General features: G+C 38.3%; 1 protein-coding gene and 1 pseudogene across 18 annotated transcripts; one reads left to right on the forward strand and one right to left on the reverse strand.

Moving 5' to 3' along the window:
* Positions 1–5,747: 5,747 nt before the first annotated feature.
* On the reverse strand, positions 5,748–18,381 carry LOC139084821 (transcription factor BTF3 pseudogene; annotated as a pseudogene).
* Positions 18,382–22,482: 4,101 nt separating this feature from the next.
* MIA2 (MIA SH3 domain ER export factor 2) lies at positions 22,483–110,561 on the forward strand. Of its 18 annotated transcripts, XM_008519426.2 has the most exons (30): positions 22,483–22,831; positions 25,018–25,151; positions 27,111–27,197; positions 30,048–31,272; positions 36,892–37,110; positions 37,217–37,317; positions 51,574–51,705; positions 53,957–53,978; positions 54,075–54,163; positions 61,365–61,436; positions 63,004–63,030; positions 63,598–63,708; positions 64,347–64,418; positions 64,589–64,693; positions 68,560–68,682; positions 70,151–70,259; positions 71,459–71,505; positions 72,265–72,355; positions 74,760–74,898; positions 79,321–79,422; positions 80,356–80,416; positions 81,012–81,047; positions 84,904–84,971; positions 86,201–86,283; positions 88,153–88,281; positions 91,749–91,907; positions 103,572–103,694; positions 108,257–108,315; positions 108,967–109,201; positions 110,233–110,561. In XM_008519426.2, the coding sequence occupies exons 1-30, from the start codon at positions 22,717–22,719 to the stop codon at positions 110,397–110,399; spliced, it is 4,242 nt and encodes a 1,413-aa protein (XP_008517648.1). In that variant the 5' UTR covers positions 22,483–22,716; the 3' UTR covers positions 110,400–110,561. The 18 variants fall into 18 exon arrangements, 17 of the variants coding, with proteins under 17 accessions (XP_008517648.1, XP_008517650.1, XP_008517649.1 ...); XM_008519428.2 differs by lacking the exon at positions 88,153–88,281; XM_008519427.2 differs by lacking the exon at positions 63,004–63,030.
* Positions 110,562–127,627: the final 17,066 nt, after the last annotated feature.

Raw genomic sequence — 127,627 nt, forward strand, 5'->3', positions numbered from 1 at the left:
GTTTGTCTATCTCTGAAACCAATACTCCACTGATTTCATTACTTAATCCTAATAATAAGTGCTGTCTGGTAGGGAAAGCCTCTGCTGCTTATTGCTTTAAAGTAGGTTCTTTGCTACTCTGGGCCTTTGCACTGCTATGTAAATTTTAAACTCAGCTTGTTCAATTCCACAAGATAACTTGAGACTTTGATTCAGATTGCATCGCCTAGACAGATCTACAGACCTGTGCTGTCCATGTGACTGCTGGGCACTTGAAGTGGTGCCTGGTCTGAACTGAGATGTGCTGTAAATTCCAAAGACTTTGTATGACAAAAAGAATAAAATATTTCCTTAATAACTTTTTATATTGATTACATCTTGAAATGATAATATTTTGGCTATGTTGGATAAATAAAATGCATTACTAAAGCTAATTTTACCTGTTTCTTTTTGTTAATGTGGCTAATTAACAAAACTAACTTACATTTGTGGTTCACATTGTGTTTCTCTGGGATACTGCTGCTCGAGATCAGTCTGGGGAGCATCGACACTTTACAGTATGGAGTATTCCAAACCATTAACACGGCATATCTCCATTTATTCAGGTTTCCTTGAAAGCCTTTCCCGTAAAGGTTTTATGCATCTTTTGTTAGATTTATTCCTAGATACCTGACTCATACATGGATAAACAATTAGATTACTCTTTTGTTTATTTATTTATTTATTTATTTTGGTGAGGAAGATTCACTCTGAGCTAACATTTGTTGCCAGTCTTCCTCTTTTTTTTTTTTTTTTACTTCAGGAAGATTAGCCCTGAGCTAATATCTGTGCCAATCTTCCTCTATTTTGTATGTGGGTTGCTGGCACAGCATGGCTGATGAGTGGTTAGGTTGGTGTCTGGCATCCAAACCCCAAACCGGGGCTGCCTAAGTGGAGCATGCTGAACTTAACCACTATGCCTCAGGGCTGGCCCCTAGATTACTTTTTTATTGTGAAGAACACACAGACAAGTATATAAAGCAGACCATATACAACTCAATGAATTAACACAGTGCTAACACCTGTGTAATCACCCAAGTCAAGAACCAGAGCATTGCCAGGACCCAAGAAGCCCCTCTCATATCCCCTTCCAACGATTTCTCCTGTCCTCAGAGGTAACCACTATTAAAGTAATCAAACAAAGAAGCCATTAGAATGAGTGTCTCTAATGCTTGGCTGCCCGCTAAGCAGATGAAAACCTAAGCCTGAGGGGCTGGCCCAGTGGCGTAGTGGTTAAATTCCCACGTCCCGCTTCGCTGGCCCAGGGTTCCCTGCTTCGGATCCCTTATCATGCCATGCTGTGGCAGGTGTCCCACATATAAAGTAGAGGAAGATGGGCATGGATGTTAGCTCAGGGCCAGTCTTCCTAAGCAAAAAGAGGAGGATTGGCAACAGATGTTAGCTCAGGGCTAATCTTCCACAAAAAGAACCCGGTAAGCCAGAGTAAATTCCTGTAGAGGCCTTAAGGTTGAGAAATCGAAACCTAAGAACAACCAATCACGAACAGCCAACTGGGCTTTCCCAAATAAGGCAATTGCTTAAGCTCTAGCCAATCAAGTAATTCCTTGCTTTGCTTCCCGTCTGCTCTATAAAAGACTTTCTCCTAGTTCCTAAGTGGAGCATTCCTAACCATTCTGTTTGACACTGCCTTATTTGAATCAATGTTTCTGGAATAAATTCTTCAAATTTTAATGTACCTCAATTTATCTTTTAAAACCACTATCCTGACTTTATTGTAATCACTTTCTTGATTTCCTTCACAGTTTTAAAAGTGATGCATGCGTCTTCAACACTGTGGCTTACTTTTTCTCCTATTTTTTAATCTTTATATAAATGCAATCCTATTGTGTATATTTTTTGGTATTTGACTTCTTTTGTCCAACATTATGTTTCTGGGACTCACTCATATTTTTGTATGTCACTGTAGATGTCTGTCAGCAGTATATGGATATTGAGATTGTTTTAAATTTGGGGGTTTTACAAAAAATTCTGCTATAGGACATTCTTCTCCTTTGCTAAACATGTGCATGGATATACAGTATACTTAAGAGTGAAATTCCTAGGTCAAAATTAGAGAGAGAGAGAGAGCACTTTAGCAGATGGCACCTAACAGTTCTTCAAAGTCATTGTCCGTTTTAAGTTTCCCTAGCAGTATATAGAAGTTCCCATTGCTCTGTATACCTGCTAACACTTGGTATTGTCAGTCTTTCTAATTTCAGCCATTGTGGTTGGGATATAATATCTCATTGTGGTTTTAATTTGCATTTTCTAGATGATTAATGCAGTTGAGTATGTTTTCCTATTTTTTTTTAACCTTTTGGTTATCCTCTTTGCGGACTGTCTGTCTTTCTCTTTTTGATTTTAAAGAGTTCTGTATATATTCTGGAAATGAGTCCTTTGTTGAATATATGCATTGCAAATATCGTCTCCCACTTTGTAGCTTGGCTTTTCACTTTTTAAGTGGTATTTTTTGATCAAGAGAATTTCTTGATTATAATGTAGTTCAGTTTATCAATTTTTTTATAGTTAATACATTATGTGTCCTGTTTAAAATGTCTCTCCCTATTTCAAGGTCAAGAAGATAGTCTCCTATTTCATCTTCTAGAAGCTTTATTATCTCACTTTGCACGTGTAGCTCTATCATTTTCCTGGAATTGGTTTTTGTGTATGGTGTGAGTCAGGGGTGAAGTCTCATTTCTTTTTCCCATATGAATGTCAAATTGCCCAACTTCGATTATCGAAAAGTCTGTGCCTTCCCCACCACTCTGCAGTGCCACCTTTCTCCTATACCAACTATCCATATATTCATTGTGCTCTTTCTCGGCTCTCTATTCCATCCCATTGGCCTATAATTACATCCTTGAGCCAATACCACTGTCTTAATGCTGTAGCTTCATATTAAGTCTTAATAATAGGTAGAGCAGATTCTCCCACTTTGCTTTACTTGACTCTCCTGGCTATTCTTGCCCGTCTTCATTTTCACATAAATTTTAGAGTTAGCTTTTGAATATCTGTGAAAAAACTGTTAGGATTTTGATTTGAATTGCTTTGAATCTATAGATCAATTTGAGAATTGACCCCTATAGAATATTGATTCTTGCAATCCATGAGCATGGCATATTGTTAGAAATCAGGGTAAGTTTATTGCCTATTTTATGTTTTATATGAATGGATTCTTTTATATTTGTTCAACATTAAGTTTGTGAGATTCATTAATTTTGCTGCTTGGAACTGTAGGTTTTTTTACTGCTGTGTATTACTCCATTGTGTAAATATTCTACAGTTTATCTATCCATTCTATTGTTGATAGGCATTTGTGTGGTTTCCACGTAGTTTGAGGGCAATATGAACAGTGCTGCTGCCAACATACTTGTTCATGTCTTTTGATGTGCATATGTACACGTTTCTTGTGGTGTTTATAAGCCACCTGATTTTTAAGCTAAAATGAAAAGTGCTGTGCCTATGGCTTTTTCTTTTTCTGGTCCAACAATTCAGACCATCAACTCTATCACGCATATAATGCTTATTTCTCCTAAGAGATATTCTTCTGGATCTCATTTCTTTTCCTTTGGTTCTGTTCTCAAATTAACATGTGAGTTGTTTGATATTTGTTGTTACAAAAACTCATCTCATCTTTGGCCTCTACTTTAACAAAAACGTTCCTTGGGTTCTCATAAATACCTTTAAGAAGATTTTCTTTTTATGTTTTACCCAGGCATTTTGGATGTTTTCAGTGGGATGGTTGGCCTAGATGTCTAGCTTCTCGTATTACTAGAAATAGAATTCAATATAATTCAACATGTATTTATTAAGCACTTACTGTGTATCAGGCTGTCGTCTAGGTTTAGTGATAGCCCTGGAAAAACAGACAAAATCTCGGCCTCATTGGGCTTGCATTCCTAACCAATATCTCTTCAAATATTCCTTCTGTTCCATTCTCTCTTCTCTCTTTGTTTTCAGCTTAAATATATGTTAGGCCTCAGTCTTTTCTCAGTATCTTTGAACCTATGTTTCTCGTCTCTGTCTCTCCATCCTGAATTCTAGATAATTTCTTCAGATAAATCTAGTTCATTAATTCATGTCGTGGAATCACACATTTTACCCCCTCAAGGAAACAACTTCGTTTATAAAGACAAGTATTCAAGCCACTGTTATTTTATTTTGTTTATATGTGTACATATATATATATATGTGCACACTCATGCACACACACATATAATCTGTCCTTTAAAAATCCAATTAAAAATACTTAAATGATGCCCAAGTGTGTATTCTTACTCATGATAAGAGAGATTCCTGGAGAATGTTACCCAGGCTGGATATGCTTGTGTAACAAGCATGCAGCAGCCTCACTGCCAGCCACTACTCTAGAAGTTTTGCTTGTACTTGTAGTAGGTTTGGCTACAACTTCTGGTTGACTCAAGTTCATAAAAAATTTCATATATTTTATTAAAAATTTCTTCACTGTGAAAATAAACGTGTTCTCAGATATCATTAATTTAAATATGGCAGACAAGGAATAAAGAATTGAATTTGTCAGTACAGTGTATAAATTGATTCAAACAGAAGAATTCACTTAATCTCTGTCTCTCATGCAGTGAAAATATTTTTTACTATGTAATGATATTGCGGACAGAAAAGAATAGCCAAAATCAGAGCAAACGCCTGTGAAATTAGCATCCAGCTTAGGAAATGTAACAAATATGAAAACCCCTACCTGTTCTTCATTCCCCTGCCCGCACCACCCAGAGTCACGTTTTAACTTTTAAGTTTTTAAGTTTTCTCATGTCTTTTGAGCATATTAAGATACATCACTTTATAATGTCTTTTAATAAGGTGTTTTTCCCAAATTGCCTGTCATTTTGTGACCCACAATTAATTCATCTTAATGCTTAACCCAATTTTCTCCACTATTATGTGAGCTTCCCCTTTATTCTCAGGCAGTTTTGAAACTGGCCTTTAGTAAATTGTATACATAACACTGATGGGTCCGTGAGACATTGAAGCATACTGGGAAATTATACAAATTTACACTCCTACCAACGATAGATGAGATTGCCTTCTCCCCACATCCGTACCAGTGCTGAGTTTTGTCAACTATATTCTCTTTTGTTGGCAATCTCAGAAGTAAAAATCTTGTATTGATTTGTATTTCTTTAATAAAGAGTCAAACAGATTTTCTAGCATGTTTATAAATTTGGATTTTCTTTTACATTTAATTTTTAATTTACCGGAAATGTATTTAGTTGTTAAAAAAAAAAGAGGTAGAAATCAACTTCTTTTTTTTAAGTTGCTATTAGTTTTCCGAATATGTTTTATTGAATAACCTTTGTCTTCCTCCCTATATTGAAATGCAATCATATGGCAAATTACTGTATGTTCTGGGTTCTATTTATGGACTCGACTGTCTTCAATGGAGTGCTGTATTGTGTTGCTTAGTCATTTTATAGTAGGTTTTAATATCTAGTGTGCTAAATCCTCTCCCAATTATGTTGGGGTTTTTTTTAGCTCGGCAAAGTACTTTACTAACTTTTGTTTCAAACTTTATTCCTGGGCTGCTTCAACTTGATTAGTTGCAAAGAATGACTTGTGTATAAGCAAAACTGAAAAGAACTGAGGTGTCCAATGGGCTGGGGCTTAAAAATATTAAAGAGCTAGATTTTATCACATCCATGAACAAAGTTTTAAAAAGCAGCCATAACATAAAATAGCAGCTCCCCGTAACTTCTTCAAGTTGCGTCTTCTTCAGAAGTTGACTCAATTCCATTTGCTTCCTTCCTGGAAGCCTCAGCACCATTCTGCACAAGATCTGAAACTTCATCCTCCTCTCCAGTGGCAAGCAGGGTTTCCCATCCACAGATTATTTGGGCAGAGCTTCAGCCAGTCTCCTTAAACCAGTCACTGTCTGCACCAAGCTGGTTTCAGATGCTGCTGGCATTTCTGTCGGCAGCTTTGTCCCAGCATGGCCTGTAATGGTGAAGATGTTGGCTGCCAGAGATTCCTGTTAAAGAGCGCCACTGTCCCTTGGTTTGTAAACGTAGTCACCTCTTCATTCCCAGAGATCTTGTTTACCTGAACTCTCTCTAAGTTCTTTAAGGAGAGTTAAAGTTTTTTTCCTGATCTGCTGTGGCTTCTATGAACCCCCTTCTTTCTGCGGGCAGCTCCTTTCCCACCAGTGTGCACTTGTGTCTGCAGTTTGACAAGTGTCCCCTGGTTCATGATAGCTTCTTTCGCCTTGTTGAGGCAGAAATGGGGCCGTGCTGGAGACTAGGGTTGGCGCCCGGGGAGTCTCAGGCAGACCAGTGGGATTAGTGTCGCACATGTGGGGATGACCCCAATTATGCTTCTTTCCCAAATTTCCCAAAACGTATTTATATTATTACTATTTTTGTGTGTGAGGAAGACTGGCCCTGAGCTAACATCAGTTGCCAATCTCCCTCTTTTTGCTTGAGAAAGATTGTCCCTGAGCTAACATCTATGCCGATCTTCCTCCACTTTGTATGCAGGACACCACCTCACCATGGCTCTGTGAGCCGTGTATAGGTCTGCACCTGAGATCCGGGCCTGTGAACCCAGGGCTGCTGAAGCGGAGCGCATGCACTTAACCACGACGCCACCGTGCTGGCACCTAAACTTACATTACTTTTAATGAAAACTTTAGAATCACTTTTCAAGTTCCCGAAAAGGTCGTAATTTTAATTATGATTGCATTGACTTTATAATTTAGGAATAATCAACATCTTTGGAATATGGAATCTGTCTAAACAGAAACTAGTGTGCCTCTCCATTTATTCTGCCATCTATCCTAGTAAAATTTCAGTTTTCTTCATACAGGCCCTGCACGTTTTTATGAAGGGTAGCCCTAGGGTTTGTGTGCATGTATTGTGTGCTATTTTGAGTAGCTCCTTTCTCCTTTCAACAACTTTCTGCTTAGTTGTTCTCTGTATCGAGGTGATTTGGGGATGTTTCTCCAGTTTGCAGAAAGCCCCTTCGTTTTCCTCTTGTTTACAGTGGAGACTTCTGTGTGTTTTTCCCTATCCAATGGTTGATTGAATCATAGTTAAAGAGACCAAGTAAGGCACTTCACTAGGAAGATAAGAGAATTTCTTTTATGGTTGGACCTATAACATATTTAACTGATTTGAATAATAAATCTTAACTTATTAATGTGTAATTTCCCCCCATAACTGTTACCTCTGTTCAGTCTCCCTCTGCTATCAGGCTCTCTTAACAATTCAGTCCACTTCTTTTTTCCTTTAAGATTGGCACCTGAGCTAACATCTGTTGCCTATCTTAAACAAGGTTTTTTTTCTTCTTCTTCTCCCCAAAACCCCCCAATACATAGTTGTGTATTCTAGTTGTAGGTCCTTCTGATTGTGCTATGTGGGGCACTGCCTCAGCATGGCTTGATGAGCGGTGTTGGTCCACCCCCAGGATCCGAACCCATGAAACCACAGGCCACCAAAGCCTTAACCAAAGACTTAACCATTTGCCCACAGGGCTGGCCACTCAGTCCAATTCTATAACCTTAATAAAAGCCTATATTGTGAAACAGAGGGACGAAGAGGGTTGGAAAGACTTCTCTGACTGCACCTTGTTTTATAGTTTTGACTTTGGAACCACGTGAATGTTTCACATGATTGGAAAAGTTGAATCAAAACGGAAAAAAAAATCCCTAAAAATCTGAAACAAATGGATACAAATAAACCTTGGGGTATATCAAATTGATGGTATAACCACACAGAAAAAAATTATTGCAAATGACTTTAAAGCTCCATCGTTGATGTACCTCCCTGGTGGGTTACAGCCTAAGGAGCAAAAAGAACCACGCTGAAATATTCAGTTGCAAAAGGTAGCTCTACTGTTAGTGGTAATATTAGTATTGTTGCTTTGAAGCTATTTTACACACAATATATACGATCCGTGTATATATTATATATATGCATAAACAAAGAAGTAATTATGTTAATGTCATTAGAACCATGGATTTTCAGCGTAAAAAAGAAAAGAGATACAAATATAAAAAATCAAAGAATTTAATGAAAAACACTACAATATTTCATCTGAGTTGGAAATAACCATATGAATTCATGACTTATTTTTCTTTCTATAATTCACATATTTCCTAGCTTTGTCTGCTGAGAGGGCATAGAAATAATGATGGTCCGATAGCAGTCAGCATCCCCAGGGCCAATTGCAGTCTCTAACTACCATCCTCCGACAACAGGAAGCAGGGCCTCTTGAAGAAGTGGCGGATTCTAGATCTGGTGCAGGGTGGAAGATAGAGGAACAGGTTAAATGACAACACAAGGATGCAGCCAGTTGAATCCCAAATGTGGGAAATTCTACAGGATAAATGTATTGATTTCTTCAACAAATAAAGGACAGTTGAAAAAAGGGGAAGGGAGAGAAGGAACTATTATAGACTCAAAGAGACTTAAGAGATAGATAAATATCAACCAAATGTGGATCTTGTTTGAATCTTGTTGAAACAAACCAACTTACTGTAAAAGTACTTTGGGAGACAACTGGGAAAAATTAAACAGAGTCCAGGTATTAGAAAGTGTTAAGGAATTGTTAAATTTGTTAAATGTGGTAATGTTATTGTAGTTATGTTTTTAAAACATCTGTTAGAGTTACAGTCTAAATATTTATAGGTGAGATTACAGGACATTTGGGATTTACTTTAACATCTGGTCCTCCCCCCAAAAAACAGTGTGAATGGGGGATACAGGTGAAATAAGAATGGCAAGAGGGCTGGCCCAGTGGCATAGTGGTTAAATTCGTGCAGTCCACTTTGGTGGCCCAGGGTTCGCAGCTTCAGACCCTGGGTTTGGACCTACACACCGCTCATCAAGCCACGCTGTGTTGGGATCCCACATACAGAATAGAGGAAGATTGGCACAGATGTTAGCTCAGGGACAGTTTGGGGGAAACAAAAAGCAAAGAAACCCTGGTTCATAAGATGGCAAACTCCCTTTTCAGAAATCTCACCGTGTAGACAACTGTGGAGCCTTCCAGCTCATCAATACAGCAGATCTGCATTAACAATGAGCATCATCCGTGCCCTCCAGAGGACTGCAGTTGCCTCATTTTTATGTCAATGCAGCACTAGCACCACTGGGTTCCCTGATAATACAAAAGTATCAACTTCTCCCGGTCATCACTGCAGATACAATTTTCCGCTCTTTGATATTTTACGATTACATAAACAGCATGGAATAGTAAGATTATGCTTATTTTGCTAATGCATGGTGTGATCAAAAGAATACCCAAATTAACAGGTGAATTGACAATCCAAGAGGACAAGAGTCCTTGAAATTGGAAACGAAGATGTGACTGCAAAAAAAAAAGAGACACAGAGAGATGCGACGTTATTGGCTTTGAAGATAGAAGAAGGGCCTCTCAGAAGCTGGAGAAGACAAGGACAGGTCTCCCCTCGAGCCTCCGGAACTGAACGAGCCCTGTTGACACCTTGATGTTTTGTCCGGTGAGACCTACACTGGACTTCCGATCTACAGAAAAATGAATGAACGAATGAATGACTGAATAAATGAGTAAACTTGTTCATTTTAAGCCATTGTTACAGCAGTGAATAGGAAATTAGTACAATTATCTAATTAAACAAAGACACTTTGCATATATTAGCTTAAATAAACTATACTTGAAGTTAATTTTACCTGGTTCTTTTTATCTGTTTTAATGTGGCTGCTGGAACACGACATATGTGGCTTGCTATTCCTATTGGACAATGCTGATTTAAAATCTTTTGGCTCGATCATTCTACATGTTGGAGCAAATTCAGTATTACCTTTTTTAGAAGACTCTTGGACTGTCCCCAAGCCCTCCTTTGGCTTACTTTTAGGGTGGGGTTGGGACTTTCTAGTTAGTCATTTGGTCTGTTGAACTCCTCAGCTTTCAGAAGACACTAGCAGTCTCGCCTCTACTCTGCTGAGCTAAGGCATGTGACTCACATTCATAGGCAATATAGAACGGTGACATTCCACATCTTGTCAGGGAACGTGACCTCACACTCACAGTTGTTCAGTACTTACCAACTTGAACAAAACCACAATTTAATGCTCATTTAAAGAAGACACGGTTGTTGCTGAAATTCCAGAGCAAAGAGAAATGTACACATCTTTCTGTAGGCCTAGTTCAGGACTAACAATAATAGCTCTTTGCACAAACCATACTGTATAGGTTTTTCTGGTAGAAACTACCTAGATCGACACCAAGTATTTCTTCTTCCTAGACACACATTTCTTAGCCTTCCTTGCAGTTAGCTTGTAGCCATGTGATTGGGTTCTGTGCAGGGGTAGTGGGCAGAGGGGATGTGCTTCCAGGCCTGGCCATGAAAGCCCAAACATTGTCATCCACACGTTCTCTTTCCCTGCTATGATAACCTCAGAGGCCACATGTTTACCATGGCAAAAACCACAAAATAGAAGGATTCTGGATCTCCAAGTCACCACCTCAAAGAAAGCCACCGAGGAAAGTTGCATGACTGACTTTGTGAGTGAGAATGAAGCCACTGCTTTTCTAGTCATTTGTAGGTTATTTGTTACCATGGCATATCTTAGCTTACCCCGACTAATATAGATCTATTGAATAAGGACTTTTTTAGGAGTTGTTTAATTCTGGAACGCACGTGAGTAAGTGTATTTCCAACTACACATAGTTCGTAAAGTACACATGCCCATCATCCAGTGGGTGAAGAGCTCTTGAAATATATCTAAGGCAAAAATGTGGAAATATTCCATGTGTCCTTGCCGGCTGATGTGATGATTCATAAATTCCTATCAGATGGGCATGGCCAATTTTATTATACTTCTGTGAGGTTATAGTTTAGTGATCTACTGGAAGATGCATACTTACAAATCCCAAACAAACGAAAATAGGACAGGTGGTACTTCTCTTGTTTCTTTTCATAATTTCAGGATCTTAGTATTTTCCCAAATAGAAAGCACTTCTTCAACTAAATTTTCACTATCTCAAACTGTGCTCCCAGATTCTTCTGGGTAGCCACATTGTTAAATTAAACTAGATTTCTAGATATTTTGGAAGCTTAAAGAATAAAGGGAAAGCTTCTCTGAGCTTTTTGTTTATTTAATGTTGTCATTGTTTTATATTTATTTTGTCATCAACAGAAATTTTAATTATAGATCAAAGCTAATTTTATTACTGAAGCTTTTAAAGTCTATATAGCATTTGTACTTATAACAAGTTGGTGGAGCTGTTCTTTTAAAAATCCTTCATAAACACACAAATGAAAACCTTCCCTGGGCCGGCCCAGCAGCGCGGCAGTTAAGCTTCCATGCTCCGCTTCGGCAGCCCTGGATTCGCCAGTTCAGATCCCGGGTGTGGACCTATGTACCACTTGGCAAGCCATGCTGTGGCAGGCGTCCCACATATAAAGTAGAGGAAGATGGGCATGGATGTTAGCTCAGGGCCAGTCTTCCTCAGCAAAAAAATAAGAAGAGGAGGATTGGCAGCTGATGTTGGCTCAGGGCTAATCTTCCTCAAAAAAAAAAAAATCTTTTCTATATTTTTATCCCCAGCTATAGTGAGAAGTGACATTTGGTCCAGAATCCTAGATTCATGTCAAGGCTACCAGCACTTCACAAAGCCAAAGTTGTACTTTTTGAAGGGGGAAGTGGGCTGAAGGTAAGAGGATGAATAAAGTCCATGAAGAAGGATAATCAAACAGAAGACATCTGTAGAGTGATTCACTACTCCTCCAAGAGGGCTATCTCTGTACCTTGTCTTGTCCAGCTGAGTCACAGAATCACATGCCTCATTGCTATACTAGTACAATGTCATGGTCTCCCGAGGTGTTGTTTCTAATAATGCACATGCTTAAAAGTTCAGGAAGAATAATCACAAGGGCCTTTAATGCTGACAGGTGCAAAATGGCTGCCCTGAGGCCCTAGGGGATCAGATATTTAAGATGGCACAGGCACGAGATCTTGAAAACATATTGGAAGTTGTAACACAGTCAAGCTTAGTTGTAGTACCTAATGGTTGTAATGTGAATTTTTACTTTTATGGTTATTTGCAGGAAATTTAAAATTCCAGCCAATTTTTTTTGCCCCCAAGATTACCTTCAAGATGGGTTTTTTTTTTTCCCATCAGTTCATATAAGTGCAGAGAAATATAAAATCATTAAAAAGTCTTTTAAAATTTTATTGAGGTCATAAAAGTTTACAGATAGTGAAATTTCAGTTGTACATTATTTGTCAGTCATCATACGTATGTGCCCCTTTACCCCTTATGCCCACCCCCCAGTCCCCTTCCCCTGGTAACCACTAATCTGTTCTCTTTGTCCATGTGTTTGCTTATCTTCCACATATGAGTGAAATCATATGTGTTCGTCTTTCTCTGTCTGGCTTATTTTGCTTAACATCATACCCTCAGGGTCTATCAAATATAGAATCATTTTCATGTAAGTTTAAGAAAAATGTTACTAGAAAAGTAACAGCAATTATTCCCAGGATCTCATAATATGTTCCAAATCCAAATATCAATTATTCAATTATTCTCATTATTAATGAGGTTAACTGAGAGTCAGTATTAGATGTTCCTCCAGTTAGAGAAGACTGCTTAGTCCAGGGCGGTGACTTGTGTAGAATGAAAACATTATTGAGAACAGGAAAGTTGATACTTTGGAGTCTCCTTCAGAGGTGTCGAGATCTGCAATGTTGACGTGAACAAGGACATAATTATCATGCTTAAAAAATTTATAACCAGAAAGGGAATTTGTCATTCCTAAACCAACCACAGTAATGACAACATTCAGATAATTTCAGAAACTTCCAAAATAGTGTGGTTCGTGAAGATGAATTCCCAATATCTCTTTCATCACATTGTAGGAGATAAAGAAATAAACAAAACGTAATCCCACGTGACCCAGGAAAAAAATCACAAGTTGTGAGCTTCTCTGACTGACTAGTCAGGATGACATCATGCCACATGTTTCTGGAATCTTAACTAGCAAATTTGCCCCACAAAGGCTTTATAAGTCAGTAAAAATTGCCCTGGATCCTTTCAATTTCATGTAAAGTAAAATATCACTTGTTAGAGAAAACATATACTTAAGGAGGTTGTTACATCAAATCTTGTTGTAATGAAAAATGTAGACTCATATATATCATGAATGGTAAATAGTGTTGGAAAATATTTTGTCTTGAGGAAATGTGAACTAAATGCCTATGGCGATAGTAACACAAAATGCTTGAGGCATTTGTTATGCGACTCTCTTCTATGAAGCTATGGCGAGCTCAAGTCACCGTTACTCTCGAGGCTGAGAAGTGGGTGTATTTAGTAATATAATTGTAGTGGATTTAGTGGATTAATTCTGCTTGGTGGGAAAGCCTTAGAAAGCACCTTCTCAAATGATTTCTTGTTGTCTTCATCAGCAGCAGCACATTGTTAATTGCTGAATTAAAATGCTACCATATGCTGCTTCTTGAGCTTAGTCAGACAGTGTATTTTTGTTGTTGTTTTTTAAACTAGACAGTAGGCTTGTGTGTGATGAGTCATTGAGTGTTATCTTGTAGATAACAGGCTTAGGAGAAGAATAAATAAGTGTGCTTGAATTGGGGCACTGCCTGCTGGATGCATTCCATCTCTAGTACCTTCTGATTTGTGCGGCTAACCCAGGGAGGTGAGGCCAGTATTCAAAGCCTAGAATCGGATTGCACCCACCTTGCCTCACTCAGCCCTCATCTGAGGTTGCAGAGAAGGAGGCTTCTGCTTTTTCTCCCTTTCTAACCTTCCTGTTGCTTCTCTCTTCCCTCCTCACTGCCATCTTTTGCCACCACTTTATCAAGAGCCAAGCCAAGCTGGAGGATAGTTATGTAAAAGCAGACAAAATTGCCTGGCAGTGTATTGAGACCAGAATGGGTCATGGAAATTATTTCTGTGCGAAACAACATTTTAAAAATCAGTTATTATGTTTCCAAATGTATTTTAATTAAATTTGATGAATCTGATAATTGATTTTTATTTTGCATTTCTTTTTGTATACTGAATGTCAGATTGGTGGAATTGATCCAATTTTTGACTAACGAAAAAAAGTCACAAAAGTTAGCTATTTGTTTAAGCATCCTCAACTTTGAACTGGTAGACAGGCTCAAAGGTAACCTTTACTGGAGTTTTATCTTGCAAAGATCAAAAAATATATTTATTTTTCTTTCAATGATCGTACATATTAAGTATCTTTCTATTCTGCTAAAGTATTAATAAGCCTCATGAAGAGAATTGGCAAAGTTAAGAATTCTCCATGTAATTCAGATAAAATAAGTTTTTGGCTTAAATGTTGACTTTAAAACGACTTTGACCCGTTCTACATGGTACAGTGGTAGTGGGTATATGACAATGTATTTGTCAAAACCCGTTGAACTGTGTGCCACCTAGAGTTAATTTTACTGTACACAAATCTTAAAAAATCAGCTTGGATGGCTGAGGAACCCAAGAGGGAATGGAGGCTATGACAAATAAATCTAAGTGTATTACAAATGTATGACATAACCACACTGAAAGAGATGGGGAAGAAAGGAGCTAGCCTAAATAACTTTGTAACAAAGTGTTTTGATTAGATGCTGTAAGGCTATAGACAAAAAGAGTTGTACACAAACATCTAACTCTGGTAAATTTATTTATCACACAGTATGGGTTATCAATTTTGAAATTACTTTGCATGTATACTAGAGTTGAACAAATATGTAAATACACTGTAGATAATGAGCCAGGTTGAAGAACTTAAAAACTGTTGAGTTCTTCGATACGCCTTCCTCCAGGAGCTGAAGCTAAATGCCCCTCTCTTGAAAGAGGGCTGGACTTACTGACATCCTTCAAATGAATCGAGTATGAAGAGAAAGACAGGTACTTTACACTGGAGACACCCGACAGACAACATCTTAACCACGTAATCAAGACGATCAATGCCAGGAATGAGACATACTGGTATCATGTGTACCCACTGACGGGCTATGATGAGAAGGACGCACTGCTCCGTGATATCCTTTCCCAAATATGTACAACCTCGGTCTGGTCACGAGAAGGCATCAGACAAACCCAAAGTGAGGGACATTCAAAAGTGTCAAGGTCATGAAAGGCAAGGAAAGAATAAGAGACTGTCACAGAAGATTGTCATAGAAGACTAAGGAGATGTGACAACTAAATGCAGTGTGGTATCCTGGATTTGATCTTTGAACAGAAGAAGGACATTAGCTGGAAAACTAGGCAAATTACAGTAAAGTCTGCAGTTTAGTTCATGTAGCATCCTAATGTTAACTTTTAATTTTTGATCATTGTGTTATGGTTATATAAGAAGTTAACATTAGGGGAAGCTGGGTGAAGGGGATACAGGAACCCTACATTTGTAACTTTTCTGAAGATCTAAAATGATTTCAAAATAAAAGTAAACCTTCTGAAAACAGGCTTACAAATAATTTCCCAAAACCATCAAATTTTGATTTTTTTTCTGCAAATAATTTGCATTGCTTTGCTTTCACTCACTCAGCACGTCCTAAACCAAACTGATGACCCTCCTCTGCCTCTCTCCAAACCCACTCCTCTCTGTGCTCCTGTCTCAGTAAATGGCACTACCACGCTCGCTCTCCGTGTCCACCTAGGAAACAGAGTCATTTTTTTTTTTTTGAGGAAGATTAGCCCTGAGCTAACATCTGCTGCCAATCCTCCTCTTTTTGCTGAGGAAGACTGGCCCTGAGCTAACATCTGTGCCCATCATCCTCTACTTTATATGTGGGATGCCTACCACAGCATGGCTTGCCCAGCGGTGCCACATCCACACCCAGGATCTGAACTGGCGAACCCTGGGCCACCCAAGCGGAAAGTGCACACTTAACCACTGCGCCACCACGCCGGCCCCCAGAGTCATTCTTGACTTTTCCTTCTCCCTCGCTTCACAATGAATTAATTACGAATTCCTAGTCACCAATCCTAAATATCTCCTTCATATTCTTGAATTACTTGTCTTATTTGTCTTCCATCATAGACGACGATCTCTGTAGGGGCAAGGGCATTGTCTGCTTGATTCCCCATGTGCTCCATACGCTTAGCACAGTGCCTGGTGCACAGCAAGCACTCAAAAGTTAGTTGCTGAATAAGAGAATGAATGCATGTTTTATTGTATGTTACTGTTTATTGGTATTTTCATCCCAACCCCCCTGTATCTAACATAGTGGGATGCAGCCATATAAGTCTTTTATTTATTTATTTTTAATCTGTGCTAATTGAGTTTTAGAAATCAAGTGTGGCCTCCTTGTTAACAGAAGTTTCACAAAGTCCAATTTGATGTTCTGACTCCAGAAGTCAGTGAGTTTTCAGAGAACCACAGAATGAGCTGGAAGGACTTGTGAAGGTCGTTTAGTGCAAATCTCTCATTCTGTGAACAAAGACCTTGACGCTCCAAGAAGTTAAGCAGGTTGCTGAGTTCTAGCATGCGTCCAATGACAGAATGGGCATTTATTTTGATGGCCTAGAGAATCTGGAAGAAGAGGGAGAGAAAAAAATAAGGGAAAGAATGGCATCAGATCCTTTATTCTACACATCTTTGAAACAAGTGGATAAAATAAATAATAAATAATGCTTATTAAAAAATTTATCTAGGGGGCTGGCCCCGTGGCCGAGTGGTTAAGTCCATGCGCTCTGCTGCAGGCGGCCCAGTGTTTCGTTGGTTCGAATCCTGGGCACGGACATGGCACTGCTCATCAAACCACGCTGAGGCAGCATCCCACATGGCACAACTAGAAGGACCCACAACGAAGAATGTACAACTATGTACTGGGGGGCTTTGGGGAGAAAAAGGAAAAAAAATAAAATCTTAAAAAAAAAATTTATCTATTCATTTCCAGGCAAAAATTTTGTTCTATGAACTCTTTAAAAAATCTAATTATTTGGGGGAGGCATAAACATTGAGTTCCTGATTTGGGGGTAAGTTAGTTTATTTTTTCCTTAAGCTTGAGGGCGTGAAGTACTTAGGGATGTGGATACCAAAAGAGGCAAGAAGGAAAAGGTACATAAATGGGGAGAGGATGGCAGTAGGGAGTGCAGGAGGATGATTTTGGAGGGGATGGTGTAAGAGTATATAAAATTGACCCATATGGGTTCTTAAAGATATTTGGGATATTGCCGATTGGAAATTAGTAGGAATACTAAATATTTCTATACTACTGCTCATTAACCTACTCATATATAGCAACTTGTCAAGCATCCTTTACAGTAATCTGGGAATCAAAAGGCTTTTCATAGATTTGCTTGCTGGGTATTTAGACTTTTACTGATGCTAGTAATAGCAACCCAAAGACAAAGATACATATGGGATCCAATTCTTTTTGTCAAAATTTTTTACAGAAGAGAAAATTAATCAAAAGGATTACTCGACTTTCTTTTTGAAATGAGAGAGCTGTTGAGCTACACAGCTGAAAACAGAATTTCATTTAGTCATGAGGCATGAAGAATCTTGCTCATAAAAAGAAATCAATTCATTTATTCATTCACAAATGTATTCTTTCATTCAGAAAAGTTATTGAGTGACGTATTTATTAAGTGATTTCACCTAAGAGACTTGAGGAATAAGTAGGAGTTAGCTAATCGAAAAAGTGAAGTTATATGATAAAGCCACAAGTAATGCCATTCCCTTCCTGAAAGCTTCCTCTGGCTTCCCATTGCACTTAGAATAAAACCGGCACTCACCCCACAGCCCAAAGTCCCGCATGACTGAGCCTCTGTCCACATCTCCTACCACTCTCCACCTGCCTTCGTGTTTCTCGGTTATGCACGCCCAGTTAGTTTCCACCTTAAACCCTTGTTTCTGACATACTGGAATGCATCCAGTATGCTTCCTTCATTTTTTCTTTAAATCTTTGGTAATCAAGCTTCAGACAGTTAAGTATGACCTCCTCATTAAATCTTCCCTCTGCCTAGAATGTTCTGCCTTCCTATTCCTCCGTCTTAAGTAAAATGTCACTCTTTAGAGGTGCCATCCCTGACAATTTTATCTAAGCAGACACTTCTCTGCGTAATAACTTATCACTACCTGCAGTTGCCTCGTTCATTTATTTGTTTGCCTGCTCTTGCCTGTCTCCCTTTGTTAGTATTCAAGGTCCATGAGAGCAAGGACTTTGTCCTGTTCACTCCTGAACCTCTAGGCCCTAGAAGAGTGACTGACACATCATGTGCATTCAGTAAATAATGACTATCCTAGACGATGAGATTTGTTTATGAAATATTAAGCTCACTGATACGAAGCTGGTGTTCAACAAACAATAAATTCTTTTCTTACCCATCGATGAGACCAATCAATTCAGTCCCCTGATCAGCAAGGACCGTACGCATACCATCTTGGATGTGGAGGATGTTGCATGCTATTATTCAAAAACACTTAGTAAAGGAACAATGACAGTGTATGGGGTGTTCTCTTTTTGCTCCTCCCAATCCACTCTCTACTCTTTGCCACTCTGCTCTGTGTCCCTGGAACATAGACCTTTAGGATTGCTTCAAAGGGTTCTCTCATTCTCTGGCATCTGGCTGGATTTGGTCAACAGGAGGTGCCATCAGGAGATCAGCAAGCAGAAGAGTGAGGTTTTCTTGACTGAGTTCCTTTACTGAAGCCTTCAAGCTCCTGTTGGGCAGCCCTCTCCTAGAGTTCTCTCCAGGCAGTGGTCACCGTTCCTTCATGCTTAGGGATGTATGCTTAGGGATGTTACATCCCTTGTTGGTTTCCCTTAACTCTGCCCACACCTTTGTGAATAGTCCTCCATTAAAATCGCCTCAATCATTGAGGAGTGCCATCCCTCAAAATGGAATACCCATCTGTTTCCTGGTAGAACTCTGATACGCAGAAGGAGAAAAAGTGGGCAGAATTAAAACACAGCCTTCAGCAACACAAAAGCAAGAAAGGTAAGAAGAGCCACGGAATGACTAGCATGAATGATGGGCCAAAATGTGTGTGCTCCGCCATCTCCTCTTTTTGCATCTGTGGATCACTATCTTCTGAGGTTGGGTCCCCACCAGTAAATGCTGAGACAGAGTTTGGGGTTCAAGGGATCAACCCCTATGAAAGCACGAGGAAGAAAGCGGGATTGGACAGAGGAGGAAGCCAAACTGCACTGCAGGCTCTACAAAGCTTCAGTCAACCCAGCAGGGAGCTCTGCAGTGAGGGCGCCCACGTTAGGCTGCCGTTGCAGCCCTGCCTTTTTACTCTCTTGCCATTTCTTCACCAGATTCATTAGACCACCCGCGAAGGGGTGGTCTTGGGTAAGGCAGCTCTCTGCAGCTGAGGCTGACCTTGAAGTAGCCACCAGAAGAGGGCTGTCGGCTGACTGCTCTCCCTGCAGCTGGGCAGAAAGTCTTGCCTTGAAGAGGGAGCGTGGGGGGCCATCTCCATATCTTCCACACCAGTTCGAATCTCAGTCTCTCCTGGACCTTCTCTCTCACTGCACAGCTGTCTACGTGGGAATGTTTCCAAAGGGTCTGGTCTAGTGCCCCCTGCCTAGGAAGAAAAACACCCCAGCTTCATCAGTTCAGCTTACCCCAAGGACCTTCTAATCAAATTTCTCTGTCTTATAAAGCGCCAGACTGACAGGCTGCTGGTTGAAGGAAATATGTTCCCACTTTAGGAAATCTAAGGTCCTGAGAGAGAAGATAGTACTACATAGTATCAGAAATAAGCTCACCAAGCAGCATGCGTGCTTCTGTCTTTACGTTCTCTTGGAAAGGGTTGCTCAGCGATTTCATTGCTAAGATACTGAACACGCGTGGCATTGATGATTCATTCTTTAGCTTTATGCGGTAGGTTCTCTTCCCTCCTGTATGGTTTCTGAAGAAAGCTATAGGCCTTCCAAACCAGTATTCCCAACTGTTACCGTAAAACCTTCCTCAGCAGCAGTTTTATATTTTAATATTGACACAACACTTGATCTGAAAAGTGCATCAGCAATTACATAATATTTGGCTAAGTTAATATGACTATGTTGATAGTGAAAACTGATGCTTCTGTTTCTTTAAATGCTCTTATCCCTTCGACGTACCACCTCTTCATCTGGGTCTATCAGACACAGTTAACATTGTGCTACTGCATTTTCAGATATTTTGTTAAGATATATTTAAATAGCGATCTGAACATAAAATGAGATCATCTGAGTGCATCAGGTAGTGAGAAAGTGGGAGCATTTCTATAGAAGCAAATCTCTCCATGCTGGTATCTTAGGCAACAATTTTTCTCTTGTTTTTCTTGACTCAAATCTCCTTCAGGCCAATCAATAGACAAACTTAAATATATCTTGGTTCTTTTCTGTCTTAACTTACAATATAATTAAATTAATTAGTGCAGAATTTAGCCAAAATGTCTTCAATATTGAATACAATAAAGGATAAAGGATACTAATTATTAAATATTCTCTATTTGATCTTATATATTCTGAAAATAATTCTGTGCCAAATTTTGAAACTGAAGGGCTAATCTTTCTTTAAATGTCTTTGATGACATAGTCTATAGATTTGCAAAAGTAGTCAAGAAACTAAGCTATACATTTTGAGTGTGGATGTGTACAGCTATGCCGTCCTCTGATTGCAAGCCAACTGATCCTCAAATTCATGCTCTAGCAGATTCTAAGGACATAAATCTTTGATCTAAGAGAGCAGGCTTCCTACTGATTATTTATTTATTAAAAAAATATTTTTTTTGAGGAAGATTAGCCCTGAGCCAACATCTGCTGCCAATCCTTCTCTTTTTGCTGAGGAAGACTGGCCCTGAGCTAACATCCGTGTCCATCTTCCTCTACTTTATATGTGGGACGCCTACCAAAGCATGGCTTTTGCCAAGCAGTGCCATGTCTCCATCCGGGATCCGAACCAGCGAATCCTGGGCTGCCCAAACGGAAGGTTTGAACTTAACCGCCGCACAATTGGCTGCCCCCGCTACTGATTATTGTTTTTGGAAAACAGACAAACAGAAAACACACTTCCTTTTTCAGCACTTTGAAAGCGGAAGTCCTTCACGTTAGCTTGCTCAGGTGCTGGATATTTGTCTTCTTTACGTCAGGTACTAGAGGGGGGTGGCGTGTCATACAAGGGCTGCATTCTGTCAACCTTGTACCTGCTGGCGTGCCCGAGATACAGGGAGAAGGTACAGCAAAAAAGGGGTTGGAAAAATATTTTCTCAAGAGTGACACAGGACAACCATGGTTTCTTCAAATCTACTGAGATCTAGTGTTTTACACAAAAAAATCCCAATATAGGGCTCTGATCCCTTTTAAGTGATAATAATATTCAAATAGCTTGATTTTCATAGCTTTATTGTTATTTTAAAACTACGTATGCTCACAGGTTTATTTTTTTTTAAAGATTTTATTTTTCCTTCTTCTCCTCAAAGCCCCCCAGGTACAGAGGTGTATATTTTTAGCTGTGGGTCCCTCTAGTTGTGGCATGTGGTACGCCACCTCACCACGGCCTGATGAGCGGTGCTATGTCCGCGCCTGGGATCCGAACTGGCGAAACCCAGGCCGCCAAAGCGGAGAGCGCGAACTTCACCACCAACTCTTAACCACTCGGCACAGGGCCGGAGCCCGTTCGCTGGTTTTAAAAAAGAAAGTGAAACCACATAGAAAGTTAGAAAGAAGAAAGTGAATACAACTTGAAATCACACTATATACTCCCACCATATGGATGAAGATTCTCTCAGACTTCTCTCTCATTCTCTCTCCACCTCCAGAAATCTGCATACAATTTTAAATATAGCGCACAAGATTGTACCTGCTGTTCCTGGAATAGAATTGCTGCAGACGGAGCAGACATCTCTGTGGCAGATGCCTTGATTCTTGGTGGTAAGGCATAGCGGTTATGAGGGAGGGGCGTCGCAGGGCCGAGGTTTAACTTCTTCTCCACTCACTGTGTGACCTTGGGCAAGTGATTCAACCCACCCCTATGTACCTCAGTTTCCTCATACGCAAAAATGGAGATGATAATATTACCTACCTTAGAGAGTTGGTGTGAGGGTTAAATCAGATCATATAATAAGTATTTAAGACAGTATCCAGGACATAAGTACTTACTGCATTTTAACTATTATTCTTAACTAAGCACAAGTTTCAACTTCATAGTAACGCTGAAGATTTTTAAAATATGAACGTGGGATATTTTTTCAAATAACTTTCATCATGATATTTCAAAACCATGCTTTTAACATAAATGATTGCTGCTTCCACATGTAACTATATGCTTCCTCCACTGACACTGGTATCTGCGTGCAGACAACACTCAGTTTGTATGTATTGACTGACCTCCCTGCAGACCCTAAGAGAGAGAGATGGACTACCTTTTTGTGGAGGCCTGTTTTAGGAATTGTCCTGTCCAAAGCGAGGTGCCTTTAAGCGAGACAGTGTTACATGGGCCACCTTTGTAAGACGTGAGTCCGACTAAAAATCCCTGTTAATTATTAAACCCTTAGGTATTATCTGGACACCTGACACTGCAGATTGAGAACAGAGAGTGTTTGTCCCAAGTTAAGCCTAAACACTGATAGAAAAATATAGTTATCAAGGGATTTAAAAAAACCCAAACCTTTTTCTGTTGTGTTTAGTGAAGAGAGTGGGGAATCTCCTGTTGGAGCTGGCGTGTCTGCAGTCCAAGCAATCGCTTTGAGCCTTGTTTGGGATTCCTGCTTGTTGTAGCATGGCGGAGCTGGGAGTCCACAGAATCCTCCTTTTGGTTATTTCTCTGACAAACTGTCTGGAGAGCACAAAACTGCTGGCCGGCTGGAAAAAATGTGGTGACTTGGAATGTGAGAGTAAGTCTGCTTTTCTTTTTTCTCTTCTTTTCTTCTTCAACTGAGGCTCTGAAATGACATAAAATGTTATTGTGGATATGTGTGATAAAAATGAGCATTAATTCATTGAGAAATATTTGCAGTCATAAAGTATGGTTGACTATAAAAAGGAAACGCTGGAAGCAAAGCATTTTGTGATAGTTTTTAATGTAAATATACAAAAGAGCGAAGATCAGCCTGATATGTAAATATATCAGAAATTATAAAAATATTAATCCAGACCTCAAAAACAAACTTATCAGATATTTTACTATTTTTTAAGATAAATTGATTTGCATTAAAAAAGATATCAAGCCATTTAATAGTTCTTTATTTATGAAGCCCTTATATTTTTTTAGTTTCTAATTCAGTCAGAACTTTCTGATTCTCACAAGTTTTCTAAAAATGTTTTTATTTCAAACCATTGTGATTTATTGTCTAAACTTTATCAAACATTAATCATTTCTTGTCCACTTATTAAGTAAAATTACAGAAATTAGTGTTAGAAGTATATAATTTTATTCATATCCTTGAATATTAAACTTTTATATTCTACAAAGAGAAATTAATTTTCATTTTATTGGTTAAAAACTTAATTTATCTTTTATCAGTATTACGGTGCAAAATGAATAGCATCCCAATGTATTAAATTGTTTTAAGTATGTTCTATCTCTCCAGTATGTGAGAATTATTTCTAATTCACAACATGTAAATTAAAAATGCAAAATGTTATTAGTATAAACATAAATAATTTATAAGTAAATTTTTTGAGTAAACATTTTCCTTAATCATTTGGACATGTAACTTAATATATAGAAGTTTACTAGATGATGTTTTATAATAATAATAATCTTTCTTTCTCTCTTTACAACCTCATTTTAGTTTCCTTAGGGCCAGACACAGAACAGGGAAAGGGAACATTCAAATTGATAATAATATGTAATGTTATTTTAACTTGAATTGCATCACTTAATTAAAATGTTTTACATATGTTAGTATAATTATAGTAGTTAATATGGTATGTATATTACGTTATGTGTTGAAGGGCTAAACCTAGCATATGTGGTTATGATCATTCATGGTTATTGAGGGCCTACCCTGTGCTGGATCTGGAGGGTGGGTTGTAGATCTAATGAGAATAAAATAAAATGTCATTTTCTTGTACTCTAGGAATCTTCATTCTAGTGAATGATGACAAGACAGGTCAATATGAAACAGTAAAGGGTGATACAACGTAAGGATAATTGGTAACAGTGAAGTTCAGAGAAGGGACAGAGTAGGCTGGACCAATTAGGGATGTCTCATAGAGGAAGGAGGATAGGAGCTGACCATGAACAGAGGCTGAAGGGTTTCTAGGCTTTGGAAAGAGTAGAAAGAAAAGCTCAGAATATGGAAGGCGGATATTACAGTGAGAAGAGTCTCAGTGCAAATCCAGCTCCACCACTTAGCAGGTGTGTGACCAACATGCTGAGATTTGGTTCAAGGCTCATTTGTTATCCTAAGATGAGATTATTTACCTCATAGGTCTGTTTTGAGGATTTAATAAAGGAAAGACATGAAAGAGCTTATTGTAATGCCTGGAATATAGTAGGTGCCAGGAAGAAAACTAATGGTATTTTCCTTCCCTTGCCTGCTGATGAGAATGATAACAACACATTCCAGAGACAAAGGATAGATGAGCTTGACTATAAAGGAATAAGAGGAGGTCATTTTTTTTTTAAAGATTTTGTTTTTTCCTTTTTCTCCCCAAAGCCCCCCAGTACATAGTTGTATATTCTTCGTTGTGGGTCCCTATAGTTGTGGCATGTGGGACGCTGCCTCAGCGTGGTTTGATGAGCAGTGCCATGTCCGTGCCCAGGATTCGAACCAACGAAACACAGGGCCGCTTGCAGCGGAGCGCGCAAACTTAACCACTCGGCCATGGGGCCAGCCCCAAGAGGAGGTCATTTTAAATAGGGAAGAAGGAGCAGGTTATGGACAGCATTGGGTACCAAGCCAAAGACCTTAGAATTGATTCTTTGCGCAGTGGGAAGTCTTTGTAGGTTTTTGAGGTCATAAATGATATGAAGAAATTGCCATTTGGGAATACATAGGATGGATTGGAGGAGGGCAAGATGGGAGGGGGAGAAATAACATTTTAATTTAAATTTTGTGTTTTTCTTACATAGCTTTAATAAGCAGAGTCTTAGCCTTGAGAGATTACAGAGGACCTGACTGCCGATACCTGAACTTCACTAAGGGAGAAGAGATATCTGTTTATATTAAACTTGCAGGAGAAAGGGAAGATTTGTGGGCAGGAAGTGTAAGTATCTAGTCTTAAAAATTGAATGCAGAATAAATGACCAGTTGCACAAGGATGCTTGCTTTTCATCTCTAAAGAAACTTTATCTAAGAATTTCAAAGTGAGATATATATATATATATATATATATATATATATATATATATATATGCCCTTAACATATTTAAACAAACAAAAAATGGTCATGTTCTGTGTTGGTTCCAGAATTTCTATAAAAGTAGTTTTTTGGGAAGGCAGTCCGGTTGGGTTGGAAGACTAAGAATGCCTTGAAATTATTTTATATATCATACATAGTCTTTGAACTTAGATTTTATATTTACCTGGAGAGTAAATTTACATACTGTAGAGTTGCTGATGGAAATCACGAGATGGCTAGGCAACCCCAGGGATCCCTTAGTGCTGCCAATGGCCAAGTTTAAGAGAGATTGGGAAATTTTAGTTAATCAAATTAAAAAACATGTCTTTCTGAGCAAATAAAGGACTGAGTAGTTATTGACGAGGTCCTCAGAAAGATTAGTAGCCTAGGGAAGTGAGGTATATGAATTTTTCATGGAAAAAAGAGCAACTGGGAGAGACTTTTATATGGCCCAAAGTCCTATTACACTGAAATTCCTAAAAGCTTGAGTCATCTCTCTGATATAAACACAAGAAAATTAATGATTAATGTTTTCAGCTGAAAATAAGTTTCTATCTTTGATTGTACCATGCTTTATAATGAAAAGACGCTATGATAAACGATTTTACTTCCAAGCTGAACAAGCATGACCAACCTGATACATACATCATTTCCATACTGAATATGCATCAGATCCCTCTCTTGTGTAGCCTCTCTGATCACTGTTTGAAGGATCAGATGCTGTTTGGATCTATCCTGGTTTTTACCATCTAAGACGGAACCTCTGACTGTCGCTGGCCAGAATCGTTTGTCTGGCCTCTGCAGCTCCCAAGATTCCTTGCTGCTTATGGTCCCTTAAACATGCCAGTGTATGTCTTGAATGCGTTGGAGGCATCCAATGCAGCTATAAGAAAAATGACACAGTAGGTATCATAAAAGGAAAAGCAAGCATTCTTTCTTGTCTGCTATACATAAAAATGATAATTCTGCTCAAAAGCAGTGTGCGATGTGTGGAGCCAGGATGAAGGTTCAAGCACGCTTGGTTTGGGGCCTTAGGTGTTTAGTCTGGCATATAGCTGTTGAAGGAACCACACTGCAGAGTTCACCCTCAGACTGTCAGTTTCCAAATAGTTGCAGCAACTGCAGAGCTGGAAGAATCACAATCGACGGGTAACGGTGCTGGGTCAAAGGACCAAAGAAATTTGTCCTTTAAACTTTGACAGGGATAGGAAACGGGCTGAGCATGGTTGTGTGAAGGCTTCACTCTCAGGGGACATCTTGCATGTACTTAAACTGGATTAAGAGGATCTCTGTTACCAGGCTAGCCCCAGAAACCTGAATGGAATCCAGTCCTCTCTGGAGGACTCATAGATCTTCACTATCTTGATGAATCCGTCTCTGCCTTCAGAGTTTAAACCTCTCACCTGACTTTGACATCTTGAAAATGCTGACCCTGTCACAGCTCCATCTAGCTTGGCTACTGCCACCATTCCCTTGCCTTTGATACCCCAGGTTTACTAGTGAAATCTGTGGTCCACCTGGGCGAGAAAGGTCACCAAGGAAGACAAAAAGGAAGATAATGAGTATGTGGGACGATTTTTGCTCTGAAGTTTGAAAGAGTGGCATTTTACAGCTTGGCTCTTTGTTCCCTCAAATTAATGCTGTTCTTTTGAATAAGAACAGGAATATGATTTCACTCACTTTCTTTTAGATGGCAAATGAAAGCCAATTAATGTTTGTGATTTGAAATAGATGAAAGCCAAGGACATGGGGTCAAATGAGGCTCAATATTTATTATTGCTTTGATCACTCTTCCCTGCTAATCTTTGTTCTTCATTTTCATAGAAGGGAAAGGACTTTGGATATTTTCCCAGCGATGCGGTCCAGATTGAAGAGGTGTTCATATCCGAGGAAATTCAAATATCAACTAAAGTGAGTAAACTCATTTCAGTTATTAACTGAATTTAAAATTTCTTGGCTAAAACAGCTTTCTGTAGTATAAGTGCCCATGTGTTATGTATCTTGTATAGTGAATACATAAAAGAGTTGGTCTGAGAACTCACTCTAGGAATAGTTTGCGTATGTGAATAAAATTAGGTGAGACAAAGTTGATGACAGGCAAAGATTTTGCTTTCTGAAAAATCAACAGACAAGCAGTAGAGTGTAGTGGTTAGACCTGGATTCTGGAGGTGGGCTGAGTTCAAAGCTTGACTCAGCCATTTAGTAGCTATGTGGGCTTGTGTGTTTTAATTTTCTCATCTGTAAAATGAAGATGATGATTATATCGTGCTACCTCATAAATTTCTTGAGGAAAAAATGAGCATATGTAACAGAACAGCGCTTAGTAAGTGCTGTGTAAGTGTTAGATATTATTACTAATGTTATTGTCCTACTGGGACAAAATTTATTTCCCATCACACTCTCTAGGTCTCATATCTGTACAACCTCTTTTGCCGTTGGAGTTTTAAATAAGCTTGATAATGTTGGGTGTGATAATGTTCGACTTGATGATGAGAAAGGGAATCAGAAGGTGACTTTTCAGTATGTGAATCTGATTAGTCCACTAAATTCAGATTCCAGATTAAGCCAATTTACCTTAAAGGCGGTCAGTGTGAAGTGAGTCTGCCTAGTGAAGCAGACTGTCTATTATCTGGCTCTTTCTCAGCACAAATTCTGGGACTAACTGTCCATTTACTGTATAATTACTGTTCCTGTCAGTTCTAGCTCCAAAAAAATCTGGAGTATGTTGTCTTCTCCCCATACATCTAATCCAAGGCATCATCATCTCTTGAGTAGGATGCTACAACAGCCTGCTAACTGGTCCCCAGGTTCATTGAACCTGGAATCAAGCCCAGATTCCTTACCCTGGCTCTAGGTGATCTCCTCCTGCCTCCCCTGCTGACCCTGTCTCATGCTACTCTCCCCTCACACGCTGTGCTCCTGGCCACAATGGCCTGTTGACTGTTCTTAGAATATGCCAAGCTGTTTCCCAGCCCAGCCCTCCAAGCAGCCTGTTCCCTCTGGTTGGCATGCTTTTCCTAAGTTTTTCACTTGACTAGTTCCTTCTTATCCTTTAGGTCACAGCTGAAACATTATTAGTACCTCAGAGAGGCCTTCTAGGATGACTCTAACAGAATTACTGCTCTTTCGGCAGGGTGTGTGGTATGGGCGGAAGGAGGAAGATTGGCCCTGAGCTAACATCTGTAGCCAATCCTCCTCTTTTTGCTTGAGGAAGATTGTCCCTGAGCTAACATCTGCACCAGTCTCCCTCCATTTTTGCATGTGGGTTACCACCACAACATGGCTTGACAAGTAGTGTAGGTCCTCACCTGGGATCTGAACCCGTGAACCCAGGCCACCAAAGCAGAGTGTGTGAAACCAACCACTATGCCACTGGGCCGGCCCAGAATTACTGCTCTTAATCACAGATTCCTGTTTATTTCCTGCATAGCACTTATCACAATTTATAATTACATTTTTCCTATTGTTTACTGTAGAATTTCAGCACCAGCACAGTGCAGAGCACATAGTAGGCATACAAAAGCCCCAAGTTCTTAGGTCAGTTTCCCTGGGGAGTAGACTCTGAGCTGGACCTTTGCATTGAAGGAAGTTTATTAGAGAGTACTCTCGGGAATAGCACCTGTGAGGGAACAAAAGAAAAAGTGGGATTGGGCAGACAGAGAAAGTGAAATGTGATGCAGTTGCAAAAAAGGTCTTAATTGATTCCATAAGGAACTCTGAAGCCAGGATGGCCTTTCAGAGTTGTCCTGAATAGAGGCAAGGGGTTGAGCTTTTTTATCTTTGCATTACTGGCTCCTCTGGGGTAGTGTAACCTTGGGCTAGGTTAGGTTAGTGTTTTCTAGAGACGGTTACTATTCTAAACACTTGATTCATTTAATCCCCACAACACCCTTGAAGGTAGGTACTATCATTATTCTCATTTTACAGATGAGAAGACTGAGGTTTAGAAAGGTCATGTAATTCACCCAAGGTCACAAAACCAGTTAATGGCAGGACCAGGATTTGAACCCAGAGAATTTGGCTCCAGAGCCTGTTATTAATCACCTACTATATTGCAGTGGCAAAAATATACAGTAAAATTGTAATTCTGAAGCTTATTTTCAAAAATTCTGAGCTTTATTCTCATTTCTCAATGGTGATATGCAAAGAACAGTGCACACATAGCACTGTTTCATGCTTTAAGATTTAAGAAAAAATAACTTCACCATTTTTCTTCTTGATGATTTGGCTGTGCTGTGAGATGAGCGAGGGACTCCCCACCTCCATCGGCCATATGTTTTATCTCAATGAAAGAAGTCTAAATGTCTCAGTGCTGCTTTTAACCAGGCCTTCAAGCTTTCGAGTCTCTGGTCCGTCTGAGCTGTGACCCTGTGCTATGAGACTCCTCTCCCTCCAGTCACTGCTCAGCTGCGTGTGTCCATTCAGTGCACCCTCAGGAGGAGTAAGACTCTGCGGACATGTATGCCTTTTCATCAGTTTATTTGCAGAACATACCCAAGGCCTTGATTGTCTCTGCTTCTCAAATTCTTCAACCATTTGATAACAAATAAATCCTAATGTAAAAGGGTTTTTATTTATGTTTATATCAGTAACCCTGAGAATTCAGCTGTGATACAAGTGGTTGAGTTTAGGAGATTTAGCTTTAGTTTTTCCTCTGCTGTTGAGCTAGGTGTGTGGCCTTGGGAAATCATAGGCATCCGTTTAAATGATTTAGGGAGAAGCATGGAGTTTCGTATGTCAATCATAATTTTTTCCTTTTAGGAATCTGATTTTCTTTGTCTTCTTGGAGTAAGCTACACATTTGAAAATGAAGATAATGAATTAAACAGTGATAATGGTGAAAATATATTTCCATATGAAGAAAATGAAGACCAAAAATCTAGTGTATATGAAAGTGATTTTCAGATAGAACCTGGATTTTATTTAACTTCTGAAAGTCCTTTGTTTGAAGACCAATTTCCAGCATCAGAGGCTCCTGAAGATAGCAGAAGTACTAGTGAATCAAAAGACTGGGAAGGAGCAGAAGCCAGAAGTGTGGAACAGGACCCTATTCCAGAAGCGGATCACGGCCCACCATCCTCAACTGTGCCTGAAACAAAAGGATGGTTTGGGTTTGGAAGTGAACAAGCTGAGGGGAAGACTTCTGAGTCAGTTATTGAGCCTCCACAAGAAAGCTCATTTCGAAGTAGAAAAATAGCAGTAGAAGATGAGAATGACCTAGAGGAATTAAGTAATGGCGAGCCCCAAACAGAACATAAGCAAGAATCTGAATCAGAATTCGATTCAGTGCCAAAGAAACAGTCTGAACTAACGTCCGAGTCAGAGCACATTCTCAATCCTCAAGCCACGGGTTGGTTTGGTGGTAGATTTATAAGTTATTTAGGTTTTGGAGGTGAGGATACAGGGCTTGAAGTATTGTCCAAAGAAAACAATCCACCGCTACAAGATGTTCCTAATTCCATTTCACCTGAGGAAGAACCCACAGTTCCACATACAGAAATATTAACAGAAAAAGAAGACACAATCTCTAATGATAGCTCAATTCTCAAGCCAAGTTGGTTTGATTTTGGTTTTGGTATGCTAGGCTTTGCATATGCCAATGAAGATAAAATTGTAGCAGATGATGAAAAAAATGAAGAAGGAGGTGGAGGAGATAAACATGAACATCCTCCAAGAAACGAATTTGACCCTGATAAAGAACAAGAAATAAAAACAATAAAAATTATGGAAACTGAAGACCAAATAGGAAAGGAAAGAGTCTTAGAGAAGAGAGATGATTCTGATACCTTACTGTATTTTAAAAAGTTCTTGTATAAGTTTGACAACCCTTGGAATTTCCAGAACATTCCAAAGGAAACAGAATTGCCATTTGCCAAACAGATACTGGATGAAAATAATGCAGTTGAAAATGATGAAACAGAAGAATTTTCAGTTGGAAATTATCCCACAGATAATATGATGTTGAAAAGCGGATACAGTCAGTCAGGTTAGTATTAAAATGTCTATAATATAATATACTTTTTAAAAATAATTTACTTTTATAAATACAAATCAGATGAAAAAGTCCAGGAATGCATGTTTCTCAAAATACCCAATAATCAAAGACAACCTTATCAACTACCATTTTACCTATTTCTGGTTTACTTTGGGACTTAGATCTTAATTTTATAAAATAAAATCCCAAGGGAAAAGAATGCTTGGAGATATATGGACATTCCAAGAAGATCTTAAGGTATTTTACAATAAATTTTATTTTATCAAAGTATTATATATAAACAGGTTTAAAAATATAAACAGTGCTAAGGTATTTTGTTTTCCTTTTTCTTTTTTTAAAAAAAGCATGTTCTGTTCCTTCTGTCCATCTCTACTCCCACCTCTGTCCCAGGGACAATAATGTTTTTTTGAAAGTAAAATGTCTTTTAGTATTTATCTCTATTTTCTAAATAAAATCTTTATATTGTTCTGCTTTGATTAATCTATTTTGGACAATGTTCATGTACTTTCTTTCTGGTCGATGAGGATTTTTGCTTGTTTACACTCACTTTTTACCTCATTTACACCTTCCCATTTCAACTATATTTGAATGGTTTTCTTAGAAACCTAAGCCAAGGGTAACTTTAATAATTCAAAATAGTCTTGATTCCTAAATAATATTTTATTCTAGGTCTGTAGTCTCCTCCCCGCCCCAAGAAGAACTATGTTAATAAGGGTTTTCTTTAAGTGTACAAGATAATAAGGAAAGTCAAGCAAAACTAAGGTAAAAGTTTCCAACTTTCTCCCTTGAGTCTCAATTCTGGGAGCTCAACAGAGGGGAATAGAAGAGAGCAGAGTATCAGAGGATCCTTCTAGATCTAGATGTCCAGGTATCTAGTAACTCCTATGATTAAAAACACGTGGATTGTATTTTAAGTAAAGCAATACATAATATGACTTTCCCACACCTCCATTCTGATGTCTCTATGATGGACAGATTAGAAAGTCAGCAAATATTGGCCAATAATACCAAAACAGTTAAATCGTAGAATGACAGAAAACCTTTCCTGAGACAGGATCAAACTCAGAAGGAAACACATTTCCTTTAGAACTAGTTGATTTTCTTGAATTTCCAGAAAAACTGTATGTCATTTCTTAATATTCTCCAAAATGTGAGCTCTTTACTGGATCAACATCCTCAACCAGAATATAGACTTTAGATTCTAAACCTTGTCTGAATGAGAAAGGTGTAGGTGTGATGCTTTCCAAGACTAAAAACATTGGAGACCTAGATTGTCAAAGACTAAAGAGGAAATTATTTGGTTCTAAACTTATTAGATCCTAAGGGAATATTTGTGAAAAAGCAGTTGAGAGAAATTGGGAAGAAGAAGAGAGACTAAAACAAAGCAAGACAACATCAGGTCCAGAGATAGATATACGTCTATATATTCAAATCTATAGATATGTAGATTCAAAATCTAGATATATAAAAATATCTTAGAGCATATTATTAGAAACTCCAGGGCATCCTGAATATCATTTTAGTAGAATTTATTTATCATTTCACATAGTGATGCTGGGAGAATTTCTGAATATGAAGAACTTGGTGAATGGTCTAATGAGAATAGGGCATTGAAGCAGTTAGAATAGCTTTGAGGGACTTGTACGGAAACATTCAGAAGTTCCTTTAACTTTCAGAAAAAAGAGATGTCATACTATATAAACAAAGTGGATTATTCCAAAATATTACAATATTACTTAAACTAAAAACCACCTAGGGTCATGCAAAATTTGCTTTAAAAAAGGAATACTCAAAGAGGGATTCAGGTAAAGCCACCGGCCCTATTTTCTGGATATTGGAGAAATAGCCAAAACAGCCAATGTTTTCAGGTAGTTGCAACAACTCCATTAGGGGATAACAAATGAAAACTTGCCTTAATTAAAAAGAGTGCAAAAGAAAAACGAATCACTGATCTTGAATCAATATTTATGAAAGGTGAGACTCCAGATAAGCACATTTACAGAAAAACTAATACACTGATACAGGAATTTGCAAAACAGACAAATTAGGGGGCAGCTATTTATATTACAATATTAATAACTATTTTACAAAAGGACTCCAGTTGAGCTTATTTAAATAATGAGTTTCCCAAGTACAGTTAAATATGAAAAATTATTCGTTATTTTATCTGACTTAAAATTCTGTTTATAAACAATTGTAAGAAAGGTATATCTGTATCTAATGTAAATCTTTTTTTTCCTAAAGATTTTATTTTTCCTTCTTCTCCCCAAAGCCCCCTGGTACACAGTTGTATGTTTTTAGTTGTGGCTCCTTCTAGTTGTGGCATGTGGGACACCTCAGCATGGCTTGATGAACAGCGCTAGGGCCACGCCCAGGATCCGAACTGGTGAAACCCTGGGCCGCCAAAGCGGAGTGTGGAAACTTAACCACTTGGCCGCGGGGAGGCCCTAATGTAAATCGTAAAGCTTAGATTCAAGTCATGTGAAAATAATACCTTGAAACTGTAATTAAATATGAAAATACTACAGGAAATAGTCATTTTTCTTAACATATATACTTATTTCAAATGCAGTTTAAGATAATGTTTTAAAAGAATCAATTTAGCCACATTTTGAATGTAATTAATTGTTGAATAAGGCTTTTTTCCCCCTAATGCATTCAACATCACTGTGGATCAGTATTTGAGTCCTGTCTGTACAACAGTCCCATTGTATTCAGACTCCTGAGTTGACTGCTCATTTTTACCTTTAGTGTCCACAGACGGCGTTACTAAATTACTGATATGGGTTTGCTCACTTGGGACCTTCATCTTCTAAACAACGCTAAATAAGTGACAGCGTCAAAGTGCTGTGCTAAATTCCTAGCTCAAGGAGCGAACGTACACACTGAGTAATTCGCTTGCTGCCCGTTAATACTGATTGTCGGGACTGCAGTGGCACCTTTCTATCCTTGTCTTAAAGCGTAACTGAGACGTCAATCCTGAAGTTCACTTGAATACTACACTTCAGGCTAAGACTAGTCTCAACATTTTTTTTAAACCCTGTTTGATAAGTTAATTCGATCAAGTGATCAGTTTAAACTATGTTTGAAAACTGAATTAATTGTCTTAAAATAAATTGATAGCTATTTGACATGGCATGCACATAAATGTATGATGCAACATCACAAATGTGGCAAATTTTGACATACGTGTTTCACATTAAAAATTTTTAAATTAATTTTGGGGAAGAGTAATCCTTTTTAAATGAAGGTTCTCGAGAGATGTGCATACATCTTTTCACTCTAAATTTGAATTCGGGTATATTATCATTTAAAGGTATAAATCATTTAAATATTTAATATATAGCATAAAAGCAGAAAAGTCAGGAATATTTTATTTAAACTTCTATCAGCCTTGTTTCATTGAAATGCAAAACAAAACATATTTTCCCTAAAGTAATGATCATATCATTAGTTGGATAATATGCGTTTTTATCTGACAGCACAGATTTATTTGACTTCCGTAAAAAAGCAGTGATAAGATTTAGAATTTCTTGAGTTTCCTTTCAGAAATTATTGCACTCTCATCTTACTGAAGCAATATGTGAATTTCAAGAGATCACCAAATTAAGGAAACATCAATCTCAGGAGAAGCTTTGCCTGTTCCAGACACATTCATAGCATAGAAATGAAATTCAAAATACAATTTACTGTTGATTTTAACTTGATTTCTCAGCACAGCCTTATGCTGTTCTTGGGTCTGTTATAGAGAACAAGCATATACCTGTGTATACTCATGGCAGCGTGTATTTTACTAACAGCTGAATGAGAATATCTCATACTTATTACTTTTATATTCTATTTATAATATCAGTATTTTCCCTTTACTGAGCCAACACAAACACACAAAATGTTATTTTAGTGCTGTCGACCTTTTCTTGATAATTTCTAAAGTAAATGGGTAATTCCTAAAATAAATAATGATGTCAAGAATATATTTTGGACTCACATTATCTGCATTTGTTTTACACACACACTCTAGTAAAGTAGTAAATAATATAATGTGCTTTAAAATAGACAACATCTTATAAGTGCTAACCAATAAGGATTGCTCTTGATCATATTTTCCTCTAAAATTTTCACTTGAAATAAAGAATGTATTTGATTTGAGGATTTAAAAAGCTTCTATTCGTTCACTGTTTCTTTTAATATACTCACTGGATGATATGCTATGATATATAACAATATGCTGAACATAGGAGGAGGGGAAAACAAAGGTTTAACTTTGAAATTAACGTAGCTCCAAGAGTGTAGAAAAAGTACAATACCCGACATTTGATTGGTACCTTATCATTTTTGAATTTGTTTTAAACATCCTAAGAATATGGCTACCTTTCTATGCAAATGAATAATATAGTTTCTTTAGTGGTGGGTGGTTCTTCCACCTTTCGAGCAACTTCATTAAAAGTTTGAGTGATAATTGCTTTTATATTTAAGAGTACATATTAGCAAATATGTATTGTGGATATACATGATCCAGTGGACTAGATTTCAGAACTTGGAAATTAATTGCTGTAAGCTCTAATGTTGCCTTTCTTCTAGCTCAGTTTGTTATATTTATTAAACAGAATTAACTATCAATATAAAGTAGGCTGTAGATACTGTAAATCATTTTGGTTATTTTGACTCTTTCTGGTTCTGTAACAAAGTAAGAAACATCTATTTCACCAATTTTCTTGAATGGCAAGGAGATATACATATATATATATATATTTGCAATATTATTTAAATATTACACCTTCTTGGATAATAAATGTATCTAAGAGGAATGATATCCTATGGGGATTTATTTGCTATCTTATTGTTAGACATAAGCTTCTATAGTACAACACAATTGTTGTTGACAGTTATGTTAGGTTTTTTTTTTTTTAATATTTTTTAGAACAAAAAGACAATATAGAGAATTGAATTGTATACAGTTTTTAAATTCTTGCCAGGTCAAGGAATAAGAGAAACGCTATGTGGTAGGCTGAATAGTGGCCCTCCAAAGATGTCCATCTCTTAATCCCCAGACCCTGTGAATATGATACTTTACATAGCTAAAAGGACTTGCAGATGTGACTAAATTAAGCATCCTGAGGTGGAGAGATTATTCTAGTGGGCCCAATAGAATTGCAAAGTTTCTTATAGGAGGAAGGCAGGAAGGTCAGAGTAAGAGAGAGGGATTAGAAAATGCCTCACTTCTGCATTTGAACATGAAAGATGGGGCCATGAGCCAAGGGATGCAGATGCTCTCCAAAAGGTAGAAAATGCAAGGAGATGGATTCTCCTCTAGAGCCTCCAGAAGGAACACAGCCCTGCCACCACCTTGGTTTTAGGACTTCTGATCTCTAGAACTCTAAGAGAGTGTATTTGTATTGTTTAAGTCACGAAGCATGTGGTAATTTATTACATCAGCCATAGGAACTAATGCAGGCTACAATTTATGTTGTAGTGACCTCTTTCCATAATGAAGTGTCACAATGACCACAAAGGTTCAAAGAATGACCTGCCTAGAAAACAAAAGGGAAGTCCACAACAAAGCAAGTATTAAAAAAACCCACCAAAACATTTGTCTTTATTTATTTGCAGATATGCTCTCTGAAACAGAGTTACCTATGAGAATTCATGAAGAAGTACACTTCAAAACTCCATCTTCTGAAAATAATGATGAAAAATCAAAAACATCACCAGATACGGAAGGGCCTACTCAGGTGGAAACAGACAGATCTGAGGAAAATACTCTGCCAAGCAGTCAAACATTTTCAACTGATTACTCTCTGTCTTCTCAAGATTCCATCGCTCAAAAAGGTAAGAAACAAGTTATTTGTTCTCTAATGCAGCAATTAAGAAAGAAATTAGATTCAAAAGTTACATCACATCAAGTGTTAACATATTTTTATTTATAAACCAACAGAAGATGCTTCTGAGCGTCAGAGTCTGGAATATTTATTTCAAATTGATATTTATGATTTCACGAAGTCTGCATTTTCACCAGTTGTAAGTCTTACAGAAAGGGTAAGTTGACCTTTTAAATCTTTTGCGATAATTTTGCCTAGTTTACTAAGTATAGGAGCAGCTGCAAATTATGTCTGAGTGAATCCTACTTATGTAAACACCACATAATGTTTCTCTTTCCATAAAATCTTACATGTAAGATTTCTCCTTACGTGAAGGTTTTGTTGCATGGGTTGTTGCATGGGTGTTGTCAGAATTTTTGAAAACTTTTTCTTAAGCTTCATTGATCTTGAGCATTGGGTTTTTTTCTTCCTCTTTTTTCAAATCAGAGAAAATTATACCAAATGAGTTAACTCAAATAATACGAACTGAAAAATGAGCCTTAAGCAAATTATTAGTATCTGAATGACAGCTGTGACCTCAAAATGATGTAATGTGAGAATCTTACAAAAGCAATTAATACCTCAAAATTTAACCAAGCCGTAACTAAAATTCCACCATCTGTCCACTTTTTCATTTATTCTAAATCCTATTAAATCCTATCTCACTTATTGTAAATGAGATATTGCTGAAGGACTTAGCTGTAGTGCTTGGCACGGAGGAGGCCTTTTACCAATGTTAGTTCCTTTTCTCATCTATTGCTACCATAGAAATAATTGAGGAAGCACTTTTATCTTCTCATTTATATTTTAAGATGAAATTGAACAGTGGTTGCCCTCAACGAGCTCACTCTAGTTGGAGGACATAGGTAGGAAAAGTAATAATTATAATATGGTGCTGTAATAGCCATAGGATGCTACTGACATACAGGAGGAGCTGCCTAGTAGATTGACTGGAAGTGGTAGATAGAGAAGCTGGGGAGGAGGAGCCTGGAAAAGTGTCCCAGAGGAGATCGTGCTTGAGCTGATCTCGAACAAAGAGTAGGAATTAGCCAAAAAAGAAAGGATGACCATTCTAGGTTGAAGAGAGAATGTTTTTTAAAGTACAGAAGTGGGAGAGGTCACGGCATTTTTGGAGAACTATGAGCAATTCAGTCTATCGAATATAGGGTGAGACTGAAGATGTATACAGGGATTAAATCAAGAACAGCTTTGCATGTTATGATAGGAAGTCAAACTCTATCTTGTAGATGATGCAGCACTATTAAAGAATTTTAAGCAGGGAGTAAAATGAAAAAGTGTCATTTATAAAGTCTATCTGTCAACACTGTCAAATAAGGATTGAATGGGTAAAGACCAGAGGCAGGGAGCCCAGTCAAGAAGTTATTGCATTAGTTCAGGAAATAAATAATGGAGATCTAAATCAGGGTTTACAAACTCAAAGGAAATGAGAGAAGCGCAGGTGAAGGTGAGAACCGGAACAAGCTGCAGAGGGTAAGCCTCCTCCGAAGGATGTAGCTGCTGCTGACCTTCAGTCCGCTTTTGCCAGATCTGCTGATATTTCAAGAAAAGTTGGGAATCCAGAATTTTTGTGTGACATAGACATATCCAAATTTTTAATGCTGGCAAATATTCAGATTTAAAAAAAGTACTATGCAGGTCAGACAAAACATTCTGTGGGTTGGGTTTGGCCCACTAGCCACATTTTTAAACTTTTGGCCTAATATCTGATGATGGTTGTTAAAATGACTGGAAGGACAAACTAGACAGATTTTTTTTTGTAGATAGTGTTCACTGGATGTAATGATTGATTGAATGTAGCAAGGAGAAGAAAATGGAAAAGTGAGGCTAACTTACTAGGTCTCTATCTAGGGTGACCAGGTCGATGGTGGTGTCACTGTGACGAGTCTTTGTGAAAACTGGGCTTAATGATATGATATCATTGTGCTTTCAGAGACTTCCTCCTCATTTAATTTCTTTGCTAGGTTCCAGGGAGTTGAAACTACCTGGCAAATAAGCCCAGGAAGTGATCAATTTACTCCATATGATTTGGTGTTGAAGATGTTGATTAAAAACTTTACTTAGAGTTCTGCTCTAGCATAGGAGAAAAGAAAAACTAATAGTAATAATAATGATTATAAAAATAGTCATAATAAAACTTTCAACTCCCCATGGAATTAATTCTACTTATTGGTATGTCCTACTGACATATCCGGCACCTGTCATCTCACTCCCCCCAAATTATACCAGTGAAGTTACTAAACTAAAAAATAATTTATTACTCAGTCCACCATATTCACCTCTCATATAAAGTGCTTATTTAATAAAGGCTAAGCTAAGTATGCTTATTTCAGTGGACTCAGTAAACATAGTCAAATACATTACTTGAACCATTTTGGTTGAAATTCTTTAGACATGAAAATATTGAATTTAATGTTAATTATCTTATGACCTTGGAAAGTCACTTATTGTCTGGGGGAGTCTCAGGTTTAAAGGTCTAATATCAGAAACTGAGCCTGGATGACAGGCTGCTGGCAAAACTGGCTTGTGCATTGCTTAAAAAATTATGAACCAGTGGCCAACATTTAAAAGGTGAGTTCATATAACAAGTCTGGATTTCTGGCTTCTCTTGAAAAAGCAGAAGGCTGTAACACACAACCACCCATTCTCATACGGCAACAGGAAGCCCAGGCGGAACAGTGCTTGCATTGAATAGACAGGCATTCTTCACTTCAACTGTTTGGCTTCCATAGGGTTTTTTTTTTTTTTTTTTTTAAAGATTTTATTTTTTCCTTTTTCTCCCCAAAGCCCCCCAGTACATAGTTGTATATTCTTCGTTGTGGGTCCTTCTAGTTGTAGCATGTGGGACGCTGCCTCAGCGTGGTTTGATGAGCAGTGCCATGTCCGTGCCCAGGATTCGAACCAACGAAACACTGGGCCGCCTGCAGCGGAGCGCACAGACTTAACCACTCGGCCACGGGGCCAGCCCCTGGCTTCCATAGGGTTTTAAGTTCATAATGTTCGGACTAACCGTTCTGAAGAATTCCTACCAGATCTAGGATTCTAACACTCTTAGTGTATCTATTAAGCACCTATGATGTTGTTTTGAATAGCTGCAGTAAATGGAAAATTTGAGCAATTTTCCAGTTAAATTTAGGTGAAAGGGTTTCCTTTTCTTCCTACCTAATCGCTTCAGGTAATTGTTTTGGTTTGCTGGTAATTTCAGTTAGGTTTTGTACACAACATACCTTCTTGGAATAGTTCAAGCAATAGGAATCAATACTACTTTTTATCAACTTTATAATTGAGGAGGTTCTATGAGTTCTTACATTTATATATTCTTAATTAGAATGCTTTATATGCAGAATAAGCAAGGGAAATTACCCAGCTCTTGTTCAACAGGTAGCTCCTGATTCATTATGTTCTGAGAACAAGTCTTACCTCACCAGCAGAGAATGAAAATGCGGCTCGGCACGTTTGATTTTCTTCCGAAGGACTAAATCTTATAGGCTGTGACATTGCCTGTTTAATTAAATGGAAGTAACTAGTACTTACAGTTTTGCAATGGGGCCCTTCATAAGGGAAATCAATTTCTAGGTTGTGGACAAGGTTTGCTGGTTAGCATGCTTCCAGCGTTCTTGGACGCTTTCTAATAGCTGTCACAAACACTAACAGCATTTGGTCTCCATTTCCTTTAAAGCAGGGCTATCTAAGACAGCAAAATTCCATGTCTCCTTAAGGAGAACAATCTTTGACTATCTTTTACATGGTAAAAATCATGTACTCTATATGAATAGACCATAGCATAAAACATTTAATTTTTATCAGTTACTAATTTCAGAATTTCTCTTTTCGATTGTAGATTTTAAGAGGGTGGTAACATATATGATAGCTGAGAAAAAAATAATCTATGTAATCAGGAGTGACGTCCATGAAATTGGACATTGGGTTGGTAGTCACAACTCCACCTGTAGCACCCCTTTACCACAGAAGTGTCAAAACAGGATCAGAGTCAGTGTGGAAACAGGAGTGCAGGATATGTTAGAATCCGAAATCTTTCTCCAGGATATGAGGCGCTTGGTAGAACTCTATTTACATGTTAGGATATTTTAACATGAACTTTTTAAAAAATTGGAATTGAAGATCCAGAGAAGAGGTAAGTTCTGTATGACTATTAAGTGTACAGGAAAGAAATCAGGTTTGAATCTGGCACTGAGTTTAAGTTTGACTGTGTTTTTGCTAAGGGGGGCACTTTTAGATTTTTCTTTTTAAAAAAAATTTCATTTATTCTTTTGTCCCTAATCTATGTTTTCAATATTTGGAATGGTAATTATTGAAAAATTGGAAAAGGGCACAGACAGCCTTAGGGAGGGCAAAGGGATTTTTTTTCTTTTTATGTTTTAGGTTATAAATAAGCCCCGGGAGCTGAAAATGATTCTGGAGTTCCCTGAAAATGTTTAGACTTATTGAACAATTTTTACGAGTAGCACAATGTTCTAACAGAGGCATACATTGTTCTAAGATTCTCTGATATTCTAAAGATAAAATTTTGGCTATGCTTCTCTTTTGACTTTAATAAGCTAGTCACATAATTTAATTTCAATACACACCGTCCAACACATATGAAGGCTGCGTAATACCTTACAAACGGAGAATTATTAAGCAATTTCTGCTACTGATACGGACGGTTCCTGAAACTCCCTTGGCTGATGTGGCAAACGAGAGACAGCACTTTACGTTCCCGAGTACCAGGCCGCATTTGGGTCCTGAAAATCACTTGCTGTGAACTTGGGCCATTTTTTGATTCTTTTTGGCACAACAGTCCTGTCGCTGCCAGAGCTTACATTAGGGAAATTTCCTAAGGGTTTAAGATTTTGTTCAACTGTTGGGCGCTCCAGGCTGACTCGTTCAGGAAGCGGGAGTTTCTCGCTGAGCTGCTCCACTGGGGGCTGGAGTTGGAAGGCCGGACTCGGGGAGCGTGTTAGTCTGCTGGCAAAGGAGGCTCCGCGGGGGTTATCCTTTACACCTCTTGTCAGCTATGGCCGCCTCCCACCAGCAAATCCAGCCCTCGGGCCTTTACGGACCTAAAAATAGGGTCCTAAATTTAGAGGGCGAGGTGCTCTTTTAGCTCCCTTCTCAGGGGGAGCAGCAGGCGCCCGGCCAGGTGGCCCCAGGTTGCATTAGCCTTTGGGTAACTCGGGGCGCCCGCAGGTGAAGACAGTCGTGCGGAGCTGGGCCCGGGTGAGTCAGCCGGAGGCGACGGAGGCCCCGGCCGGGCCGATGCCCTCCTGCGCCGGAGAGGTCAAACCCTGCCCGACCGCGGCTGCCCCGAGACGCCTTCCAGTCCAAAGTCCAGAGTCCGGAGTCCAGACGCGGCTGGCAGGCCGCACGGGCGCGGGCCCTGCAGGCCATTTTCGGGCCGGAGCGCGGGCGGCGGCAGGGGCCCCGGGGTCTGAGCCGGCTGGGCTCCCGCGGGGCGCCGCCCGCAGGCTCTGGCGGGGCGGCGGGAGGAGGCGCCGGGGCTGGCGGCGACGCGGGAGTAAGGGGGTCGCTCACCCCCGGGGCTGCGCCGACGAGCCTCCCGGAGAAGCCTCGCCGCCACCGCGGCAACCCGATGAGGCCGCTCAGGCCGTAGTCCTGGTCCTCGGGACGGGGCGGGGCGGGGCGGGGCGGGCCGCAGCACAGCACCAAGCGTGAGGCCGCAGCCCGCTCTCTCAGCCCAGGGCCCCTCGACTTCCAAGGGGGGCGGGGAGTGGCTTCGCGCGGTGGAGCGCCGGCCCCTTTAAGAGCGAACGACCAGGACACGTCTACGAAGCTCGCGCGAATCCGGAGGGGAAATTTACCGCGGCCTCGGGGCCCCGCCCCCCCGCCGTGGCCGAGCCCAAACCAAACCGGGGGGTCGAGCTGCCGGGGGAGGGCAGGTCGCGGGCGTGTGCGGGGCGGACTGGGACCCTGGGATCGCCGGGACGGAAAGCGGAACGTGGGGTCCGAAGCTCCCGGGGGGCCGCGTGGACCCGTGAGGCCTGGCGGCGCCGTTCCGTCGGCTGCCCCCCGCAGCCGGCTCCGCAGTGGTCCGCTCCGGTTGCCCGGTGCGGGTCTGGGTTCCGGACGGAACGCTGCGCCTTCTCTGCCGCCTGTCGTGGCTCTGCCAGGCCTGGCTGCGGCCGCTCCAGCCGGGGCGACCTTGGCGCCATGGAGGGGCCCGGGCCGGCCCCTGCGCCGTCCTTGGGGCTGGTCCTGGAGAAGCTGCGCAGGGTGAGTGCGGGCTCGGTCCCGGTGACTTGGCCCAGGGCTCGCGGGAGCCGCGCGGGGGAGGAAGCCGCAGACTTTGCTTTTGGGTTCTGAGCGGCAGTGGTCGCGGGTCCCGAAGCCGCTTCTCACCTGCCGCCAGGCTCCAGCTGTGGCCGAGGCAGGAGCCGGGTTCGTCGGACGCTGGGCGGTCTTTCTCTGTGGTGCAAGGGGAACTGGAGATGAGGAAGGTGAACGGAGCATTGGCTTAGCGGGACTTTGCAAAGATGGGGTAACTGTTTCCCGGTTCCTGAAACGAATTAGCCTTTCCGTCACGTTATTTATTTTGAACCGGGGTCAGTGACACGTGGTTCCCCCCGACTGTGAGAAACTTGAGGACTGATCCTCTGAAATGAGTTCCTTTAGTGATGGAACTTCCCGTTGTCTTGAAAGGACGCCTAAGAGTTGGGATTCTAATTCTGCGTTGTCTTTTAATAAAGAATGCTTCTTGGAGATGCTTTACCAGAAGTTAGATTGTTCTTCGCTTCTTTCTGTGTCTTGTTAATGTAAAAGGTCATGTTAATGTAAAATCTGGAGATATTAAGTTTTGGAAATTTCTGGGTTTTTTTAGGTTCAGTTTATAATGAGGTTGCAGGGATTTTTCTAAGTGTTTATAGGTGTCTGTTGACATGTTTAGGGACATTTATGTCGCCACGTTGTAAAAGCCTATTTGCATAAAAAATTTAAAAAGCCCTTTAAAATATTGGGGCAGTGAAGATTTTTGGGTTCTGTTTTGGTGCTGTTGCCGTGGTGTTCATTCATTCAACCGTAGTGTGTCTAGAACGACAGTTCTATGGAAATTCTAAATGGACTAACGTGCTTTGGGCCACTGGTATCATGCTGTCTGTTAAGGGAGGGAAGACAAAAACATAGTACAAAGTAGGAACTGATGCAGTGCTTACTGAAGCATGCACACAAAGTGCTGGGGAAATTGAAGGGTGATTACCTTGTCTTAAGTGTTTGAGGATAGCCTCTCCAGGCTGAGCCGATAGCTTAAGCAGAGGAGACGTGGGACAGCGCGGTGCGAGCAGCGCCCTGGGAGCTGTGTTACTGGAGTGTAAAGTGGGCTCAGGGAGTGATGTGCAGTGAAGCCTGCTGGAGTCCTAAGTAGGCTGCAAGTGAGGTAGGTGCGGGAGGGCTGTGGAAGAATTTCAGTATAACGTGTAGGTTAGATGTAAGGAAAACAACCTTAGAAATAGGGCGTAAGGGAGAGGTGACAGAGCTGTCGGGTGGGGAAAGGGAAGAGGGTACTGAATGGGCTCATATTTAGTAGCTAATAGCTAAAATGGGTAGGACTTTATTGATTGGATGTGAAGGATGAGAGAGAGAAGGAATCTAGAATGACTCCCAGGGTTCTGGCTCTGGCAGCTTATTCATGCACGGAGATAGAGTTTATAGGAAGAGAAGCATATTGTGGGAGAAGAGGTAATTTCAGATTGCACGTATTTCCCTTTCTTCAATAAAAACGATAATCAAAACTTGGTTTTTATAGGGTTGCCAATGGAGAGAGACGTGGAGAGGGGCAGCTAGATTTTGTAGGAGTTTTTCTAGTCCTGTGAACAATATCTTCACCTGTATGATTTTTTTGCTAAATGCCACTGTACTCACTACATTGGCTTGGGGGCTGGGATGGCATAACACTGCTCTATTTTATAATTTTTTAAATTAAAAAAATTATTTTTTATTGAGATATAATCTCTTAATGTAAAATTCCTTTTTATAGAGTTGAATTCAGTGACTGTTCTATATATTCACTATGTTGTGCAGCCATCACCGCAATTCCAGGACGTTTTCATCACCCCAAAAAGAAACCCTGTACTTATTAGCACTCAGTCTCTGTTCTCCCCTCCACCATCCCTCGACAACCTCTAATTTTTGGGTCTCTATGAATTTGTCTATTCTGGACATTTCTTGTAGATGGGTTCATACAATATGTGGCCTTTTGTGTATGGCTTTTTTTACTTAGCGTGCTTTCAAGATTCATCCATGTTGTAGCATGTAACGATACTTCATTCCTTTTTATGGCTGAAAAATACTCCATTGTATAGATATATCACATTTTGAATATCCATTCGTAGTTAATGGACATTTGGGTGGTTTCTACTCTTTGGCTATTAAGAATAATGCTGCTGTGGACATTCATGCACAAGTCTTTTTAATGAATGTTTTCAGTTCTCTTGGGTATATACCTAGGAGTGGAATTACTGGGTCATACTTACCCTATGTTTAACTTTTGAGGAACTGCCAAATTGTTTTCCACAGAGGCTACACCGTTTTTCATCCCCACTAGCAGTTTATGAGGGTTCTCATTTCCCACATCCTCTCCAACTCTTGTCTTTTCTTGATAGCCACCCTGGTGATGAGTGCAAAGTGGCATCTCATTGTGGTTTGGACTTGCGTTCCCCTACTGACTAATGATGTAGAGCTTCTTTACATGTGCTTATTGGCCATTTGTGTATGTTTTTTGGAGAAGTATTCAGTTCTTTTGCTCATTTTAAAAATTAGATTATTTGTCTTTTTATTCTTGAAGTTATGAGTTCTTTATATATTCAGACTACCAGACCCTTATCAAATATATGATTTGCAAATATTTTCTCCCATTCTATGGGTTGTCTTTTTCACTTTCTTGATGGTGTCCTTTGAAGCACCAAGGCTTTTAATTTTGATGAAATCCAATTTATTTTTTTCTTTGATTGTTTGTGCTTTTGATGTCATATTTAAGAAACCGTTGCTTAAAATAAGGTCACAAAGATTTATATCTATGCTTCCTTCTAAGAGTTTTAGCTCTTACATTAAGGTCTGTCATCCATTTTGAATTAATTTTTTTACGTATGTGGTTTTTTTCCCCTCCACGAAGCCCCAGCACATAGTTGTATATTGTAGTTGTAAGTCCTTCTAGTTCTGTGTGAGCCACCGCCACAGCATGGCTACTGACAAACGAGTGGTGTGGTTCTGCGCCTGGGAACCAAACCTGGATCGCTGAAGTGGAGCATGACGAACTTTAACCGCTAGGCCATCAGGGCTGGCTCTGAGTTAATTTTTATATATGGTATAAAGTGTGTGTCAGGATTCATTCCTTTGCATGTGAATATCCACTTGCCCTAGTACCATTTGTTGAAAAGACAATTCTTTCCCCGTTGATTTGTTTTGGTACCACTGTTGAAAATCAATTGACCATAAATTTAAAAGTTTATTTCTGGATAATCATTTCTATTCCATTGGTCTATATGTCTATCCTTAGGCCATTACCAAACTGTCTTGATTACTGGAGCTTTGTAGTAAGTTTTGAAATAGGGAAGTATGAGTACTCCAACACTGTTCTTCTTTTTCACTATTGTTTTGGTTAGTATATGGATCGATAGATGGATAGGGCTATCGGTAGGGCTGTGTATCTATCTATCTATGTCTGTGTATCTGTATATAAGAAAATGCTATCTTTTGCATTTCCATATGAATTTTAGGATTAGCTTGTCCATTTTTGCAAAAGAGGCAGTTGGAAGTTTGAGGAGGATTGTGTTGACTCTGTAGATGATTTTGGAGAGTATGGCCATCTTAACAATATTGAGTCTTCCTATCTATGAACATGGGATATCTTTCCATTTATTTAGATCTTCTTTAATTTCTTTCAACAGCGTTTTATAGTTTTCAGAGTAGAAAGTTTGCACTTATTTTGTTAAATTTATTCCTTAGTATTTTACTCTTTGATGTTATTGTAAATGGAAATCTTTTCTTAACTTTCAGGTTGCTTATTGCTATTGTATAGAAATATGAGTAATTTTTCTGTATTGATTTTGTAGCCTGCAACTTTGCTGAACTTGTTTATTTGCTCTAATAGTTTTTTTTTCTGTGAATTATTTAGGATTTTCTGTAAAAGATTCATCTTCAAATGGAGATAGTTTTACTTTTTTCTTTCTAATCTGGATGCCTTTTATTTCTTTTTCTTGCTTGATTGACCTGGCTAGAACCTCTAGTACAATGTTGAATAAATATGGAGAGAATGGACATCCTTGTCTTGTTCCTGATCTTAAGGTGAAAGCTTTCAATCTTTCGCCGTTAAGTATGATGTTAGCTGTAGGTTTTTCACAGATACCCCTTATCAAGTTGAGGAAGTTACCTTCAGTCCCAGTTTGTTGAGTGTTTTGATCATCAAAGGGTGTTGGATTCTAAGTCTCTTTTTTGTGTCTATTGAGATGATTGTGTTTTTTTTTCCTTCTTCATTCTATTAATATGGTGTATAACATTGATTTATTTTTGTATGGTGCATCAACCTTGTGTTCCTGGGATAAATTCCATTTGGTCATGGTGTATAATCCTTTTTATGTGTTGCTGGATTTGGTTTCCTAGTATTTTTTTTTTTTTCAAAGATTTTATTTTTCCTTTTTCTACCCAAAGCACCCCTGGTACACAGTTGTATATTTTTAGTTGTGAGTCCTTCCACTTGTATCATGTGGGATCCCACCTCAGCATGGCTCGGTGAGTGGCGCCATGTCTGCACCCAGGATCCAAACCTGTGAAACCGTGGCTGCTGAAGTGGAGCATGCGAACTTAACCACTTGGCCGTGGGGCTGGCCCCAGGTTTCCTAGTATTTTGGTGTGTGTATGTGTGTGAAGAAGATTGGCCCTGAGCTAACATCTGTGCCAATCTTGCTGTGTTTTTTGTATGTGGGCTGCCACCACAGCATGTCTTGATGAGTGGTGTGTAGGTCCGTGCCTCTGATCTGAACCCATGCACCTGGGCCACCAAAGCAGAGTGGGCAGACTTAACCACTACGCCACCAGGCTGACCCCTGGTTTCGTAGTATTTTGTTGAAGATTTTCGCATCTGTATTTATTACATATATTGATGTGTGGTTTTCTTTTCTTGTGATGTATCTCTGGCTGTTGTATCAAGGTAATACTGGCTTCATGGAATGAGTTAGGAAGAGTTCCCTGTTGTGTTTTTTGGAAGCGTTTGAGAATGATTGGTGTTAATTCTTCTGTAGACTTTTGGTAGAATTCACTAGTGAATCCGTCTGGTCCTGGGCTTTTCTTTGTTAGAAGTTTTTTTTGATATTACCTCAATCCATTTACTTGTGATAGGTCTAATCAGATTTTCTATTTCTTGAGTTAGTTTTGGTATTTTTAGGAATTTGTCCATTTCTTCTAGGTTTTCTAATTTGTTGGCATGCTATTGTTCATAATACTCTCTTATAATCGTTTTTTATTTCTGTAGGATTGGAATATTCTTTAATAGTGATTTTAGTGATTTGAATCTTCTCTCTTTTTTTCCTTGCTTAATGTTTGTATATTAAAAAAGAAGAAGCCACAGAGAATAAGACACAGACAGTTAGCCTACATGATATGCCTTCCTCTCCAGGCTCCTAGACTCTCTCCCCTTTTAGGCCTTAGCATATTTTTATGTGCTAGGCGCCATTTTAGCACCCATCTCTGCCTTCTTCAAACTCTAGGTCCCCAGAGAGAATGACTGAAGGAGAAACAGGGGTTTTACCAGCTTAAGATCAAATACCGGTTTCCTTTTAGAGGTCCTCTCCTTTTACCTGGATGATTGGCTTTGGGAGTGACCTCCTCCCTCCCCACATCAAGGGTGATACCATTGAGATTCGCAGGCAGTTTCCCCGTTTCAGTAGAACACAGACTGTAGCACATGGTCCTTCTGTGTGGTGACCCCCTCCAGGACATCCAAGTAGATTTGCTCAATAAACCAGTATTGTAAAGCAATTGCAATTTAGTCGTACTGTATTTTGTCAACTTGATTAGTTGATTCTTTTGAGATGCTTGACCTAGAACTCCTTTAGTCCTCATGTTTGGGAGTGGAATAGGTTTTAAGTGTTCTGTAATTATCGCTACCATAGTTTATGGAGGGTTGCCCATCACTTCTAAAAGTTAGGAGCCACTTAGCAAATCGTGTAATTGTGTATTGCATTATATTTATTGATGTTTGATAAGTTTGGTTATTCTTTCTATACTTTTGTGAGATAACGTACAATATTGTAGTTAAAATTTAATTGGGGCTGGCCCGTGGTGGAGTGGTTAAGTTCACGTGCTCTGCTTCGGCGGCCCAGGGTGTCGCTGGTTCAGATCCTGGACACGGACATGGCACTGCTCATTGAGCCATGCTGACGTGGCATCCCACATGCCACAACTAGAAGGACCCAGAACTAAAAATACACGACTGTGTACTGGGGGGGGCTTTGGGGAGAAAAAGGAAAAATAAAATCTTAAAAAAAAAAGTGAAAAATCTCCTTGAGAATCCAGAATAATTAAGACTAAAGCAATGGATTTGAGATGCATTCTTGAAGCTCAGATTTTTTGCTATTCCTCAGTCCACCAGATCCAACCAGCTCAAGGCTTTAACCTAGAATTTACCATCTCCTTTTAGAATAGAAGGGCTGATAAAATGGTGTTGAACTTAAGAAATATCACTATACTGAAGATGATTACATGTTTCATCTGAGAGATGCTTTTAGAATTGTCTGTTAAAGTGTTGTAATGTTGTAAAGAAATCATATTGATGATTAGATTTCTTGAAGTAGTGTGTATTTTATGTTTTGAAATAGTTAGCTGAAAGTAAGATGGTTGGAGAATATAGAAACTGTAAGGAAAACTTCTTTTCTCCTCAGTATTGTGTGTTGAATGTCTCTTTTTCTCAGAGACAGAGTAAGTATTTTTTTTTTTAATCATTGGTTGGTTCTAGTGATGTCACATTTCTGTGAACTGGTAACTTGGGTAAAGTAGGGAGAGGCAGAGATCAGGGTAAAGCGGTATTTTTTAGAGGTATAATCAGGTTTATTTCATATAGATTAATGAACAATAGATAGCAGTTTGGAAGGAGTGTGTATATGGCTCAGAGTTATAAAAAAGATTTTGGAGAGGAGACTTTTGAGGGGCGATATTAAAGGGTGTTTTTCTAGGTAGAAAGGGCCTAAAAATGGAAGATTTGCTATAGAGGTTTTGTGTTGAACCCTGGAAAGAATCCAACGTGATCTGACTTGAGGTTCTTCGTACAAAGGCATTTTTCTTTCCTCCTCTACCTTTTTCCTTTTTATGTGATTGAGTAATATCTGGGGCCTGGTAAGAAAGAAAAGAATAACCCATTGGATGGGGATGAATAATGAGCTGACCCAGAAAAAGATGAAATACAGAAGCAACTGCAAAAGCCTTAAGCTGTTCTGCGCTGAAGACCTGCTAGGGAGAGAAGTAACGTGGAAAGGCCGTGGCTGCAGGCTCATGGTCTTTGGCGGAGGAGTGATAGAAATCGTTACCTTTATGGAGTCCCTGCCTTGCAGGTTCAAACAGCATCATTCCCGTTATAGATAAGAGGGGAGAGCCACACAGGTAGGGTCCAGGAATTCAGATTCCAAACCCAGAGCTCCATCAGTGGTTGTCGAACTTTTTTTTTAAAAAACTGCAGATCTGTTTTTTTCTCTTCTAGGGAAATCTTATATGGTACCCAATATACTCTACAGATAAAACCTAAATTGGATGAAATCAGAATGAGAGCACCTGAACTCAGCTTCTTTCTTTGGCCTTTTTTCTGTGGCCTTCTCTCCTCTTACTCTCCTGCTCAGAAGCTCTGAGGCATCTCTGTAAACTCCAGTTTGAAAATCATTGCATTTCCCCATACCGTGCTTCCTCATCTGGTGATAGTGGTTGAAAGTTGCCAGAAAAATAATCTCTTTGGTGGCAGTCTGCCAGCGTGTTTCGTGAAAAGGGTGTTAATAGTGTTTACAGTTGTACTCATGTTTGTGTCTGAGTCCATTCGGGCTGCTATAACGAGAGTCTCTTAGCCTGGGGGCTTAAACAACAAACATTTTTCTCCCAGTTCTGGAAACTGGGAAGGCCACAGATCTGGTGTCTGGTGAGGGCACGCTTCCTGGTTCGTGGTCTTCTCACTGTAACCTCACGTGGCAAAAGTGTCAGGGAGCTTTCTGGGGGCCTCATTTCTAAGGGCACTAATCCCCTTCATGAGGCCTCCTCACTCATGACCTAATCGCTCCCCAGAGGCCCTACTTCCAGATACCATTGATTGGGGATTAGGTTTCAACATAGAAATTTTGGAGGGACCCAAACATGTAGTGTATAGCAGTTTGTAATCAACACTGTTTATCAAAAGTGCATTTTTAAGAAGTTAATTTTCTTTGTCTTGAAGGTTGTGGCAGCATTGCCTGAAGATATGAGACCAGGTTCTAATTTCTATGGTTTTCCCTGGGAATTGGTGATATGTGCAGCTATTGTTGGATTTTTTGCTGTTCTCTTGTTTTTGTGGAGAAGTTTTCGATCGGTAAGTAACCAATGCTATATACTAAGAGAGTGTTCATTCTGTCTTCAGGTTGGACAAGTAATATGAGAAACTTATCTTTTATTTTAAGGAAGCAAGTTTGTAGTTATGTGGGTTACTCATGTTACTGTGTGGCTATTAGAAACTGAATATGGACTTAGAGGAATTTTTTTAAGTGTGAAAATTTTAAAGAATTTCTTTGTAGAAGTATTCTAAACTAATCCTGAAACCCTGTGTTTATTTTTTGGTCTGCGTTTCCTGTTAACGGTGTACTAACATCTGTGAATGTACCGCCCAGCCTGAATCAGAACCATTGACTGTCACTTGTCCTTAGGTGATGCTCCCTCATTTCGTTCCCCTGCCTCCCTGTGCTGGAGGTAACCCTGTTCTGGATCCTCTGGGGATTATTTCCACGCCTTAAAATAATTTTTTTGGTCATGTCTACGTATATCTTTCAAGAGGATAGTATGTAATTTTATTTGGTATCATGCCAAGTATCATGTTTTGAAACTTTTTTTATTCCATCCTGTGTTACTAAGATTCACCCATTTTTGAATGAGGCAAATATTTTTCCATTTTGATTGTTCTAGAATATTACTTTGTAAGAATATACTACAGTTTATTTGTGTACTTTATGGTTTTGGCATTTGAGTTGTTCCCAGATGTTCTTAATTACAAAATAGTGCCGCTGTGTATATTCTTGTATTCGTCTCCTGTTGTATGTTTGTAAATTTCTCTTGGGAGAACATATTGATAATTGATGTATTTGGACTAGTTTCTTCCAGCTTAGTTTATTAATTTGTTCCACTTTCTGTGTTCTAAGAAGACGAGAACCTTAGCATACTCTCACATCCCTTGGTCTCCTTCACTTTCCAACCCACATCATGTTCGTATAATCTAGAATTTTAGTTCTAGCTGTATTTGTCTTTTTCTTGGTTCTTTCCTTTCTCCTGCACCCCTTCCCCATCCCTCAAGACAACAGCAACTATTACCAAGATATTTTATCACCCTTAATTTACATATCTCTTGCAAGGTTTCCTGATTTAATTCTTTTCATATTTGAAAAGTTTTCTCAAGATTGTTTTTAGTGTGGGTGTTTGTGTGGCAAACCTTCTGACACTTGATTTTGAATGCTTGAGGATATTTGAATTAAGTCCCTCCACTGGAATGAATGGTGATTTGTTCTGTATAAGCTTTCTAGGTCCAAAGTTCTATCCTTTTAATACTCTAAAACCCCTACTTTCTTGTCTTTTTACATCTAATGTTACTTATTGAAAAGTCTAATGTCAATGTGATTCTTATTCATTTGTAAGTGATTTGTTCTCTGTGGAGGCTTTTAGAACCTTCAATTTGATATTCTTACTTCAATATAATGTGTCTAGGTTTGAGCTTTTTCTTATTATTTCTTTTTAGAATTCTCTAGAACCTTTTAATATGAGATCTTTTATATTTTTTAATTCTGGGAAATTTCTTCTCCATTTTGTATATTTTTGCCCCCTTTTTGGGACTACTGTTCTTTAGATGTTCACCATTCTACTTCTGACTTCCATATCTCAACTTTTTTTTTTCAATTTTTTTGTGATTTCCTGGTACCTTTTGAGATCGTTCCTCGATCAGATGTTTAGTGCACTGATTTATTCCTCATCTACTGTACCCTTGACTTTGAAATTTTCTTTCTTTTTATTTTATCCCCATACATCGTCTGTAGATGATTTAAGTCCCCATTGTTTTTTCCGCTTAACTTATATACCTCAGCCCTAAGCCTGGCCTCCTTACACGTGGAATTTTTTCCTCCTTATTTGAGAGAGAGACAGAGGTTCAAGAAGAAAAGGGGTTTGTGTACTGTTTCGTTATAGTCAGTTCAGATCCCTGGCCCTATGGTAACATTTCTCAAGCTGTGTTATTTTGAAAATTAGCTCGAAAGGAGATGATAATAGGGGCTTCCTGAAACAGTTTGTTTTAGGGTCACATATGTTTGAGGAACAGTGGACTGAAATGAGATGAAACAGGTGTCTTCAAGGTGGACTTCTTTCAGAGCCTTTCACGTGCTGATGCACAATGTGAATCTTCAGTAGGGAGAGCATAACATGTAGCATTTTTCTCAGTGGAAATAGAACACATTTTGGCTAACTTATATTTGTACTAAGGCGCTAAGAAACCTGTTATTGTTAGGTTGGCAGTAGAAATCAAATAAATTAGATTTACCTGGATGTATATTTGTTTTAATGTAATTTTTGTTAAAAATTTGTTTCAGGTTCGAAGCCGGCTTTATGTGGGTAAGCTCTTTTTTCTATTTCAGATCTCATCATTGTTGTTCATAATTTCAAAACTTGAAACAATTCACACATGATAATATTGACTTTGTTTTTTAGGAAGAGAGAAAAAGCTTGCTGTGAAACTTTCTACACTATTGGAAGAAAAATGTAAACTCCTTGAAAAATTTAGCCTTGTTCAAAAACAGGTAAGATTTTTTGAAAATGTTGACGTTCACGCTAGACTCCGAGGACCTTATACTTCTTAACACAGGTGCTTCCGTGTGCGCTTAAGTTATTAATGCTTTGTTTGCAAAGTCTGAGAGTTCAGTTGCTTCTCCTATTCCAGTCTCACTGACTTTGACCATTGTGGTATGTGCATACTGGTGTCTCATTATTGTTTCCATTTGTGTTTCCCTTACTGATGAGGTTAAGCACATTTTCATATATTTATTGGCCATTTGGATATCCTTTTTGTGAAATTGCCTGTTCAGGTCTTGTTTCTCGTTTTTAAAGGTATGGTTATCTATCTTTTTCCTTTTTTCTGTTCTATTGGTCTATTTTTTTTTTCTTGGACCAGTACCATGCTTTTTTTATGTACTTTATTTTTATAATAAATCTTAATATCTGACAGTTTAAACCTCCAGGTTGGTTCTTCTTCAAGATTGCCGTGGCTCTCTGGCTTTTCATGTAAATTTTAAATGAGTTCAGTAATTGACGCCAGCCTGCATGCTTGCACGTAGCCTGCTGGGGATCTGATGGGGATTGCTTTAAATATATAGACTGATTTGGAGAGAATGGACATTTTGACAGTGTTGAGCTCTTATCCAGTATAGTTTTATACATTTTTGTGTTGAGGTCTTGCATGTCTTTTTTTAGATTTATTCCCTGGTATCTGATGGTATTTGGAACTATTATAAATTGTATAGTTTTTTCTTTAACACCTTTGTTGGGATATAATTACATACTATATAATTTGCAGTTACATTTAGAGTGTACAAATGAATGGTTTTTAGTATATTCACAGACTTGTACATCTATTACCGCAATCAATTTTTGAACATTTCTATTACCCTAAAAAGAAACCCTGCACACCCTTTGCTATCACCCTTCACCCCATCTCCCCGCTTCCAAGCCCTAGACAACTTATCTACTTTTTGTTTCTATAAACTTGCCTATTCGGGATTCCATTTCGCATAAATGGAATCATACATGTGATTCTTTGTGATGGGCATTTTTCTCTCAGCCTAATATGTTTAAGGTTCATCCGTTTTGTAGCATGTATCAGTACTTAATTTCTTTTTTTTGCCAAATAGTATTCCCTGTCACAATTTATATATGCATTTGTCAGTTGATGGACATTTGGGTTATTTTACTTTCTTGGCTGTTATAGATGCTGCTGCTCTGGACTTTCATATACAGGTTTTTGTGTGGATATATGTTTTAAATTCTTTTGGGTATATACCTAGGAGTGGCATTGCTGGATCTATATTTGGCTTTTGAAGAACTGCCAAATTGTTTTCCACAGTGACTGCACTAGTTTATATTCCAACTAGCAGTTTGTGAGTGTTGCGATTTCTCCACATCCTTCCCAACACTTGTTACTATCTGTCTTTTTGATTATAGCCATCCTAGTGGGTGAGAAGTGGTGTTTTACTGTGGTTTTAATTTGCATTTCTGTTATGACTAATGATGTTGAGCATCTTTTTATGTGCTTACTGGCCTTTTGTATATCTTCTTTGGAGAAATGTCTACTCAGTTCCTTTGCCTTTTTTTTTGGTAAGGAAGATTGGCCCTGAGATAACATCAGTTGCCAATCTTTCTCTTTTTCTTGAGGAAGATTGTTGCTGAGCTAACATCTGTGGCAATCCTCTATTTTGTATGTGGGACACCACCACAGCGTGGCTTGATGAGCAGTGCATAGGTCTGCACCCAGGATCCAAATGTGTGAACCCCGGGCTGCTGAAGCAGAGTGTGGGAAGTTCACCACCATGCCACTGGGCTGGCCCTATTTAGGTCTTTATTTCACTACTGTTTTGTAGTTTTCAGAGTACAAGATTTGCACTTCTTTTGTTAAATTTATTCCTAAGTATTTTATTCTTTTTGATTCTATTCAAATGGATTTTTTTTTTAATTTCACATTTGATTTGCTCGTTGCTGGTATAGTGTTTATTGTCTTGTTATTTTCTAAACATTCATGGTCCCTTTAGTGATGTCCACTCTTTTATTTCTGATATTAGTTGTTTGTCCTTCTCTCCCTCTTTTTTTAATCCCCTTTTCAGCCTTGACAGTAGTTTATCAATTTTTTTAGTGTTTTCAAAGAACAATCTTTGGCTTAGTTGATCCTTTTTATTTTATTTGTTTTCTCTTTCATTGTTTTCTCTAACACTTCCTTTTCCCACTTTTCCTTGGTTTATTTGCTCCTCTTTTTTTATCACTTCTTGGGATGGGTACTTAAATCATTGAGGTTTTAGCCTTCTGTTAGAATTTCTGCATTAAAGTTGTAATTTACTCTGGAAGTTTGTCTTTTGTTAAAGCACTCTGCCAGTTTTGACATGTCATGGTTTCCTGATCATTTAGTGTAAAATATTTTAAAATATTTGTTATGATATCTTCTTTGAAACATTGTTTTTTTGGTAGGGTATTTATTAATTTCTTGACATATCGGGATTTCCCAATAATTTATTATTAACTTTTAGCTTAATTCTATTTAATTCAGAGAATATGCTTTGTATGATTTCAGTCCTTTGCTGTTTTTTGAGACTTAATTTATGGCTTGGTATAAAATGGATTTTGGTAAATGTTTTCTACAATATAGATATATACATATCATTATCCTTGTGCCAGTACCAGACTGTTTTATTTACTATAGTTTGTTGATATTTAAATTAAAAAATTAAGTCACTTGTTAATTTTTTATTCATGTTGTCTATTGGTTATTGAGAGAAGTATGTTAAAATTTCCCATTATGATTGTGGATTTTTTTTTCTCTTTTTGTTTTGTCAATTTTATGTATATTCAGGCTATGTTAGGTGCATCCAGATTTAGAGTTGTTTTGTCTTCCTCGTTAGATCGACCCTTTTGTCGTTATGAAATGCCCCTGTTTATCTCTGGTAATTCTTGCCTGTCTCATATTAGCTTAGCTGTCCCAGCTTTCGTTTGCTAAGTATTCACATAGTAGATCTCTCCCCATTATACTACTTTCAACCTTTTTATACACTTAGATTTAAGTTGTCTCTTTTGGAAACAATATATAATTGAGTTTCGGGTTTTTTTGGGGGGAGGAAGATTGACTTTGAGCTAACATCTGTTCCTAATCTTCCTCTTTTTGCTTGAGGAAGATTGTTCCTGAGCTAACATCCGTGCCTATCTTCTTCTATTTTGTATGTTGGACAGCACCACAGCGTGGCTTGGTGAGCGGTGTGTAGGTCCGTGCCTGGGATCTGAACCTGCAAACTCCAGGCTGCTGAAGCAGAGTGTGCAAACAACTACTACACCACCGGGCCAGCCCTGGGTTTAGCTTTTTTCAGTCAGGCTAAAAAAATCTTTGTATTTGGTTAGACTGTTTAGTTCATTTGCATTTAATGTAATTTCAATTTTATTAGGGCTCAAATCTACCATCTTAACTATTTATTTTCTCTTTGGCCTACCTGTTTGGTATTCTTTTTTCTCTTCCTTTTTGTTTCCTTTTGGATTGAAGTAGTTTTCTATTAATTAAATATTTTCTGTAGCAATGGTTTTTTTTCTTTTGTTACAGGAGAAGATTCACCCTAAGCTAACATTTGTTGCCAATCTTCCTCATTTTTCTTCCTTCCTTTTCCCCTACCAAAACCCCACTACGTAGTTGTGTATAGTAGCAAGTTCTTTTGGTTCCTCTGTGTGAGCTGCCGCCGTGGCACGGCTACTAACAGATGAGTGGTGTGGTTCTGCGCCCAGGAAGCGAACCCAGGCCACCAAAGCAGAGCGTGCTGAACTTGAACCGCTAGGCTGTGAGGGCTGGGTCTCAGTGAGTTTGTTAGTTAGGGATTATTTTATATTCTTTTAATGATCACCTTACAGATTGCAACATGTATCCTTAATTTATTAAAGTCTAGTATAAATTAGTGCTGTTACTCCTTATTGGGCAATGCAAGGATCTTAGAAGGCTTTAATTCCATTTTCCCCTTTTATTCAAGAGCTATTGTACTATATTTTGATTTTATATTTATCCTAACTCCAAAATTATTTTATTATTATTTGAAACAGTCAATGTTCATTTGGATTTGTCCGCACATTTATTCTTTCCATGCTCTTCGTTCCTGCTCCCATCTAGGATAATTTTCCTTCCTCCTAAAGAATACCCTGGTTTTTCCTTTTGTGGAGTATACTGTTGATAAATTCTCCCCATTTTTGTTTGGGATATCTTTATTTCTTCATTTTATATAGTGCTGTTTATAGAATTCTGAGTTGGCAGTTATTTTCTTTAAGCACATTGAACATCGATTATTCCTGCTTCTTTTTTTTTTTAAAGATTTTAGTTTTTTCCTTTTTCTCCCCAAAGCCCTCCGGTACATAGCTGTATATTCTTAGTTGTGGGTCCTTCTAGTTGTGGCATGTGGGATGCTGCCTCAGCATGGCTTGATGAGCGGTGCCATGTCCGCGCCCAGGATCCGAACAGATGAAACACTGGGCTGCCAAAGCAGAGTGTGTGAACCTAACCACCCTGCCACAGGGCTGGCCCCTATTCCTGCTTTTTTTTCCTGCCATGTTGTTTGTTGGTCAAAGTCAGCTATAAGTTTTACTGAATTTTGATGGTATTATGTCCTTTTCTGTATCTTTTTTTCTCTTTCAATTTTTTAAATTGAGGTATAATTTTCATATAGTAGATGGACATTCTTAAATACACAGTTCTATGAATTTTGACAAGTATATTCACCCATGTGTCTACCACCTCCAGATGATATGGAACATTTCTATCACCTGTAAATTTCCCTCATGCTCATTTGTTAGTCCCCTATCCCTGCCAACAACTACTGTTTTTATTTCTGTCGCCATAAATTAGTTTTTGTCTGTTAGAGAGTTCATATAAATGAAATCATACTCTGTTTTTTGTCTGGCTTTTATCAGTTAGCATTATATTTTTGAGATTCACTATGTTATTGCTTATATTAGTAGGTTTTTGGTTTTTTTTACTTCTAAGTAAATTTATTGTATCAGTATACCACAATTTTTTATCCATTTCCCTGTTCATATGATTCTTTCCAGCTTTTGACTATTATGAATGAAGTTGCTATGATGATTCTACCAGTTTTTTTTGTTGTTTTTGGTGGGCAGGTCTTTTTGCTCCTCTTTAGTAAGTACCTAGTACTGGAATTGGTGGGTCATAGGGCAGGTATGGTTTAACTTTATAAGAAACTGTCTGGCTACTTTGTCTTTGATTTTCAGCGGTGTTGCTTCTAGTATCTGTGGTATAATGTCTTTCTTTAGTTTTGGAACACTCAGTCGTTATCTTTTCAAATATTTTTTTTGCCTTCATTTTTTGTTCTCTCTTCCTGGAACTCTAAATCCTTGTATTTTAGCTTTTTACTATATTCCATATATTTCTTGTGTTCTCTGGATTTTTCCATCTTTTTGCTCACACTTTAGTCTGGATATTTTGTTCTGCTGTAGCTTCCGTTTTACTAATTGTCTTTGTCTATGTCAAATCATCTCTTAAATTATCTTTTGACATCTGAATTTCATTTATTGCCTTTTTCAGTTCTCCAGTTTCAATGTGGCTCTCTTTGTAATTCTTTTTCTCTGGTTCACTATTGTCTTTTAGTTCCTTTTACTTGTTAAGCTTACTTATCTTAATGTCTGGCTGAGAACTCCCTTATCTGCCTCCTCCAAGAGTCCTTTTCCCTTGCTCATTTTTTCTCTTGGTTCTCAGTCGGATCTTGTCTTCTTGAATGCCAGATTATTTTACGTTGAGTGTCAGTGATAGTGTAACAAAAATTGTAGAGGTAATTTTGAAGCTGTGGGTGGTATTACCCTTCTCCAGTGAGGAGTCACTGTTACTTCTCATAGACAGCTAGGCTAGGGACTTCAGAAATCTTAGATTACTTTAATCACAGATTGAGATGTTTGGAAACTTGGCCTCAGTTCAAAGGATTGGTGTGTTTCTGGTTTCAACTTTCTTGTAAGGTAGACGGTGTGGGTTGGTATTAGTTTCCTATGGCTGCTATGACAAATTACCACAAACTTAGTGGCATAAAGCAACACAAATTTATTCTCTTACAGTTCTGGAGGTCGGAAGTCTAAAACCAATCTTATAGGGCTAAAATTAAGATATTAGCAGGTCTGTTTCCTTTTGGAGGCTCCGGGAGAGAATCCATTCCTTGCCTCTTCCACCTTCAAGAAGCTACCCACCCTCCTTGGCTCACAGCCATGTCGCTCCAGCCTCTGCTTCCATCTTCACATCGTCTTCTGACTTCCATCTTTCTGCCTCCCTCTTATAAGGACCCTTGGGATTTTTTTGGGCCTACCAGGATAATCTTGTATATTCTCCCCATCTCAAGAGCCTTAACTTAATCACGTCTGGAAATTCTGGAATTAGAATGGAATTTGGGGAGGTCATTATTCAGCCTACCATAGGGTACCATCCTAAAACCTGACCTTTATGGCTCATCCTACTCAGGAGGTCCTGAACTCTAAGTTTTGTCTTCTCAGCTCCCACTTCTAGTTTCTCTGCTCAGTTTCTCAGCCTAGCATCTTCTCCTTTTTGTGGGGGGGCAGAGGGGGAGGCCAGGAAGTAAATGTCAAATGTTGGATTTGTCTTTCTGAGGATTCCCTCTTTTGTCACAAATTGTCACTATTGTGATAGCTCTCTGAGGTCTTTGACATATTCTGTTTTTTGGTGTTTTTGTCTAGCTCTTCTTGTTCTTAGTGAGAAGGTTGACTCCAAACAACCTAGTTTTCCATTTAATCATTTTTTTTTGGAAGCATTGAAATAAGCACATTTTGTTAAACCTTATAGCATTGTATGTTTCATTGTCTTTATTTTACTTTGTTCTTGGTTGTTCTCTTTATCTTTTAAACGTTTTATATTCCCTACTTGCTTTATTTGTTGTGTGATATGAATTAGAAGTGGAAATTTCTGATGGCCATTTAGTATAGATTTCTCTTCAGTGAGTAGGCAGACTCTGGACAGCTCTCTTATTCTTAAAGGTGAAGTTCTGCTACTTGTTGCCCAAGCTAGTGGGTTCTGGTGTGTTAGGTACCCTGGCTTTGTTTGTTATAGTGGTCACATTTGAAGAGCTTAAAGCTCAGTAAATCCAAGTAGATTTAACATACATGTGGGAGTGGATTCTGTCTGCTAGCTAGACACCTTATTTAGATAAAATTTGGAATAAAATTTGTAGAGTTTTTGCTTACAGGGTTGCTTTCTTTCAGTATGAAGGCTTAGAGTCATCTTTAAAGGATGCCAGCTTTGAGAAGGAGTCAACAGAAGCACAAAGTTTGGAGGTAAAAACAAATAGTATAATTATAACAGCTGGAGGAAGGATTCTTACTAAATAACGCAAACTTTAAAAATAATCTCAAAACTATTTAAAAGGAAACATGAAAGAGCATCTCTGGATGTTAAAACTTAAAGAAGGTAAATATAGGAAATAGAACGTTATTAGGTAGCATAAACTATTTTAAGAATTTGAGCTTTTGTTGCTATCTTGTTTTGAGTGAAGCATATTCAGTTCACTGGGTTCTAGGGCTGTATAAGCCGCTGTTTATTCTTCATTTCTGAGAAATGTATTAAGTTGCTCACTCCTTTTTTGACTCAGTTTGCTCCAGAGAGGAAAAATAGGATTCATCTTCATAAATTTAGGAGTAGTTGGCAACAATAAATTTTGTGTGGCAATACTTGCCTTTACTTCATCCCAGTTTATTAGGAGCTGACTAGAATTAGACCAAAGATTTCTATTATAAGCAGTAGTGTGCTGGAAAAGGTTTAACGACTGGCTCCTTGAAAAGCAGGAGCCTTTTTTTGTAGCATTTGCTGAGTTCTGTTGTATAAATACTCCCAATGACGAATTTCAAGGCACCAACATGATGTCACTGAATGTGGAGTTGGGAAGAGATGTGCATAGTCGGCTCTTCTGAGCCAGGTATGATTTGGCTAATAGTAAGGAAGGAAAGTATGATAATTTGTCATTTAGGAAAGATGCGACAGATTAGAGTAAGTAATAGGAGTGTCTTACTGCAGTTTAAAGATGGAAGTGTTGTAGAAAGCATACCATTATTAAAGCAGAAAATAATGGACTCTGTACCTTTGGTCCACGTGTTCAGTCAGTCCAGCCTGGCAGTTCTTAATCACCGAGGTCTCTGTCATCATCAGAAACTATGTAGCATGATTTAGCATTTCTTAGTAGAGTCTGAAGGAAGTTATAAATTGAATTCCAAATGAAATAAATTTCTTAATCTTTTCTTTCTTCATGTGTTACCTATTAATATCCTTAAGAACTTGTTAAAATTGTTTTTTTAAATTTGTTGACCTTCAATTTTAACTACTACTGTTCCAGTAGTAATTTAGTAGATTGATTAAAAAACAGAATTTTAGAAGACATTTAGCATGCTAACAAAAGAGCAAAAACCAGAGAACAGAGACATTGCCTCAAGCTTTCTGGTATTGTGGATAAAATAAAACACACCAATTTATTCTCGAGGTATTGAATTTACATAATCTAGCAGTAAAATTAGCTGAATTTTTACCTTAAAGTGAACATTTTGGAAGTTTTCCTCTAATTTTAGTAATTTTTAAAAACATACAGTTTATTTTCAAGATTGGCAAACATCATTGAATATAAACTGTTATTTACAACTTAAAAAAATTTGATGGTTGAAACTGTAGATAAAATCAAAACAGTAGAGTAATTTTGATTCAAGTCAGAGAATTCACGTAACCAGATAGTCAAATTTGGGGAAATATATATAAATAAGTTTTTTAACCACTATAGTATAATATGTATTTGTTCTGCTTTTATTTTGGCCTGCATTAAATTCTTTGAATTTGTGGTTTATTTTTTTTTTTACCAAGTTTGTTGAAGGATCACAAATATCAGAGGTATGTTTATTATAGTATTTAAAAATCCAGAATAATCCAATAACTAATCATTTTAAATTAGAAAAGTCACAGAAAATATGTCTTTAATTCAATGTAGCATATTATTATGAAGCAATCTTGATTTTTTTGTTTATTTTTTATTTTACTATGTCTTTAATTATATTAAATTGGATTTATTTCTCATTTTTCCCTTTATAATGCTTTAGAGCAGAGGTTGGGCATGCTAAATTCTGGGCTCTCCACCTGTTTTTGTAAAGAAAATTTTACTGGAGCACAGCCATGCTCATTCATTTATGTATTGTCTTGGCTTTCTTACTACATGGGCATACTTGGGTACTTGGCACAGACTCTGCATGGCCTGTAAGCCTAGGATACTTACTCTCTGGCTCTTTACTGGAAAAGTTTACTGATGCCTGCCAGAATTGCTGTTGTTTCAGTGTTGTAAAAATGAACAAATATATAAACTAAACTTACTCTAACTTACAGCATATCTGTTTGATTATACTCGTCTGACTTACCCTGGCCAAAAATTCCAGTCTGTCTTATAAAGTTGGCTTCCTCTTTTAGGAAATCTGTGAAAAGCTGGACAGATCCAAATCTGAACTTGAGGATGAGATACTCTTTCTAGAAAAAGAGTTAAAAGAAGAGAAATCTAAACATTCTGAACAAGATGAATTGGTAAGGCTTTCGTGTTTGGGGAGACTGTAGGAAAAAGAAAGTTACTGAGTTTTAAAAATTAGTATATTGGTTAAAATATTACATGCACGGTAAATAACTAGAAGAACACAGAAGGCTGTGAAGTGGAAAGTGACATTTTCCAGATCCACTGGCTCTTTCATTTGCTAGAGGTTACCATTACCATGGTAAGTTTCTTGCATATTCTTATAGAAATTTTCTCTATGCACTGTGGAAGTAGCTCACATAAATAACTTAAATTGAGTAATCACATGCATAATCTATATTTTCTTATTACTCAAAAGGTATGTTACCATTTTAATTTTCCTTTATTTGTCATTCCATTTTAAATCTGTCTTAAGGAAGATCTTGATGTGTGTGAGATTATTTAGTAAGATACGATATTTGTGGACTTATCTATATAACGTAAAGGTTATGACATATTAAAGATGAGATGAAATACTATTGTTATTTAACTTTCACATAAAATCCCTTAAGGCATATGGCTGAGAAGTTTTCATAATTTGAGCTGTCACTTTTTGAGCAAAAGTGTTAGGGTAATAAGATATCTAATATGTATGGCATCTTGGAAACTAGGAGTTTAGTAAATACTTGTTTCTTGATTGATACTGTCTTTCCAGATGGTGGATATTTCAAAAAGGATACAGTCCCTAGAAGATGAATCAAAAGCCCTCAAATCACAAGTAGCTGAAGTAAGTTTAATGGGGCTAATAGGTCTGTTGTTTTTGAAAATCATTTTATTTTTACTATTCTTTTTATCATTAAGGAATAAGGTATAATATTAGAATTTGAGATATGGGGGTAAAAAGAGTTATTGTATTCAATTAATTCTTATAAACTCGATATGCTGTGTTTTTCTTAGGCCAAAACAACCTTCAAAATATTTCAAATGAGTGAAGAACGACTTAAGATAGCTATAAAAGATGCTTTGAGTGAAAATTCCCAACTTCAGGAAAGCCAGAAACAGGTTTGTACTGTATAGGGACTCCTCAGCTTGTGCATATGTGGTTGTGAATGTTCTGGGCATACATGCTAGGGGCAAGCGTGGGCGTTTCCTGGAGAGCACGAGAGCAGGGCAATCTCCTGTGTGTCCTTTGGTGTCTCTCTTGTGTAGGAATCAAAAGTATATACTCCCAGCACCCGCTTCCCTGTGGGGTGAAGGTAAGCCGTGGGCATTCAGCATCTGGTAATCACAGCCAGTAGCATTTAGCCCCAGCTCCTCAAAGCCAGACTGAGGGAGGGCAGAGGATGAATACCCGTGAGAGTTATTGAAGCTGTGTGTCTGGGGCCTAAGGACAGAAGCAGCTCTGGTGAGCACACCTAATGAGGACTGAGCTGTTACCCGCCTCCTCTCCTTCACACACAGACAGTCCCACACACCCAGGTACATGTCCTCTCCCACTGTTCTCCCAATACAGTTATACTGTTTCAGTAGGAAAACTGTTGAGTGATTACATTATTTGTGATTTTCTAAGTGTTACTCGCAGCTGAGCCATGTGATGTGCTCTGATTACATATTCTGTTTTAGCTAACATTTTCTTTGTCCTCAAGCTAATAGTTGTCTTGTTTCCTGTAAGCTTATCTGTAATTCATCTGTATGCTCTCTAGTTCTGGAGGTGTAAATATCTTATTTATGCATTCAAACGCGTTGGTTGATCTACTGATTTCGTTTTTTTCATGAAGCGATTCTGCCGGGGGTCCTCCATCCTCCTGGTCTGGTAGGAGCTTGTCCTCCAGCTCTGTCATGCTTCTGTTGTCCTGAGGTTTCCCTCCCCCCATCCTTCCCCTGCTCTTTCTCCTGTGTTGGATCTTCTACTCCCTGTATCCGAGACTTGCCCTTTTATGGTTAATTCTCTTGATTGGCTTCCTGAGAAAGAGGTGTAGGAGGTAACTTTTAAAAAACTCGCATGCCTGAGAATGTCTTCCTCTCTCACGCTTACTGACGTTTTGGTTGGCTATCTTCTGGGTTAGAAGTTTTTTTTCTTGAAACGTTGACATTATTGCTCCCCTGTCTTCACTTTCTGGTTGCTCTTGAGAAGGCGTATGCTGTTTGGGTTGCTGAACCTTTTTTGTGATGTGCTCTTTCCCTCTCTGGAAGCTTTTAATATCCTTCATTGTTTCCAGTTCTCTGAAATTTCTTGGTGCTGTGCCTTAGTGTGGGTCTTTTTTCAAGCGTTTGTTGGACACTCTCCATCTGGAAACTCTTGCTCTGGCTCTTCAGTTCTGGGAAATTTGCTTGAATTATTTTATACTTTTTTGGGTGTATTTTATATGAGATATGATAATTATTTGAAAGTGTCTTCTTTCGTTTGTCTCTGTGGAACTTTTGTTTACTTACTCTGATATTTTTCACTTGTCAGAGTTCTTTGTTGTTTTGCTTATGGCTTCTTGTTTGATGGATGCGGTGTCTTGTCTTGCTGAAGATGTTATGCTTTTTTTCTTTTTTGAAGTGTTTTTCAGTTCCCATGTTTCTTTGAGTTCCTGTTTCTTCTGTTTTATCTAAGAGTTTCTTTTTTCGGATATTTGGTGATTCCTGGCTGTCTACTCCTTTAGTAGTGACGCTCTCCACAGCTAATTGGCAGCTCTGCGTCTATTAGTGGCGGGCTCTTCTGTAGGATGATCTGGTGAGGGTGTTTTCTTGGAGAATCCCCAGTTGGTGGTATCCGAAGACCATTTCCACAGGGACGACTCCTCCCCAGTTCCCATTTCAGAGGTTGAGCCTGTTTGCCAGCAGTGAGGTGAGAGCTCAGTGGGGTCAGGGACACTGGTATCTCACTGTTTAGGAAGTCAGCTTTCACTTACGGCATTTATGTTTTCAGTGTCACTCTCACCTTCACCTGGGCCAGGTGTCCCAGAGTTTCAGGTTCCACCTCTCCAGAGAATAACCCTCTTAGCTTTTGCCAGATGTGTGTGTACGTGTGTAAGTAGGTGTGTGTGTGTGTGCGTGCATGCGTGTGAGACGATGGGGGCTGGGGTGGAGGGCGGGGTGGACTGAGAGCAAGAATGTGTGTATGTGTGTGTGCAGGGAGAACAGCGGGCACTTTCTCACTGCTTTTTATGCAGACTTTTGGGCAGTCCTCCTCATCTCAGTCCCACTCATACCCCAGTACGTGTGCCTCCAAATCAGGAGCCCTTCTGGGTTGTTCCAAATCAACCTGCCTTGGACTTTCCCATCGTCTGCCTTAGACTTCAGCTCTGTCTGGTCTGCTAAGTCTTTTACCATGCTTCCGTGTCTTTCCACTTTCCACTTCTAGAATTGTCTTTTTCGCCATTGCCTATCCTCTTTTTCCCTTGTGAGTTTATGATTTTTTTTTCTAAATATCTCTAGTGTCATCTTAGTAGACTTCAGGAGAAAGTAGTAATAAACCCTGTGTTAAATTTACTATGTTGTAATCAAAAGTGGCCTTTTCTATCTTGAAAAAAAAATTGCACTTAGACTGTCTTGCCCTTTACACCTGCTTTCGTCTAACTCCTTTTTAATCACCAAAGTTCTTAAAATAAACTGTTCTGTATTCACTGGTTCCGTATCCTAATACATTTCTTCCTTTACTGTCTAAGACTGCAAACTGTGTGTGCAGTCTTTTTAGTAACTCACTAGACAAACCACCTAATCACCAAATCCAAGTGTTTTTCTTTCTTTTTTTCTTGTTTTAAAGATTTTATTTTTCCTTTTTCTCCCCAAAGCCCCCCGGTACATAGTTGTGTATTTTTAGTTGTGGGTCCTTCTAGTTGTGGCATGTGGGATGCTGCCTCAGTATGGCTTGATGAGCGATCCCACATCCGCGCCCGGGATCCAAACTGGCGAGACCCTGGGCCGCCGGAGCAGAGCACGCAAATTTAACCACTCGGCCACGGGGCCAACCTCCTGAGTGTTTTTCTTTAATCCTCATTCGTTTTTATCTGTCAGTGTCTTCTTATTCTGTTATACGTTCATAGAAAAGGATTAGTTTTTCTTGTGCTAGGGAATATACTAATGAAGCTTAGTTTTGCAGAGAAATCCAGTAATTACTGTTTGATAGAATAGAGCTTAAAGACTTTAAATAAATTTGGGCTTCCTATATATATATACATATACATATGTATATATGTGTATATGTATATATGTGTTGTTTCTTTTGTGAATTGCTCATTTTTTTTTTTTTTTTTTTTGCCTATTGATCTTTAAGAGCTCTTTGCATGTTAAGGTTATTAACCCTTTGCTACATATGTTTTAAGAATTCTTTTCTAGTTATTTGTTTCTTTTTAAATTTTGTGTTATTTTTTGATTTGTGAAGCTTTTAAGTGTTATGTAGTCAGGTCTATTTTTTATAGTGATCTTTACCTTTTATGTCATGTTCAGAGTCTTTCCTCTCCTGCAGAAGTATATACAGTAAAAGATTGTTTATGCAGAATTCAATCTGTTCCAGATTAATAGTATTTCTGAAGGTTAGTTATCTTAACCAGAAAATAGCACATGATTGAAAAAACAAATTTTAATACAAGTAAGGTATGGCATGTTATATGGGATATCAGGAATGGAAAGAAATGGTCAAATCTAACAGATATCTATGTCTCAAAAAACCTTTTATTTGATATAAATTTATTATGTAAATCAAGTGAAGAATGTTTGTCTGTTATTTCACATTACCCCTCTTTTGAAAGTTCTTTGAAACAGGAACTGGCCCTTCCCTCCCTCCTTGTCTCTTTCCATCCCTTCCTCTCTCCCTTCTTGGCAACACTTTATGTTGTATGATATCTATTAACAATACACCTAAATATATTAAGTGCGTCTACATGTAAGTGTGATAAGATAACATGAGTTCCTTTTCTCTTTTTGTGGGATTTGAATTTTAGCTTTTACAAGAAGCTGAGGAATGGAAAGAACAAGTGAGTGAACTTAATAAACAGAAAAGAGCATTTGAAGACTCCAAAGTGTATACAGAACAAGTTCTACATGATAAGGAAAATCAGATCAAGGTAAATGGCCCTGCTGGTTTAGTGACTGCATCAGCTGGAATTTTATACTCATTCTGAAATTTGAAGTTTTTTGTTTTTAGCAGCTTTTATTTTGATAATTTATTTGGCGAATTTGAGGATGTTTACTTTTTTGGCGTACATTCCAGTTTGTACCAGTATTGTCATCCTTGCTGCCAAATGCTCCTTGAAGACTTGTAGATTTGTAGAATATGTATCAACAATCCATGTGTCCTTTTTTCCCCTCCCCTCTGTATTTTAGCCTATGAGTTTAATGGAGAAAGAAAAATAAGAATGGATTTTACCTGTTGTCTTTAGATTTCCATCTGTTTCTGTTGATAAGAAGAGGTTGGAAAAAATTTTAGAAATTGGACAGATGAAGTTATATGTATTGGGTGAATATCTTCAACTCATAGATTAGCTGGCGTCTGTACTTTCACAGAGATGAATACTTTTAAAAAATAAACCTAATTGAAGCTTGACTCTAAAGGAGTGGAATAATTGCTGTTAGTGTTAGGATTGGTTGACTTTTTCTACTCCCTCTCTCCCCCTCCTACCCCTTTTTTCCTGCCTAATCTTTAAAATCTTACACTTTCAAGATGCTCAGGTGTGAGTATCAAGTAATAAGATGTAAAACTAACATTCTGTAATCTACACAGTGAGATGGATGTTGTCATCTTGAAAGCTATGCATTTATGCTGTTTATGTTGCTGCTAAGGATGCTTTCAAGATTTCAGTTTCAGGAGTTGTATTCATAATTTGGCATACTGTTTTACTTTTTTTCCCCTGAACTTACTCTACTAAAGGACTTGGGATGCTTCCTAAACAGAACAAGAATGAGATGCTGATCTCAGGCTTTCCTCAAAGCTGTAGGCCACATTGTCTGTGCCTGGAACTCTCAAGAGGGAGGAGATCGAAGGGTGGAAATTATAGAGCAGAATGGGTTTTTGGGTGGGTCCTTCCTCAGAAATACATGGCACAGTCATTTTATTATCGTTTTATCATTTTTTTCTTTATGTCAGTTGGACTTTTCAGCTAGTTGTTTACTTGAATAAATCGGATTTGTGATCTTTTTATATATCGCGTATCTCACTTGTGGATCTGACTTCACACAAAATTTGCTGTCACGTTAATGGCCACTCTTATTTGTGACATGTGAGGAATGTCATATAAGAAAATGTTTTGTTACTTTATGGTCATGTGATCCATTTAGCAAAAATGGGTCATTATCGGGTATTGTATTTGATTTAGGAATATCTGGTTTTTATTTTTAACTTTCAGAGTTTAACAGTCAGTAAATGGTACTTTTTCACAGTATTTATGTATCTTAGAACCAGATGGAGAATGAGAGCTCATGTACTGTAATCTGTGTGGATTGAATTTTGAACTACAACTGTACGTTCAGAAGTTGTCAGACCATTAGCATAAGGCATTGCCCTCTCTCTTTTTTTCCCCTTCACTAAATGTCAAGTCTCTGACTGAACGCTTGCTAAAGATGAAAGACTGGGCTGCTGTGCTTGGAGAAGACATGACGGATGATGATAACTTGGAACTGGACATGACGAGCGATTCAGAAAACGGTTTGTACTCAGCTGTTAAGTCATGACTCCTGCTTTTGCTAAAAATGGTGACTGGCTCTTGTATTTCCGTTTAGTGCCCATGTGCGCCATGTTCTTTTCGCACCTGTGCTTCCACAGCTTGTCTGTCTGTCTCTAACGCTCTGTCCCTCTCTCACTGCCCCTCACAGTTAAGCTTCCGCTGGAATATCACCTTTTCAGGAAATCTTTCTCCAGCTGCTCCGACTTACAGCTCCTTCTCTGTTCTTTTGTATGTTGTACATATCTTTGTTAGAGCAATTCTCACATCGCATCATAATCATTTCCATGCCTGCTTTTTCCTGTACTGTAACCTAATCAATGGATGGGTGGGTAGTTTGAAACATGAGTATAATGTAAATGGATACCTTAGGATACTTCTTTTCTTTGCTGTGGGTAGATTGTTCCAATGGTCACAGTGTTTTAATCTTGGCCATCCCAAATTGTTGCCACTGCTGGTTCCAGTCTGGAAACTCAGGCAAACGTTAGGTTCACTGTATTCTCAAACCAGTTCCTTTGACAAAATTTTTATTTTGACACAATTATAGACTCACAGGATGTTGCAAAAGGAATGCAGACAGGTCTTGTGTGTCTTTCACCTAGTTTCCCCAAGTAGTAGTTCTGAGACTTTTATGTCCTTTCTCTTTTCTCTGCCTCCACCTCCTGCATAATTAACAACTTTATTACGGAGGAGAAGGAGTATGATTTTTAGCAAATTTTCCTTGATGATGGCATTAATGTGTTGGGAAGAAAATTACATTCTCAAATACACGCAGATCTGTTTGTACTTTTTCACTTCTGCTTTATCTTGTAAGAAATAACCATTTTTCTAATGAGAAAACTCATGCTCATTTAATGTTATTTTAATTTGGAGTATAATTTTACGTATTTGGTATGCTGAAGGATTCCAGGAATAGTTGAGACGGTGGACTGCATTTAGGTGAATCCCCCATCCTTGTTGATACTCTCTTTTTGGAGTTAGCAGTGAAGACCCTTGTTAAAGGATAGCATGATGCTTCAGGGCTTTCACTGTTTATCTTCCTAGGAACAAGTCTGCCTTATATCAAAGCAAGGAGAGGGGGTGTGAGGCTCTAGTTGAGTGAACTAGTAAAACCGTTTGGATATCTGTTGTGGCATTGTACTGTTTTCCCAATTTATTGTTATGTTTTTGTTTTTTACTATAGATAATCCACCGAAAGGCGGTTTGAAGAAACTGATACATGCTGCTAAGGTTTGCATTGCTACATAAGTATAAAGAATTTAGGGAAAGAAATGGAGCATTCATTAAACCCATATGACCTTAGTAACTATTTTAAAAGTCCATTTTATACTTACCACATTAATAGATCAGAATTTTTGGAAGTGATGAGAATTTTCTTCATCAGTTGCTTTTTTCTTTTTTATAACTTTAGAAATTGATACTGTTAATTCTTACAATTTGTCATAATAAAAATTTTCAAGGTGTGCACTCATTTCTTTGGGTAAGGAATATATTAACAATGTTTATTATATTTTCTCTCCTACTTTCTTCTGAGCATTCTTCTTCCTCTGGTCTCAGTATTTTCTTGTTCCTATTGCCCCATATCCTGTTTTGAGAAGTAAATACTAGATTCGCTTTCTCCTGTTTTATCCCTTCTCTTTTCCAACCTAGTAGTGGTATCCTGATCTTTACTGATCCATGGTAAGTCTTGGTATTGTAGTTTGAAGATTGCTTCAATCAAAGCTTACGTTTTGCAAGTGAACAGAGTGAGAATAGCCGCAGTTTAAGCATCCCTCGCTGATCTCTATCCCTGTTCTGAGATTTACAACTATTGATGACTTTGCTCACTTTCCAAGGTGGAATCCTCATTGTTGGTTTGTGCGTTCTAGGCAATAATTTCATCAAAGTGGTAAAAGACCTTCAAAAGTTTGGGATGGTATATTGAGATTTTTTGGGTTTTTTTGGTATAACTGATTAATGTTACTTTTTTCCTTCTCCCATTCTTTGAAGTTAAGTGCATCTTTAAAAACCCTGGAAGGAGAAAGAAACCGAATTTACACTCAATTATCTGAAGTAGATAAAACAAAGGAAGAGCTTACAGGTAGGTAATCTGTATACTTTTAAAGTTTTTCTAAATAAATACATCTCCTTATAGAGAATGGCACCGTTCATTGACTCAGTTATGGGAAGACCCAGGTTGATTGTATTTTTTACTATTACTTTTGTCGGCTATTTGTGCAAACTTAGTCCTGAGTTTTTTGTTGTTATTGGTAAAGGCATGTCAGTTTCCTCCATGTTGATATGAAATTAAAATAATGGAAGTGTTTTAAAAAACATGTAAAACCATACTTACCTTTGAATTTCAGTGTTGTATGTGTGGTATGGTTTTAGATGTTGAAAAGTAGCGAATTAAAACTTAATTTTTAAAAATCTTTGTTAATTGCAAAATTGATCAGATGTTTTTGTAGTGTTGTTTTCTCCTGTAATGTACATGCATGTGGATCAGCACCTGGAGAAGGAGTGATGTTAGGCCTGTAGACCTGAAGTGTTTTTTTTTCTTTGAAAACATTTTTATTTTGTTGATAGTTCTTTTTTTAAAAGTAACCAAATTCTGTCAGATATGCTTGAATTTTTTTTTTGAAGTTGATAAAGTAGCATCCCATTTTGTAAAAAAGAAAAATTTACCGTGACTATTTGCATAAAAAAAGAATGGAAGGACATACTTATATGTCAACAATGATTATCTTCAAAGTTGGGATTATGGATGGTTTTCTGTTTTCTTTTTACTTGTCTGTATTTTGAAAAATTTTTACAGTGAGTAAACTCTATTTATGATAGAACACTTTTTGAAAACATTGAACACCAAAGATACACATTATTAAAAAAATTGTAGCCCTATTCACATGATGTTGGTAGTTGGATATTTTTTGGATTTTGAAGAACATTAATATTAACTTAAAAATAAAGTTTGCAACATGTAAAACATAGTACTAAAAGCCGTGAGAGATTTACAGAAGGAAAAGATATGGAGCCTGCTTTCAAGGAAGCTGTATTTTAGACTGTTAACAGGCTAGTGAGGAACTGTGTGGAGTAAGTGCCAGAATAGCAAGGAATTTGCTCACAGTGACTCCATCCCTTAATACAAGTTCTTGGTGAATCTTTATTATTTTCTAAAGCTAGTATTTGGAGACCCTATGCCTGTACCCTTCTTCCAAATCTAGCTTTCTTTTTCTAATGGGCCGTGAAAGATAACTTTTTATAATTGATCTTCTATTCATAATAGGAAAGTTTTCTTCTAAACTGTTTCCCCTCTGCTCCTGCCTTTTTGGTAATCATTTGCAGAGCTCTTCTGAGATACAGAGGGTTTGAGACAAAATTGCTACAGCAGAAGTACAAAAATATAATGAAGATTTAAGTGTTGGTTTATAGTTTTTTCTTCAATAGGGTTGATCCAATTTTACTAGAGATGATATCCAACAGTAATGTCTGTTAAGTGACTGTTCCTGGCAATGGCTTAAAGCCAAGGTCAACAGATGTTTTTCTGATATAGATTTAAAAATTTCTATGGAGAGAAAGATGCGCACAATTTCTTGGACATTTAGTCATTTAATGTTAACATATTAAAGTATCTTTTTGGTGTGTACATTTAATTGATGTTATAGAATAATTACATTTTATTACGTGTAATTGCTAGAATTTTAATGCGTGTTAGTATGATTTTGAAGCTGCTCTCCTTAGGCAGAGTGAGTTTTGTATTAAGATTTGTGATGGTGATTCATACACGTTTTGGGAGACAAGGAGTTCAGAGTTGACATTATTATGTTGGAAAAGAAATGAGGTTTTAAAAACAATCAATGCACTAATTATAACGCATTCAGAATTATTTTAGAGTTGTTAATTTGCGTTTTTATAGGTGATTCTTTTAGGTGGTTTAGGAGTCGAAACAAAGCTGAAGTTGGTGTTTTTCTCTCTGGTCTTGATTTGGTTTAAGCTAGCAGGAGTGTTTGTTATTAGAAGATCCAGATTTCTGCCTTGACTCATAACATATCAAAATTTAAGCTTAAAAGGAGGGCTGAGTAGAAGTTTAAGTATTACCAGGTAAACTTTTTACTAGATAAAAACAGTCATTGTTCATCTTGTGAAGTAGTTTCACAGGGAATCTTGAACTAAAAATATTTGTCTTCAAAACTCTCATCTCCAAAACTTTCCTAGAATTTTAGTGGCTTTTGACTCCCAGACTGAAAATTAGATGCTAGAATTAGAATATTGAAGGTTTTAGGAAATTTTTAAATAATAAAAAAAATTTATAATAATTTATATAACTCTTTAATTAAAATACTGAAAAGCATTTAGGTGAAAAAAATACCTTATGGATTTTCTGTTGTTGGAAAGAATTTGGTTTATTCATAATTTAATATTTTTAGTAATTTTTATCTTTATGAAATGTTAATGTGCAACTTAAAATATTTACTCTTTTAATTGTGACTTTTAAAATTTTTCCATAGAGTGTATTAAAAATCTCCAGAGCGAACAAGCATCTTTACAGTCAGAAAACAAAGAGTTTGAAAATGAGAATCAAAAGCTTCAGCAGAAACTTAAAGTCATGACTGAACTGTATCAAGAAAATGAAATGACACTGCACAGGTAATAGTAATGTTGATAACGCCACTGCAAGGCAAGTAGAATAGCGTAGAAATACTGCATATTCAGCTTGTGTGATTATTCAAAGTTCTTAATTTATGATCGGATTATAGTTTATCAATTCTTTTTTAAGAAAATTATTTGATCTTGAAACACTTTTTCTTCAAGGAAGAAAATGTTGTAAATGATGTTGGAATTTTCAAGCTAGTTTATAAAATTCTTTTTAATTTCTAGTAAATAGTCAGCAAATTATGGCCTGAAGCTTTCTAACACTACAAGCTAGGTCCGGGAATCTGGGTGGGACATCCTAGTAATCGAAGTAGCCATTAATTCCATCTCTGGTATCTGTAAAACTGATTCCTCTCCCCTGGGTAAATCGCTCCTGCCCAAATGTTCCTCGTCTCAGTAGATGGGGGTGTCATTTGCTGAGCTGAGTTGCTCAGGGTAGCCGCTCAAGCGTCCTTGACTCCTCTCTTTCTTTTATATCCCATATTCATTCTATTGTCAAATTTTGTTAGCTTTCCTCTATCCTGAATCTAACCACTGTTCACCTCCTCCCGTCCTCCCCCGATCGCAGCCATCATCACTTAGGACCGCCTCATTGCGCGGTGTAGTACAGAATAATGTGGTAGAGTACTGCTCTATTGCACTAGCCTCAGGAGTGGTCTTTCTCTGTTCGCTCTTAACTCCCTGCACTGTGTTTTCAGCAGCATGATCCTTCTAAAACCTAAATTATGGGTATTGTCACTATCTTGCTTGGAACTTCCATGTGCCTTCATATCACGATTAGAATTTAATCGAAAGCTTTAATCGTGGCCTAGAAGACCCTACAAGATCTGGCCGCTGGATACCTCTTTAATTTCAGCTTATTCATTTTCTTTTTCCCTGGCTCCCCTCCAGCCACTGACCTGGTTGATGCTCTTTGGCATGCCAGCGCGTCTTTACCTCAGGCTCTTTGACTCTTGCTTCTTCTGCCTGAAACGCTGTTCCTCGCTGTTCCACCATAGAAGGTTCAGTCTGTCATTTCTCTTGGATCTAGATTCAAGTGTTGCCTCAAAGAATCCTTGTCTGCCTGCCCTAACTGGAATAATACCTGCTACTCCCTCTCCCCTTATCTGGCTTTGTTTTTCTCTGTAGGCTTTAGTATCCTCTGATGATTCATGGATTTTCTTTATTTATTTAGTTTTCCCCACCTTAAATGTAAACTCCAAGAGAGAATTGCTTTATTTTTTTCTTTTCCATATTCCCAGTGCCTAAAACTATGCCTGGCACGTGGTAGCTATTCATTATGTATTTGTTGAGTATATGGATAAATATGTTTAGTGCCTTTGTATATTGGTGTGAAAGAGTGTGTGCATGAGTGTGCTTGTGCCTGAATGCATAGGTACACAGAAGACCCTAGAGATACCTATTTGGAGACTTCAGATTTTCAAATACCAATATAGCACATTTTTTTCATCAGAAAAGGAAATAAAATATAACAATCTTTCAGGCCCTTTTGAATACTTAATAAAAGTTATAGAGTTTATCCTTGTTATTTGTAGACTATATTTGTGAATTCACCTACTTGAGAAAGTATATTTGTAACCCAGAATCAATACTCATGGAACTTTAGTGGTCATTCAGAGACATGCACAGAGTGGTGAAAAATTTGAATTGCCCACTGTGCATGATCCCAGTTGAGGTCAAACAAGGCGATACTCCACATTCTTATTTTAGCTCTTATTCTGTGCATGAGTGTTCTTTACTCAGTGTATTTATTACCACATTTTTTATGCTTTTTTTTTTTTGAGGAAGATTAGCCCTGAGCTAACATCTGCCACCAATCCTCTTCTTCTTGCTGAAGAAGATTAGCCCTGAGCTAACATCCCTGCCCATCTTCCTCTATTTTATATGTGGGACACCTGCCACAGCATGGCTTTATAAACAGTGTGTAGGTCTGCGCCTGGGATCTGAACCAGTGAACCCTGGGCCGCTGAAACGGAGTGCATGACTTAACCACTACACCACTGGGCCACCCCCACATTTTTTATGCTTTTTGTTGGTGATTTAGCTGTTTAAAATGGCCCCCACGTGTAGTACTGAAGCGCTGTCTAGTATTCCTAAGTGCGGGAAGGCTGTGGTGTGCCTAGTAGAGAAATACATGTGTCAGATAAGCTTTTCTGGGGCATAAGTTTTAATCCTGTTGGCTGTGAGTTTGTTGTTAATGAATCAAGAAAATATATTGAATCAAATGTCTTTAACAGAAACACGGAAAACAGGGTTGTGTATTGATTGATGAAAATGTTGTGACCAGAGCTCCCAGGAACCGAACCCTGTGACTCCCCTAGGAGCAGGGGTTCAGTGTTTGCTGATTGAGGGTTTGTGGTTACTTGATAGAATGCGACCTGCAGGAATAATGAGATTCTGCTGTGTGTATTCGGAAACTGGCAGAGGACATTAACACTCCATTGAGGTCAGGATGCTGGGTGGTTGCTTAGGCTCCTTCACTGCCAAGTTGCATACTTCCCTCGTGCTTTGGATTCAATTCAGAATTTAAAACCTTGCTGTTCATGGAATTCTGGGCCACGTGGGACTGCTCAGGGTATGAAAGAGAAAGAAACTCGACCAAATGCAAGACCTGCGGAGGAGCCTTATGGTTTCCGTCAGCAAACCTAGGAATGGGCCCTTCTTTTTAGGTTAGGATGAAAGATATCGTGAGTAAATTTTGTACATAAAAGGGATTATTTGGGATGAAAGAAATACTTTTGAGGGTATCTTTTGAAGAAAAAATAAATGGTTGCTTATGGAATTTTAATGAGTAATGTTTAAAATTTCAAAGAAGAAAAGATGTTTTCTGTAGGTATTGAAAGCAGGGATGGGAAGCTGAGTAGAATCCTAGCTGTGTCTGTGTTGTTCATATCGTGATTTCATTTATTACCCTGAAATGCTTTGAATTCCCAAAATATTGTATATTCCATTCTTATATTTAAATTAAAATGTTAACTACTCAAATTCAGTGAATTATGCCTCTGATTGTTCTTCAGAGTAGATTATAGAGAGTTGATAGTCCCAGAAAAATGTTAAATTAAAACTCTTGCCTGAATCAGACTGATTCAGTCATTTTTTAGATGCTATATTGATGTTTTTCATGACTGATACATTACATTACTAGCACTTTCCCAAATTTCATATTGGAGAGAAGGAAATAGGAGGACACAGAAGCTCGATGTGTTGCTTGAAGTATGTGCAGTAAGATGTGACTGTCTTTGAGTTGTATCACTAGGTTTTCTTTCACAGCGTGATTTCCGTCATTAATGAGCCTGCCAGAATTCAAGGGGAAGGGTCATAGACTTTACCTCGCAGTGGGAGGGGTGTCAGAGAATTTCTGGCCCTTTTCAGTCTTCACAGTCTGTAAGAACACAGCTCTCTTCCGTCTCTAAGCCCGTCACACTTTCAGGCTCTTCCTAGGGAGATCACTTTTATTTTCTTACAACACCTATGAAGCGATTGACGTGAGGAGCGCTTTCTAAGCCATAGGTGAGGTAGCGTGTAGAACAGAAAGCTTTTCCTGCTGCCCTGCAGAAGTCCTTCAGTGGTTTTGTCATGTTCCTGCCCAGAGATCGTGAAGAAAGGGAGACATCCATAGTTGGGAGTCCCGATGTGTTTTCCTGTGGTGTTCAAGAAGTATTCTCCAGGGCAGTGTTGTTCCTGATCCCATGTGAAGCAGCGTGGGTTTAGTGGGGTCACGATTTGCTAGGTCTAGGCCTTGGCCCCGTTATTTGGTCTCTCTGTGCTTCATTTTCCTTTTTGTAAAATAGTACCCTTCTTGTAGAGCTGTTGTGGTAACTGAAGATGATAATACATGTAAAAGTCTGAGGACTGTTTGTGACGTATACTAATGGCTCAATAAGTTAGCTGTTATCATTGTAAGAACTCTAGAAGTAGTCAGTAGGACTAGTGCTACTACTCACTTTATTTACTCTGGGTTCATTATGAGGGTTTTTTTGGATGAACTGACCTGGAAGCCTAATCACTACTTTAACAACTGAACAACCAATTTAAAGATTATTGAAACCCAGTTCGTTAGTTGGTGACTTCTCGTCTAATACATGCAATGCTTCGTTACAAAAAGGCATGATAAATAATATGTAGTCATCATAGTTTTTATTAATATTTACCTTTGACAATCTTATTTCTATGACAAATTCTTCGAGATAACTCTTGAAGCTTCTATATTAGTAATGCTGTATTAGATAAGAAGCTTTACAATATTCAATTCCACACCAGGAGTATTTACACAGATACTTTTTTTAATTGCATATGATGTTTTTAGTGGTATTATGCAAATTGCTTTGGGAAGCACCACTTGTGCTATAATTAAAAAGATATAATTGATTATTTTATGACATGTAGTAAAAGAAATAAAATGCTTTTTGTTTTAAGGAAATTAACAGTAGAGGAAAATTACCGGCTGGAGAAAGAGGAGAAACTTTCCAAAGCAGATGAAAAGATCAGCCATGCGGCCGAAGAACTGGAGACCTATAGGTATTAAATATATTTTATCCTTTTCTTTTTGAGGTTGGGAGAGTATCCAAAAACCTAATATTAGGAAAAATGATAAAGCAACTAAAAAAAAATAAAACAACATATTTTTGTTTCATTTGATGTCTTGCTATTCTTCAATTTTACAGAAAATAGGAAAAAGAAAAAATGTTTTTCTTTTAGCATGTGTGATTTTAAATCTTGTGCATTAGTTGTATTTGAATATGAGCAATCCTATTTTATGTTAATGTCAAGAAATTTATGAATCGCTATTAATTTCAAGGTCTTTCCTCTTTGGTTCAAATGGAGAGGAGTGTATCCAACATTAATGAGCTGAAGAACTATGCCGTAAAAAGAAGAGTGAGCCACAACTAAAGTTCTGTTTATAAGACTATGAGTCTAGTTTTTACCTTGGTTTGCTCCTCATTAGTTCCATGAAAATAATAGAAAACCCAGAGAAAATAAGGGGCAAGATTCAGCAGTGTCCCCAAAAGTCATGAGACTTCATTTTACGTTGGGAAGAGTAAGCTTGAGTTTTATCCAAATAGAAGGAATTATCTTGTTAGTCTTGTAAAGCTAATAAGTAACATTTTACTTCACACAGATTGTTGATTTCCAAGAATTCTAAGATTATAGTCATCTGAATAAATCTTTCAAGATCATGCCTCTTAAAAAAAAATGAACCAATATAGCATATAAATCTTTGCATGACCTTTGGTTTAGGTCATCCTAAGTAAAGCTTAATTAATGTTGAAATTACATCAGGAAAAAATATACTTTAGAACCTCTTAAAGGTGATTATTGTGTAGAGTTCTGCACTTATTTTTTACATGAAACAAAGCACTCTAGATGTCCTAATTATTATTTTCAGTAGAGATACTGTTCTATCATTTCTTAGTATATGTTAATAGTAGAATGATTATTTATTCTTTATAGAAAGAGAGCCAAAGATCTTGAAGAAGAATTGGAGAGAACTATTCGTTCTTATCAAGGGCAGGTATGTGTGTGCATGTGTGTGCGCGCGCGTGTGTGTGCGCGCGTGTGTGTGTGCGCGTGTGTGTGCATGTGTGTGTGTGTAACTTCAAACAGTTCTGATGTGTTTGAACTGGTATCTCTGTCGTGATGCAGGAGTATAGTTACCTGACTAGTTGTGTGCCTCTCCTGAGGTTTGCCTGTGGCTGTGGAACATTTCCAGGGAGCCCGGGGTTCTGGTTGAGAGACCCTGTTTAAAGTTGCCGTGTCTCCCGCTGTGCTGGGAGTGGGGATTGCATAAACAAATAAACGTGTCAGCATCTGGTCTCACATTCAGTTGGGCCGGTTATCTCTTAATTGGCAGCTCCTGTTGTAGTTGATTATTGCATAAAATAGAAGTTTACTGGACAAAAATTTTAGTTGTCTTTACATTCAGTGTCTGTTTTAAAAGTGTAATAGGGTAGAGCGTGTGTATATGACATTTGCTTTAAAATGTTACTGACTGACTTTTCAGAGATACTTGTTATTTTTTGAGTTTATGAGTTGTGTCCTAAATCATAGTGGTAGATGTGAATGTTTTTAATAGTTACCAGTAGTATTTTAATGACTCTCTTTTTCAGATTATTTCCCATGAGAAAAAAGCACATGATAATTGGGTAAGTATTAATTACTCTTAAGCTCTTTTGTCAAATTGTTCTTTTTCCTAATTTAAATGAGCGGTGTGATAGGTACACTTTTACACCAAAAGTAATGGTAGTATTTTAAAAAATCAGTTTCTTTTAATTCACCAGTCGTGAAATTGTGTTCCTTATGAACTGAATACCTTGTTACAACATAGTTATTCAAAGAATCTGATGTTTCCGTCTCTGCTTTCAGCATTGTTTCTTTGCAAGGAGTTATCCTCTCTCTGGGGACAGTGATGTAATGTTCACGGATTCATTCTTTCAGGGTGCTGGATTGCCACTGCTTATTAGGGACAAATTACTTAAAATTCTCTGGGGCTGCTTACTTCTCTGTAAACAGTGGATTGGACTCAGTGATATCTAACATCCCTTCTAGTTCTAAAAGTCAGATAGCTCAGGTATCTGCTTCTCACTGTTGAATACTTGATAGACTTTAAGGAAAAGGCCACTGTGAGAAACGGCATGTCAGTGCCCCAGGGGAGACCTGTATGAGGAAAGGACGGGGATGCAGGTTTTGACTCATGATAAGAATGACCCTTCTACCATGTGGGGCTCTTGCAATAGCTGACCTTTGGGGGACTTGGCCCTAAGAGTCTACAAGGGGAGGCACTTTGCACAGTGGGTGCAGACATGGGGTCTGGAGTCGGCCTGTCTTGTTCATATCCTGGTTCCATCACCTGCCACCAGTTTCCTCACCTGTAAGATAGAAGTGTCAGTAGTTCCTATTTCCTGGAGTTATTGTGATGATTAAATAAGACAACTCATGTCAGGCTGTCAGCCGGGTGCCTGACACGTAGAGCACTCAGTGTTAGCTGTCATTATCACTATGTTATACTGAAGCTTGGAAGATATTTCTTAGGCGTCTTAGGCATAGATATTTCTTGGAGTGGAGATTCCAGCATAGGGTGAGAAATTAGATACATTGAATGTCAAGTTCCTTTCCAATTCTAAGATTTTGTATGCTTCTGTATTGAGGGCTTGCTCAATACAGTGAAGATTCGTTAATGAATTAAGCTGAGCTTGGAAATGATGATTTTAGTCTTCTTCACCACTCCTCACCACTTTCTTTTCTTTTTTTTTTTGCTGAGGAAGATTACCCTGAACTAACATCCGTGCCAGTCTTCCTCCACTTTATATATGGGCTGCCACCACCGCATGGCCGGCAAGTGGTGTAGGCTCATGCCGGGGATCCAAACCTGCAAATCCAGGCTGCCGAAGCAGAGCGCACCAAACTTTTAACCACTAGGCCATGGGGCCGACCCTTCCTCACCACTTTCTAAGCACTCAGATGCAGATTATTTTTTAAAGATGGAGAGGAATTGAGTTTATTAATATCTTGTGTTCTTGGGACTGTACTTAAAGGCATTTTACATATATTACTCAATCAGTCCACACAATAACCATAAAATAGGTATTATAATTCAGGTCTTGCAGATGACGGAACAGCCCGAGGTCACACAATCAAAGAGTGAAGAATAGAGATTGAAATTTTGACCTTTTAGATTCTAAGTCTCGTGCTTTTTCTGTTACTGTATATTGAATTTCTTGTTTAGTAAATGACATTAACTTTTTTTAAAAACTTGCGGAAATGCCCTTTATGTCTTAAAATGAAAAGATATTTTTCAGGCTTTATAAAAATAATAAATACTCATTAAATAAAAGTTCATATGATCTCACTCATAAGTGGAAGATAAAAACGACAAAAAAAACAAACACATAGCATTGGAGATTGGACTGGTGGTTACCCTTGGGGAAGGGGGAGAGGGGAGGGCGAAAGGGGTAATTAGGGTCACATGTGAGGGGATGCACTATAATTAGTGTTGGGGTGGTGAACATGATGTAATGTATACAGAATTCGAAATATGATGTGCATCCGAAAAAAATAAAAATTAAAACAAACAAACAAACAAAACAAAACAAAAAAAGTTTAGCCCATATAGAAAGGTACAAAGAAGTAACCAAGAATATCACTTTCAATTATTCCATACTTTTTTGAATACATTTAGACATAAAAGCACATATATGTTTAAAAAAATGGAATCATATTATATATTACTGTTTTATAACTTGCTTTCTTTACTTAGTATATCATAGGTATTTTTCTATGAATGTTTCATAATTTATATAAACCTTTTCTATTTGATAAACCTTTAGTTTGTTTCTACTTTTTTACTGTTATAAATAATTTCATAATTTCAGATGTTACTTTTTCCATTGAGCATTTCTTTGCTGCATCCTTTTAGCTATAATCTTTTCTTCCTTTGAACTCACATGGTACTTTGTTTTTATGTGTCCTGTGGCAAGTACCATAGTCATTTATATTTGTGCCTACCACAGATTTAAGCTTCTTAAGATAGGGACTGTTTCTTTTCCCTTAACATCTGTACCTGATAAAATGCTTTTTTGCAAATTGTAAGTATTTACTTTCTGAATACGGTGTTTTACCGTACAGCATGGTCATTCATTGAAATTACAGTTTTACCTAACTTTTAAGTGTAAGCTTTTCAAGAGCCTGTAATTATTTGCCATCATTTATTTTTATATGTTTTTTGTAAGTATATCTTTAATATTGTTAGCACTATAATCACAGTAGAATTTACTTTTGACTTATTAACTATGCATTGTTTAGTGCCTTATACTTAAGAGTAGATATGTCATACTATCCTACATAGAAAACATTTAGAAGTAATTTTCGTTCTGCCTTGTTGAAGTTAAATGAATTGATATTTTATTAACTAAAATTGTTATGGTGTCATTCTTTTTTGTTAGTACAAAATTGATTATATGATTATATACTGGAAAATGATTTACACGTGAAATCTTTTTGATAGCGAGTGCTAAAATATGGTTAAGCTTTTTCGTGTGTGTGAATATTTACATAATTTATTCTTTGGCCAGTTAAAGTCAATTCTCACGTGTAGTTCACAATTTTAAGTGACTGTATTTGATAGCAGAGTTCTTTTTGCTTGTAAAGAGTTGTGGTTATAGACTGAGTCAGTTTACCTACCTCTGTGGGCTGGATGCGCTTGCCCCAGTGGGTTGGTTAGTTTGGCAGGTCTGACGTTCCGTGCTCTGCTGCCTCTGATCTGCAGAGTCCACGGAATGACTGGGGAACACGCACTGTTCCATGCAAGTCTCACCTGTGCCCACAGCTATTTGGAAATAGTGCATGTTCTTGGTATTTATTATAAGTGTAAGCTTTGTTTTCTATAACATATATACTCTGATTTTTCTAACCTTTTATTTTATTAAATAAAAGTGTCACTAAACAAATATGAAAGCCTATAGGAGTAGAATCTTTACAGTGCTGTGTACTTAAAGCAGCATGCTTTGCTTCTATTCAGCCATTTAAAAAAATGGCCCCTGTCACATCCTGTGAACTGTTTTAGACCTTTATGGTTTCACAGAGTCGCGGTGATTTCTCTCCAGAGACAGTTGCCTGCTTTCATGGTGGTGCTCCCATGGATAATGGCCCTGAGTCCCCATTCCCATCACCTAAGCTTGGGTCCTCTTACTTCATGGCTCTTGTCATGTTATTTGGATATTACAGCGTCAAATAATGCTAATCCTTGACTTTGCACCTAGATAACAGCATTCATTGGCACGTACATGATGCAGCTCCAACCTTAGGCTCATGTCTTCTGGTTACATGAAACTCGTTCCCTTTAAAGAAATTCTGAAATTAAAAATCTTTACATTGTGTTTCCTGAAATAGATCCTTACTTAAGTGATTGTGATTTTGTATGTTCTCATTGTGATATTTATGTATGTGTATCTTTCATTTTAAGTTTGTATAAATGTATTTTAAAAATGTATTATTTTCTTTAAGTTGGCAGCACGGAATGCTGAAAGAAACCTCAATGATTTAAGGAAAGAAAATGCTCACAACAGACAAAAGTAAGTATTTTAGTGGGAACACTTTAAAAACTTTCGTTATTACTTTTATTCTTAGTTATTTTATTAATTAGTTAATACTTTTATAAGGATAAACAAGAAAACTTGCAGTGAATCCAGCATATTTAGTGGTGAAACATTTATTAGTTTTACTATAAGTTACTAGATTTTTTTGTTTGAAACTCTTGTCTTAGAGAGATCACTCTAACAGAAGAAGGAAACTGTTCACATATTCTTCTGTAAAAAGGGTAACTTAAAAAATTTTTTTTAATAACTGGAGTAGGTAGAAGGAGGTTACAAGGGATGGAAAGACAAAGAATGAATCTCTTTGACATAGTAATTCTCAGAGTATCGACATCTTTTAGTTTATAAGTGGACAGAATAAATGTTTATTATTTCTTCTCATCCCCTGGTTTTATCGTATTGAGTGGCCTTGCTTTACAGTAATAAAATGAAAGGGAGAATAAAAATTTACAAGGTATGATCGAAGGGAACAGTAGATGCTTTTCTGTCAGGATTGTGACAGTCTTCCCAGAGTGTTATAATTTCTTGCTAGAATGTACTATTAACATTATCCAATGTTAGTTTTAGTTTTCTTGCTTGGCTTTTCTACTCAGAAATTAAAACTAAAAGATTAAATGTTTTATTTCAGATCTGATGACCAAGAACTAGAAATAAGATTCTTTAAAAAATTTGAAGACAAACGGTTTAGGAGTAAAATAGTAGGAAGAGTTAATCGGATTTGTATTTTATGTTATGATTGGAATTATATGGCTAGCATTACAGTGGAAAGCACACATGAGTCGGAGCGGGAGCCCTGTGTTTTATTCCAGGCACTTTTATTTTGAGTAAATCATTTAAATTCCTGCCTCAGTTTCCGTAGTTGTAAAATGAGAGACATGAACTGGTTGACCTTGGAGGACCCTGCTGTTTGTAAAATGTGGATTCTGTGCAGTAGTACTGATGGTAGTCTGTTTTTGAAGAAAAAACAAAACAATTCCAAACCTCAATGAAACATCACTGCCACCAGGCAAAAAGAAACCTCTTACCCCAAAATAACTAGTGGGGGATGTAGAAAGGTGCTTTGGTCAGAATAACTTGAAAAGATCTGTTTCTTCTGTGCAGATATTGAGATAGTGAAGTGTAGCTCATACTTGATAGTGACATTTTTCTTGAAATGTGGGTGCTTCTCTTGGACGAGTAACTTAGAGATGTTTGTTCTTTATTTGCAGATTAACAGAAACAGAGTTTAAATTTGAACTTTTAGAAAAAGATCCTTATGCACTTGATGTTCCAAATGCAGCATTTGGCAGAGGTAGCATTTTTTTTTTTTAACCCCTCATTTAAAATACATATATATGTATATATTGCACATAGAGTTTATATTAGTGTAAACTAACACTATTATTTATAAATATTTTAGATTTTGGACCCAGGGTTGTAATCTTAGTTCTCTCGTAGTCTCCCAAGTTTCTGAGTTTTGTTTCCCTAGCAATAATGGAAATAATTGCTGCCTCCCTTTCTCAGTGCAATTTTATAAGATGCTACATGTTTAGTACCTTGAGCTCCTTGAAAAGCAAAGTGCTTGGCATGAAGTAAGCTACTCATTAATTAATTTTGGGGAGAATGAATAAGGAATGCTTAAATGGAATAACATTGTGACTGTTTACATATTAACTATTCTTTGGACTTTGCTTGCATTATAAAAGTAAGAATTAAAACAGTTGGGTTTTAATTATTGAAAAGTATTAATTAAAAAAGTGGGAAAACCTTAATAATCTGAGCTTTGATTGCTTTAATTATCCCCAAGAGAGAACAAGGTTTTTGGAAGATGTATTTAAGATTTCAGTCCATTCGTTAATGAGTTAGCATTAATGCTATCCCAAATACTTTAGATTTTTCAAAGTAATTTCAGTTGAAATTAAGCTCCTGAGGCAGTGAAAAGAAACCTATCTTTATATAGGTGGAATCCCATTTTAATAGCCGTTGAAAAGTTTTAAAAATCACTTTTGAGAGTCCAGTTTTCGTTAACGTGAAAGTCTAGTTCTACTTTTCTTTTTGGTGAGGAAGATTGGCCCTAAGGTAACATCTGTTTCCAATCTTCCTCTTTTTGCTTGGGGAAGATTGTCCCTGAGCTACCATCTGTGCCATTCCTCCTTTATTTTGTATGTGGGATGCTGCCACAGCATGTCTGCCAGGGGGTGCTGTAGGTCTGTGCCCAGGAACTGAATCCTGGCCGCTGAAGCAGAGCACGCCAAACTTAACCACTGTGCCACTGGGCCAGCCCCCTACATTTTAAAAATAGCAGGTTATTATGAATTTCAAATAGTAACAAAGTTTGGAGTGGGGGGAATTATGCAGAAAAAATTTTTGTTTGAACCTAATGCAGAAGTCCCAGGGTAAATAATGCCTTGATCTTTTGTTGTAACTATATTTGAATATTATATAAGCTACACAATAAATTTAACATGTTTAAACAGTGTTATTTTGGTGGTATTTCAGTTTCTTTTTTGATGTTGCTGTTGATTTTTAGAAGCATAACTGTAATTTGGGAGGGGTGAAGTTTGTAAATGATAGGGCTCTTGGTTATATGGTTTGTAGATAAAGTGATTTATTTGATGAATTAGTATATGCAAATTGAATTTTCACTGATAATGAGTCAAAAGTAATTTCTGATAGTTCAGAGTATTTTGTGTGTTTTTCCTACTTTTCAAAATCTGAACTTTACTCAAATAATTCGTGGCCCAATACAGCCTATCTGGCTCTACTTTAAACTGAGCCCTTCCACATTACAACCCTCACCAGCTGAAATATCTGGAAGCTTAATACCGTTAAAAACAAAACCAAACCAAACTTTATCCGCCCCCAAATCCTCTTATAACTCCAAAATATCACCAGTATCCCTTGCTTAATATTGTATGGTTATTTAAGTGTATTACTTACCAAGAGGATAATGTTTTTATTGACTATAGTGTCCATTTGCTAGACAGACCTCAAAAACACAGGGTTCCATATTTAATTCTATTTCATATTAGCAAAGCCCAAGGCATAATTAATTTTCAGGACATGGATTAACCGTAAATTGCAGTGGGATGACCTGATGGTAATTGTTGACATGGAATTCTAATCTGTAGTGTAGCTAATTGAAGCTATGACTTTAAATATGCTGTTTTAATTATTCCAGAGCATTCCCCATATGGTCCCTCACCATTGGGTCGACCTTCACCTGAAACGAGAGCTTTTCTCTCCCCTCCCACTTTGTTGGAGGGCCCACTCAGACTCTCACCTTTGCTTCCAGGGGGACGAGGAAGAGGTATATTGTTTAAACATCTTTACTGCTCTAGATTTCTTCCTTCCTGTATATTTTCATCTCCACTTATCTTTTAAATGATCTTTAAAATAAACCTTTGGAAAATACAGGCATTCCTTGCACTTATTGTGGGTGACTTTTGTCTGGAAAAGGAGCTCTATGACATCTAATTTTAAAATATTTTTCTCTTAGAAACGGTGTTATAATAGATTACATTTTGATCAAGCGCTTGATGCATATATTTTAAAATCATATTTGACTTCTTAAAAATGACATATCATACTATGTAATATAAAGTTTTATAAAGAGTACAGAACATACAATAATAATATAACCTAGCATAAAACTGTATTTAATGAAGCATTACTAGAGTGTAGAATTTTTAAAATCTTTTTTTACTTCATTATCATGATCTTTGTATATAGAAAATCAGAAAGGAAGGCACCTCTTTTTAGAGTCCAGGAATTCAGAGGTGTTCTCTTGTAGGCAGGGTTTTCATGGGAACCTTAAAGGAGCCCTGACTCATTTGCTAGTGCTTGTGGGACTGGCCCGAGATTGTCCGCTTTGTTGCCGCCTCCTGTGTTTTTGGGGATCTCAGGAGCTGCTTCCAGCTCGCGCTCGCCGCTGGGCTGTCTGCATCTGCCGCGTCAGCGCTCACCTGGTGTTCCCTGTGCAGCTGGATTTCTTCCTTTGATCGCTCACCATACTGTGTTCACTTTGTCAAGTTGCTTTAAAATTTCCCCTTGAATTGTGGCAAAATTCAACCATAGAAAGCCCTGTTTATTCCAGGATCAGAAGTCTTAGGTTTTTAGCCCAAGTCTGTGTCTAGTAAGAGCTGGTGGCCTTCTTCCCATGTCGTGTCCCCCTCCCCCGCTTTTTATCAGTGATTTTAGCAGATTGAATCTGCGGTAGGAACAGAAAGTAATGAGGCTAAATAAAACACCAAAGCTAAACCCAACCTGCCAACGCGCGTATATTCAAAAGGGTACTGCTCATCAAAATAGCCTCTCAGGGAGTCTGTGGACTCAGTCCCGCTGCAGATGGTCCTCAGCCTGGGGACGCTTCAGAGAGAGCCTCTGCTTCTGTGGGCTTTGAACCGAAAGCTGCGAGGGAAGGAGGCTGACTTGCAGTCTGACACTGGATTCCAGGAGAGCTTCGTTCTGAGCACTCCACGAAGGGGACTAGTTTAGAAATTCACATGTGTGCTGTAAGTGCCCCAAATCTGTTTTTCCCCCAAGTTTTTACCTTGTCCTACAGTGAAAAATATATTTTATCTCATGTCATATTACACACCAACATAAATGCAGTTGAAACCTGTTACATGCACTAGTCCTACCCTTACTAGTTTTGATGCTTTCTGATATTGTCTGTTCAGTTCTGTTCCATTTCATTAAAAAAAATGTGGATTAAGACTAAGTTGATTTCGTATACCACAACAGGTTGCAGCTACCAGCCTGAAAAACAGTGCCCTAGAAATAAGGGTGTAATTGGCTAAACTGCAAATGTGAATCACTGGGAATTGAATGGCATAAGTCAAGGACTGCTTGTAGCCAACGAAATACTTGGAATTAGAGTGAAAATTACCTTTCATTTCTCCTCTCCTATTTAAATTACTTCCCTCTCCTTTTTAGTTACTTTCAAGATACGATGCGTTTAGATAATTTGCAAGGGTGTTTTACTATTTGTTAGAAAAGCTACAGAAGTTTTAGGTAAGTTACCAGCAGGTCTTAAAAGAGTTGCTTTGGACTGAAAGTTTCTATGACCCACTGAAGAAGGGTGGGCAGTGCCCTTCCTCGTCCTTCCTTTTATTCTCTCTTTAAATTTGAGAGTTTGGATGAGATATGTGTTTAAACAAGATTGAGTATAAGGAAAATAATTTCTTCTTAGGGTAAATTGTGTGTAACATTTGGTCTGAATGAAATGTTGTACCCTTTAGCATTTTCCAGTTTGCAGGTTTTCACCTGGTGGTCCATCGGCCTGTATGGTGGTCCATCGGCCTGTATGGTGGTCCATCGGCCTGTATGGTGGTCCTCTGGAAGTGAGCGGTCAGGAGAAGCCTTTGAATGTCTCCTTAGAGATCTATGCTTCCCTCTAGAAGAACTCAGCCTCGTTGACTCTTGCAAATTTCTTACCAATTTAACTTTCTGCTTTCCCAGCCTTTTTCTTCTAATGAGCTGATTAGAAGGATGAGCAAGCTAGAAGGGAAGATTCGGGGAATTTACAAGAATGTACAACTATAGAGAAAAGAGATAGGTTGTCCTTCTGACATAAAAGTCAGTTGACCTCCTGGCTTTACAAAAAAGAGTAGATAGAAAACTTTAAAAAAGATTACTATATATTAAAAAAAAAATGCTTATACTGATTTGCACAAGGTACTGAAAAAAGGTCAAATTAATTTGTCTCTTTTCTTAAAGGAGGTACTGAATGTGGGAAGCATTTTAGAAAGATTTCTATTCAATTTTTGTTTTTGTTAAAACTGTTCCATGAAGGGAATAAGCTTTTGTTTTCTGGGTAATGTAATTTAGAGAAGACCTCATTCCCCATTAAATGACAGATAAATGAGGTATTAATATATTTTGTTATTTAATGGTTTAAAGTTTTTTTTACATTTGTCTTTTCCATTTTAATTGAATATGAGTTATTAACTGAGGTACCATCCTTTCTATGGTCATAAGAAGGGAACTTTAAAATGATTTGCCTCCTTTATAAATGTAAAGATTTTCTTATCCAGATGAGCGTTATTGTGTTCAAAGTGTTTATTCTAATGGTGGTGATGTTTTTGAAACTCTTATTTTAGATTTGCCTTCGGAGTTGTGAGCTCTTTTTGAAGGTGAATTTGATATTTATAAATTGCTAAAAACCATTTAAAGCCAAATTTATCTGGTGGGTATAAAGTTTGTAATCAGACTGGTTAAAATTATTTTGGGGCAGAAGTAGAGAGAGACATTGCAACATTGAGATGCAATTTCTTGAGTGGCTCTTAGGTTAATCTGAGTACATTTCTGAGAGAGTTGTTCTAAAAAATACTTTGAGTAGTTGCAGAATTATTACTGTTTTAAAGGAATCACGCTCTCTTTGGCTATTAGCAAGTTAGTTTAAGCAACAAAACCCTCATTTTAGAGTTATCTATTCATCTGGTATAGAAATCTTTACAATTTACTTTCTACTCTTATTTTCAGACTTAGTATTTATAATTTACAGTTTAACCACTGGTTTATATATGTAAATGATGATGGTGATAACATTTAAAAGTGAATGTTATAGGCAAATGTTTGTTTATGCACGTGGCAAAGTTATTTGTCCTCGTTGTCCTAGAAATGGCTTTGGCAGGATAGAGTTTAGTCTCATGTGTCTTGGGGAAACTTTGTTGGAATCTGATTGTTTTCACTTTTTGTCTGGATTTTATTTGATGATAGATATTATACTCCCTTTTTAGATAAAACAGTGTTGTATTTTTTTTCTTTAATTAGGCTTGAGAGGCCCAGGGAATCCTCTGGACCAGCAGATTAGCAATGAAAGAGGAGAGTCAAGCTGCGATAGGCTGACTGACCCTCATAGAGCGCCTTCCGACACGGGGTCCCTGTCACCTCCCTGGGACCAGGACCGCAGGATGATGATCCCTCCAGCAGGTATGGAGAGAGTATCGCTGTGATTTATGTTTAAAAGGCAACCAGTAAGTGCCACATACAAGAATGGGAGAAAAGAGGAGGACGCGTGTGCCGTGTCTTAAGAAAAACCAGGATATACATTAGAGAACAATGATAACAGATTTCCACACAGAATAATTAGGGGTAATTGTTCACATTACAGAAAGCGGTTTTACCCCCCCAAATGGAATGTCTTTATTGTTTTTGTTGCTCATAGAAGTAGTACATGTTTATTTTAGAAAATCCAGACAAGGGAGAAAAGGCATAATTAGGAAAGTAAAAGAATCCCCCTCGTCATTTTAGCATGCGCCTCCCAGAATTTAGTTTTCTATCTTTGGGGATTTTTTTGCGTATACGTTCATAAACATAGGTGTACAAATCCCTTCATCGTTTCTCTGCCATTATACTATTCACCTTCTTGTAATTGTCTTTTCTCATTGAACACTGTATCTTAGATTAACTGCCAAAATAAATAGACTTACCAGAGGAGTCCCAGCAGAACGTCCTGTAAGGCCATCCCTGCTCTTCTCTGAATAGCCCCTACTTTCCCAAGGAATGTATTTAAAGTTATTTAGTTTGCTAAACTTTTATTTATGCACAGTGTTTCAGGGGCACTGTTATGTGAAGTGAGCTGTGCCTGCTTTGTATAAATTAATTATGTTAAAAAATATATGCTACTTCAGATTCGTTCCTGAGAAGTTGGAGAGGGAAGAATATTGTGGTGGGAAAACTTTAATTGCAGGAGTCAGCCTTTGCTGTGGTTGTGTGTCTGTTCTGTGGACTCGTAGCTTCTGATACGGTGGCTCTCCTCTGTTTGATGTCACTGAACTGTCAGCTTCGTAAAGATGGAGATTTGTGTCACTTTGTTCACTGCTGTGTCCCCGGCACCCAGAACGACACTAGGCCTGTAGTATTGGCTCAGTAAATATTTATTCAATGAATAAATACCTGAAGAATTCTGAGAAAGCTGAGTATTTTTTCTTATTGTTTTCGTATTTAGAAATATATATGCTGTGACTTACAAACTAAGCATCTGTTGGGGGTGGCATAGGACGTCATCTTTCAAAGATTCTTTCTTGACTTTAGCAGTCATTAAAAAGTTTAGGTGTGACAAAAATAAAGGTGAGTAAACTACAGCCCCTTTCTTAAGGGGCTTGAAGGCAAGATTTCGGTGGATATCCTATCTCTGCATCTGTGAGAGGACTTTCCTTTAGAGCATTTACAAGCTGTCAGTGCCAAGAGTCCTCGTCACGCGCTCTGCCCATCTCACCAAGTGTTATTTAGTGTAGTGGTTCTCAGACTTGGCTTATCACCGGAAAGAACCTAGGGAACCTCAGGAAAATGCAGCTACCTGGGTTCACCTCAGATCAGACCTGAACACGAACTCTGGCGGTGAGGCCTGTCTTTCTAGAAGACTGCCTAGTAGGTTCTGAGGAAAGCTAAATTTAAACCACTGATCTATCCGTTGCCCTTACTTTATGGAGACGGGCACTGAGCTCCCTGAGAGGTTAGCTGGCAGTCGAGTTAGCTGGGCAAACAGCTGAGCCTAGAACTCAGACAGCAATGACTTTGTTGTTATTGTTCATTCGTAAAATTAGAAAGTATTTCATATGTCCTTTAAAAATTGACTGAGGGCGCCGGCCCACTGGTGCAGTGGTTAAGTTTGCACGTTCTGCTTCTCGGCGGCCCTGGGTTCACTGCTTTGGATCCCGGGTGCGGACGTGGCACCTGTTGGCAAAAGCCATGCTGTGATAGGCGTCCCATGTATAAAGTGGAGGAAGATGGGCACGGATGTCAGCTCAGGACCAGTCTTCCTCAGAAAAAAGAGGAGGATTGGCAGTAGTTAGCTCAGGGCTAATCTTCCTCAAGAAAAAAAAAGAGAGAAAAAACAATTGCCTGAAACCTATAATTTTTCAGACCTTTCGATACTGTCTCACAGATCCCTGAGTCTCTTTTCATTTTGTTTCCAGTTTTTTTCCTTTTGTCTTTTGGTTGAATAATCTCTATTGCTCCATCTTCAAGTTTATGGACTCTTCCCTCTGTCATCTCCATTCTCCTATTAAGCCCATCCAGTAAAAGTTTTATTTTAGATGTTGTATTTTCCAGTTCTAGAATTTTCATTTGTTTTTTTTCTTTTGTATTTTGATTTATCTGCTGAAATCTCTTGTCTTTTTATTCATTAGAAGTATTTTTTTAAAACTCATTGAGCAGTTTTCTAAAGGCTGCTTTAGAGTCCTGTGTGACCACTGTCACGTCAGGGTCGTCTTGAGGATGGCCTCTACCGATTGTCTTTTCCCTTATGAATGGGTCACATTTTCCTGTCTCTTGGCGTGTGGAGTAGTATTGAATTGTATCCTAGATGTTATGGAAATTCTGGAGTTTGTGATCTGTCTCTGAAGAGTATTGTTGGTTTCGTTTTACAAGACAGTTGAGTTGGTCAGACTGTAGACTTTCTCTCCTTGGTGGGCAGCAGCTCAAATATCAGTTCAGTTTTTAGCCTCAGCTGGAAACTGCTTAGTTTTTCTCACAGATGTGTGGTTCAGGGGTCAGCCATAGACTTGGGCAGAAAACTCAGAATTTTAGGCTCTACTTCTCTGGTTCTCTTGGGCTCTGTCCTTTGATTTTTCAAGCCAGAAAGTTCTATGAGTTTTGACTGCTCTATGCTGCTGGTGGACTATGGTCTGCCTTCAGGCTAAACCATGAAAAGTGGAAAACTTCCCCCATGCCAGTCCCTTCCCCCAAGTTCCCACTCCTTTCTCAAATCTGCCTACTTTTGTTCATGCTTCAAAGCCTAGTTATTTTATTTTATTATCTTTTAGTTTTTCCCAGTTTTATTGAGATATAATTGATATACAGCACTGTGTAAGTCTAAGTTGTACAGCACAGTGATTTGACTTACATCATAAGTAAAATGAATCATGAAATAATTACCACAATAAGTTTACGTAACATCCATCATCTCATATAGATGGAAAATAAAAGAGAGAGAAAAAAGAATTTGTTGTTCTGATGAGAACTTTGAGGATTTACTCTATTGACAGCTTTCCTGTATGTCACACAGCAGCGATAACTATAGTCACCATGTTGTACATTGCTTCCCTAGTCCTTGTTTATCTTGTAACTGGAGGTCTGTACCTTTTGACCACCTTCCTCCAGTTTCTGTGCCTCATCCCCCCATATTTGGTGACCACAAATCTGATCTCTTTTTCTGTGAGTTTGTTTTTTGTTTTTTTTTTTAGATTCCACATATAAATGAGATCGCACAGTATTCCTCTTTCTCTGTCACACCTATTTCACTTAGGATAATGCCCTCAGGCTCTATCCATGTTGTTGCAAATGGCAGGATTTCCTTCTTTTTTACAGGTGAATAATATTCCATCATGTATATATATATCACATTTTCTTTATCCATTCATTCATCAGTGGACACTTGGTTGTTTCTGTGTCTTGGCTATTGTAAATAATGCTGCAATGAACATGGGGGTGCAGATACCTTTTTGAGTTAGTGTTTTCATTTACTTTGGATAAATATCCAGAAGTAGAATTGCTGAATTATATATGGTGGTTCTATTTTTGATTTTTTTGAGGAGCCTCCATTCTGCTTTCTGTGGTAGCTGCACTACAGGTAGTTTCTTTTGTAGATTGTCCAGAGTTATTCTATGTGAGAGGGCCAATCTGTTGTGAGCTTACTCCGCCATGCTAGAAATGGAACCTGGTATTCATTATTTTCAAAGTCTAACTAAAAATTCAAAATTCTGACCTTCTGAATTGATGTCTTCATAGAAGAGATATGCATCCATTCTATAGAGAGTGTCTCCAAATACTGTACCTGATCCGTTTGACTGAACACAGCGATCACCTGTGCCATCTCTAATTTTAATGAAATGGTATAATTCTGCAGACACAGCAGGGAGTTTTAGAGACTATTCTAAACTTTATGGACGAGCGGGGTTCAGTGAGTCCTGAGACTCTGGCTTGAGTTGGAGGAAAGCTGATAAATGCATTTAGCTATTAGCTGTGTTCCCACCTAGAGTAAAATTACAAAAGGATTCAGCGTTTGCCCTTGGTACATTGCCATCCCGTCTAAAGAGTCACTGACAGGTTTCCGGGGTGTTTCTTGTGTTTTGTTTTACAGTTAGCTAATTGGTAAATTAGAGAACAAAGAATGAGGAGATTTGGCTTTACCTTATCTTTGCTGTGAATTTTTGTGTAATCTTGAGCATTTCATTTTACCTGTCACTGTTTTCTCAGCTCTGAAGTATGGACTTCCATAAGACAGAGGGGGCGATAATCTAAAGTAATCCCCCTACATTTTATATTATGTTGAATTGTCAGGACTCGTGCAGAGTCCTGCTTTCCGGAAAAGTAGTAATTGTGCCTTTAAAATTTTTCTTAAATTTGAAAATATTTTAGTGTAAGACATTTGTGTTAAAAAATAATAGGACAGCTACAATAACTAAATTTCTAAAGAGTATGTATTCTGTAGTTGTTGGCGATTTTCTGTAATTTAGTCCTATTAAGCATACCTCATAAAATTCATATATTCCCTTAACATATTAGTACTTGGCAGAAATTTTTAAAATTTTCATTGACTTGAGATGAGTAAGCAGAAATAATTTTAAATGATTCCATTGTTCCAAGGAATCTTTTGTTTTTGCACTGTTAGCTACTTTGAAGAGGGTGAAAATCTTTCTCACCTTATATAGTGAGATATATAGAAAAGATACACTATAACTTGTCTTTTTCCTATGTATTCTAGCCCAGACATTTTTATTGCTTAGAGGTTTTGTTAGCAAGTAGGGACCTAGTTTCTTCAAGTACTCGACATTTTCGTCTCATTACTTTTAGCTGGAGATTCAGTCTTCTTATAGACGAGTATAAGTTTTAGTCATCTTTTCTTCCCAAACTGTGTGGAGTATGAATGATTAGTGAAGGTTAACGCACAGATTTGGTCACTGTATTGGGATAAGGCTGATTCGACTTTGGCACAGTTTGTACACAAAATCGATTTGAAGAGTGTGCGGTGCGCTGTATCTGCTCATCTAAGATTCTATTCTGTGTTTGTGACTCAGATTGCATGTTGTAGAGCAAGAACGGTTTAGGTGAGAAAGCATTCGGACTGGAATTGAAGAAGTCTGGTTTCCAGTGTTCGCTTTTTATCTTTTTGTGTGGTTTTTGAAACTTGCTTTACCTGTTCGGACTTGAGTCTTTTACACCGAGAGACAGAGGAACTGCGTCATCTGTGTAGGCTGTTTAGCTGCGTAATAGAAAATTTAGCCAGGTATTAATGGTTAACATTGAGATTTGCTAGATAATTTTCAATTTAGGTGGTAGACCAAGTAACATGTAATATACGATGTTAGTAAAACCAAAGACTGCTTCCAGCACTCTTGTCTAAACTCGTCGGTGAACACCCCTTGTTCCGTTTTTAAAAACTTACTGGGAGACTTCCAGTTCCAGGTTAAGCCACAGTTTGCTTGAACTGGTAAATGTTGACACCAGTAAGCTGTGGTAAGTTGTGTAATCACTAGAGCAACCACTGGAAAATATTTTTAAAGACATACTGAAAAACACTCTAGGTCAGATAAAGCAAAATGGAATTCTAAAAATGTCCAAGTAACCCATACGAAGGCGGGAAAAAGAAAAGAAAAATAAACAGAGGAAACAGAAAACAAAAGCAAGTGGCAGACTTAAGCCCCAACATATCAATAATTGCATTAAATGTAAACTGTCCTAACATCAGCAATTGGAAGACAGGTTGGCAGAATGGATTAAAAAACAAGCCAGCAAACCACCATTCAGCTATTGTGTCTCATCAAAACTCATTCTAGTGTAACAGTGTAGGTAGGTAGATTGAAAGTAAAAGGATGGGAAAGATATGCTATGCAAACAGTCGTCAAAAGAAAGCAGGAGGGGCTGTTATTAGTATCAGATAAAGTGGACTTCAGAGCAAAGAAAATTACCAGGGACAGAGAAAGACATTACATAATGATAAAATGGGCCGAGAAGACACAGCAAATCCTAAATGTGTGCACACCAGACAACAGAGCTGCAAAGTCCTGTGAAGCAAAAAGTGATAGAACTGAAAGGAGAAACAGACAAACGCACAATTACAGTTGGAGATTTCAGCTCCACTCTCACCAGCTGATACAACAACTGGACAGACCATCCAGTGAGGATACAGAAGAACTGACCCACACCACCGACCAGCGGGACCTCGTCTGTGTTTATAGAACACGTCACCCAACAGCAGCAGAATACACATCCCGTTCAGGACCGGATGGAAGCTTTCCCTAGATAGATCGTATCCTGGGTGGTGAGACAACCTCACCCCATTGAAAAGAATGGAAATCATGCAGTGTGTTCTCACCCACAGTGGAAATCAACTGGAAATAGTGAAGTCTTGGTACATGCAGCAGTTTGGAGAGATGTCAGATGTTGATGTTGATCTCAAATGTTGGATAGATCTCATTATGTTAGTGAAAAAAAAATTCTCCAAAGCTCAGATACTGTGTGATTCCGTGTATATAACATTCTTGAAATGACAAAATTCTAGAAATGGAGAACAGATTAGTGGTTGCCATGGGTTAGGGAGAGTTGGGTGGGAGAGTGGACGTGACTGTGGAGGGGAACCCGAGGAAGATGTTTTTGGCGTTGGAGTAGTATCTTGAGTCTGGTGGTGGTTACACGCGTCTGCACATGTGACAGAATGGCAGGAGCTATTCACGTGCATTGTGCCAGTGTTAGTTTCCTGGTTATTGTGTTGCATTGTAGTTAAAAAAGATGTAAACGCTGGGGGAAACTGGGTAAAACGTATGCAGAACCTCTCTCTGTTATTTTTGCAGCTTTCTGTGAATCTTTATTTTAAAGTCAAAAGTAAAAAAAAAAGCCTTATACACAAATAGGAAAGTACAAGTATTCTTACGCATTAACTTGATGATTTTTTCATGATTTGAGCACAGCTCTGTGACCAGCATTGAGATGCACAGACATTTTCAGTTTGTTTTATTCATCTTATGAATTTAGTTAGAAATTTTTATAATTTAAGCAGAAAAAATGTTCTTGATGAATAATATAAATAAGTTGTTAATATTCACATATTTTATAGTAATCAGAATTAGAGTTTTAGCAGGAAATGTTCTGGAGATAACCAGTCAATTATAAATTCTTAAATACTGAGCTGCAACAAAAATTTAACCGCTATCACTTACCTTGCTCAGTGCTTCATTCCATAACAAAGGGAACTTCATTCTGTGAGTCTCTCATCCTTCTGCTGAAGTAGAGGAGGAGAAAAACAGAAACATGCAAGTGCTAGGGGCTGGCTCGGTGGCATAGTGGTTAAGTTTTTGTGCTCCACTTTCAGTGGCCTGGCGTTCACAGGTTCGGAGCCCAGGCATGGACCTAGTACTGCTTGTCAAGCCTACTGTGGCGGTGTCCCTCATAAAACAGAGGAAGGCTGGCACAGATGTTAGCTCAGCAACAATCTTCCTCAAGCAAAAAGAGGTAGATTGGCAACAGATGTTAGCTCTGGGCCAATCTTCCTCATCAAAAAAAAACTCACAAAAAACATGCAAGTGTTTTTTAAGCCTCTCTTTGAGTCACAACAGCTAACATGTGATTGACCAAAGCAAGTCACATGACAGAATTTAGACTCATTGGGCGGGAAATATATCCCACCTCTTGAGGACAAGGATGCAAGGAAGGGTAAAGAATTGAGGACATGAATGCAATTTACCAGAGGGAATATATTTATATAATGTATTTTCACTTATTATATAACTGTTAAAAAAAGTATATTTGTGTTCTACAATTTCTTGGGTTTTAAATTAGTCTTTGGAAGAAAGGAATATTTCATTTTCTTGGTTAGCCTTTTCTGATGAACGGCCTCTAAGTAACTGTCTTGCCTTTGCAGTTCTTGTTTAGAAAGCTGTGCGTATTAAGCAATCTTGAAGAGTAATAGTCTCAGCAAGTCTTTAGGAAATCTTTAACAATTGATCTCTTAACTCCCATTTAGTAGTTACTAATACATTTTAAGAAGCATGGATATTAAGATATTCTTCTGCCTTATATAAACTATATAATTAGTAATGTGTTTCAACAATATTAGTAACAAATAATTCAAATGAGAAAAGTAATGCTAGAATTTAAATGATAGCTTTTTGACTGTGAGAGAATGAACCTGCAGAATTCTTGGCTATTAGCCTTGTAACTGATTCTTGAGAATTATGTCTACAGGGAAGTTACAAATAATTTATAGTGCTGGTGTTAACCCGAGTAACAATTCATCATATGTAAATAATTATATTCATGAATCTAACAAGAAAGATCGTAATTGTGTCTAAGTTCATGTAAATATTTTATTTTGGTAGGATTTTAACTTAAAAAATAGAGTAAGAAAACCACAGATACTTTAATGAAACAAAGTTTCGGTTTTTATCATTTTTTTACTCTTTGGCGTTCTTGATCCTCAGTGCTCCTCCTGATCAGAGCTCGCCTTCAGTATCCTTCTAGTCCTCTGTCTAGTCGTACAGCCTCCTTTTCCAACAGGGAGAAGGAATAGAGAAGAATAAAGAATCTGAATTCTCAGCAAATCTCTTACGACGTGGGGTAGAGAGGTGTGAATTAAAGGGGAATTATGTCGCTTCTCCACCTTGTCCTTTTTTGAGCTTTAATATTCTTAGTCTTAGTTATTGAAAGAGCAGGGAGTGTGTTCCTGGCTTCCGTTATTTTGTCAGAGCTTATCTTTTTCTGGTTTGGATAATATATTTTATGTAAGGGGTAGCAAAGAGGCTGAGCGGCTGTTACCTTGGTGGTATTGCCATGAGTTAAGTCTGGTCTTCAGCCTTGCATGTATAAAAACTTACTTTTGTCTCTTTTTCTTGAAGAGCTGGACAAATAGACATATATAGCCAGGTTGATGAGGATGGTTTTAAATTTTTCTTTGAGAAACAAAAGCAGGCTGAGCAGATCAGAACAGTTTGCTGGCTTTAGAAGCACAGGCGTGGATTTTACTTTACTCGCTCTGGTTCGTAGACATTCCTGCAGACCATTGTCCTGGATTGCGAACATATTTTTAGACGAGATTTGTTTGATGGAATTACAGTTTGTCTTAACTTAGGCTCTTTTTAATCTCATTAGTGAGGTTTTGGAGTCCTCATAAACTTAAGGGGTCCTAACATCTTCAGCAATGGTTTTATCTTCTTAGAGGATGATATTTACTTTAAAACTCTTTCCGAATTTTGGGGCTACCAGTTTTTTGGGAGTGTATATATCTCTCGTATCACTTATATCTTCTTGTATAATGATCCTGTGTAAATTCTGATGATTAGTATTTGGTTGATAAAGTACTGCTGTGTATGTTTATACACATAAACTTTAATTTTCACTTTTCCTAAAGAGAGTAGATTGAGGGGAGGTTAGGATGTGGGACCAAATGCAGACGACGTTTTGAAAAAATTTGCTTTCAGTAAAAGTGAGAGATGAGATTTGTAAAGATCGAAAATATTACAACATGTTTATTTGCTGTTGAGAATAATCCAAGATAGGAGGAGAAGTTGATGATGTATGGGAGAGGGTATAATTATAAAAGTAAGCCCTTGAGTAGGAAACAGAAAGGCTGGGATCCAGAGTGTAACTGAGAAGTTAGATAGGAGCTGAATCACTTTATCTATTGTAAAAAGAGGGAGGTGGAGCAAGGGGTGCAGATGTAGAGATTGGGCGAGGGTCGGTGAGGGGGTCTAGTTGCATGTTTTGTTGATTTGGCAAGCTCATTAACTTGGGGTGGGCGCGGAGGGGATGGCCAGAGAGTTGAAGAGGGAGAAAAAAGTCATACAGGATTCGTTGAGAGTGAAGGAGCTCAAACTTCGGTGAAGTGTGGTATGTTACAGGGCAGTGTTGAGTATCCATTTGAAATTTATGGTCATAAATTGGAGACTAGTCGATACTATATTTTAACATAGTTTATAAAAATTTAATTGATCATTACGATTGCTTTGGGGTGTTTACTTTTTGCCAGGTATTAAGTGCTTTTTATAAATCATTCTAATACTCTTAAGAGTGTTTGTCCCATTTTGCAGATGAAGAAACAGAAACACAGATATGTAGCAAAATCCTGTATGTCACCTCCCAGAATTTACATATTAGTATTTGCTTCAGATTTATATGTGTGTGTGTGCATGCACGTATGCGTAACTAAAACATAAAAAGAAATAGCACACTGTATAAATGAATGAGGTCTGTTCTGTTCCCTTTCCCGGGGCCATGGCCTTCCTTCTTCCCCAGACATAGCTACTCATGAGTAGTGGGTGTAAACTTACAGTCCATATATGATTAAAAAAAGGTATATTTCTGTTTTATCAAGTTTCTTTGTCAGCATTATGTTCTTGAATTCTTTCCATTTTACTCTGTGTAAAGTTTATTACTCTAATTGCTGTATAGTATTTCAGTGTATAAATATACCACAAGATGTTTCTCAGTCTCCTTTGATGAGCATTTAGGCTGTCTGCAGTGTCCCACCTTACTAATGATGCTGCCGTGAACTGCCTTTCTGCGCCTTATCTTTAGAGATGAGTCTGGGGAATGAAATTGCTGGGTCAAAGGTTATGCATGTTTTTGGTTTTAATAGATAGTGTCCTCAAGTGTGGTTATGTGTGAAGTATTTGAGAGTAGCTATTACTTAATGTAAGACTGTTTTGAATATTTCCAGCCATGTGAGTTAAAATTTTTATCTAATCATTTCTCTTGGTGGTTCTTTGATTATTGGTGAGCTTGAGCATCTTTTCACATTTGTTGGTCATTTGTTTTTCCTCCTGTAAATTGCCTGATCCATTTTATCTCTTGCTCAATAGGAATTCTTAGCATATTTTGAATGCTAATCTTTTGTCTTTTTGCAAATATTTTCTCTGTTATTTGTATGCTATTGTTATGCATAAATTTCAAATTATGTTATGGGTGAATTTAATCCATCCTTACTTTTATGGAGTTTTTGTTTTGTTTAAGACCTATCCCTAGATCAAAAATATATGTTGTTTTCTTCTAAAAATTTAAAATTTTGTTTTGATTTTTCAGCCTTTAATCTGGATTTTATTTTTGTTTTACTGTTTAGTGTGAGGAGTTTTTTCCCCATTGGATAGGCCGTTATTTTAATACTATATATTCGTTCATCAGTTTGAAATATTACTTTTATGTTAAATCAGATGTCCATATTTGCCTAGGTCTGTTTCTTAGACATTCTTTCTATACCATTGGTCTCTTTATCCCAGAGTCGTAACCTATGATATGAATAGATCAGTGCTTTTATCAGCTACTTTCTGGGAATTTTTCTTTCCATTCCATTTAAATTTCTCAATCATTAGATTAAACTATTTCTTCGTGTTCTAAGTGCCGATGCTGCTTTTACTTGATTAGTTACCGGTATTCAACTTGAAAACATTTGAATCCTTTATCCATCTTAGTAATTCTCTTCTTAACCATGCTGGTGTTACTGTTGTGTGATAGAACAAATCCTTAAATAGTTACTCAGGAAACTTTTGCAGTCCAAGATTTGTTTTAGGAAGCAGGAGAAATGTCTGTGTTCAATATATTAAACTTAAAGAAACTCGAGTTACTTTTATAGTAATGAAGATATTTTTAAAACTCGTTTTCTAGGTCGGCCATATCCTGATCCAGCGCTCCCTCCGCCAAGGCATGACAGATTTTATCCCAATTCTGGTAGACTGTCTGGACCAGCGGAACTCAGGAGTGTCCCTATGCCATCTGTGGGTAAAGCAGGTAAGAAATGCTTGGTGTGTGCGTATGTGTTTCTTGATAATGGTGGCATTCTAAAGAGCAGGAAGCTGAACAAAGGACTAATATAATTGCCGTCTCTGGTAGCTCTTAAGGCCAAAATCTCTTTCCTGAAAACTTCCTGGTTTTGTGTTTCTTGTTATATTGTACACGTCCATGGCATCTACACGTTCCTTGTTGGCTGGTTAGGGCACCTGGTAATGGGTTGACTGTGTGTACCTTTGACGGTAAATTTTACTCTGTTCCATGATTTGTATTCTAGTTTTTCCAGTCAACTTACATGTATCCTGTTTAGTAATCAGGGGAGTTAGGCTAGTGTGAATGGATGTGAACGTCCACCAGAAAAATAATTTGAGTGCATGCTCTGTTGATGGTTTAGTCAGTTAACCTTGTTTAAACATTTTACACTTAGATTTAACTAACAGTTACTGAGCAGCCTACTATTTGTCAGACGCTCTTTTACTTAAACCACCTCACCAACCCACTGACGTTGGGAAAAGTATATATCCAGTGTATCAGTCAGGAGTGCATAACATTAAGAACATAAAAAGATTAAAAATAAGTAGAAAATTAAATTTATTGATAAAAAATTCCTCAGGAAAAGATATATATTGGGGGAGGGCATTACCAGTTATAATCTTTATTATTTTAGAAAATCAATCTTTTTTGAGTAATAAGCAAAGAAGCACACCTGTGGCCTGGATTTCTTTTATTAGTTATAATCAAGTTAATTGTTTTTAACTGTTTGGCTTTTGAAGTTGTTTTCCCTTATTAATTCAAGCTTAATGGAATGAAAGTATATGTGGATTGAACATCTGTTTCTCAACTAATGCCATTTAAAATTTTTTACATGTCCTTTTTTTTTTTTAAAGCATTGAACAATATCCAATTTAGCAAGTAATTTTTTTTTTTTTTTTTTTTTAAAGATTTTATTTTTTCCTTTTTCTCCCCAAAGGCCCCCGGTACATAGTTGTGTATTCTTCGTTGTGGGTCCTTCTAGTTGTGGCATGTGGGACGCTGCCTCAGCGTGGTCTGACGAGCAGTGCCATGTCCGCACCCAGGACTCGAACCAACGAAACACTGGGCCGCCTGCAGCGGAGCGCGCGAACTTAACCACTCGGCCACGGGGCCAGCCCCTTAGCAAGTAATTTTTAAGTGCCTTCTGTTTAGAAGGTACCCTGCTTGACATGGCAGATAATATAATTATAATGAGGTACAGTGCTTGGCTGCAAGAAGCTAATAATTAAATAGGGGAAAAAGACAAAAACCTAAATATTTAACTAATACTGTAAGTCCCATGAAAGAATATACTGTGTTCATGGAAAGCGAGAGCTCCCGTCTAGTTGAAGGATCAGGGAAAACTCCATGAAGGAGGTGGCATTTGAGCTGCTTTTGAGGGAATTTGAAAAATTAGTTGAGAGGTGGAGGTCTGTGCCAGTAATAATGAGCAACATAAGCAAAACAAAGAAAAGAGACAACATGAGTCATTGATGGATAATGGCTGTAAAGCTGAGTTATTAATCACTTAATAAGATCTTAGGGCTAAATGAATTAATGTGTGTTGAAAGTGTTTTGTAAACAGAAAAGTTCTATACATGTGTAATAGATTAGTACTGGGTTGTCCATATATGGTATTTACATGAAGGAGAATGGTGAGAGAGATGGTTGAAACACATCGACTGGCACTTAGAGCTCAGTAAACATTTATGGAATAAAAGTGAATTATCTCATTTGATCTTCACAATGAACCGATGAAGTAGATACTGTTATCCTCATTTTATAGATGAAGAAACCAAGGCACAGAAAGGTGCTCAAGATTTCAGGTAGGAAGTATCAGAGGCAGGATTTGAAGCCATGTCTGTCTGACACCAGAGCCATGGTCTTGATCCCTGTACTTTATGGAAGTGAGAGGACCAGCCACTGATGCACTGAATGTCTATAGAATGCTTACTGAATGACAGGCATTGATGGCAGTGGCTCTGTTTCAGTGGCAAATAGGATGAGCATTCCTTATCCCTTGAGGTCTAGTAAAGGCCTGAGGCGACAGCACTACGTGGTGACAAAAGTAATGAGTACAGAAGATTATGGGAGCTTTAGGGCACTCCCCAGGAGGAGGTGTTGGTGTTTTGAGTGTGGGATGGTCAAGAAAGTCTTCTTGGAGGAAGTGACATACAAGCTGGTAATTAAAGGAAGAATTAGCTGGATGAAAATGATGGTGATAATGTTCCAGGAAGAGAGAATAGCATCTTTAAAGCTTTAGAGTTGAGTGCCTAGGAAATTATGGCGGTTACATGGAGCGTGAGCCAGGGAGTACTGAAACAAGCAGTGAAGAGGTAAGCAGTGCATACAGTTTTCAAGGCCTTGCAAACCTGTTCAGAAATTTGGACCTAATTCACAGGATAATGCGAACACATTAAAAAAGGATTTTAAACAGAGAAATAATACAATCAGATCTGCATTTCAGCGAAATTACTCTCGTTGCATTATGGTGAATAGATTGGAGGGAGCAGTCAAGATTGGAAGGAGGGGAACCTTTTAGGCGACTGTGCCAGAAATCTACATGAGCGATGTGGGTGATTTAGCAGAGGGGATAGATAGATGTGGACAGACAGAAAATAGAATTGGGAGAATTTAGGGTTCAAGGCATGTGGGAGTGAGGGAGGAGGAGTCTTGGCTGATGTCCAGGTTCCTGGCTGTGGCACCTGGGGCCATTCATTGGTCTGAAACTAGGGACAAGGAGCAGCAGAAAGTTTCGCAGGAAAGATTATGTTACATTTTCAACTTACAAAATTAGCAGCACCTGTGATCCACCTGCATGAATATTCAAGCAGGCCGCTCAAGCTTTGAAGTCCTGGGGGAAATATCTGGAGCTGAGTGACGCATCTGGAAGTCCTTAGTGTTAGACATCAAGTTAAAGCTGTGGGAGTGGATGGGATTTCTCAAGGAGAGGATGAGAAGAGAATAGGGCTGAGGGTGGAGCTCTGAGGGGACCCCCATTTAAGGATGGTCAGCCGTAGTGCAGCCCACCAAAGAGACTGAGAAGGAGCGGCTAGAAAGGAGAGAGGGAGGAAGGGACCATCACAGAAGCTGAAGGCTGGGAGCCCAGCTTTCAAGAGGGGATGGAGCAGTCAACAATGGTGAGAAACCACATAACTATGGACTAAAAGTGTCAATTTTAATTTAGCAAAAAAGAGACTATTTTTGATCTTGGTGCAAGTAATTTCAGTAGAGCAGTGGTTATTGCAAATAGATTGCAGTAAAATGAGAACAAAATGGGAGGAATTCCGAACTCTTTATGTAGAAGAATCCTTGACTGTGAAGGAGAGAGGTAGCCTAGGGGTATTCTCTTTCCCTCTCTTGTTTAAATAGCAGTTGGGAGAGACTTGCTGATAGGATGATCCAGCAGAAAGCCAGGAGGGGGAAACAAGATGATACATGAGGAAACTGGAGGCGAGGGATTCTGAGCTCAGAATCAGGGTTATAGATGTCTAGGAGGATCCTTTTCCATGATAATAGGAGGAAAGATCATGGAGTATAGTTGCTGATCCATTTATATGTTTGAGTACAAAAAGTTCAGCGGCTTTCTAAGTGACTGGTGTAGTCGGTTTGAGGAGAATGGAGGTTTGAAACTGCTGAGCAGAAAACTGGCCTAGAAGACACGGAAGGCAGGCTGGGCAGCAGGCAGCTGGAGGGGTGGCTGCAGAGCCCTCAGCCTGGAGTGCTGCCGGTCTACATGGCTCTGTGGTTTATTTTGCTGTTTAGCACCAGAAGTGCTTAGTGGCTCAGGTGGAGACCAAGTGGAAGCAGAGAGCTGGATTAATCTAGGGCTGGAATGGTGTCACACACGTGTGAAAAATGGCCGGGAGAGCGAGGACGGTGATGACTGGCCGAAGCGGTGGACGCTCAAGTCTGGTGACTTAGGGAGGGAAATGGAGAGAGGAGGAGGCTGTTAGATCAGAGCGCTGGAAGCTTCAGTGACTGGCAAGTCCAGGTATAGAGAGAGTGGTCACTGAAAGCTGGGACAGGATAGGTGCTTGTGGTCAGAGAGGGCTGGTTTGAATTTATGGTCTCAGAGAGAGCAGTTCTTGATAACAACATCCGGGAACATTTGTTTAGAAACAGTGGCTAAATTGAAATGCTAGTCCATGTTACCTGATGGAGGAATAAGCAAGGATGAGAGGGAGGAAAGGAGGGAGGGAGGGAGGGAGAAAAGAAAGGACGGAAAAAAGATGGGAGAAAAGTGCAAGAAGGAAGGAAGGAAGGAGGGAAGAAAGGAGGGGGTGGGCTCCTGCCTCCTGGAAATCTGATGCTGCTGCCCGCCTGCCTGGAGCAAGCTAGGACATCACTGCCCTGTGCCCTTGCAGAGTCTGCCGACATCTCCAGGATCTCAAGCTGTTCTTGTGGCCCCAGCTTGGGATGCTGGTATCAAGCTAGTTTAGGCACTAACAAGGGTGGGTGGGAAGATATCGATGTCCTTTGTGATCTGGAGATATTCCAGGAACGGAGTGGTAAATCATACATTTTCATGGTTTAACTTTTATGTTTAGATGGGCCGGTGTCTTCAGAAATGGAATCCAGTACAAATGATAGCAAAGACGATCTTGGTGTAAGTATTGAAAATGGAGTTTTATCCATGTGTTCATGAGCCTTCTAGTCTGTACATTTACTAGAATAGAAATTTAACCGGCAATCTAGTTTTGATATAAAGCTGCTTCTCTTATTTTGACAAATGTACTTCCTACCCAGCATTATAGCTGTTTCTTTTCTGGATTGTGCTCTGTGGTGATAAAGTACAACTTCTAGACTAAAGGCTTTAGAGAGTTTACTATAGTTAAGCAAGAATTTGGATTTTCCCCCTTAGATTTTTATTTGAATGTTTGAAAGTATATTTTTGTTTAGTACGTTTACAATCCTGGGTTTAGTCACCCTGAAAATATAAACATAAGCATCTTTCCTTTTTTTTCAGTCTATGCTTGATAAAAGAATGTTTCTTTTGGTACTCTTGGACGATTCTTGGGTTTATTTCTTTAGCTAGAACCTTACTTTGTTGGGTAAAACTTTTTTCTGTGGAATGAAAATATTTGTGATAGCCAAAATCCATCTGAGGTAGAAAACAGTCTTTCTCTGGCGCCCTTTGAGACGAGCATGGCCTGCTTTTGCCTGGGTGCCCAGGTGCTTGCTTCTAAGCCCAGGATGTTCAGGAAAACGACCGCAAGTTTTGCTGTTTTAGTGACTGCCGGGTGTCAATTTGTTACAGAATTTAAATGTGCCTGATTCATCTCTCCCCGCCGAAAGTGGAGCAGCGGGTCCCGGCTTTGTCCCACCGCCAGTCCCGCCGGTCAGAGCCCCGTTGTTTGCAGTGGATGCGCGGGGCCCGATGGTGAGACGCGGCCCGCCCCTGCCTCCACCGCCCCCGGGACACGTGTACGCGGCTCCCCGAGACTGCTTTCCACCCAGGGATTTCCCGGGCCCGCCGCCGCCGCCCTTCTCAAGTATGTTGTTTGTTTTTTTAAATTAATATGTGTTTATAGAGTAAATCAGAGATATTTATTCTACTTTCTGTTCACGTAGTGAAACAGTGGAAGACCATTTTTCTCACGTGCTGTGGGTGTACCATTAATTTCCCATTTGGGCAGGTGGCCAGCCATCAGCAGACTGTAGTGGGACTTCACCTTGATTCCTCTTAATGTGCAATTGTTTTTGTATTTCCGGATCAAGAACATCATTGGCTTTCTGCAGGATTAGTTAAGACTGATGTTATTTGTATCTTATTTGATAGAAACTGGTTACTGTGTCAATTGGTAAAAATAATTATTTTCTATTTTAACGCTAAAATTACTGACTAAAGTATTTCTTTAAATCTTTTTCTTAGGTGGTTCCCATGCAGTCCCTCTTATTTAAAAACTAAAATGTTTATCATGTTTAGACTAATTGTTGAGTTTCTTGAAATTCTTTCGTAGCCTCACATAAGAAAAAAGGAGTAATTTATTGCTTTTATACCTATCATTACCATTTAGAGCTGTAGGTTTCTACAGAATAAATACATGGTTATCAAACATTAGATACAAGTCTATTATTTACCTGATGCAGTCATTCCTTCTTTCTTTGCTCCTCTATTTTTAAAGCTTAAGGTGAATTAAAATGATTTTGTTTGGGGAATTTCAAGATGGCCTTTGATTAACTGGAAATATTTTAGGATAATATCAAATTAGAATTGAGAATTACTGAACTACATTCTAAGTCTGGTGGAAATTGTATTACATGAAACTTTTTGTATATTTTGAAGTAATTCTCCTTTTTTAAAGGTGTCAAGATGTTAGATTTCCGTAGGACAAAGATTGTCTAAAATCAATAATATTCCCTTTCCTCGTGTGTAAAGGGAGTATTAATGTTGTAATAATTCATTTGTTAAATCAAATAATTATGCCGATGTCAGTTTTTGAATGTAAAGATAGGTAGTGGAAGTTACCGCAATACGGGTGCTTAAAGTTAAAAAATGTCTTTTCCCAATCTCTTTGAACAGTGAGAAATGTCTATGCACCCAGAGGTTTTCCTCAGTACTTTGCCCCAAGACCTGGATTTTTCCCCCCACCCCCACAGCCTGAAAGTAGAAGTGAACTCCCATCAGGGTTGACTCCACCTTCAAATGAGCCGACTACTGAACATCCGGAACCAGCGCAGGAAACTTGACAATGTTTCTGGTCTCTCTTCAAAAGTGATTGTGACTTTTCTCTCCTTTTCAGTTTAAGTAACTGCTGTTACTTAAGAGATTATACTTTTGCTCAAATTGAAGCTTATTGGAATTATAATTCTCAGGATAGTATTTTGTAAATAAAGATGATTTAAATATGACTCTTACGAGTAAATTATTTTCATTTTATTTTGTTCTAGATAGTATAATTATTTTAATTTGGTTAATGAATCCACTATCACATAAACAATAGTGGGAGTTTTATATATGTAATCTTGCAGTGGGGAATGTTTTAAACTCCAAAGGCTGTGTCTATGCCAAGAACTGTATTTACTGTGGTTGTAGACAAATGTGAAAGTAACTTTATGCCTAAGTAAATAAATTTTAATTGATTTAAAGACTTGTTCGGCATTGATAATAAAATCAGCTAGTTTTTTCATAAATATGGCTCTATTAGTTAGTCTTTTTACTTCTCTCAGTAGTTTTGAGGCTCAAAATTAATGCTTTATATGGATCTTTCTCATTTGATTATCTTACCAAAAATGTGCCCTCTTTCTTGCAAATAGACAGGAATGACCAAAAACAACAAATTAATCCACTTTTAAAAGTGAAAATTGATTATATTTTAAAGAAAGCCAGGATATTGTCTAATGGTAAATTTCAGAATTGGAATTTTCTTCATTCACTAGTTTCCTGTACAATTTTCTTTCTTTCTTGTTTTTCTCTTCCTTTGTAAGATGTTTACTGTTTTTAGTGGGGAATGTAGAGATTTACTATAGGATAACTGTACTGAGGCAGTGTCATCATTTTGAGCTTTGGGCTCAGTATCCTCAGAATGTTTCCCTAACTTAGGTTTGTGTTCTCTTATTAGTCTTCTTGCACGTTAGTATGAATACGAAAGGAAAGCCGACTAAGTATAGCTAATAAATATTACAGTACTTATGTTGACAAGATGGTTGTTTCTAGTTGTTTACTTGGAGTTTTTCTTCGGTGCCAAAAGAGAGAAGAGTAGATATTCCTGAACAAAGCCATGATGCATTTGTAACTGGAACTCTTCCTGCCAGCCTTGCCCGGCTGGCCTTGGAGCGCTGTGCTGGTGAGGTATTGCCATTCCTTCTCCGTTCTCACCAGCCTGAGAAAACAAGGCTGCGAAGAAAGGCTCTGTGTGAAATGCTTGGATAAAATATTACAGAGAATGAAGACTGTAAAAGCATCATTACATTTGGTGTTTAAAAGCCAGATTTCAGGAGGAAATAAAGATGACTTTTTTAAGTTGGAAAGTGAAAATAAAGAGAGCAGTCGGACAGGTGTGATGCAGAACGTTCCAGTCAAGTGAAATTTTGTCGTTTGCCTTCAGACAGGGGAGACCTGTCCTGGCTTAGTACAGAGGAGAGGACAGAGGAGCAGACGCATCAGACAGGGTAGACAGAGAGGTCACAGACTGAGGAGACGTCGTCGAGGGGGCAAGGAGAGCGCTCAACAGGAGCACGTGGAGGACGGGAGGCTTCACGTGGGCTGAGTGGTCTAAAATCCTGTGGGGTTCCAGAATAAATGAACATGTTTAGCTTTAAAATACATTTTTATTAAAGTAATATAACCAAATGAGAATAAGTCATATAATAGTATTTTAGGATGAAAAGCAAGTTTTTCCCCATTTACTCCTTATCCCCAGTTATACTTCCTAGTTAGTTTCTCTTTTAACTCTTTTTCTCTATTTAATTCTGGTGATTTTAGAGTTTTAGAAGAAATGTTTATACCTCTAATCTCTTATTTATTTTAACCTGACTTTTTAACATTTTTTTATTGCAGTAACATTGGATTATAATGTTATATAACTTTCAGGTGTATATCATAATATAATCCTGAATTCTGTGTAGATTACATCATATTCACCACCCGAAGACTAATTACAATCCATCACCACACATGCGCCTAATCATCCCTTTTGCCCTCCCCCCTTTCCCTCCGGTAACCACCAATCCAATCTCCATTGCTATGTGTTTGTTTGTCATTGTTTTTATCTTCTACTTATGAGTGAGATCATACGATATTTGACTTTCTCCCTCTGACTCATTTCATTTAGCATAATAGCCTCAAGGTCCATCCATGTTGTCACAAATGGCCAGATTTCATCATTTCGTATGGCTGAGTAGTATTCCATTGTATATATATAACACATCTTCTTTATCCATTCGTCCCTTGATGGGCACCTTGGTTGCTTCCAAGTCTTGGCTATTGTGTATAATGCTGTGGTGAACACAGGGGTGCGTGTATCTCTGAGCATTTGTGTTTTCAAGTTCTTTGGATAAATACCCAGCCCTGGGATAGCTGGATCATATGGTAGATCTATCCTTAATTTTCTGAGGAATCTCCCTACTGCTTTCCGTAGTGGCTGCACTAGTTTGCACTCCTACCAGCAGTGTACAAGGGTTCCCTTCTCTCCACATCCTCTCCAACGCTTGTTTCCTGTCTTGTTAATTATAGCCATTCTGACTGGAGTGACTATATTTCTAATCTCTGATTTACTAACTCGATTTAGTAAGTTTATCACTTTGAGTATTGATTCCTTGAGATGAAAAGTCAGGACTTAACACACACTACTCCCATCCCCATTTTTTCCTCTTCATGTCTGATATTTATCCAGATTAAAATTTTCTGTTGTTTCTTTTGTAATTTTAATATATTTAAAGCTCTGTTAGGACTCCTCATTATTCCGCTTCCTCTCTTTCCCCATGCTGGCCCAAATCCTATTTTCTCTTAGCTAAACCTTTATATTTTCAAGGTTGCTAATAATTATATCATGCCTACAAGCATAACCCAGCTTTTATACTTGGTCCATAGTTGATCTAAAATACAAAAATCAATAAGTAGCATTTATGTCATTATTGTCATTTCAGTATTGTTCACTATCAAGCCAAATCATATACTAAATTTATATTTCCTCTTCTACGAATCCTAGACCCATAATTTCTGGGTCACTCTGAAGAGAATGTTCTTAAACATCAGAGTGAAATGAATAATTTTTTCTTGCTCCACTCTCTCTTTATTCATTTACCAATAGTAGCCTAAAATAATGGTATGTTTTGGTTAGTTTTACACTTGGGCAGAGTACACAACCCGCCTCCCACTTTTCTCACGTGCTTTCTTTGTTTTCCTCTCATTTTATTTGACATTGTCATGTCCTGATTTTTAAAAAAATTCTCTTTCGTGTCTTTTCTGTTTGATGTGTGTTTTTTTGTTAAGGACTATCTTGGAGGCCTGTGACTTCCCGCCGCAGACCAGACTGGCTGCTCGATGCTCGAGGCCATGAACAGAGCCTGCGTTTTGACTGATTTCTTGGGATTGCTCCATTGTTTCTCCTCTATCTTGCTGTTTTTTATTTTATTTAATTTAAGTCTTTTGTTTTGCTGGAGTTCACTCTCCAGTAATTTCCTAAGAGAGGATGCAGGGAATGTAAAGTTTGTGGATCCTGGCATGTCTGAAAATTTTATTCCTCTACCCCCTTTTTTGGTGTTAGTTTATCTGGATATCGAATTATTGGTCAGAATTTTGGATATATTGTTCTTTTAACATCAATTAATATCAGTATGTTGCCTTTTAATATCTGTTGTTGCTGGTGAGAAGTCTGAAGGGAATTTGATTCTGTTCTCTTCTTGGTAACTTGATTTTTTCCTATAGAAACTTTTAGGATTTTTTTGTTATCTTTCGTTCGTTTATGATTTTTCATTATCTTTGGTGTTCTAGAAATCACTTTGATGTGTCTACATGTGAGACTTTTTTCATTTATTTTTGTGTTAGTTCAGGTCCTCTGAGAAGCAGATTCCAAGCTGGAATTAGCCATTGATTTATTGAGGGAGAACACCTGGGAAGAATTTAGGGGAGAGAGTGCCGAGTGTGGTGCAGGGCTGGCATCTGTGAAAGGAGAGAGGGAAGGAGGGAAGACGGGGTGGGAAGAGCCTCAGATTATAGTGCGGCTCTGAGAAAACCTGAGCCGAGGCGATGGCAGCGCCCCGGCAGAGATGGCCTGTGAGAGGTGGCCCTCCTTGGGTGGGAATGGCTCTGCTCTAGGCCCCTGCGTGTTCTGTCCTTGGCTGGGAGCCCCCGGGGACAACCTGGTCATGGTGCGCATGCTGGAGGTGCCGCAACGAGAGGCTGTCCGCCAACCCTCCTCCTGCAGCAGTCTCTGTCTCTCTGTCTGTCTCTCTTATCTCTGTCTCTCTCTGTCTCTCTCTCAGGGAGGCAGGACCAGAGGGCGCTCCTCGCTGTTAGTTTGTTAGGCACTTGAACTCTGAAGACTCGTGTCCTCCAACTCTGGGAAATTGTATTTTATCTTTGGTAAATTCCTTTTCTACTTTTTCTCTTTTGTTTTTTTATTTCTCTCTCTCTTTATTTTCTAGAAAATTTTCTCAACCTTATATTTCGATCCTTAAATTTTATATTCTCGGCAAACATATGTTTAACCTTTAAGAGCATTCTTTATTATACTTTGTTCCTTTTTCATAGATCCTGTCCTTTTTGTAAAGATCTAGTATCTTGAATTTCTCCATATTAAATCAGAGGTTTCTGAAAGTGTTCTTTTGAATTCTCTCTGTTTCCTCTGTTTGTTCATCTCGAGCTTGCTCTCCTCGTGTGCCCGGTAAGCCTTAAGTCGTCCCTGTTTAATGAAGATGAACTAGTTAGCTGATTCTGATGTATCCTTTTTCTAGATAAGAAGGCCTGAATTGCCTGTTAGATCTCTTTGTTGAGTGGGGAATCGGGCTGGGAGCTCTTTGCGGGGTGTGGGGTGGAGACGGAATCAGTGACTAATAGGCTGTGCCTTAGGGTGAGCAGATGGGGAGCTGGCTGACTGGGTGGGCCTTCCAGGTACCAGGGCGAGAGGGGGTTCCTCTAGGTCACCTCACTTCACACTAGGAGCTTCTGCTGGTTGCAAACAGTTTAATTTCTTTAGGGAATATCTGTACAGTATTTTAGCTGGAGGCGAATCCTGGCTCACTGCCTTGTGCTTGGGATTGTGGCAGGGGAATGGTGGTCCCAACTCTTAAGTTATTCTGTGCACAGATCTTCACCCACTCTCCCTATTTTCACATTCCTTCCTCAGTTCGGTGCACAGCCTCCCATCTGGCTCTGAGCCCAGCTTCAGGCGCTGTCAGGCCGACGTCTCCCAGCCCCTGGTGACAGGGTCTAAGCTGTGGCTTTCTCTACCTAATTTATCCTCCCACCTAATCCCGTCTGTTCCTTCTGTCCTCCAGAATTTTGAAACCTCTCATTTGGTGTTAACCTCTTTTGTTCTTTTCAGTGTTACGGGGTTTATTTCTCTTGGTTCTTCTTTGTGTTTATTTCACTGGAGCCTCAGGAGGCAGGTGGAAATGCAAGTACTTAGTCTGCTGTCTTGAAGCTCAAGTTTTCTCTTGTTGCTGTTGTCTTCACCATTGGAAGGGATGGTTAAAGGGATAGGTCAGAGTTCAAGATGTTGGACTGAGCATTATTTTGGGCTGATATGCAGTAGGCTTGAACATTTCAAGGAAGAATACTTCTTGGTCCTGGTTGAGTAACTTTTCCCTCTACTTTGATCTTACAATTTTTTAAATAGAAAAGTAATACATAGTCCTATAAAAAATCTTAAAGAATGGTCAAAGCAGAGGACAAAACAGTCATCCAGGGTCATCACCAAAACAAGTACTCTTTGCAGTTGTGTTGTGCTTCTTTCAGGCCTTTTATCCTCCAAGTTTCTTTCGTGTTGTAATTATGTGTGTCTATAATTTTATATTCTTTTCTTAAACTTAGTCCTCTAATATAAGTAATTTTTATGTAGTCTTTGTAAACTTCATTTTTATGGTTGTATAACTTTCCCCTTTGGTGAATATAGTTTACTTGACTATTTTCTTCTTGCTGAACACTTAAGATGTTTTCCCTTTATTTTTTTTAGAACTTTTGAAGAATTATATATGATCGTGTAATATCTTGGTGTGTAGACTTTTCCCCCTCCTGGATTTAGGATAACTTTTTAGGGATATAGTCATAAAATGTATTCTGGGGCTAGAATTTGGGGCAGGGGAGAGAAGGCTAAGAGAAAGTTAAGACAAAAATAGGTCACATTTTTTTGAACCAGGTTGGTTGAAAAAAGTTTTGTTATTTTTTGAAGCCAGAAGACTTGTAGACATGGTTAGGTACTATAAAATTACTTTGTGAGTATAGTTGGCGATTTTTAGTCTGCTTTTGCAGGTGTGGTTCAGGGTTCACCACGAGTCTGTTTAGATTCTAGCCTTATAACCTTTGCAGACTAAACCTCCTGTTTCTTTCAAAGTAGCGGCTACTTTGACAGAATTGGATATGAGTGCTACAAAAGAGATGGGGTGTTTTTTGGTGGAATCTAAGAGCTCTCTGATAGCTGTCTGTAAAGAGCAGTTAAGCTTACTACATTGTATTTGGTTTCTTGCTTGCAAGACGGAAATGTAGCTCAAAGCAGTTTGAGAAAAATAAATGGAATAATATTGGTTTGTGTAACTGAGAATTTCAACTGTTTCACAGTTATATCCAATGGCTTCAATTGTATCATCCAAACAAGGTCTTTCTCCTAATTTCTCAGCTCTGCTTTTCTCCAGTAGTTCCATTCTCAGGAATGTTCTCTCTCCAAGTAGTTGCAGCATCTCTGGACGCACATGGCATTTGCTGTTTATAATCTCAGGACGGGGGAGAGCCTTTATTTTGCAAGTCCCAGCAAACTTCCTGGGGATGGCTCTTACTCTTTTGGCTTGGGGTAAAGGTGATTTCCAAACCACTCCCCTGTGGCCGGGGCGTGGGATCAGGAGCTCCCCACTGTGCGTGGGAACCGTAGTCCCCATCTGAATTACATGAATACATTTCTCATAAGAAGAAGAGCTCTGTTAGAAGAATGGATTGCTGGGCAGGCAGAAACAGTAGGGTCCATCACAAGCAGGGACTACCTTTTCTCTCCCTTCCTTTTGTTTTTTTTTTAGGGTTTCCAACTTGCTGTGTGGTACTGACAGGTTTGTGTGAAAAATGTAAAACTTCATGCAGGATAAATATAAAGTATCATTTTTAGATTTTAAAAAATTATTTGTTGTTCCTGTGTCAAAGCTCTATGAGTTTTAAGTGAGTAGAGCATAGTGTGTATGCAGCAGAATAATCTGATGTAGTTGCTAGAAGAGGTTAAGGATTTACATAATAGAACTTCGATATCCAAATGAGAATAAGCAGCAGTTGGATAACTTTGTTCTATTCTGGATGTCATCTGTTAAATGTGTCTGCAGGTTGTGTCAGCTTAGTAAATATTAAATGATTTGAGGGTATGTTGAGATGAGAGAGCTAAGAGTGTAGAGAGGGGAAATATCCCTGGTACCAGAACCAACTGGGGGTCTTCAGACCTGATCGAGACTTGCACTCGTGCAGTGGACCAGTGATGCTTTCGTATCTGAATGGGTATAGAGACTCCAACACAAACCTGGGACTCTTAAAAGAGCACTCAAGGGCTGGCCTGGTGGCACAGCGGTTAAGTTCACATGTTCCACTTCTTGGTGGCCCGGGGTTCGCTGGTTCAGATCCTGGGTGTGGACATGGTACCGCTTGGCAAGCCATGCTGTGGTAGGCGTCCCACATATAAAGTAGAGGAAGATGGGCACGGATGTTAGCTCAGGGCCAGTCTTCTTCAGCAAAAAGAGGAGGACTGGCAGTAGTTAGCTCAGGGCTAATCTTCCTCAAAAAAAAGAGCACTCAAAGCTGAATATGAAATCTCTAGAAGACTTGGCAGAAGCTGCACTGTAGTAATCCTTCTACTGCCATGAATGTGCGTGCCCATCCTTCCTACCAAAATCGAGTTCAAAAAAATATGTGCCACTCAGGGAAACCAGTAGACATAACAGACGGGAACATTAACAACCCAAGTAATTGAGTTGGAAGAGTAATCTGAATGAGATTATACCGTATATTTTAAAAATAATTTGAGAGACAAAAGAAAGAAGAAAGCCACAAAGAAAGAGCAGGACAGTATGAAAAAGGCCAAGGCATAGTTGTAAAAAATCAAACAATGTTTAGAAATGAAAAAACATTCATTAGAAGAACTCAAGGGATGAGTTAAGCAGCAAACTGGACCCAGCTATGTGAGAACTAAAATACAGATCTGAGGAAATGACCAGGATGTGGTGCAGAGATAAGAGGGTGAAATTATGAAGGAGAGGTGAAAGGACGTGGAGGACAGAATGGAGAGTCCAAGAGGAGCTTTGTGTGAGTTCCAGAGGGAGAGCCTGGAAGAGAGGTAACTTTCAAAGAAATCGCTGAGAATTTCCTTGAGTTGATAAAAGACATAGTTCTTCAGACTGGAGAAGCACCCTGAGTCCAAAGCAGGTTAATGAAAGGATACCCACGTCTAGACGTGTCCTTGGGAACACGTAGAATACTAAGGACATAAAATTCTAAAAGCAACAGTGAGAAGGACAAATAATCTGTCAGACTGAGAATAGCCTTCTTGTCAACAATAGTATATCTATGGCGTTTATATCTTTTTTTACCTTGTTGAGTTATAACTGACAAAATTGTAATATTTTTAAAGTGTACAGCATGATGATTTGGTATACGTATACACTGTGAAAGGATTCCCACTGAGTTAATTAAGAAGTCCATTACTTCACCTATTTACCTTCTTTTTTGGGGGGAGAACACAAGTTCTATACTCTCAGCAAATTTCAATGATAAAATACAGTATTATGACCTCTACTCACCATATTGTACATTAGATCCTCAGACCTTATTCATCTTATAACTGAAAGTTTATACCCTTTTAGCAGTCCCTTCCCATTTTCCCCATCCTCTATCCCCTGGCAATGACCATACTACTCTCTATGTTTTCGACTTATTTCACTTAGGATAATGCCTTCTAGATTCATCCATGTTGTTGCAAATGGGAAGATTTCCTTCTTTTTTAAGGCTGAAAAATATTCTGTGTGTGTGTATATATATGTATATAAATATGTGCACCATATTTCCTTTATCCATTGACAGATGGGCACTGAGGTTGTTTCCGTGTCTAAGCTATTGTAAATAATGCTGCTATGAACATTGGGGTGCAGATTTCTCTTCAAGTTACTGGTTTCGTTTCCTTTGGGTAAATGCCCTGAAGTGGGATTGCTAGATCATACAGTAGTTCTACTTCTAATTTTTTGAAGAACCTCCACACTGCTTTTCCATAGTGGCTGCACCAGTTTACATTCCCAACAACAGTGCCTAACGTTCCCTTTTCTCCACCGTTTTCACCAGCGTTTGTTCTCTCTTGTCTTTTTGATAATAGATACCCTAACAGGAGTGAAGTAATATTTCACTGTGATTTTAATTTGCATTTCTCTGGTGATTAGTAATGTTGAGCACCTTTTTATGTACCTCTTGGCCATTTGTATGTCTTCTTTGGAAAAATGTCTGTTCGTATCCTCTGCTTATTTTTTAATTGAGTTATTTGTTGTTTTGCTGTTGAGTTATATGAATTCCTTGTCTATTTTGGATATTAACCCCTTAGCGGATATGTGGTTCACAAATATTTTCTCCCATTCCGTAGGTTCCCTTTTCATTTGGTTGATGGTTTCCTTTGCTGTGCAGAAGCATTTTAGTTTGATGTAGTCTCACTCGTTTTTGATTTTCTTTGTCTTTTCTTTTGGTGTCAAATCCAACAAGTCATTGCCAGGACCAATGTCAAGGAGCTTACCCTCTGTGTTTTCTTCTAGGAGTTTTATGGTTTCAAGTCTACGTGAAAGTCTTTAATCCATTTTGAGTTGATTTTTGTGAACGGTGTGAGAGAGGGGTCAAGTTTCATTCGTTTGTATGTGAATAGTTTGACCATTTATTGAAGAGACTGTCCTTTCCTCATTGTATATTGTTGGCTCCTTTGTTGAAAATTAGTTGACATATATGCATGAGTTTATTTCTGAGCTCTCTATTCTGTTCCACTGATGGTGTATCTGTTTTTATGCCAATACCATATTGATTTGGTTACTATAGATTTGGTTAATATAGTTTGAAATGTGGAAGTGTGATGCTTCCAGCTTTATTCTTCATTCTCAAGATTGTTTTCGGCATGTGGAGTTTTTTGTGGTTCCTTAGAAATTTTAGGATTTCTTTTTCTATTTCTGTGGAAAATGCCATTGGAATTTTGAATAGAACTTGCATCGAATCTGTAGATCATTTTGGGTATTATGGACATTTAAAAAATGTTAATTCTTTCAGTCCATAAACATGGAATATCTTCCCATTTATTTGTGTCTTCAATTTCTTTCATCAATGTCTTACAGTTTTCAGTGTACAGATCTTTCACTTCCTTGTTTAAATTTATTTGTAAGTATTTTATTCTTTTTGATGCCATTGTAAATGGGATTGCTTTCTTAATTTCCTTTTTGGATAGGTTGTTGTTAGTGTTTAGCAATGCAACTGATTTTTGTATATTAATACTGTGTCCTGCAACTTTACTGAATTCATTTAGTTCTAATAGGTTTTTGGTGCAGCCTTTAGGGTTTACTGTGTATAATATCATGTCACATGCAAATAGAATGGTATTCTTCTTCCTTTCTGATTTCAGGATGCCTTTTATTTCTTTTTCTTGGCTAAATGCTCTGGCTCGGACTCCCAATACAATGTTGAATAGGAGTGGTGAGAGTGGGCACCATTGTCATTCTTGATCTTTGGGGAGAAGCTTCCAGTTTTTCACTGTTGGGTTTGATGTTAGCTATGGGTTTTCATATATAGCCTTTATAAATATTGAGGTACATTCCCTCTATTTCCACTTTGTTATTTCTAATTTTGGGGACATGTTATTTTATTAAAACCATAATTATATTGACTCTCCTTTATTTAGAAATGATACAAAGTGCTTTAAAATTTTTATTACCATTTCTTTGTTGGAACTTATTTTGAATTATGTTTATTTCAACCAAAGATAATTCATTTTCTCTGAACTTATGTTTAAGTCGTTTTTGACTTTTTTCAAATTACTAAATATTTATGTTAACTTTATATTTTGAAATAGTTTGCTCTCAGAGTATCTTTTATTTTAGTCTTTAAGTCTATATAAGGAAATCTTAAATTCTCACTTAACTAGTTGATATTTTAATAAATTTATACTTATTAGTGTAATAGGAAGTACTATCAAAGAATCCACTCCTATCAAAAGAGAATTTAATTTCCTTATTTTGGTGAAAGGAGTCAGGTAATTAACTACCTAGGTCTGAAAATTTTGGATCTGTTAATTTAATGACCCCTTGGGATTACAAGGTGCGAAAATACTCTCGATTTTATTAATTTAGTGAAAAACATGATCAAATTAGTCAGCTAATATTATGTTAACAAAACTGTAATTTGATCAGCTAGTTTTTAAAAATTTTCTCCATTTGTTGGGTCTACAAACATAGCTGAAATAATGTTTATAAAGGACCAAGATTATATATATTCCACTCACTTGAAAATCTCTAACAATGTGCCATCCCAGGTAAGTAGAGTTCTTAGCTTCCAGAAACAGTTATGGTTACAAGGTAGTAACTGCTCTGATTTTACAGTTACCTTGACTGTCTCTCGCCAGTAGGTAGGCTAACCGTATACCATACGCCAACTGGATAATTTTTCTCATTAAAAATTAGAATAAAATAAAATTACACACATACAGTAGATTATGTAGTACATTTACATTTTCAATGTGTGTCTCCACACACACACATACACTTTATGTGTTAGACGCAAATTCATACACCTACGTGATCTTTCTGTTGCTCTAAGATTCAATAGAATTGGTGATATGGGGACACACACACACACACACACACACACTAAAATATACCAGACAGTTAACACAATTCAAGAAACACAGCAAGAATACTGGTACATGGAGAGTATGGAAATTTAAAGTTTAATATCTGTATATTTGAAAAACTTAGTTGAAAAACGGTATTACTGCCTAGTAATAGTCTAGTTGTAGTATTTAAGAGTGGCAGGATGCAGGTTGTATAATGTAGGAGTTCTACCATCTTGGTCCAAATCTTGCTCAACCACTTACTGGTTTTATGACCTTGGACAAGAGTCTCAACTTTTCTGTACATCAGTTTCCTCACATATGAAATGGGGGTGATATGTACCGCAGGGTTGCTGTGAGAATTAAATACTTTCTTGTGAAGTGGTTAAAGTAATGCTTGGCACACAGTAAATATTCAATACATGCCAGTCATATTTCTTAGCTAATTTATCCAGTATTTTCTCAGAAAATTTCACTTAAGTGAATATTTCTTGATTGACTAAAGTCCATTCTTTTACACACAAACTCTTAACTATCTTGTGTGAAAATATTTCTAAAATGTATTAAATGTTCCATTAAGGGGCTGGCCCCGTGGCCGAGTGGTGAAGTTCGTGCTCTCCGCTTTGGTGGCTCAGGGTTTCACTGGTTAAGTTCCTGGGTGCGGACATGGCACCGCTCATCAGGCCATGCTGAGGCAGCGTCCCACATGCCACAACTAGAAGGACCTGCAACTAGAATATACAACTATGTACTGTGGGGCTTTGGGGAGAAGAATGAGGGGAAAAAAAAGAAGATTGGGAACAGTTAGCTCAGGTGCCAAACTTAAAAAAAAAATATTCTATTAACATATTACACAGATATTCTGAAGATAATATACTTTCCTGTTGATTCAGGGTCATTACAGATATTTATCATTGCCATGTATTTCAAGCGCGTTACCGGGGCGTGTAAGTCTGACTGAAGTTCGCCCACAAATGGCTTAAGATTAGTCATGCTGTCTTCTCAGGTGTGTAAACATCCATGCCCTCCAGTCACGCCTCCCCTCCACTTCTAATCTACTGTAGATGGAGAAACCAGACGAACAGGCTTCTTAGAATTATGTTGAAAGTAAGAAAAAGTGAGCTAAAGGAAGTGAAAGTGACTCTTCTGAATGCGACACCTTTGAGCGTTACTGCAGGGGATGATGATAAAGTGTAGGCCCCCCGAGTCTTAGATACTTACTTCTGGACCCTTGCCAACACTCCAAATAACCGGGGCTGTTTTATATAACGTCCATATTGAATGAGTATCCCTCTAGTGACAATAGTACTTTAAATTGAGATACAACTGAGTCAGCTACAGTGACATATTAGAAAAAAGTCCATTTGGAACTTTTGTACCTACAACTAAATAGTCTTTAAACTCTTGGTAGCTCTTGGAGCCTCTTTCAGCTGAATGTGACGCACTCGTGCGTGCGCGAGCGGAAGGCAATGCTCCATCCTCCTGTCTTGGCCACATTTTAGACTCAGCCAGGATCATGAAACCAGTCAATCCATAGTCATGCATTTATTGGTAACTCGGATCATACTGACATTTTAAATTACAAATATTTAAAAAGTATGGGAAAGAACAAAATAATATAATGAATACTCCTTTACTTACTAGATAGAACAAATTTAACATTTTGCCATTTTTTTTTTCCAAGAAAAAAATTTATGGAATGCCCTCATGTCCCAGAGGTAAGCACTCTTGTGAAGAGTATGTGAATTTTTTTGTTTTTCTAATTAAATGTGTTTATGTACAATATGTAAGTCTATTTTTCCTGCCTTTTAAAAATGTACATCAATAGGAGCCAGCCCAGTGGAACAGCAGTTAAGTGCACACGTTCTGCTTTGGCAGCCTGGGGTTTGCTGTTTCAGATCCCGGGTGCGGACATGGCACCGCTCATCAAGCCATGCTGTGGCAGATGTCCCACATATAAAGTAGAGGAAGATGGGCACGGATGTTAGCTCAGGGCCAGTCTTCCTCAGAAAAAAGAGGAGGATTGGCAGCAGTTAGCTCAGGGCTAATCTTCTGCAAAAAAAAAAAAAAAACAACAAAAAATGTACATCAATAGTATTATATATATATTTTAGAAGTTGGCTTTTTTCACTTAATGCTGTTTGAGACTCATCCATGTTAATAAACGTAGGTTTAGTTATTTTTGACTGCTGTATAGTATTCCACTGAGGATATGCCACAGTAAATGCATTCTGTTATTGATGGATAGTAAGTTGCTGCTAATTTTTCATTACAAATAATGTGGAAATAAGCATCCTAGTGTTTCTTTGCCACATAAACAGTAGTTCTCTAGCGCTTTCACATTGGGGTATATGCCCTTGGAGTATGCCAAGAATTTCTGAGCAGTATCAGGTATGCTTTTAGGAAAATCCACAGAATTTCACCGTCCATGTGTATTCTTTCCCAAAGCTGTTCTGCCCAAGGATGAACTTATGAGGAAGGTGCAGCTTCTCCTTTCCTACCCTCCCTTTTGCAATTTCCTTTCTCCCATGTTATAAAAGGATGCATACCTTTCACCCGGTCCTAATCTTACCTGGATGCATCATATTAAAGTGTACAAACCTCTGGAGCTCCAAAGAGAAATTTGAAATACTGGTGTTAGTGCTGAGAAAGTGAATAGATTGCTTTCAACCAATTCACTTATCTAAAATAATTTCTGATGAGAGACCAGTGTGTGCTTTTGGTCCTATAAGCTCAGGAGTTCAAAGAACGAGCGACATTGCTATAGTAAAACTCTTTCTCTTCCCATCTACTTATTTACGTGAAAAGTATTTTTTAGCACTTGTGTTTATAAAAATGAAAACTAGGAATAGAATTGATGCTGGATCTGACTCATTCCAGGAATAAGTACTAGTCACCCATGGAGTAGGAACTAATTGGGAAAAAAAGACCCAGTCTCATCCATTGCATTAAGAAATACAGCTCTAATAAGTTTATTCTTTATACTCATTTAAATCAGTATGTGTATATATATAAATTTATATATATAAATAATAATATTTACATTTTTGACCAATTAAGTATTTAAATGTATAAAAACTAAATCTAGGAGAAAAGATTTTAACATAGTCTTATAAGAAAAAAATTACACTTTTTAAATTATATATATTTTTGTTGCAGAAAATATATAAGTAATCAATGAAAGCCTAACAAACGTATGTTACATTTGGATAAAAAGCTGTGGGATATTTGGGAAAGGGTATTTGCAGCAGCCTGGGGCAATCAGGAGACAAAGCACACAGTCGTTTAAAGAGGGAGAGTTTAATGTAAAGAATGATTAGCTATGATAAGAGCAATCATGAGGTCAGACAGCTCTCTCTGGCCCCCTTGGGCTGAGGGAGGGCGCTCACCGGAGGCCAGGCTGGGAAGGGGGGGTTCTGCGCTCCTTGCCAAGGTGCAGGTCAGCCCCCGGGAGAGCAGGGATGTTTGCTGGCTCCAGAGGCCTGAGCTGGTCTGCAGATGCTGATGCACCATCCAGAGTGCAGGTGGGAGCGGGCGAACAGCAATGAGGGACGTGGGTGTGCAGGGGGAGGCCCGGGGGCTGAAGAAGGGCATGGTCTTGCGGCCAGCGGGTGGGCTGGACAGCGGCAGCCCCACAAGTGACCCTCCGCATCACAGGGCAGCACGCAGGCTGCTCACAGCAGGGCAGGCAGGGGGAGTCCGGGTGCCAGTGCAGGCAGGAGGCCTTCAAAGCTTGTGGGTGGGTTTGTGTGTCAAGAGAGCTGACGGCAGGTCAGGCTGAGGCTGCAAGCTGGCAGAGGGACCAGGTCAGGGCCCCCGGCTGGGGCAGGCTCCACCGCTGTCTTCACAGCAGGCTGCCAGCCCCGGCTTGCCCGGGAACCACAGGAGGGCCTTTTCCTTCTACCCTGTCCCCGGGGCCCTCGCTGCGAAAATTGAAGCTCATCTGAGTTTAAAGGGCTACTTAAAGGAGTTCCCTGATCAGAGAGCAGACACTGACGGGCGCATTCGGAGCTGGGGCAGTACCTTGATAACTGACACACTATGTGAGCTTAAGGAGGAAACTGAAGGATGTAAAATTTCCAAATGACCAAGAGCTTAATGCATTTTTTAAATGGATGGATGGTATTAGGTACTGAGTTACTATGGCATTTAGATCCTGTTAGATACATTTTTAAAAATGATGTTTACAGTTCTCTTTAAATTTTTAATGTTTATATCTGCTAAGATTATGACCAATTTATATGTCTAACTTAAAAATGTGCAAAGGAGTACATGGTTTTTCAAAATTCCTTCAGGATTTTTAGGGACTATGAGCACAAAAAGGACCAAAGATACAGTGTTAGAGAATACCCCTGGAAGGGAAATTGCTGGGTCACAGGGCACAGGCAACTTTACAAGATATTGCAAATTTGCTCTGGAAAGTGACTATACCTAGTCCAGTTCCAACTGTCATGTTTCCTTCTTCCCTGCCAACACCTGGTATTATCTTGCCCTCATTTAATTTATCTTTCAGAAAAGGATGACAAGTGAAAATTTATTTGCAATAAACTTCCATTTTTTTCCACAGCCAGCACCCCAAGTCAGTCGGTAGACTGTGCTGGAGCGGCGCCCTTCCTGGCTACTTGAGTTCTGGGGTAGCCGGGAGCCCCGGCGGGTCGCCTCCTGATGCTGTCACTTTCTCCTCGGAGAGCAGCTAGTGGAGCTAGGCCTGACAGTGTGCCCTGGAGAGCAAGCACACTCAGGCACTCACGACTCCCCTGCCAGGGGCAGAGTGCTCCACCGTTCATCATGGACAAGGGGGCATGTATGAGGCTGTGAGAGAAGTCTGTTCCCAGTGTCCAAAGAACAGGTGGGAAGCCCAGGTGCGAAGCCCAGATGCAGTGGGTTGGGTGTGAGCGGGCTGGGCACGGGAGATGGGGGGGCTCCCTCAGGCTTCCTACTGCCTTCATATAAGTCAGACACTTCTGTGTGTTGGTGGCTGATGTGTGTGCTCAGTGCTGGCTAAACTAGCAAGGGGGCTATGCACGGGAGACCACAGATGAGAGCTTCGGCATTATTTTGAAATACTTGTAATGAAGAAAATCACTTGAATTTAAAATTAATTCACATTACAAGAAATCTCAACATCACATTTACCATTACAGCTGTTAGATATTTTAAGTATCGTTTCAGCTGCATAAATTTTTGAATGGTTGTGGAAAAGAAAGAGTTTAAAAATTATCACCTATTTGTGGGGTGTTCCTCATTGGTGACAATATAAAAACTTTTAAGAGGTTATCAGTTAAAACATTTGACAAGCTTTTATTTGAAAGTTCTGTATAAATTCAATATTTATTTTCCCAAATCCTTTGCATTTTATTTTTCTCATCAATTATAGAATAAAGAACACAATGATTTTCTTTTCGCTGCTCCAATTCCTTTCAGTCTGCTGTACAATCTTTTCTCTAT

This window comes from Equus przewalskii, chromosome 1 (genome assembly GCF_037783145.1).
Source record: "Equus przewalskii isolate Varuska chromosome 1, EquPr2, whole genome shotgun sequence".
In the NCBI taxonomy this organism is placed as follows: domain Eukaryota; kingdom Metazoa; phylum Chordata; class Mammalia; order Perissodactyla; family Equidae; genus Equus; species Equus przewalskii.

What these genes read in the sequence shown, in the direction of transcription:
- MIA2 (XM_008519426.2), top strand. Translation starts at nt 22,717, where the DNA reads ATGGCGGAGCTGGGAGTCCACAGAATCCTCCTTTTGGTTATTTCTCTG. An exon ending in ATAAGGAAAATCAGATCAAG is followed by an intron (nt 68,683 to 70,150) that starts GTAAATGGCCCT and finishes CTAAATGTCAAG; the next exon opens with TCTCTGACTGAACGCTTGCT. An exon ending in GACGAGCGATTCAGAAAACG is followed by an intron (nt 70,260 to 71,458) that starts GTTTGTACTCAG and finishes TTTTTACTATAG; the next exon opens with ATAATCCACCGAAAGGCGGT.